The sequence below is a fragment of the Lithobates pipiens genome, unplaced genomic scaffold (assembly GCF_037356315.1).
Source record: "Lithobates pipiens isolate NorthernLeopardFrog02 unplaced genomic scaffold, aLitPip1_a1.2 Scaffold_3, whole genome shotgun sequence".
In the NCBI taxonomy this organism is placed as follows: domain Eukaryota; kingdom Metazoa; phylum Chordata; class Amphibia; order Anura; family Ranidae; genus Lithobates; species Lithobates pipiens.
The window spans coordinates 240,468,834-240,613,012 of record NW_027507790.1 but is presented as its reverse complement, the minus strand read 5'-3'; the positions used below and the strand labels follow the sequence as shown (position 1 = coordinate 240,613,012).

General features: G+C 44.5%; 1 protein-coding gene across 1 annotated transcript; it reads left to right on the top strand.

The window, feature by feature from the left end:
• The first annotated feature begins 41,968 nt into the window (after positions 1-41,968).
• On the top strand, positions 41,969-126,055 carry ST8SIA3 (ST8 alpha-N-acetyl-neuraminide alpha-2,8-sialyltransferase 3). Its single transcript, XM_077462961.1, has 4 exons — positions 41,969-42,445; positions 88,735-88,857; positions 96,523-97,080; positions 118,201-126,055. Exons 1-4 carry the CDS (start codon positions 42,267-42,269, stop codon positions 118,481-118,483), a joined length of 1,143 nt encoding a protein of 380 aa, XP_077319087.1. The 5' UTR covers positions 41,969-42,266; the 3' UTR covers positions 118,484-126,055.
• Positions 126,056-144,179: the final 18,124 nt, after the last annotated feature.

Below are 144,179 nucleotides of genomic sequence, written 5' to 3'. Positions count from 1 at the left end.
GGAAATTGACACTCCTGGAAGTGTCGGCTCAGAGGAAGAGTTCAGCCAGTGGATTCTCTTCAGTAAAGGGGCACTTGGCAGTGCGGGCAGAAGAAAGGGGTAAGTATTAACTGTCTTCTCCTTTTGGAACATCTTTTGTGGATAGTTTCAGTTTGGCCACAGAGTCTTTTTAAAGTTAAAGCAAAACTAAACCTTCCTATCCCTTACAGCCAAGGAAACTGCCGTCTTAGCCTCTGTTTGATCTGCAGTTGCCATTGTGCTACATATGTTATCCACTGTCTTCTCAACAGGGACATCTTTTGTGGACAGTTTCAGTAGAGGTCAGTGTGAGGAGCTGTTAAACACAACGGGGGGGATCAGTTGACTGACACTTAAGGAAGTGTTTGTACTTTCTTCTTTACTGTGACATCTTTAATAGATAGTTTCAGTTTAGTGACAATTACAATAGTTAGTCAGGTTGAAAAAAAATCTTGTTCAACCAATAAAAAATAAAAAAAAAACATACAATCCCGTAAACATAATCCTTCACCCACAGCTGATCCAGAGGAAGGGGAAAAATCCCAGCAAAGCATGATCCAATTTGCTCCAGCAGGGGAAAAAATTCCTTCCTGATCCCCCAAGAGTCAATTGGATATTCCCTGGATCAACTTTACCTATAAATGTCAGTACTCAGTTATATTATGTACATTTAGGAAATAATCCAGGCCTTTCTTAAAGCAATCTACTGAGCTTGCCAGAACCACCTCTGAAGGGAATCAATTCCATATTTTTTCAGCTCTTAATGTGAAAAACCCTTTCTGTATTTGGAGATTAAATCTCTTTTCCTCCAGATGTAAAGATTGCCCCCTTGTCCTCTGGGAGGAATAACTGAACACCAAGTTAGTCATATGGACCCCTTATGTATTTTGTACATGTTGATGATATCCCCGCTTAATCTCCTCTTCTCAAAATGTAATATCCAAAGTCCAGTCCAGCCTGTCTGGCGCCCACAACCATGCCACGTTCAATGTCACCTAAATTCCCTTTCTTCCCCATTCTGATGCTCAGTTTGAACTTAAGCAAGTTGTCTTCGCCATGTCTAGATGACTAAATGCATTGAGTTGCTGCCATGTGATTGGCTAATTAGCAATTTGCGTTACCAAGCAATTGAACAGGTGTAGTGGCCTATGAGTGTAAGGGACTAGGTTATAACATATCCTTTAAAATAAAAGTATATTATATTTGAACATGGCTGACATTATTTAACTTTTTTGATGGCTATTGTTTTGACTAAAGTCCACCTTTTGAGGACCTCTGTCCATCAACCTACTGCTAACCTACTGCTAAATTCCATTACTGAAATGAATATGCCCTCAATCCTTTTAACAAAGCTAAATAGTCTTTAGGACAACACAGTAGATTCAATACAAATCATAGAAAAGCCACTGTCTATATATTGACTATGGGGCTGCTCGACTGATCCTATTCCCAAAACCACAGAACATGTGTATACTCAATAACATCTAAAAGACTGGCTCTATTTTATTCCTACAAAAAATCTTTAATTTGTTGATCAATAGCTCCCATGTTAACAGGCCTTTGAATCATAGTATCCACTTTAATTCCGAGTACACGTGGAGCCTTTTATCTCCATTATAATAGGTCTGTTCTCCTACCCAGGAGCGTTTTATATTCCAGGCTATATACAGGCAGATTTTGTTTTGTTGAATCAACAAAGATCTGAGCATGGCATGAGATGACTGATGACCAGAAACAAAATGTTTCAAAATAATTAAAATTTGTATCAGTGATCTATAAAGGTAATTAATATACTAGAAAGCCTACGCTGCTAAAAATGTATAAGGTGCGTTGGTGTCTATTCATTTTTTTTTTGCTTGTGAGTTTTTTCAAGTGTTTGAGTCAGGCTTGAACATTTTTGTTTTAGCAAATTGTTTCAGATGTTCCCAAATGAAGTCTATGAGGGTAAAAACTGCCCCAAAGAAGCTCCTGCACTTTTTCTGAGCATTGAGCAACAGCACATTACTAATGCCCTGTACACACGGTTGGAGTTTCCGACGGAAAATGTGCGATCGGATCGTGTTGACGGAAAATCCGATCGTGTGTGGGCTCCATTGGAATTTCCGACACACAAAGTTTGAGAGCTGGATCTAAAATTTTCAGACAAAAAAATCCGAAAGTTTAAATTCCGATTGTGTGTAGATGATTCCGACGGACAAAGTGCCACGCATGCTCAGAATAAATTACTAGATGAAAGCTATTGGCTATTGGCCTCTTTATAGTCCTGTCGTACATGGTTTACCTCACCTCGTTCTGAACGATCGGATTTTCCAACAACTTTGTGGGACCGTGTGTATGCAAGACAAGTTTGGGGCAAAATCCATCCGAAAAAATCCGACAGATTTTGTCGTCGGAATGTCTGACCGTGTGTACAGGGCATTCAATGTGAACAGGCACAATAGAAAGACATGGAAATCCAGTGCTGAGCATTGAAACACTTATGGGAACACGCTTCGAAAACACTCTGGTGTGAATGGAGACTGCTTTACTTATCCCTTTCCTCCCCAATAAATTGGTAGATGTTCAAAGAAACCCTAAAAAAATATCCAAAATTGCTTTTGTAAGATTTCATCATGGACAATCAGATTACATTTTTAGGCTTAGGTCCTAGCAACGGGGGCTTAGAAGAATGATGTTAAAGCAGTTCTGTCTATACCCTGGTCTTCCTTTAACTGTGATTCAGACACGAATGATGCACCAACATGATGCACCAACATTGACCATCATGACTGTCCAAAGTGAGCAAAATCCTTTCTTGTATTAAGAGAGGTATGGACTCCAGAGAGAAAGAGATATCATTTTGCCCCTGTACAAATCATTAGTAAGACCTCATCTGGAATATGAAGTTCAGTTTTGGCCACCAGTTCTCAAAAAGGATATCTGGGAACTGGAGAAAGCACAGAGAAGGGCAACCAAACTCATAAGAGGCATGGAGGAGCTCAGCTATGAGGAAAAATTAGAGGACTGAATTTATTCAATTTTGAGAAAGGAGATTAAGTGAGGATATGATCAACATGTACAAATACATAAGGGGTCCATATGACTAATGTATGTTTTTTTTTTTTTTTATTGGTTTAACAAGATGTGTCTTTTTTTCAACCTGACTAACTATGGTTATATAATATTACATATTACATTTACATTTTTTCTTTGAATATTTATTATAGCAAAAAAGTAAAAATTATTTTTTTTTTTATCAAAATTGTCGCTCTTTTTTTGTTTATAGTGCAAAAAAATAAACACCACAGAGGTGATCAAATACCACCAAACTAAAGCTCTATTTGAGGAAAAAAAAGGACATAAATGTTGTTTGGGTACAGCGCCACACGACCGCGCAATTGTCATGTAAAGCTGTGCAGTGCCGTTTCGCAAAAAATGGCCTGGTCATTAAAGGGGCAAATCCTTCCGCTCCTTAAAGGGATTGTAAAGTGAATTTTTTTTTTTTAAATAACAAACATGTTATACTTACCTCCACTGTGCAGCTCGTTTTGCACAGAGTGGCCCCAAACCTGCTCTTCTGGGGTCCCTCGGCAGCAGTCTCTGCTTCCTCCTGCAGGTGCTTCTCACGTTCATGCGAGCTCCCTCGCATGGTGAGAAGCATCTGCGGGCGCCCTCCCGTGATACAGCCGGCGGCTATAGCCGCTCGCTGTATCACACGGCCCCGTCCCCTGGCGCTCCGCATCAGTGGATGTGATTGACAGCAGCGCGAGCCAATGGCTGCGCTGCTTTCCATCCATCCACTCCAGCCAATCAGCGGCCAGGCCGAACGGTGGAAAGGACGTCGGGGGACGAGCGCGGGACTTTCGAGGGGTGAGGTAAGTAAAACGGTGGGGCTCGGGGCGCCGGCACTGTCAGATGTTTTTTCACCTTAAAGTGGAGGGCCACCCTGAAAAAAAAAAAATATTAAAAATTACAAAAAAATCTAAAAAAAAAAATGAAAAAAATTTTTTTTTTACTTACCAGAAGTGCCTGTTGCTAGGCACATAATCCTAATCTTCCTCCTCCGCGGAGATCTTCTGGTCTTCTCTCCTCGTCGCGGCGTCTTCTGGGTAATGGGTCGCGCTGTGTTCTGGGAACTGTGTGTTCCAGAACACAGCGCATCCCATTCACAAAGCGCTGCGTGACTCGCGCATGCGCAGTAGGAAAACGGGCAGTGAAGCCGTAAGGCTCCACTGCCTGTTTCCCTTACAAGGAATGGCGGCGCCGAGACCCGAGAGCCGAGGGACGGGTCGGCCTCGGGCGGCCGACATCGCGGGCGCCCTGGACAGGTAAGTGGGCTGATTAAGTCAGCAGCTGCAGTGTTTGCAGCTGCTGACTTTTTTTTTTTTTTTAAACGGCCCTCCGCTTTAATGCATAGAATGCATTAAGGAGAAAAAACATTTACCTTTACAACCCCTTTAAAGTGGTTGTAATCCCTCGTGTTTTTTCACCTTAATGTATCCTATGCATTAAGGTGAAAAAACTTCTGACAGAGACCGCCCCCCCAGCCCCCCATTTTACTCACCTGAGCCCTTCGTTCCCCCGGCAGAGACGCGTCGTTTTTCCCCTCTGCCCAGGGTTCTCGGCTCTTGATTGGATAGTTTGATAACAGTGCAGCCATTAGCTCCTGCTGCTATCAATCAAATCCAATGATGTGGGCGCTGGGGTGTGTGTCTATAGACGCAAATGATGGATTTGGGAGCGCGCCCGCAAGGGAAAACTTCTCCCAGGGGGTTTACCGATGCGAGGAGGAGCCGCAGAAGAGCTGCCGGGGGACTTCAGAAAATGATGATCGGGGGCCACACTGTGCAAAATGAACTGCACAGTGTAGGTAAGTATGATATGTTTGTTATCTAAAAAAAAAAAAAACCCATTACGACGTCACTTCCAGTCCAGGGTGGAAGTAAACAATTTTTCCATTTTTTTTTAAAGCAAGAGATTAACGTTTTTTCTTTTTTTATCTTTTGCTTTTAAAGGTAAAGGAGCAAGTTGGGATATTTTTGATCCCAGATCTCTCCATAAAGAGGACCTGTCATCCTTATTCCTATTACAAGGGATGTTAACATTTCTTGCAATAGGAATAAACGTGATAAAAAAATTTAAAAATAAATAAAGGGACAGCTGCAAATATAAGAAATAAAATAAATAATATAAACATTAAAAATGAAAAGCACCCCCATCCTTCCCTGCTCCTGCGCAGAAGCGAACGCATACGCAGGTTACACACGCATATGTAAGCAGTGTTCTCACCACACATGTGAGGTATCACCGCAATCATTAGAGCGAGAGCAATAATTCTAGTGCTAGACCTCCTCTGTAACTCTAAACAGGCAACCTGCAGAAAATCTGAAAGTGTTGCCTATGAAGATTTTGTTTATTTTTTTGTAAAGTAAGGCATACAGTGATACAGAGACCTCAGAAACATGCCTATGGAGATTTTTAAGTACCATAGTTTGTTACCATTTCACATGGATGCGCAATTTTAAACCATGACATGTTAGATATTCATTTATTCGGCATAACATCATCTTTACTTTTTACAAAAAAATTGGGGTGTATATTGTAGTTTTAGATATTTTACAGATTCTTAGACTATTTTCATTATTATATGCACTGTAGATGATGATATATTTAAAGTCTTTGCAGTTTTACATTGAGGAACATTATTCTGTAAATTGTTGGACAATGTTTAGATGCAACTTTTCACAGATTGGTGAACTTCTGCCCATCATTACTTCGAAGACACTCTGAATCTCTAAGATGTTCTTTTTATACCTAATCATGTTACTGTACTGACCTGTTGCCAATTAACCTTATTAGTTGCAAAATGTTCTTCCAGCTCTTCCTTGTTAGTACCACTAATGCCAAGTACATACGACCAGACTTTTCTGCAGAAAAGGTCAGACGGTTTTCCCGACGGACTTTCAACAGAGTTACGACAGACTTCCGAACGAATGGACTTGCCCACACACGAACGGACTAAAGTCTGTTTGAAAGTCTGTTCGTTTTGAATGTGATGAGGTAAGATGGGACTAGAAAAGGATGTTCAATAGCCAGTAGCCAATAGCTGCCCTTGCATTGTATGTGGTCCGTCGGACCAGCGTACAGACGAATGGTTTTCCCGATAGGAATTGAGTCTGTCGGACAGATTTAAAACATGTTCTATTTCTAGGTCCGTCAGAATTTTTTTGAGAAAAACGATCGGATTAAACCACACACGATCGGAATATCCGACGGAAAGTCCGGTCGTGTGTACATGGCATTACTTTGCCAGATTTTTGTTGCCCTGTCCCAATCTTTTTGAGATGTGTTGCTGACATCAGTTTCAAAATTACATTGCAATGGTACATTTTCTCAGTTTAAACATTTCATAAGTTTTCCGTTTTCTATTGTGAATAAAATATGGGTTTATAGGATTTGACAATCTGTTTTTATGTAGATTTTACACAGCGCCTCAACTTTTTGGGAATCGGGGGTTGTAATGTGCGATGTGTTAACCACTTGACCTCCAGAAGGTTTTGCACTCTTCATGATCACAGTATGTTTTGCTATTTGGCACTGTTCTACTTTAACTGGTAATTGTGTGGTCATGCAACGCTGTACCGCATTTTTATCATGTTTTTTCACACAAATAGAGCTTTCTTTTGGTGAAATTTGATCACTACTGGAGTTTTTATTTTTTGCTATATAAACAAAACATCAGAAAATGTTGGGAAAAAAACAATAACAATATTTTCCACTTTCTGTTATAAAACATATCCAATATAATCAAATTTCTTCATAGATGTAGGCCAAAATGTATTCTACTACATGTTTTTGTTAAAAATAAAAATTAAAAATAAATTCAGTAAGTGTATATTAATTGGTTTGTGTGAAAGTTATAAAGTCTGCAAACTATGGGATACATACTGGAATTGAAAATGGATCAATCCTGATGTAGTGAAGACCGCTCTCATTTCTTGAGGCCCTAAAATGCCAGGACAGTACAAATGTCTCCCACATGACCCCTTTTGTAGACAGTCCAAAGTGTTTAGTAAGAGGCATGGCTTGTTTTTTGAAGTTGTAATTTTTTTGTCACAATTTTTTGGAAATAAAGAAGATAAATAAAAAGTTTACTTTTTTCTTTTTACACACTATCACCAGTGCAGTACAGCATCATCCTATGACTAGTGCAATGGTAATTAGGGATACTGACTGGTGAATGTATGTAAAAAAAAAAAAAAAAAAAATTATTCAATTGTTTAAACTTATTTTTCTTTTTCTAACATTTTTTTTTACATTTTTTTTTCTACATACTGTCATTAGAGTAGTTTTGTCACCATAGTGACACTGTACTACTCTGGGGGGTGTCAGGGAAATCGTGTGTGTGGTCATGCACATACATATGCGCATGTGCATAATAGTGCTCCTGGAGTGAGAAATAGACGTGCCCTAACTCATGCATAACTCAAGTGCAGCTTGCCTATTTAAAGTGACACGAAACCCATGGAATAAGGTTCCTGTCATTAAAGACAGGGAACAAGAGATGCTCAGAGACTGAAGACATGGGACAGAAGATGGTCAGAGACTGGAGACATGGAACAGAAGATGGTCAGCTACTGAAGACACGGAAGAAGAGACGGTCAGAGACTGAGGATATAAAACAGGAGATGGTCAGAGACTTAAAACATGGAACAGGAGATGGTCAGAGACTGGAGACATAAATTAGAAGATAGTCAGACACTGAAAACATGGAACATTAGATGGTTAGAAACTTGAGACATAGAATAGAAGATGATCAGGGACTGAAGACATGGAAAAGGAGATGCTACCGGAGATGGTTAGAGACTGAAGATATGGAATAAGATATAGTCAAAAACTGGAGACATTGAACAGGAGATGGTCAGAGACTGAAGACATGGAAGAGGTAATGGTTTGAGACTGCAGACATGGAATAAGATATAGTAGAAAACTGGAGACATTAAATAGGAGATGGTTTGAGACTGAAGACAGGGAACAGGCTATGGTCAGAGACTGAAGACATGGAACAGAAGATGATCAGAGACTGATGACATGGAACAGAAGATAGACAGAGACTGAAGACATGAAACAGGACATGACCAGGGATTGAGCACTTAAGAGATGGTCAGAGATTGAAGACATGAAGCAGAAGATGGTCAGATACTTGAGACATAAATCAGAAGATAGTCAGACACTGAAAACACGGAACAGTATATGGTTAGAAACTTGAGATATAGAATAGAAGATGATCAGGGACTGAAGACATGGAAAAGGTGATGGTCCGAAATCGAAAAAACATGCTACCGGAGATGGGAACAGACAGGGAACAGGAGATGCTCAGAAACTGGAGACATGTAAAGGAAGATGGTCAGAGACTGGAGAGATGGAACAGAAGATGGTTAGAGACTGAAGACACGGAAGAGGAGATGGTCAGATACTGAAGATATAAGACAGGAGATGGTCAGATACTGGAGACATGGAACAGAACATGGTCAGAGACTGAAGACATGGAACAGAAGATGGTCAGAGACTGAACACATGGAACAGGAGATGGATAGAAACTTGAGACATGGAATAGAAGACGGTGAGAGACTGAAGACATGGAAGAGAAGATGGTCAGACACGGAACACATGGAACAGGAGATGGTTAGAAACTTGAGACATGGAATAGAAGATGATCAGGGACTGAAGACATGGAAAAGGAAATGGTCAGAGATTGAAGACATCCTACAGGAAATGGTCAGAGACTGAAGACACCAAACAGAAAATGGCCAGAGACTGAAGACATGAAACAGGAGATGGTTAGAAACTTGAGACATGGAAAAGGAAATGGTCAGAGATTGAATTTTTTTTTGTTCATATTCCCATTGCATTTGTTCCTGCATTAGAGGCTCACATGTAGTGGGTGCTGCAGCGATCACCAGCTGGACACTGGATATATTACAGATCAATACACATGTTCGCCAGCACACCATGGATCTTGAATTGCAGTCCAAAACTTTTATTGCAGAAAGATCACATCCCAACAGGATAAGTGCTGCACTAGGATACAGACAAACAGATTTGAAACATGTTTTAAATCTAAAGTCTGTCTGATTCTTAGACAGAAAAGGTCAGATGAAGCCCACACACGATCGAATTGTCCAGCGGATTAGTTCTGTCAGACCTAGTCCGTTGAAAAGTCCAGTTGTGTGTATGTGGCATTAGTGTCCGATTTGTCCACCGCAAATGTCTAACCCATAGTTTGTAGACGGGATAACTTTTGTCCAAACCAATCAATACACACATTATAGGATTGTTTTTAACAAAAATATATAGCAAAATACACATTGCAATAAATTGATGAAGAAATTCAATTTTTTGACTTTTTTTTTTCAAAAATTATCGTCTATTTTTGTTTAAAGTTCAAAACGTAAAAAAACACAGAGGTGATCAAATCCCACCAAAAGAAAGTTTTATTTGTGGGAAAAAAAATTACATCAATTTTATTTGTGTACAGCGTCGCACAACTGCGCAATTGTCAGTTAAAGTAATGCAGTGGCGTATCGCCAAAAATGGCCTGGTCATGAAGGGGGGTGAAACCTTCCAGGGCTGAAGAGGTGAAACCTTAATGGTGGCGATAATCACTTTGATAAATGATCAATTTATTTTCTGATTGATCTGCTTCAATAGTTAACAACCCATTCAATCAATATGTCACATTTGGGCAAGTGGAAAGGATACAATCATGATGGATAATAAATGTATTTCTGTTTCCATGTTGTAATCCCAGAATTGAATTGGTCACTATAATAGAGTGGGAGTGGTTTAGATCTTTATCACTATAGAAGGGAAGGACACCTAAAGAGAAAAGAAGGATGCTGCACACCCCAAGTAATATACAAAAAGGGAAATGTCCCCCAATGGGGGTTTTCAAGGCAGCGATTTTACATAGATTTAAAAAGGTTCAAATTTTATTAATGATAATTGTCAAAAAGAAGTAGACAATAACAATTAAAACGTGAGCTGTGGTACAGGAGATATAAAGACAGCACAAATGTCATTAAATATAATAATACACAACATTTGGGCATAAAAAATTTTGATGATATGCAAATACTGACGTGTTTCGACCATGCTGGATCTTCTTCAGAGGATTTATTCGCTACAAAGAAATTTACATATATTGAAATTCATGCACAGGACGGAGTGTAAAAGGTAATAATAGTAAAAACTTTTAATATAAATGTTTCCAATCACATCTTGTTGTACAATATCTTCTGAACCTAAGGTCTTCTAAAAACCCCTCTACTTGATCCCACCAGGAGTCCCCGGCCACCCGGCACACCCCAACAGGGAGCCCAAACGGCAAAATGTGGCTTGCGAGGAGTCACAATAGTGGACAAATTCCCAATAGCCCGGGTAGGGCATGAAGTCGGAGAAGCAGCATCTGCAGATAGGATGCCTAGGGACAGCGCTATAAGTGCATTACATTTGGCACAGAAACAAAAACATTTTTTCTTAGGTATAATCGATAAACAATTACATGTTTGATAGAGAGCAAACTGTATATAGAGTATATACTAATCAGATAAGGTCTTTAAAAAAGGAAATACAAATGAATATGAAATATAATTATGATTGGGTAAGTGATTATATATGAGTTGCATATAAATTACAAATTGAAAGTGAAGATGGACTAAGTGTGAATGTGAATTATCAGTGAATTGTGTGAAGAAAAAAAAAAAAGGTGGTAGGTTCATAGTGTCCTCCGATCAGGACATAGTTAGGAAGGGATCACATGGTCCCTATGGTAGGTTCATAGTGATCTCCAACCAGACCATAGCCAGGAAGGGATCACATGGACTCTACAGTAGGTTCATAGTGATCTCTGACCAGGACATAGACAGGAAGGGATCACATGTTCCCTATGATAGGTTCATGGTGATCTCCGACCAGGACATAGCCAGGCAGGGATCATATGGACCCTATGATAGGTTCATAGTGATCAAGGACCTGGACATAGAAAGGAAGGGATCACATTGACCCTATGTTAGCTTAGGTACATAGTGATCTCCGACCAGGACATAGCCAGGAATGGATCACATGGCCCCTATAGTAGGTTCATAGTGATCTCCGACCAGGACATAGACCGGAAGGGATCACATGGCCCCTATGGTAGGTTAATAGTGATCCCTGACCAGGACATAGACAGGAAGGGATCACATGGTCCCTATGGTAGGTTCACAATGATCTCTGACCAGGACAGAGACAGGAAGGGATCACATGACCCCTATGGTAGGTTCATAGTTATCTCCAACCAAGACATAGCCAGGAAGGGATCACATGGCCCCTATGATAGGTTCTTGGTAATCTTCGACCAGAACATTATCAGACAGGGATCACATGGCCCCTATGGTAGGTTCATAGTGATCTCTGACCTGGCCATAGACAGGAAGGGATCACATGGCTCCTATGGTAGGTTCATAGTGATTACTGACCTGTACATAGAAAGGAAGGGATCACATTGACCCTATGTTAGCTTAGGTACATAGTGATCTCTGACCAGGACATAGACAGGAAGGGATCACACGTTCTCTATGATAGGTTCATGGTGATCTCTGACCAGGACATAGCCAGGCAGGGATCATATGGACCCTATGGTAGGTTCATAGTGATCCCTGACCAAGATATAGACAGGAAGGGATCACATAGCCCCTATGGTAGGTTCATAGTAATCTCTGACCAAGCCACAGCCAGGAAGAGATCACATGGCCCCTATGGTAGGTTCATAGTGATCTCCAACCAGACCATAGCCAGGAAGGGATCACATGGACTCTACAGTAGGTTCATAGTGATCTCTGACCAGGACATAGACAGGAAGGGATCACGTTCCCTATGATAGGTTCATGGTGATCTCCGACCAGGACATAGCCAGGCAGGGATCATATGGACCTTATGATAGGTTCATAGTGATCAAGGACCTGGACATAGAAAGGAAGGGATCACATTGACCCTATGTTAGCTTAGGTACATAGTGATCTCCGACCAGGACATAGCCAGGAATGGATCACATGGCCCCTATAGTAGGTTCATAGTGATCTCCGACCAGGACATAGACCAGAAGGGATCACATAGCCCCTATGGTAGGTTCATAGTGATCTCCGACCAGAACATAGACAGGAATGGATCAAATGGCCCCAATGGTAGGTTAATAGTGATCCCTGACCAGGACATAGACAGGAAGGGATCACATGGCCCCTATGGTAGTTTCACAATGATCTCTGACCAGGACAGAGACAGGAAGGGATCACATGACCCCTATGGTAGGTTCATAGTAATCTCCAACCAGGACATAGCCAGGAAGGGATCGCATGGCCCCTATGATAGGTTCTTGGTAATCTTCGACCAGAACATTATCAGACAGGGATCACATGGCCCCTATGGTAGGTTCATAGTGATCTCTGACCTGGCCATAGACAGGAAGGGATCACATGGCTCCTATGGTAGGTTCATAGTGATTACTGACCTGTACATAGAAAGGAAGGGATCACATTGACCCTATGTTAGTTTAGGTACATAGTGATCTCCGACCAGGACATAGACAGGAAGGGATCACACGTTCTCTATGATAGGTTCATGGTGATCTCTGACCAGGACATAGCCAGGCAGGGATCATATGGACCCTATGGTAGGTTCATAGTGATCCCTGACCAAGATATAGACAGGAAGGGATCACATGGCCCCTATGGTAGGTTCATAGTGATTACTGACCAGGATATAGAAAGGAAGGGATCACATGGACCCTATTTTAGGTCCATAATGATCTCCAACCAGGACATAGCTAGGCAGGGATCGCATGTCCCCTATGGTAGGTTCATAGTGATCTCCGACCAGAACATAGACAGGAAGGGATCACATGGCCCCTATGGTAGGGTCATAGTGATTACTGACCTGGACATAGAAAGAAAGGGATCACATTGACCCTATGTTAGCTTAGGTACATAGTGATCTCCGACCAGGACATAGCCAGGAATGGATCACATGGCCCCTATAATAGGTTCATAGTGATCTCCGACCAGAACATAGACAGGAAGGGATCACATAACCCCTATGGTAGGGTCATAGTGATCCCTGACCAGGACATAGACAAGAAGGGATCACATGGCCCCTTTGGTAGGTTCATAATGATCTCCGACCAGGACATACTTTAGTTAGGAAAGGATCACATGGCCCCTATGGTAGGTTCATAGTGACCTCTAACCAGGACATAGGAAAGGATCACATGGCCCCTATGGTAGGTTCATAGTGATTTCCAACAAGGACATAGACAGGAAGGGATCACATGACCCCTATGGTAGGTTCATAGTAATCTCCAACCAGGACATAGCCATGAAGGGATCACATGGCCCCTATGATAGGTTCTTGGTAATCTTCGACCAGGACATTGTCAGACAGGGATCACATGGCCCCTATGGTAGGTTCATAGTGATCTCTGACCTGGCCATAGACAGGAAGGGATCACATGGCCTCTATGGTAGGTTCATAGTGATTACTGACCTGGACATAGAAAGGAAGGGATCACATTGACCCTATGTTAGCTTAAGTACATAGTGATCTCCAACCAGAACATAGACAGGAAGGGATCACATAGCCCCTATGGTAGGTTCATAGTGATCTCCGACCAGAACATAGACAGGAACGGATCACATGGCCCCTATGGTAGGTTAATAGTGATCCCTGACCAGGACATAGGAAGGGATCACATGGCCCCTATGGTAGGTTCATAGTGATTTCCAACCAGGACATAGCCAGGAAAGAATCACATGTTCCCTATGGTAGGTTCATAGTGATCTCCGACTAGAGCATAGTTAGAAAGGGATGACATTATTATTATACAGGTTTTATATAGCGCCAACAGTTTGCGCAGCGCTTTACAACATGAGGGCAGACATTGCAGTTACATTACACTTTGGTACAAGAGGAATCAGTGGGCCCTGCTCGTTAGAGCTTACAATCTAAAAAGGTTCCTATGGCTCCTATAGTAGGTTCATAATTATTTCCAACCAGGACATAGCCAGGAAGGGATCACATGTCCCCTATGGTAGGTTCATAGTGATCTCTGACCTTGACGTAGATAGGAAGTGATCACATGGCCCCATGATAGGTTCTTGGCAATCTTCGACCAGGACATAGTCAGACAGGGATCACATGGCCCCTATGGTAGGTTCATAGTGATCTCCGACCTGACCATAGACGGGAAGGGATCACATGGCCCCTATGGTAGGTTCATAGTGATCTCCGACCTGGCCATAGACAGGAAGGGATCACATGGCCCCTATGGTAGGTTCATAGTGATCTCCGACCTGGCCATAGACAGGAAGGGATCCCATGGCCCCTATGGTAGGTTCATAGTGATCTCTGACCAAGCCATAGCCAGGATCACACGTTCCCTATGATAGGTTCATGGTGATATCCGACCAGGATATAGAAAGGAAGGGATCACATGGCCCCTAAGATAGATTCTTGGTAATCTTCGACCAGGACATTGTCAGACAGGGATCACATGGCCCCTATGGTAGGTCCATAGTGATCTCTGACCTGGCCATAGACAGGAAGGGATCGCATGGCCCCTATGGAAGGTTCATAGTGATTACTGACCAGGGTATAGAAAGGAAGGGATCACATGGACCCTATGTTAGGTCCATAATGATCTCCGACCAGGACATTGTCAGGCAGGGATCACATGTTCCCTATGGTAGGTTCGCAGGGATCACATGTTCCCTATGGTAGGTTCATAGTGATCTCCGACCAGAACATAGACAGGAAGTGATCACATGGCCCCTATGGTAGGGTCATAGGGATCTCTGACCAGGACATAGTTACATAGTAGGTGAGGTTGAAAAAAGACACAAGTCCATCAAGTCCAACCTATGTGTGTGATTATATGTCAGTTTTACATTGTATATCCCTGTATGTTGCAGTCATTCAGGTGCTTATGTAATAGTTTTTTTAAACTATCAATGCCCCCTGCTGAGACCACCACCTGTGAAGGGAATTCCACATCCTTGCCGCTCGTATGGTAAAAAACCCTCTACGTAGTTTAAGGTTAAACCTCTTATCTTGTAATTTTAATGAGTGGCCATGTGCAGGGCCGTCTTTAATATTGATTGGACCCTGGGCAAGACTTTTCTTGCCCCCCCCCCCATGCAGTTTCACTCTCCACCTGCTCTGAGACATACAATAAATAGCAGCTAGAATCAAAATCAGTTTACTGAATCAGATCAGGTAGCTATTGCGATTGGTTGCCAGAGGTTACAGTCTATCATTACCGCTCACTGACTGGTTGCCAGCGGTTACAGTGTATCATTACCGGTCACTGGCTGGTTGCTAGAGGTTACAACACACATTATGGCTCACTGATTAGTTGCAAGAGGTTGCGCACATGATTTCCGCTTGTTGATTGGTTGCTAGAGATTACTGTGGATATGACCTCAGGGGGGCATAATATACATATCAATGCTGCCGGCCGCGACTATTTACATATGAATGCCGGTAATATACATGTAAACACAGGGTCTGCAGGTGAGTCATCTGTACACAATAGGGCAGAGCTGGGCAGCATTAGTAGCAGCACTTCACGCTGAGTTTTGGGACACAGCACAGGACTAAAACCGCAAGGGATGAGGGAATTTAAACCAGGATAGTTGGCAAGTATGAGGCACCTGCTTTGGGCCCCACAACAATAACAGGGCCCAGGGCAGCTGCCCCTTTTGCCCTGCCTTAAAAACGCCCCTGGCCATGTGTCTTGTTAAACTCCCTTCTGTGAAAAAGTTTTATCCCTATTGTGGGGGTCACCAGTATGGTATTTATAAATTGAAATCATATCCCCTCTCAAGCAACTCTTCTCCAGAAAGAATAAGTTCAGTGCTCGCAACCTTTCCTCATAACTAATATCATCCAGACCCTTTATTTGCTTAGTTGCCCTTCTTTGTACTCACTCCATTTCCAGTAATCCTTTCTGAGGGCTAGTGCAAAGAACTGGACAGCATACTCTAGGTGTGGCTGGACCAGTCTTGTAGAGCGGGAGAATTACAGTTTTATCTCTGGAGTTGATCCCCTTTTTAATGCATGCCAATATTCTGTTTGCTTTGTTAGCAGCAGCTTGGCATTGCACGCCATTGCTGAGCCTATCACCTACTAGGCCCCCCAGATCCCTTTCCATCCTAGATCTCCCTCTGGTCTATAGATTGCATTCATATTTTTGCCACCCAAATGCATTATTTACGTATTTCTACATTAAACCTCATTTGCCCACTCCATTAATTTGTTCAGATCTTTTTGCAAGGTTTCCACATCCTGCGGAGAAGTTATTGCCCTGCTTAGCTTAGTATCGTCTGCAAATACAGAGATTGAACCCCATCCTCCAGGTCGTTTATGAACAAATTAAATAGGATTGGTCCCAGCACAGAACCCTGGGGACCCCACTACCCCACCCCCGACCATTCCAAGTATTCCCCATTTATCACCACAATCTGAACTCGCCCTTGTAGCCAGTTTTGAATCCATGTACTCACCCCATGGTCCATGCCAAAGGATCTTATTTTGTGCAGTAAACATTTATGGGGAACTGTGTCAAATGCTTTTGCAAAATTCAGATACACTACGTCTACGACCTTCTTTTATCTAGATGGCAACTCACCTCCTCATAGAAGGTTAATAGATTGGTTTGGCAAAAATGATTATTTATTGCATTATTTTACATTTTTCTACATTAAACCTCATTTGCCATGTAGTTGCCACCCCATTAATTTGTTCAGATCTTTTTTCAAGGTTTCCACATCCTGCAGATAAGTTATTGCTGTGCTTAGCTTAGTATCTTAGTATCTAGTAGCTTAGTATCGTCCACAAATACAATACTGTTTATGCCATCCTCCAGGTTGTTTATGAACAAAATAAATAGGACTGGTCCAAGCACAGAACCCTGGGGGGACCCCACTACCCACTCCTCTGACCATTCCGAGTAGTCCCCATTTATCACCACCCTCTGAACTCGCCCTTGTTGCCAGTTTTGAATCCATTATGCAATAAAGGGAGTGAGTTTGCGCTATTGATGAAATAAATAAAAAACTAAAAACAGCAAAAACTAAATTGCAAACAATGACAAAGGGGCTGCCACTACCTGGTGTTACCAGCCTGACAGGTTGTAAAAGGGTTTATAACGCAGTAGTGGTACCTGTGGCACCACAGCTACCACTACTGAGTTTTCAATCCATGTACTCACCCTATGGTCCATGCCGACGAACCTTATTTTGTACAGTAAATGTTTATGGAGAACTGTGTCAAATGCTCTTGAAAAATCTAGATACAGCACATCTATGGGCCTTCCTTTATCTAGATGGCAACTCACCTCCTCATAGAAGGTTAACAGATTGACTTGGCAAGAATTATTCTTCATGAATTCAGTGTCTTTGTATTCCCCTTATGTTTTCTATTTGTGTGATTTATACTGAAGCCAATTGACCTGTGATCGCTGTTTCCTAAATTTCCCCATATTTCCACATCTGTGATCGGGTCTGTATTGTTGGTAATCAGCAGATCCAGTAATGCTTTATTTCTGGTTGGTGCGTCTACCATCTGAACCATGAAATTGTCCTGCAAGACATTTAGGAACTGGCGAGCCTTAGATGAATGCGTGGTTCCCTCCGCCCCGTCTATGTCTGGATAATTAAAATCCCCCGTTATGAAAACACTTCCCATCCTTGCTGCTAATCCAACTTGTGATAGGAGATCCATCTCCCTCTCCTCCCTCAGGTTAGGGGGCCTATAGCATACTCCCAGTAATATTTTCCCCTTAGCTTCATCCCTTTGGAGATCTACCCATAAGCATTCCACCTCCTCCCTAGCTCTCTTAGGCCGCGTACACACGGGCGGACTGTTCGCCCAACCTTGTTCGGCAAACAGTTTCATCAAACAGTCCGCTCAAAATTTGCATGAGCGGACTTGCCCACACACGAGCGGACTGTTTGACGAACAAGGTTGGGCAAACAGTTCGCTCAACTTTTGAAATGAACGGACTCGCCCACGTAAGGCGGAGGCAAGTCCGCCCATTTCGAGCGCGTGTACAGGTAGGCGGGGCCCGCGAAGGAGACGTCGCGGGCTCCGCCGCCTGGAATGGGCTTAAAGGGGAACCCCAACGCCGAAAAAAATCGGCGTGGGGGTTCCCCCCAAGTCCACACCAGACCCTTGTCCGAGCACGCTACCCGGCCGGCCAGGAAAGGGGGGCGAGCGAGCGCGCCCCCCCTCCTGAGCCGTACCAGGCTGCGTGCCCTCAACATGGGGGGGTGCCTTGGGGAAGGGGGGGCCGCGCGGCCCCCCCACCCCAAAGCACCTTGTCCCCATGTTGATGAGGACAAGGGCCTCTTCCCGACAACCCTGGCCGTTGGTTGTCGGGGTCTGCGGGCGGGGGGCTTATCGGAATCCGGGAGCCCCCTTTAAGAAGGGGGCCCCCGGATACCGGCCCCCCACCCTATGTGAATGAGTATGGGGTACAATGTACCCCTACCCATTCACCTGTGAAATAAAGTACAAATAAAAACACAACACAGGGGGAAAAAATATTTTATTGCACAGCCGGGGGTCTTCCGTCTTCGGGGGTCTTCTCGCCGGACTCCTCCGCTATGTGTGTGTAGCTCTTTTGCCAGCGGAGGAGTCCGGCTTTCTTCCTCCCCGCCGCCGGCCTCTTCTCCCGACTTCGGGGGTCTTGTCCCCCTCTTCGGTTCTTCTGCCGGGCCACCGCGCCTGGTCCGGTGGCCCGGTCTTCTGTCGCCGTCTTCCGTTCTTCTGTCGCCGCCTTCGGTTCTTCTGCCGGGCCACCGCGCCTTCTTGTAGCTCTTTTACAGGCGGTGGCCCGGTCTTCTGTCGCCGTCGCCGCCTTCCGTTCGTGTTCTTCTTCTTGTTCTTCTTGTTCTTCTCCAGGCGATGTTGACACGTCGCTCCCTCCGGCCGGAATGCCGGGGACGCGCTGTGCGGTCACTTATATAGTGACAATGGGGCGGGGTCACATGGTATATGTCACATGGGTTGATGTCACATGGTGACCCCGCCCCCTTACGATGTCATAGTCCCCATGTGACATCAACCCATGTGACCAACCCATGTGACATATACCATGTGACCCCGCCCCATTGTCACTATATAAGTGACCGCACAGCGCGTCCCCGGCATTCCGGCCGGAGAGCTCGTCGAGTCAACATCTCCAGGAGAAGAACAAGAAGAACAAGAACGGAAGGCGGCGACGGCGACAGAAGACCGGGCCACCGCCTGTAAAAGAGCTACAAGAAGGCGCGGTGGCCCGGCAGAAGAACCGAAGGCGGCGACAGAAGAACGGAAGACGGCGACAGAAGACCGGGCCACCAGACCAGGCGCGGTGGCCCGGCAGAAGAACCGAAGAGGGGGACAAGACCCCCGAAGTCGGGAGAAGAGGCCGGCGGCGGGGAGGAAGAAAGCCGGACTCCTCCGCTGGCAAAAGAGCTACACACACATAGCGGAGGAGTCCGGCGAGAAGACCCCCGAAGACGGAAGACCCCCGGCTGTGCAATAAAATATTTTTTCCCCCTGTGTTGTGTTTTTATTTGTACTTTATTTCACAGGTGAATGGGTAGGGGTACATTGTACCCCATACTCATTCACATAGGGTGGGGGGCCGGTATCCGGGGGCCCCCTTCTTAAAGGGGGCTCCCGGATTCCGATAAGCCCCCCGCCCGCAGACCCCGACAACCAACGGCCAGGGTTGTCGGGAAGAGGCCCTTGTCCTCATCAACATGGGGACAAGGTGCTTTGGGGTGGGGGGGCCGCGCGGCCCCCCCCTTCCCCAAGGCACCCCCCATGTTGAGGGCACGCGGCCTGGTACGGCTCAGGAGGGGGGGCGCGCTCGCTCGCCCCCCTTTCCTGGCCGGCCGGGTAGCGTGCTCGGACAAGGGTCTGGTGTGGACTTGGGGGGAACCCCCACGCCGATTTTTTTCGGCGTTGGGGTTCCCCTTTAAGCCCATTCCAGGCGGCGGAGCCCGCGACGTCTCCTTCGCGGGCCCCGCCTACCTGTACACGCGCTCGAAATGGGCGGACTTTCCGAGCGGGAACAGTCCGCTCATTTCGAAAGTACAGCGGACAAGCCCACACATGGGCGGACTGTTCGCTCAAACACAGTTTCAGCGGACAGTTTTTCGGAATTTCCGAAAGACTTTGTCCGTCCAACTGTCCGCTGAAACTGTCCGCTGAAAGCCCACACACGAGCGGACTGTCCGCCCAAACACTGTTCAGCGGACAAGGTTGGGCGAACAGTCCGCCCGTGTGTACGCGGCCTTAGTGATGTCATCTCTCACATTCACTTGTACATTATTCTTGATATATAGGCATACCTACTTTTTTACCCTCTCTATCCCTGTGATAAAGGGTATACCCTTGAATGGTTGCCAGCCAATCATGAGAGCTGTTGAACCAGGTCTCTGAAATTCCCACAAAATCCAAATCCTCCTTGTACAACAGTATCTCTAGTTCACCCATCTTGTCCGCCAGGCTTCTAGCATCGGTGAACATGCCACGTAGTTTAGACCGGTCACATACTATCCTCTTATTGGGTGTTCTGAGATTGCAACTAGGACTTGTTACTATACTTACCTTGGGTTTATGTGCTTTGGCCAACCTACCACTAATGCCCCCCCCCCCCCTTCGCCTAGTTTAAAAACCTTTAACTTTTTGCCCATCTTTACTCCCAGCTGATCTGCACCCTCCTCATTTAGGTGCAGTCTGTTCCTCGTATAGTACTGGTGATCGACTGAGAAGTTGGCCCAGTCCTTCAGGAACCCAAACCCCTTCTTACTACACCAGCTCTTCAGCCACTTGTTTACTTCCCTAATCTCCCTCTGCCTTTCTGGTGTGGCTCGATGTACTGGTAGTATTCCTGAAAAAACTACCGGTATTACTCCTGATCTCCCTTACATATCCGACTCATGGCCCCTGGTAGAGAAGACAGGTGGCTCAGGAGTGCGGAGGAGTATGAAAGCCTGGTAAGTAAGTCCTGATGCCGGAAGTGAAGGGTCTTCAAACAGCAAGGTGGTGAGCAGGAATGCAGGCAGTGGATACTGAGCAGGAGCAGGTTAGGCCAGTCCAGGTACAGGCCGAGTTCAGCAACATGCGGGCAGTGAAGTACAAGGGAGCAGGCAGAAGCAAGGTCAAAAACGAGCCAGAGGTCAGATGCGGGCAGAAATCCAGGAATCTTCCGAAGGGCAAGCCGAGTCAATAGGTAGTCAAGCCAGAATTCAGGTTCAGGGAGCAAGGTCACGGGGAGCTGTTGATCAGGCAGCACTGATCAACGGGTTCAGCCAGACTAAATAGACCAGTCAGCGCCAAACAGCGTGGACGCATGTGCGCACAGGCCCGCGCAAAACCCATGCGCGCCCGAACCGTACTGGCCCCTGCCAACACCTGCCATGTACATTCCTGGCTCTACTTTAGTGTGGAGGGACTTTTCAGTGCTGATAGTTGCTTACCCAGATTCAGAACCTCAACCTACTCACACTACTCAGACAACACTCAGGTACTCACAATACACAGGTACTACCTGACACTAATACTCAATACAGCCCGTGCACTCGCAGCACTCATGTACTTAGTCCAGTTCCACTTGGTCTAAGTTTCAGAAAGTTCAAAGATGAGCAGGCTCACAATGAGTTCTACAGAAGGTTATATAGGCCTCCAGCACCTGTGACCAATAACCACTCCCCTTAATTAGTAGGCTGATGGAAGCAAAAAAAAACATAGACAGGAGGGATCACATAGCCCCTATGGTAGGTTCATGGTGATCTCCAACCAGGACATTGCCAGGCAGGGATCACATGTCCCCTATGGTAGGTTCATAATGATCTTCGACCAGGACATAGACAGGAAGGGATCACATGGTCCATATGATAGGTTCTTGGCAATCTTTGATCAGGACATAGCCAGGCAGGGATCACATGACCCCTATGTTAGGGTCATAGTGATCTCCAACCAGCCCATAGCCAGAAAGGGATCACATGGCCCCTATGGTAGGTTCATGGTTATCTCCGACCAGGACATAGCCAGGCAGGGATCACATGGACCCTATGGTAGGTTCATAGTGATCCCTGACCTGGACATCGACAGGAATGGATCACATGGCCCCTATGATAGGGTCATAGTGATCTCCGACCAGGACATAGAAAGGAAGGGATCACTATCCTATATATATCTCTATATACTATATCCCCCATATATTCCCAGTTATAGTGGTGTAACCAGGCGCAGACTGACAACTCATGGGGCCCCTGGGCAATAGGAGATTATGGGGGCCCCAGGCAATCAGAGATTATGGGACCACACAGTATACACACAGTATACACTTATGCCACGTACACACGATCAAACAATCCGGTGGAAAAGTCCGGCAGACTCAAGTCCGCCGGACAATCCCCCCGTGTGTGGGCTCCAGCGGACTTTTTTTTACCCAAAAGTTCGGCGGACTAAGAAAGTAGTTTTGCACCAAAATATGTCTGCCGGACTTGCAGTCTGGAGGACAATACTGGCGTGTGTGTGCTAGTCCGCCATACTTTTGAAATGAACGGACTTTTCCCGCATGGAGAAAAGTCCGTTCATTTTGAGCGCAGCTCCAGGTAGCCGGGACCATCGAAGGAAGAGTCACTGGCCCCATCACCTGGTATGGAGTTAAAGGGGAAGCCCTACGCCCCCTAGTGGCCTGGCAGTGCCCGAGTGGCCGAATGGTCAGTCCGCCCCTGGGTGTGACATGTGTACTCTCTGTATATACTATATATCCTTTGTCATATATATATATATATATATATATATATATATATATATATATATATATATATATATATATACTATATCCTCCTATATAGCCGGATATAGAGATGTGACATGTGCACTCTCTGTATATACTATATATCCACTGTCATATATATCTCTATCTACTATATGCCCCCCGTATATAGCCAGATATAGATGTGTGATGTGTGTACTCTGTAAATACTATATATCCACTGTCCTATATATATATATATATATATCTATATATACTAAATCCACCATATATACCCAAATATAGAGGTGTGACATGTGTACTCTTTGAATATATGCACTGTCCTATATATATTTCTATATACTATATCCACCATAAATACCCAGATATAGAGGTGTGATATGTGTACTCTCTGTATATACTATATATCCACTGTCCTATATACAGGGCTTTTTTTCAGCAGGAACTAGGGGGAACTCAGTTCCACCACCTCTGGCTCAGATCTTCTGCTCCCTGCTCACCACTATCACTTGGTAACACTGAAGTCCAGCTTCTTCATTTACAAGTGATAGCTTATCTCCCAGTAGCTCCCATAGGTCATATCTCCTGTGCAGATCCCACTGAGTGCTGGGCAGGGACAAGGGAGATACAGAACAGGTGCCCAGGGTTCAGTGCAGTCATGGGCAGGAAAGGGTGCGTGGTAGGCTGCACCCTCTGTGGTCTCCATTTTTTCCCTGGCGACCAGTTGTTGATGCTCCTACTGCATGATCTCCCTTGCAAGTGACTGTAGTATAGTATAGTATGCTGGGAGGTACTACAGCCGTATAGGTGTTTCAGCTTAATATTGCAACAAAGGTAAGACATATGACAGATGGTGGAGCTTTTAAAGAGGGGGAGAAGATGAGGGCAGTGGAGGGAGGGGGTTGTATGCTGAAGAGGGAAGAACTACAATTTGATGCCATTTGGCAGGTATGTGTGTGCGGCGCGCATGGTTGCACCTATTCTCTGAGAATAAAAGCCCTGCCTACATATCTTTATATACTATATCTCCCATATGTATATACCCAGATATAGAGGGGTGACATGTGTACTCTCTGTATATACTATATATCCACTACATATATATATATATATATATTGTAATATTTGGGGGTTATTTTAGCTTAAAGGTAGAGCTTACCAGTGAGCTGAGTCCACACCAGATATGCCGTTTTAAGGGCTTGTAGGCCCACTTTTATTAAAGAAAGAAAAGTCCGACAACAAAATAGTTGCCCACACAGGGGTTTCAGCCTCCCACAGCAATAATGTACGTAGAACCAAAAATACCAAGCCACCTGGCTCTCTTTAGCAGCACTGCTGCTCAGACTTCTGCTGCAGCCCTCTTGGCTCTTTAACAGAATTCCTGTACACCCAGTACCTCAGCACTCTTTACTAGCTTCTTTTTCAGCCCACAAGCTTGGACCCTCTGTCTGCTCTGACAGACCGACCTGTGCAGACATGCACACTTCTCCCTTACTCGCCTGGACTCCTCGGGAGGGTGGAGCCCAGAACCATGGTGTTGGCTTTGTTTTAAGCCCAAGACCCACCTGTGCAATCATCCAGCCAGACTGCTGGCTGTTCCCAAAACCCGGTCCCAGGATTGGAGATTCCGTACTACCACAATATATATATATATATATATATATATATATATATATATACACTATATCCACCATATATACCCAGATATAGAGGTGGTGATGTGTGTACTCTCTGTATATACTGTATATCCACTGTCCTATATATCTCTATATACTATATCCACTGTATATATCCAGATATAGAGATGTGACATGTGTACTCTTTGCATATACTATATATCCACTGTGTTATATAGCTCTATATACTATATCCACCATATATACCCAGATATAGAGGTGTGATGTGTGTACTCTCTGTATATACTATATATCCACCGTCCTATATACAGTATCTCACAAAAGTGAGTACACTCCTCACATTTTTGTAACAATTTTATTATACCTTTTTATGTGACAACACTGAAGAAATTACCGTATTTTTCCGTGTATAAGACGTTACTTTATCCTTAAATTGTTAGACTGAAATTCGAGCAGCGTCTTATACACGGTCAGTCAGCCTGGGAGAGAGCCACGCGGGTGCGTAGATGGTCATAGCTTGTCAACGGCTTCCTCCAATCACGAGCCGTATGTTAGTGACGTCAGCTGGAGGTAGAGGCGGAGGTGGAGAGTATGCAGATGCGATCCCGTTTGACGTGGAGACTGCGCAGATGCAGGGATCGGAGCAATTTGAGCCCAAGATGTCACCGAATAATAAAAGAAGTAAGAGACTGTCTTATTCTTAGACATGTGCAGAGTAAAATATTTCGTTTCGGAATTTCGTTTTCGTCCGAAAACTTAATTTATTTAGTTACTCCCGAAATTCGTTTTTATTTATTTCGTTTTTCGTTCAAAAATTGCATTCGTCCGAAAATCCACATGAATTACGGTCGAATCTGTCTTGGAAGGCTTATGGTGTCTGTCAAATGTATAAAGAAGATTCGACGGAGCTAACTATATAGCATACTTTAGAACCCTATTAAAGTCTATGGGACTCCAACGTTCAAAGTCTAAAGTGCTAATTTTAAAGGCTAATTTGCAAGTTACTGTCCTAAAAAGTGTTTGGGGACCCCTGCCCAAGGGCCTCATCCCCACAACCCTGGCCGGTGGTTGTGGAGGTCTGCGGGCAGGGGGCTTATCAGAATCTGGAAGCCCCCTTTAACAAGGGGACCCCCAGATCCCGGCCCCCCCCCTGTTTGAAATGGTAAGGGGGTACAAAAGTACCCCTACCATTTCACAAAGAAAGTGTAAAAAATGGTTAAATAAAACAAACACACTTTTGAAAAATTCCTTTATTAAAAATAAAAAAATAAAAAAAAAGATTCCAGCGGCGGTAATCCACTCTTGCTATCCAGCGACAGGCGATCATCTCTCCAGCAATGTCTCATCTCATCCAGCGCAGCGATCCTCCATCCTTTTTTGTCTCCTCCACGGAGACACTGCAGGCATTCCGGCGGCTGACGTTTCTTATATACGGAGGGCGGGGCCACCCGTCACCTGACCCCACCCCCTCTGACGCAAGGGGAAACCCGGGGTTCCCCGTGACGTATGGGTGACCCCGCCCCCCTCTGATGTAACGGAAACCTGCCTGTGTTACATCAGAGGGGTGCGGGTCACCCCTACGTCACAGGGAACCCCGGGTTTCCCCTTGCATCAGAGGGGGGCGGGGTCAGGTGACGGGTGGCCCTGCCCTCCGTATATAAGAAACGTCAGCCGCCGGAATGCCTGCAGTGTCTCCGTGGAGGAGACAGAAGAAGGATGTATTCGCTGCGCTGGATGACATGAGACATCGCTGGAGAGATGACCGTCCGTCGCTGGATAGCAAGAGTGGATTACCGCCGCTGGAATCTTTTTTTTATTTTTTTATTTTTAATAAAGGAATTTTTCAAAAGTGTGTTTGTTTTATTTAACCATTTTTTACACTTTCTTTGTGAAATGGTAGGGGTACTTTTGTACCCCCTTACCATTTCAAACAGGGGGGATCTGGGGGTCCCCTTGTTAAAGGGGGCTTCCAGATTCTGATAAGCCCCCCGCCCGCAGACCTCCACAACCACCGGCCAGGGTTGTGGGGATGAGGCCCTTGTCCTCATCAACATGGGGACAAGGTGCTTTGAGGGGTCACAGACCCCCAAAGCATCCTCCCAATGTTGAGGGCATGTGGCCTGGTACGGTTCAGGAGGGAGGGGGGGCCGCTCTCTCATCCCCCCCTCTTTTCCTGCTGCCTGCCAGGTTGCGTGCTCGGATAAAGGGTCTGGTATGGATTTTTAGGGGGAACCCCACGTCAATTTTTTTTTAAATTTGATGCGGGGTTCCCCTTAATATCCATACCAGACCTGAAGGGTCTGGTTATGGATATTTAGGGGGAACCCCACGTCAAATTTTTTCTTAAATTTGAGGCAGGGTTCCCCTTAATATCCATACCAGACCTGAAGGGCCTGGTAATTGAATTTGGGGGACCCCCACGCTTTTTTTATTTATTTATTTATTTATTTTTTTATCAATGACTTTCAATGAGTGTTCTCTGTATTACGGAGCCGACAATTCATAATAGCTGCGAGTGATTTTAAAGGACATTTTTTCCTGCATAAATGACACTTTGTGCAGGGACAATTCTAAGCACGGGAAACATGCGCCCCTTCACAGGCATACTATAGACAACCCCCCCCCCCCTACGAAATTTAAAGGAATATTACACTTTTATTGTTTCACTTTAATCATTATTAAAATCACTGCTCCCGAAAAAACGGCCGTTTTTAAAACTTTTTTTTGCATTGATACATGTCCCCTGGGGCAGGACCCGGGTCCCCAAACACTTTTTAGGACAGTAACTTGCAGAATCTTTTCTCTCTGTCAAATCTTTTTTCTCTGTCGAATATTTTCTCTATATAATCTTGGACTAATAGAGGTAAGGTTAAGCACATTCGAACACAGGTTCTATAGACACAGATTATTGTCAGAGTCATGTCGAATCTCCTATTCTATATCGAACTGTTGTAACAATGAAAACGAAAATAAAGCATTTATTTATGTCGGATCTTTCGTTTTTCGGATTTTGTGCTTTCGTTATCGTTTGTCAAAACGAAAACGAAAATAGCTGAAATTCGGACGAAAATGCATTCGGACGAAAACGAATGCACATGTCTACTTATTCTGCAAAATTCAAACTCAGTGTAATTAGCTATGCAAAATAGCATGGGAATAGAGCTGCACAGAGACAGTTTGGACCTCCCCCCACTGAGAGTATGATCAGACAGTGGAGAAAACAGGAAGAGCAACTCCTTAAGATGCCAAAAAAGAAGAAGGCCTTAAGGGGAAAACCAGCAAAATGGCCAAATTTGGAGCAGAGGCTTAAGACTTGGATTTTGGAGCAGCACCAGAGTGGCTTATGTGTGTCAACCAAACTTATTCAATGTCAGGCAAGAATGTTTGCAGGCGAAATGAACATTGTTGATTTTACAGGAAAGGCAAAATGGTGCTTCAATTTCATGAGGAGAGAATGGCTGGCCATGAGGACACGAACAAAGTTAGCTCAGAAAATGCCACCAGTTTATGAGGATAAAATCCAACAGTTTCACTCCTATGTCATACAACTTCGGAAAAAATATGATTTTGAACCAAGTCAGATTGCAAACATGGATGAGGTCTGTGTTCTGTTTTACCTGTTTAAAATATGGATCTCTTAATTCTGGGTTGCAAAAGTGGGGGGCGTCTTATACATGGGGGCGTCTTATACATGGAAAAATACAGTACACTTTGCTACAATGTAAAGTAGTAAGTGTAAAGCTTGTATAACAGTGTATATTTGCTGTTCCCTCAAAATAATTGGTGTTATTGCTCTCACTCTCTCATACTGGTCACTGGAAGTACAACATGGCACCTCATGGCAAAGAACTCTCTGAGGATCTGAAAAAAAGAATTGTTGCTCTACATAAAGATGGCATAGGCTATAAGAAGATTGCCAAGACCCTGAAACTGAGCTGCAGTAAGGTGGCCAAGACCATACAGCAGTTTAACAGGACAGGTTCCACTCAGAACAGGCCTTGCATTGATTGACCAAAAAAGTTGAGTGCATGTGCTCAGAGTCATATGCAGCGATTGTCTTTGGGAAATAGATGTACAGTATGAGTGCTGCCAGCATTGATGCCGAGGTTGAAGGGGTGGGGGGTCAGTCTGTCAGTGCTTAAACCATACACCTCGCACTGCATCGAATTGGTCTGCATGGCTGTTGTCATAAAAAGAAGCCTCCTCTAAAGATAATGCAGAAGAAAGCCTGCAAACAGTTTGCTGAAGACAAGCAGACTAAGGACATTGATTACTTACTATTTTACTTAAGGGTGTACTCACTTTTGTTGCCAGCGGTTTAGACATTAATGGCTGTGTGTTGAGTCATTTTGAGGGGACAGCAAACTTACACTGTTATACAAGTTGTATACTCACTACTTTACATTGTAGCAAAGTGTAACTTAGTCAGTGTTGTCACATGAAAAGATATAATAAAATATTTACAAAAATGTGAGGGGTGTACTCACTTTTGTGAGATACTGCATCTATATATACTATATCTACTATATATACCCAGATATAGAGGTGTGATGTGTGTACTCTATGTATATACTATATATCCACTGTCTTATATATCTCTATATACTATATCCACTGTATATACCCAGATATAGAGGTGTGTATGGGTGTAATAATCCTGCTGGGGGGGGACATCTGTGCAGGAAGTTCTTGTATGATGGACACGGCAAGGACTTAGGCTCTGTTCACACATAGGTGTTCCGGATTTCCGAATTGCTGCAAAACGCAGGACGTGCTTGCGATCCCCTTGTTTTCAATATCACCCAATTAACACGTGATTTTGCCACAATTGTCACCTGACAAATCAAAGGACTGCTTGTGAGAAACTGGAGTCCCACGATTTTGTTTGTGTAATTTGTCAGGTGAGAATATTGTCTTGTAATTGGGGTGCCATTGAAAGTAACGGGATCACAAGCGCGTCCCATGTTTTGAAGCAAATCGGGAAACTCAGTAATTCCTCCCGCGATCTGGAACGCCTAGGTGTGATCGCAGCCTAAGCGTCTTCTATCAGTTGCTGTGTTCACCTTCTATAGATTCTGGGGGAACATTTTCTTTCTCAAACATTCTACACATTTGCTTCATTCTTTATTCCACCGCTAATTTATACTCAGACCTTGTATAGCTCTTTTCTGAGGACTCCCAGTATTGGAAATGGCGTTGGCCAGCAATCGAACCCGGGTTAGCTGCTGAGAAGGCAGCTATGCTCACCACTGCACCACCAACGCAAGGTAGCATGTCCTTGTAGTGTGGGAGGAAACCAGAGTACCCGGAGGAAACCCACGTAAGCACAGGGAGAATATGCAAACTCCATGCAGATTCCTGGTCAGAATCTGAAACAAGGACCCCAGTTCTGCAAAGGCTAATCCCTAAGCCTCTGTGCAGCCCATATGTGGCCTCTGTTCTCTAAGGCCCACCCCCACTGAGCAGGGTACATCAGTTATGTCCACTTAAAGTGCCTCCAGAAGAAATCCAAACTTATCCTAAACTACAATCTATATATAACACTCCAACACACACCCAAAGAATAACGCACACCTCTAAAACATATACAAACTTATCCTAATCTACAATATATAACACTCCTATAATAAAACACACCCAAATAACAATAAAGAGCGGTACAGTGGTCCCTAAATTAGCAACACAATTGAGCTAAATATTCCATTTACACTTAGGTCTCATTCATATAGAGGGTATGAATCCGTACCCCATGGGAGGGCCATGTTTACCAGAACGTGGATGCACAGGTGTCACCAGCATCCTGTGTAGGCAGTCCCATTGCTGTCAACTGGGGTGCAGCAGCTGTACCCAATGTGACATCTGTGTGGGTGCCAGTGCACAGTCCCGAACGCACCCAGGGTGTGTCCATGCAACTACACCCGCATGGATGTCCTTTTTGCAGTTAAAGCAGCCCCCACACAGGGTACAGATTCATACACACCTGGTGAGTGAGGTCTTGGACTTCTCCATAAAGGACCTCACTGGTGGGAAGAGTTCCCATTTCTCCAGCAGAGAAAGCCTAAAGAAAGCCAGAAAGACTCCTCCTGCCTCTAAAGACAAAAAGAGTTGCAACCTCATAGTCGGTCCAAAAATATACCAGTTTTCAACCTCCCCTCATAGCCAGTCTAACACGCCTCAAAAACATACCGACCTCCAACCTCCTCTTATAGTCAGTCCAACACATGGCTCAAAAGCCTACTGGCCTCCAAACTTCACAACACAATCAACTACTTAACATAGATTGACAAAACATCGATCAAACATAACCACCTGTAAAAAAGTGCCTGAGATGTTGGTGGTAAACAGCCTGCTAGGCCCGGGGGGAACTGAACCAAGTCTTCCAAAAATAAATATCCAAGAGTTGCCAAATGTACACATTTAGCTTTAAGGTTAATCAAAAATATCACATTCTAAAGGGAAAGGTAGAACAAGGGGGAGGAGGAGTATGGAAGAGGGAGAGATGGAGGGGGGGCAGGGAGCTTGGAGGAAAGAAGGGGTGAGGGCTGGGGGGGAACCTCCACACCCCTCCCTTTCCCCCAACCTCCCCTACCCCCTATCCTTTCCTCCCTCTCTCCCTCTTCCATACTCCAGCCCCCATTTGTTCTACTTTTCCCTTTAGAATGTGATATTTTTGATTAACCTTAAAGCTTCTGCTGAAGCTGCAGAAAGGAAAATAGAAGGCTGATAGGAAGACCCTCCGGTTACTGAAGTGGCAGCCGCCACCAGTGTAGGAACCTGTGTTGGTACAGCCATACCTGGTCCCTGGGAAATATTCTCAGACTTTTTGTTGCATCTTCTTCTATGAACAGCCAATTGTCTCGTTTGTCCAACTATATTGATTGCTGGTGATTCAGAAGCTGCAGAAAGGGAAATAAATGGCTGATGGGAAGACCCTATGGATACTCGAGTGGCAGCCATCACCAGTGCAGGAACCTGTGTTGGTACAGCCGTACCCGGTCCCTCGGAGGGTTCCTCAGACTTTTTATTGAGTCTTCTTCTAGGAACAGCCAATTGTCTTGTTTGACCAAATGTAGACATTAAGCTTTAAGGTTAATCAATAATATGATATACTAAAGGGAAAGGTAGAACGAGGGGGAGGGAGAGTATGGAAGAGGGAGAGAGGGAGGAAAAGAGGGGGGAGAGAGGTTGGAGGAAAGAAGGGGTGAGGGTTGGGGGGAACCCCACTCCCCTTCCTTTCCCCCAACCTCCCCTTCCCTCCCTCTTCCATACCCCTTTGTTCTACTTTTCCCTTTGGAATGTGATATTTTTGATTAACATTAAAGCTTAACCTTAAACCTTCTGCTGAAACTGCAGAAAGGGAAATAGAAGGCTGTTGGAAAGACCTTCAGGTTACGGAAGTGGCAGCCGCCACCAGTGTAGGAACCTGTGTTGGTACAGCCATACCTGGTCCCTGGGAAAGTGTCTCAGACTTTTTGTTGCGTCTTCTTCTGTGAACAGCCAATTATCTTGTTTGTCCAACTATATTGATAGCTGGTGATTCAGAAGCTGCAGAAAGGGAAATAAAGGGCTGATGGGAGTTCCCTCCAGTTACTGGAGTGGCAGCCGCCACCAATGTAGAAACCTTTGTTGGTACAGCCGTACCTGGTCCCTGGGAGGGTTCCTCAGACTTCATGTTGAGTCTTCTTTGAGGAGTAGCCAATTGTCTTGTCTGTCCAGCTACAGTAATAATTTGTGATTCAGAAGCTCCAAAAACAAAATTGGAGGGCTGATGGGAAGACCCTCCAGTTACTGGAGTGGCAGCCGCCACCAGTGTAGGGATCTGTGTTAGTACAGCCATACCTAGTCCCTGGGAGGGTTCCTCAGACCTTTTGTTGCGTCTTCTTCTAGGAACAGCCAATTGTCTTGTCTGTCCAGCTACATTGATAGTTGGAAATTCAGAAGCTCCAAAAATGAAAATAAAGGGCTGATGCGAAGACCCTCCAGTTACTGGAGTGGCAGCCGCCACCGGTGTAGGGACCTGTGTCAGGGCTGGCTTAGCCCTTCCTCCTCTGGGCTGGCCGCTCAGCTGTCGGCTAATTGCCAGCTCTCTTCTCTTTCCACAGTTACCAGCTGTTCCCGATGATGCTCATCTGACCTGCCTATTTAAAGCCTTCCAGCTCACCTTTTCCTTTGCCTTCACGTTGGTCACATCACAAGGAACCATCTCCTGCTGTTTGTTTCAAGACTGGCTTGCTGACATCCCTCCTGGCTTCTTATCCTGCTTGCAGTTGCTCTCCTTAGATCCCTGACCTCTGGCCTGGCTGATTACCAGATCTGGTTAATGAACTTTGGACTGGCTGACTACCCGATCTGGCTACTGGACTCTGGCTTTGCTTGACTACGCTTTTTTCTATTTACCTTTTTATTTTTATTAATAAACAAGTGTGATTTGATTGTACTTCTGTCTCAGTCTGTTTCATGGTTTCTGACACTGTGTTGTTACAGCCATACCTGGTCCCGGGGAGGGTTCCTCAGACTTTTTGTTGAGTATTCTTCTAGGAACAGCTAATTGTCTTGTTTGTCCAGCTATATTGATGATTCAGAAACTCCAAAAACAAAAATGGAGGCCTGATGGGAGGACCCTCCAGTTACTGGAGTGGCAGCCGCCACCAGTGCAGGGACCTGTGTTGGTACAGCTGTACCTGGTCCCTGGGAGGGTTCCTCAAACTTTTTGTTGAGTCTTCTTCTAGGAACAGCCAATTGTCTTGTTTGTCCAGCTACATTGATAGTTTGTTATTCAGAAGCTGATAGTGAGAATCTTTCAAGAGATTGATGCCGTAGGGGATTCCAGTGATGGCTTGAATTGAAGATTCTCTCCTTTATATTCACTAGCAAATCATCCTCTAATCCCTCCTCATCACCTAGTTTAAATTTTATTATAACATTTTGGCCATCTTCAATCCCAAAAAAGATGCACCCTTCCCATTTAAGTGCAATCCGTCACTACTATAAAGATGGTAACTGCCTTAAAAGTCAGCCCAGTTTGCCATGAAGCCAAACCCCTCCTCCCTGCACCAGTTCCTCAGCCACTTGTTAAGTACCCTGAGCTCCTTTTGCCTCTCTGGTGTGGCTAGAGGTACCGGCAGTATTTCTGAAAATATTGCCTTGGGGACCTTTTCTTTAATATAGCCCCTAAGTACCTGAAATAATTTTGTAGGGCGTTCCATCTTTCTCTAACTTTGTCATTGGTACCAATATGTACCATGACAGCTGGGTCCTCTCCAGCACCATCCAACAATCTGTCCATGCAATCTACAATGTTCTGAACCCGAGCACCCGGAAAAAAACATACTGCTTGGCGATAATGGTCTTTGTGACAGATTGCCCTCTGTATCTTTCCAATAACTGAATCTCCTACCACTAGTGTGTGCCTACCCTTTCTTGTAACCGTGCTCCCATCTTCGTCACATGCTGGTGGAGTCTCAGTGTGAATGTCACCTGCTGGTGGAGTCTCGGTGCAAACCTCACATGCTGGTGGAGTCTCGGTGTGAATGTCACATGCTGGTGAATTCTTAATGTGAATGTCACATTCTGGAGGAGTCTCATTGTGAATGACACATTCTGGAGAAGACTCATTGTGATTTTGAAATTCTAGAGTAGTCTCATTGTGAACATCACATTCTGGAGGGGTCTCATTATGAACATCACATTCTGGAGGAGACTCATTGTGAACATCACATTCTGGAGGAGACTCATTGTGAACATCACATTCTGGAGGAGACTCATTGTGAACATAACATTCTGGACTAGTCTCATTGTGAATGTCACATTCTGGAGAAGACTCATTGTGAATGTCACATTCAGTAGGAGTCTCATTGTGAATGTCACATTCTGCCAGAGCATCAATGGTAACGCCACAATCTGACGGAGTCTTAGTGGGAAAGTTACATTCTCCCCGAGTCTCAACAGAATCATTGCATTCTGGAGGAGTCTCGATGTGAATGACACGTGGTTGATTTAATATTTTTCCAACTTTTTGGTTATTTTCTTTCCCAACAGAGCTGCACCCTGCTCATTTAAGTGCAGTCCATCCCTGCTGTAGAGCAAGTAACCAATTGAAAAGTCAGTCCAGGTCTCCATGAAGCCAAAGCCCTCCTCCCTGCACCAGTTCTTCAGCCACTTGCTAAGCTCCCTAAGCTCCTACTGCCTCCTTGATGTGGCTCGAGGTACAGGCAGTATTTCTGAAAATGCTACCTTGGAGGTCCTTTTCTTCAATAAAGCCCCTAAGTCCCTGAAATAATTTTGTAGGGCACTCCATTTTCTTCTAATGTTGTTGTTGGTTCCAATATGTACCATGACAGCTGGGTCCTCCCCAGCCCCATCCAACAATCCATCCATCCGATCTGCAATGTCCCAAACTCATGTGACCGGGAAACAATATACTGATTTCCCTCTCTGTCCCTCTAATAACAGAATCCCCTACCACCAGGATCTTCCTATCCATTTCTTTAAGCTTGCCCTCATCTTCATGGGAGGAGATATTCAAATGGCTGCCCTGGTATTTTGGTGGGTTCTCAACATGAACGTCACATTGTGCTGGAGTCTCAACTTGAATATTTTTCAATTTTTAACCCTTTCTTTGCAAAACAAAGATTTTTTCAGTTTTATCTCTTATTAACCCTTTCAGCACTAAACCAATTTCTTTTTTAACCCTCCCCACCCTCCCCATTTTTAATCATTTCACAACCAAAAACAGTTTTTTTCACATTTCTTGCCCATGTGTTCAAGTATAACTAAAGGAAAACCTGTTTATTGTTAGTGTTGGATGGAGTGGAGAGGGATTAGAACCCCTGTCAGGTTTTTATTGCTGTCTGTGTCCCCTTTAGGGAGATTCATTCTCTTCAACTGCCAAATCAATTTTTTTCTTTCAGTTTTTAACCCTTTCACTACCAAACTATATTGTTCATTTGTTTCAACTCTTTAACTGTCAAACTAAGTAACCCCTCCTCTACACACACACACACACACATACACACACTTTAAAGAGGAAGTAAACCCTGATGGGTTTTACTTCCTCTTTGTTCCCCTGCAAAGGTAAAGCATAATGGGCTACTGTGCATTGCATAGTAGCCCATTATGTGTCACTTACCTAAAACCAAAGCCTGCAATGTCACCACTGTCCCCTCTTCCACAAAGCGTCCATCTTCCTTCTGGGTATCGCGGCTATGATTGGCTGGAGCCGCAATGACGTCACTCCCGCGCATGCGCACGGGAGCCGCCATTAAAGGCACAATCTTCTTCAATGTTTCTAAATGAGTCTAAAGTATGCCTGCGGCGCTGTCTACGGCAAATGCACCGTAGACATCGGCGCTTGTCTCAGTTCTAAATATCTCCTAAACTGTGGAGGTTTGGGAGATATTTCGAGCACCTACAGGTAAGCTTTATGCCGTGTACACACGACCGGACTTTCCGGCAAAATAGGTCCGACGGAATGATTCCGTTAGATATTCCGATCGTGTGTGGGATAATCCAATCATTTTTCTCTAAAAAAATTCAGACTGACCTAGAAATAGAACATGTTTCAAATCTGTCTGATTGACTCAATTTCTATCGGGAAAACCGTTCGTCTGTATGCTGGGCCGACGGACCAAATACGACTCAAGGACAGCTATTGGCTACTGGCTATTGAACTTCATTTTCTAGTCCCGTCATGCCTCATCACGGTCAAAATGAACGGACTTTCGAACAGACTTTAGTACGTTCGTGTGTGGGCAAGTCCGTTCTTTCGGAAGTCCGTCGTAACTCAGTCAGGAAGACCGTCAGACCTTTTCTGCCGGAAAGCCCGGTCGTGTGTACGCGGCATTAATCTAGGCTTACCTGTAGGTAAAAGTGGTCGTAAGGGGTTTACAACCACTTTAACCCTTTCACTGCCAAATAATTTTTCCCTATCCCCCCCCCCATATGTTAAATTATAAAAAAAAGGACATTTTTTTTGTAAATTCTATATTTTTTTTCAACAATTTTTATACATTAACACAAATACAATTCCATTGCATGCGTATCACAAAACATATCTTAAATATATATCATTTCCTTTTTCATACGATTTATTAAAAAAAAAAAAAAGAAAAAAAGCAAAAGTAATTAAATTCTCTCTCATCCCTCCGCCTCTGGTTCCTCTTCCACATGTGCCCTGCCGTATTCTCTGGTGGATACGAAATGTGACCAAGGTTCCCATTTTGATTCAAACCTCTCCTCTTTACCATGTGTGGTTGCAATACCTTTTTCCATAGCATATATGTCAGCTATTTTTTTTAAACCACTGTGAAATCGAAGGGGGTGTTCTCCGCTTCCATAAGGCTGTAATACACGCCTTTGCTGCATTCAACAAATGAGCGACCAATGAGTTTCGTTACTTACGTTTTGAAAAATCTGAAAGGTGGAGGAGGTATCTAGCTGGGTCAGATCCCAAATCATATTCTGTTAACTGTTTTATGATCTTTTTCACTTTGACCCAAAAATCTAGTAATTTTGACATGACCAGAAGATATGTAGCATATCGCTCACCGATTCTCCACAACATCAACAAATATTTGTCTCTTCCGGATTAGTTCTCTGTATTAACAATGGGACTTTGTACCATCTCGTAAGAATTTTATAGCATAACTCTTGATAGTTACTGGCTGTAGAAGAATAATGTGCAAAATATAAGATTTGATTACGTTGTTCTTTAGAAAATGTGGTATGAAGTCCCTTTCCAATTTCTCAAGAAATCTAGGGACATAATCTTCCGGAGGATCTATTAATATTTTATATACCTCCGATACTGCATGGGAAGTAGGTTTTTCTATCAAAGATTTTCCATTGGCGGATTTTTATGGCGATCTGATCTCTCTCCCCGCATAAGAGAACTGAGAAAGTGAGTAAGCTGTTGCATCTGCCAAAAATCCAATGGCGGGTTGAACATAAGCTGTATTTCCGACGCAGTTTTCATCCTTGTTCAAGAAAATCGCCTAATCTGATTTTACCATCTCTCCTTGCTTGTTTAAAGCTATCTGTATACCCTGGAGGGAATAAAGGATTCCCCAGAACTGGAAAGAGCCGGGTAATTTCCCCCTCCACCTCTACAAATAAATTGCTTTGTTGGATTATTCTTAAAGTTGCCCCTATCAAAGGGTGCTGTCTTAATGTTCCCAAAATTCTTGGCCGTAACCATGGCAAACAACACAATGGGATCTCTGTACATGATTGTTCTATCGATACCCAGGTTTTATGTCCCTCATCTCTACACCAGGCTAGTACCCTGGCGAGATTAACTGCTTTGTAATATTTTATCGGATCCGGGAGAGCCATACCACCCTGGGTTTTAGGCATTGGCAGATAGTGAAAGGCTATTCGGGGATGTTTTTTTGCCCAAACAAATCTAATAAAAGGCACTACGAACTGATTTAAAAAATGACTCTGGGACAGCTATCGGTAAAGTCTGAATAAAATTTAGTAGTCTTGGTAGGATATTCATTTTGAGAATAGCGTTCCTACCCATCCAAGTGTAGGGACCTTTATTCCATCTTTCCAAATCTACAGAAAAGTTCACACAGTAATGGTGGAAAATTTGCATGAAAAACCCTTATCTATTGAAGAAGTCAATTTTACCCCAAGGTATAACAAAGATGTAAATGCCCAGGGGAAAGAGAAAGAAGATTGAAGAGCCTGTACTTGTTTACTTGACAACGTGATATTCAATATTTCAGATTTATTTTTTTTTGTTAATGTTATGGGGGGGAGTCTCACTGTTGCCATGGAGTTAAAGGGTCTCGCTGTGTAATTGGTGTCTCCACAGAGGGCCATACAAGCCCAGAGGTCCCCCGTCACCAACAAACCTGTCCAGGGGATTGGCAGGAAACCCAGGGGTGGATCCAGGGGGGCAACAGGGCAATTGCCACCCCCAAGAAATTTGTTGTGGGTCGGCGAATGAGAGAGCGGCAGCTCCGCTAGTCTGCCAGCGGAGGACAAAGCGGGCAGCTCTGTGGGCGGATGACAGAGCGGGCAGCTCGGTTTGTGGGCGGGTGGGCGTGTGGCTCTGTGTGTGGGCGGGTGAGAGCAGGCTAGGTGTGAGTGGGCAGCTGGCCAATCAACGAGCCAGCGGGCAGGGGAGCCAAGAGATGACATCATCTCTCACCGCTCCCGCATCCCTGCAGTAACTTCCGCCCTTACTGTGCAGGCAGCATGGGCAGCAGAGGGATTCCATTATATCTCTGCTGCCTGACTCTGGGACAAAGAAGCAAGAGACAAGCAAAACACCCCCTTAGCAGGCACGTGACAATCCGCAAGGTGTGGCAGGTGACGTGGCAAGGGACAATCCACATCTGGTGGCAGGTGACGTGGCAAGTGACAATCCGTAAGGTGTGGCAGGTGACGTGACAAGGGACAATCCGCATCTGGTGGCAGGTGACGTGGCAAGTGACAATCCGCAAGGTGTGGCAGGTGACGTGGCAAGTGACAATCCACAACATGTGGCAGGTGACAATCTGCATCTGTTGGCAGGCAAGTGACAATCCGCAATGTGTGGCAGGCGATGGTGCCAAGTGACACGCTCAGGGCTCCCACTGATTCTGCATTATGGTGAGTTGAACCATTTCATTTTATATTACAATGTATTAATAGAAATAATGTGCTTCAATCATCCTTGACACCATAACAACCATGGTGCCAGGATGATTGAAGCACCAGCACCAGCCATTTCCCAGATAAATTGCCTGCAAAAAAACAGATTTTCTGGCAGTGCCCCTCCCGAGGTTAGGCTCTGGATCCACCCCTGAGGAAACCTGCAGGTATCGGCAACGGAGAAGAGGAGTCTGCAGAGCCAATCCAACAGGTAGGCCATGTGATAATGATCAGTCAGTACAGGAGAAATTGCAGCTGTGCTCAGTCATCTATTTCCATCCTGTATATTGTACAGTTACACCAGTCCCTGCCCCCAAGGAGCTTACAATCTGAGCTCCCTAAATCACATTCATACACATACTAGGGCCAATGTACCTCCCAGCATGTCTTTGTAGTGTGGGAGGAAACCCACGCAGGCACAGAGTGAACATGCAAACTCCAGGCAGGTGGCACTGTGGTTGGGGATTAAAGCGATGACCCTGGTGCTGCAAGGCAGAAGATATAGGAAAGTGGAGCCCCTGGTATGGTGATGCCATAGGAGGGAGGGGTCTTGATCTGATACATGATGACATATAAGGGAGGGGCCTAGGAAGGAGGGGCCCCTGTTATGGTCATGACATAGGAAGGAGGGGGCCCCTGATGTAATAAGTGAGGGAGGGGCCCCTAATATGCTGCCATAGGAGGGAGAGGCCCCTAGTTGTGGTAATGCCATAGGAGAAGGGACATCTGTTGTGGTCATGACATAGGAAGGAGGGGGCCCCTGATGTAATAAGTAATGCCACATAAGGGAGGGGCCCCCTAATATGCTGCCATAAGAGGGAAGGGGCTCCTAGTTGTGGTGATGCCATATGAGGGAGGGGCACCTGGTGTGGTGAGAGTGGGGCCCCTGGTGTCACAAGTGATGATGTATGAGAGTATGGTGACCCATATGGTATAGTGATACACAGGAGAGAAGGGCCCCTGCTATGGTAAGTGATGCCATATGAGGAGGGGCCCCTGTTGTGGTGATGCCAGGTGAGGGACGGGCCATGTTGTGATGATACTATGTCAGGGAGGGGCCCCTGTTGTGGTGATTACATCTGAGGGAGGGGCAGCTGTTGTGATTCCATATGAGGGAGGGGCCCCTGTTGTGGTAATACCATAGGAGGGAGGGGCCCCTGTTGTGGTGATGCCATCTGAGGGAGGGGCTTTGTTTTGGTACTGATGCCACCTGAGGGAGGGGCCATGTTGTGGTGATGTCATATGAGGGAGGGGCCCTTGTTGTGGTGATATCATCTGAGGGAGGGGCCCATGTTGTGGTGATGCCATCTGAGGGAGGGGCTGTATTATGGTGATGCCATCTGAGGGAGCGGCACCTGGTATGGTGAGAGTGAGGCCCTTGGTGTCACAAGTGATGATGTATGAAAGTATGGTTACCCATATGAGGGAGGGGCCCCTGTTGTGGTGATATCATCTGAGGGAGGGGCACCTGTCATAGTGATTACATCTGAGGGAGAGGCACCTGTTGTGGTGATTCCATTTGACGAAGGGGCTCCTGTTGTGGTGATGTCATGTGAGTTAGGGGCCCCTGTTGTGGTGATACCATATGAGGGAGGGGCCCCTGTTGTGGTGATGCCCTATGAGGGAGGGGTCCCTGTTGTGGTGATACCATATGAGGGAGGGGCCCCTGTTGTGGTGATGCCATCTGAGGGAGGGGCTGTGTTGTGGTGATGCCATCTGAGGGAGGGGCCCCTGCTGTGGTGATTGGCTTTGTTTTGGTACTGATGCCATCTGAGGGAGGGGCCGTGTTGTGGTGATATCATCTGAGGGAGGCGCCGTGTTGTGGTGATGCCATATGAGGGAGGGGCCCCTGTTGTGGTGATGCCATATGAGGGAGGGACTTTGTTTTGGTACTGATGCCATCTGAGGGAGGGGCCCCTGTTGTGGTACTGATGCCATCTGAGGGAGGGGCTATGTTGTGGTAATGCCATCTGAGGGAGCGGCACCTGGTATGGTGAGACTGGGGCCCCTAGTGCCACATGTATGATGTATGAAAGTATGGTGACCCATATATGAGGAAGGGATCCCTAGTATGGTGACACACAGGAGAGAAGGGGCCCCTGCTATAGTGACACACATAAGAGAGGGGCCCCTGGTGTGGTATGTGATGCCATATGAGGGAGGGGTACCTGTTGTAGTGATATCATCTGAGGGAGGGGACCCTTTTGTGGTGATTCCATCTGAGGGCGGGGCTTTGTTTTGGTACTGATGCCATCTGAGGGATGGGTCCCTGTTGTGGTGATGCCATCTGAGGGATGGGTCCCTGTTGTGGTGATGCCATCTGAGGGAGGGGCTGTGTTGTGGTAATGTAATCTGGGGCGGGGCTTTGTTTTGGTACTGATGCCATCTGAGGAAGGGGCTTTGTTTTGGTACTGATGCCATCTTAGGGATGGGCCATGTTGTGGTGATGCCATCTAAGGAAGGGGCTTTGTTTTGGTACTGCCATCTGAGGGCGGGCCGTGTTGTGGTGATGCCATCTGAGGGAGGGGCTTTGTTTTGGTACTGATGCCATCTGAGGAAGGGGCCGTGCTGTGGTGATGCCATCTGAGGGAGGGGCTGTGTTGTGGTGATTCCATCTGAAGGCGGGGCTTTGTTTTGGTACTGATGCCATCTGAGGGAGGGGCTTTGTTTTGGTACTGATGCCATCTGAGGGAGGGGCTTTGTTTTGTTACTGATGCCATCTGAGGGAGGGGCCGAGTTGTGGTGATGCCATCTGAGGGAGGGGCCGAGATGTGGTGATGCCATCTGAGGGAGGGGCCCTGTTGTGGTGATGCCATCTGAGGGAGGGGCCGTGTTGTGGTGATGCCATAGGAAGGAGGGGCCCCTGGTACAGACATTCCTGGGGGAGCCCTGTGTGTGAGGCGGCTCCTCCTCGGTCGGGCCCTCTCCGTCTCTCTCCTTCTCTCTCTCCGTATAATATGAGGGAGGCCGGCCCCGCCATAGTCAGGGTGCTCTCCCCTCCGTCCGCCGTCTCTCAGTGACAGCCGGGTGCACAGTGTGTGTGTGTGGATGAGGATTATCTGTCCTCCTCTCCTCCTCTCTCTCCTCACTCCCCGTCCTCCTCCATCATCTGAGGGATGAGAGTGTACAAGATGGTGCGGGTGGCGAGTGTTCTGGGTTTGGTGATGCTGAGTGTCGCCCTCCTCATCCTCTCCCTCATCTCCTACGTCTCCCTCAAGAAGGACAACATCTTCACCACCCCCAAGTACGCCGGGCCCGGGGGCCCCCGAATGTACATGTTCCACGCCGGATTCAGGTGAGGGGGATGGGCGAGGGGGTAATTCGGGGTGTATGGGGGGGGGGGGGGTTGCCTGTGTTCTTGGGGGGGGGGGGGTGTGGACGGATCTGCGCAGGCGCACTGGGCTCCGTGGGTACTGAGGGGCCCCTGGGGTCCTCATTGTGTCACATTGTCACCCTCATGGTGTCACCTAGCAACAGGCTCTGCTGTGTCACCGGCCACTGCTACCCACAGAGGAGCCAGGGACATAGAGAGAAGAGCCAGGGACATAGAGAGAGGAGAGCCAGGGACATAGAGAGAGGAGAGCCAGGGACATAGAGAGAAGAGCCAGGGACATAGAGAGAGGAGAGCCAGGGACATAGAGAGAAGAGCCAGGGACATAGAGAGAGGAGAGCCAGGGACATAGAGAGAGGAGAGCCAGGGACATAGAGAGAAGAGCCAGGGACATAGAGAGAGGAGAGCCAGGGACATAGAGAGAAGAGCCAGGGACATAGAGAGAGGAGAGCCAGGGACATAGAGAGAGAAGAGCCAGGGACATAGAGAGAGGAACCAGAGACATAGAGAGAGAAGAGCCAGGGAAATAGAGAGAGAATAGCCAGGGACATAGAGAGAGGTACCAGAGACAAAGAGAGAAGATCCAGGGACACAGAGAGAGAAGAGCCAGGGACATAGAGAGAAGAGCCAGGGACATAGAGAGAGAAGAGCCAGGGACATAGAGAGAGGTACCAGAGACATAGAGAGAGAAGATCCAGGGACACAGAGAGAAGAGCCAGGGACATAGAGAGAGAAGAGCCAGGGACATAGAGATAGGAACGAGGGACATGGATAGAGAAGAGCCAGGGACATAGAGAGAGAAGAGCCAGGGACATAGAGAGAGGAACCAGGGACATAGAGAGAAGAGCCAGGGACATAGAGAGAGGAGAGCCAGGGACACAGAGCCAGGGACACAGAGCCAGGGACACAGAGAGAGGAGAGCCAGGGACATAGAGAGATAGGGACATAGGGAGGAGCCAGGGACATAGAGAGGATCCAGGGACATAGAGAGAGAAAGGAGCCAGGGACATAGAGAGAGGAGAGCCAGGGACATAGAGAGGATCCAGGGATGTAGAGAGCGGGAGAGGAGCCAGGGACATAGAGAGAAAGAGGGACATAGAGAGGATCCAGGGACGTAGAGCGAGAGAGGAGAGCCAGGGGCATAGAGAAGAGCCAGGGACATAGAGAGGAGCCAGGGGCATAGAGAGAAGAGCCAGGGGCATAGAGAGAGGAGACAGGGACACAGGGAGGAACCAGGGACACAGAGAGGAGCCAGGGACACAGAGAGAGAGGAGCCAGGAACAGAGAGTGGAGCCAGGGACATAGAGAGAGGAGATAGGGAGAGGAGCCAGGGACAGAGAGAGAGAGGGGAGCCAGGGACATAGAGAGAGAAGAGCCAGGGCCATAGAGAGAAGAGCCAGGGATATAGAGAGAAGAGCCAGGGACATAGAGAGAGGAGAGCCAGGGATATAGAGAGAGGATCCAGGGACACATAAAGAAGCCAGGGATATAGAGAGAGTAGATAGAGAGAGGAGCCAGGGACAGAGAGAGAGAGGAGTCAGGGACATAGAGATGAGCCAGGGACATAGAGAGAAGAGCCAGGGACATAGAAAGAAGAGCCAGGGACATAGAGAAAGAGGAGCCAGGGACATAGAGAAAGAGGAGCCAGGGACATAGAGAAAGAGGAGTCAGGGACATAGAGATGAGCCAGGGACATAGAGAGAAGAGCCAGGGACATAGAAAGAAGAGCCAGGGACATAGAGAAAGAGGAGCCAGGGACATAGAGAAAGAGGAGCCAGGGACATAGAGAGAAGAGTCAGGGACATAGAGAGAAGAGTCAGGGACATAGAGAGGAGCCAGGGACATAGAGAGGAGCCAGGGACAGAGAGAGGAGCCAGGGACAGAGAGAGAAGCCAGGGACAGAGAGAGAGAGGGGCCAGGGATACACAGAGAGAGGAGCCATGGACAGAGAGAGGAGCCATGGACAGAGAGAGGAGCCATGGACAGAGAGAGGAGCCAGGGACAGAGAGAGAGAGGGGCCAGGGATACACAGAGAGAGGGACCAGGAACATGGACAGAGAAGGACCAGGGACACGGAGAGAGAGGAGACAGGGACACGGAGAGAGAGGAGACAGGGACACGGAGAGAGAGGAGACAGGGACACGGAGAGAGAGGAGCCAGGGACATAGAGAGAAGAGCCAGTGACATGGAGAGAAGAGTCAGGGACATAGAGAGGAGCCAGGGACATAGAGAGGAGCCAGGGACATAGAGAGAAGAGCCAGGGACATAGAGAAAGAGGAGCCAGGGACATAGAGAGAAGAGTCAGGGACATAGAGATGAGCCAGGGACATAGAGAGGAGCCAGGGACAGAGAGAGAGAGGGGCCAAGGATACACAGAGAGAGGGACCAGGAACATGGAGAGAGAAGGACCAGGGACACGGAGAGAGAGAGGAGACAGGGACACGGAGAGAGAGGAGACAGGGACACAGAGAGGAACCAGGGACACAGAGAGAGAGAGAGAGGAGCCAGGGACAAAGAGAGATGAGACAGAGAGAAGAGCCAGGGACAGAGAGAGAGATAAGCCAGGGCCATAGAGAGAAGAGCCAGGGCCATAGAGAGAAGAGCCAGAGCCATAGAGAGAAGAGCCAGGGATATAGAAAGAGGATCCAGGGACACATAAATGAGCCAGGGACATAGAGAGAGGAGCCAGGGACAAAGAGAGAGAGGAGCCAGGGACATAGAGAGAGGAGATAGAGAGAGGAGCCAGGGACAGAGAGAGAGGTGCCAGGGACATAGAGAGAGTAACCAGGTACATAGAGAGAGAGGGGCCAGGGACATAGAGAGAAGAGCCAGGGACATAGAGAGAAGAGCCAGGGACATAGAGAGAAGAGCCAGGGACATAGAGATGAGCCGGGGACATAGAGATGAGCCAGGGACATAGAGAAGAGCCGGGGACATAGAGATGAGCCAGGGACATAGAGATGAGCCAGGGACATAGAGAGGAGCCAGGGACACACAGAGAGAGGGACCAGGAACATGGAGAGAGAAGGACCAGGGACACGGAGAGAGAAGAGCCAGGGACATAGAGAGAGGAGCCAGGGACAGAGAGAAGAGCCAGGGACATAGAAAAGAGCCAGGGACATAGAGAGAGAGGGGCCAGGGACACACAGAGAGAGGGACCAGGAACGCGGAGAGAGAAGGACCAGGAACACGGAGAGAGAGAGGAGACAGGGACACGGAGAGAGAAGAGCCAGGGACATGGAGAGAAGAGCCAGGGACATGGAGAGAAGAGCCAGGGACATGGAGAGAAGAGCCAGGGACATAGAGAGAGAAGCCAGGGACATAGAGAAGAGCCAGGGACATAGAGAGAGAGAGTGGCCAGGGACAGAGAGAGAGAGGGGCCAGGGACACACAGAGAGAGGAGACAGGGACACGGAGAGAGAGGAGACAGGGACACGGAGAGAGAAGAGCCAGGGACATGGAGAGAAGAGCCAGGGACATGGAGAGAGGAGCCAGGGACATAAAGAGAGGAGCCAGGGACATAGAGAAGAGCCAGGGACATAGAGAGAGGAGCAGCCAGGTGCATGTACTAGAGAGCAGCCAGGTAGATATTTCTGGGGAAGTAGCCAGGTCCATGTTGCTGTGCAGCACAATGCATGGTATGGTGGTTTGGTGTATTGTGGTGTATTGTGGTGTATCGTGGTGTATCGTGGTGTATTGTGGTGTATTGTGGTGTATCGTGGTGTATCGTGGTGTATTGTGGTGTATTGTGGTGTATTGTGGTGTATCGTGGTGTATTGTGGTGTATTGTGGTGTATTGTGGTGTATTGTGGTGTATTGTGGTATGCGGTGTTGGAATACATTCTTCAGGTGTGTGGTTTGGTCGGTTCATTTGGCTTGCAGCCTACTCACGGTGAATGTGTAACAATAACACAAGGTACGGTTAGGCCCCATTCATTCCCACTCACTGTTTTGGTCACGTTTCCACGTATCTCGCATAGGGCTGCCCAACATGCCAAAAAAGCTCCTGCAACCTTTTTCAGGCATGGAACAATTGCGTGTTATTTCAACAGCCGTTTGTAATGTGTTTGTCACACACCAAAACGCCCATCTGCTAACCGGGCTTTTGATGTGATTTTAGCGTCATCGGGAATCGCATTCTGCAATCGCGTAGATGTGAACGGGGGTCAAAAAAAGAATGTGAAGGGCTCATCATACACATGACCGTATAAAGGCTAACTATTCTCCGGGGACCCGCGGCCACTCCGTACTGCCGCCATTAGAAAATTAGGTTGTGTGTCGGGGGGGGATTGTATAAAGCTCTCACACACACAAAGATCTAAGTGCCGAACCAACACTATCTGTGTTTGGCGTATACCTCTGTGCGCATACTTTACCCAACCCACCTCCGCATACAGCCGTCTCTTCTAATGCATCTGATAGGGCGTCTGTACGTGGCACCCTCCGGGTCCCAGCAGAGTCATTCCGTGGACTCTGTAGGGACCAGTGCATGAAGACTTGTGCAACACACAGGAATGGAGGAGTGTGAATGGGCCGGCCCATGCGCTAAAGAGCTTGTAGGTTATTCCAATGTATCGCACTGTTTACATTTTTTTATTTTTTCCAACTTTATTGAAGTGTCACAAAATGACACTCCATTCATGCACTCAACCACAGCTCCTTACTGCGTTATATTGTGAAAAGAGTACATCAGGAACGTTGCTTTCCATGTACTCCTGCATTGAGACTGCTTGGATCTGATGCTGTTTTGGAGATCTCGGACCTATGTTGAGTACACATGTATGGGGAAAGTGGGCCCGTTTGTAAATGTGCCTCAGGTCCTGAAGGCTAAGCAGAGCCCTTCAGCACATAGGCACACATGCCTAACTTTTGAAGCTGTGGGGGAGAAGGTGCTAGCATTAGCAGGTCTAGAAGTTCTTCTTTAATGTTCCACCGGGCTTTGCCATTTGCCGATGTTTACAGAAACCGCTACCAAATGTGAAAAGCTCAGCTGTAAACAACTGACCAATGTATAACCACATCGATTGGCTTTGGGATTGTCTCGGTGGCGTCAGTTTGAGAGATTTTCAGAATCTTTCAGAATTCACTGATGGGTACATCTGACCAGTTTCAGGTTGGTTTGGTATTCCTATAGATTTGCATGGGAAAGCTAAACCCACTTGAAGCGAGCAAAAGCCGTAGACAACGGCCTTCAGTCTGCCTAGATTGTGCACCTTGGAAAAAACGCATTTAACTTTTTGCTGCCCATGTAACAAATACACGATATAGTCAAAAGTATTGTGACACCTGCCTTTACACGCACATGAACTCTAATGGCATCCCTGTCTTAGTCCATAGGGTTCAATATTGCATTGGCCCACCCTTTGCAGCTATAACAGCTTCAGCTCTTCTGGGAAGGCTGTCCACAAGGTTTAGGAGTGTCTATGGGAATGTTTGACCATTCTTCCAGAAGCACATTTGTGAGGTCAGGCACTGATGTTGTACAAGAAGGCCTGGCTCGCAGTCTCTAAATCATCCCAAAGGTATTTTATTGGGGTGAGGCCAGTCAAGTTCCTCCACCCCAAACTTGCTCATCCATGAATTTATGGACCTTGCTTTGTGCACTGGTCCAAAACATCTGGTGGAGGGGGGATTATGGTGTGGGGTTGTTTTTCAGGGGTTGGTCTGGGCCCCTTAGTTCCAGTGAAGGGAACTCTTAGGGCGTCAGCATACCAAGACATTTTGGACAATTTCATGCTCCCAACGTTGTGGGAACAGTTTGGGGATGGCCCCTTCCTGTTCCAACATAACTGCGCACCAGTGCACAAAGCAAGGTCCATAAAGTGTCATGACTGATGAATTCCCCTATGTCCATCTATTCATTCATCTAGCTTGTCCCCTATTCACTGAAGGAACAAGATAACTCTTTCCCAGGCACACAGTGTCCAGTGCATGCCTTGCCCTTTCTGTGCTGCGTTACAAATGTGGGAGTGCTAAGGTGATGAAACAAATCTGTTCTTTTAATTTCTGTTGGTTTTGCCTGTGTAAGATCTAATTACTATTAGCCCCTGTACACACGGTCGGAGATTTCCACAACCAAATCTGTCGGATTTTGTCCGTCAGATTTAGTCTGACGGATTGTGTCCGAAACTGTTGCATACACACGGTCGGACTAAGTTGTCGAAAAATCCGATCTTTCAGAACGTGATGACGTAATTTCGTTACGATAGGACTAGATTCAGACTAGTAGCCAATAGCTTTGATGTAGGAATTTGATCTGAGCATGCGTGGCACTTGGTCCGATCAAAATTCTCTACACATGATCGGATTAGGTCCGACCGGCCCAGTTGGTCGGGAAATATTTCCAACATGTTGGAAAATTGGGTCCGACGGAGATTCGGACGGAATCAGTCCCATGCATACCACACACAGTCGGATTATCTGACGACACGGTCTGATAAGAAGCATTCCGACGGATTCAACGACCGTGTGTACAAGGCATAAAGCTCTCAACTGCAGAGCACTGGACTGAGAGACCCAGGCATAGCTGGATATATAGTTTCTGCACAGGAAGCGTCAGTATCTAGACCAGCGTTTCTTAACTCCAGTCCTCAAGGCACCCCAATAGGTCATGTTTTCAGGCTCTCCATTATTTTGTGCAGGTGATTTGATCAGTTTCACTGCCTTAGTAATTACCACAGCCGTTTCATCTGAGGGAAATCCTGAAAAACCTTTAATGACTGCATTTCAAATTGTACAATTTACATAAATTAATCTGTTACTCGTTTGTATGCACAGTACCAACAGTTTAATTTTTAACAGGCGAGAAACACAACCTTTCAATTTATTGTCTGTTGGCTAGAATTTCCCCAACCTGGTCCTTCGATTTTTTTTTGGCTCAAAACCGTCACAACCGATTTTCGATCTTAAAAAAATGTTTTTTTGTGTGTTGCGCTGCTGGATTATATATGTCCTGGATGGGGGGAGTGAAGAAGGAAAAAAGAGGAGGGGGGGGGGATCTGCTATAGTTAGTGTGTATAGCGGATTTAGGGTTTTTTGCCTGATGAAGGAGCACGCATGCTCCGAACGCGTGCAACGTAAACCATAACGAACGTCATCGCAGTGCGCCCCCAACGTACCAACGAACGGACCTCCCTGACGCTGCTACACCGGGCCGTGCGACGCTGGGAACCACCGGCGCCACCGGACGAGAGACACAGCCGAATGAGAAACCACTTCTCCTCGGGAGCCCTGCGATGTCCCCCAGAGACCTTTCTAAAAACATGATGTGCCTGAAACTTTCTGGTAGAGAGTGAGTGTATAACTTTACAAATTAAATGTCTGTGAACTAAAAATACTGCACTTAGATTGGCGCTGTTTTTCTTCTGTTTATAGATTTTCGATCTTAGCCCATTAACTGGACGAAAAACAAACAAACTGTCCAAATGACAGATTTTCCAATGATTTGTTGTCTAGTGCAGGCATATCCAAAGTCCGGCCCGTGGACCAGTTTTATACGGCCCCACTGGTAATTTGGATATATATATATCTTTTGTGGTCCCCAATTAATCCCTGAGCGCCCCGCAGTGCTCGTGGATTAGTTGGAGGGCCACAAAAGATTTATACTTTATATATTGTTCCTCAGAGGGGCGGGACAAGTGCCGTCAGATTACATACAGGAGAATCTCCTGTTCACTCGGCGGCCTCTGTAATAGGAAGTCCCTTCTCCTGGGCTGGCATTGAATGACTGTTCTTTTTCCTGAAACTTTCCCTCTTAAAGTGAAGGTGTGTGTTATACACCGATAAATACAGTATATCCAATTATCACGCCCAAGCTCATCCTTAGACCTCACCACACACAGCCACAAAGGTAAGAGTATTCTTGTTGGGCAGTGTATTAGTTAATTTGCCTTTCATTTTAATGGTTCAAAGAATGTCAGGCAAACTGGTCGGTCCTCACGCATGTTCACTTCATCAAATCTGGCCCTCTTTGAAAAAAAGTTTGGACACCCCTGATCTAGTGTGTGGGCACCATAAGGGCCGGTTCACACTGCAGGCGAGGCGACTCGACTTGCCTCGCCGCGACCTGCAGCGGCCTCGGCGGCGACTTGCAAATGACTTCTGTATAGAAGTCAATGCAAGTCGCCCCGAGGTCGCCCGAAAGTAGTACAGGAACCTTTTTTCTGAGTCGGAGCGACTCGAGTCGCTCCTCTCAGAACGGTTCCATTGTACAGAACGGGGGCGACTTGCGGGAGCGAGGCGAGGCGAGTCGTGTCGCCTCGCATCGCCCGCTGTGTGAACCGGCCCTAACCCTGCTATAGGCAGTTTGTACAGGGCAACAAATGACACCCAGGAACTACATCATCAGTGTACATCTTATGTAGATAAAAAAAACACAAGGTACAGATAGAAAGGTTTATAACAGGGGTGCCCACCCACTGATGTGGCCAGTGGCCTCCTGTTCCGGGATGGCAGAAAGCCAGATTGTGGGTTCCCCGTTATTGAGAATGGAGCCATTGGTAGAGAAAGAATACTTCTGCAGTAGTGAACAGAGCTGATACCAAATGCACTCAGCCTAGGACAGTAACAGCCAGCGATGCCTGCAGGGGGATTCCTGAAGTGAAGATTGAGGTCAGTTTTTAAATAAAATCAAATAGCAATGGGCATATCTGTTCTCTGCACTGGTTACTCTGGGCTGCTTTCAAACTGATCTGTAGGTGCAGCACAGTGCTGGTTACTTGCACTGAGCCATAGACTTCTGTTATTACCTGCGGTTTTTTTTGCGCTTTCTAGAAGTGCACCACACCAGCAGGATATAATAGAAGTCTATGGCAAAGTGCAGCTAACCCGCAGGAAAGCCACAGGTGCAGGTAAACCACAGCGCATGAGTGTGAAAGCAGCCTTAGGCCCCTTCTACATGATCAGTCCGATTGGGTGCGTCTGGTTGTTTTACAGGCGGACCCAATCGGACCCTCCATTCACCTCTATGGTGGACTTGTGTCTGTTTATACTAGAGATGCACCGAAATTTGGGTAGCCGAGACAGATCGGCTGAAAATTTTATTTTTCTGCATTTTGCCAATAAAGAAAAAGGTGCTGATAATGGCACTGAAAATGCATGTGATTTTCACACATTTTTATTGTGCTGGTGTGTTTTCATTAGGTCATGTGACTCAGAAAAGCATAAAAAATGTAACAGGTGCGTTATTGGTGCGTTTTTGCTGTGTTTTCAATGCATTTCAATGGTGAGGTGCGTTTTTAGCACGTTTTTTTTAACTGACCAAAAATTCAGCAAACAATATTTTTATGTATATGTAGGGAGGCCACCGCGCGGACAGCGGCCATTTTCCTGAGGTCACGGCCATTTTTCTGCAACCACAGACAGTTTTTTCCTTTAGGACATTTTATGGAGGTCCGGTGGCCATTTTCCTGGTACCCTCAGGCATTTTTTGCTGAGGCGGCCTAGGTTCGTTTTGCCTCTAACGCTGGGTGCTGGGTGCTGGTTTCCTTCTAGAACAGCGCTCTTTTTACACAGAGCACCTCGTGGCTGACACAGGGGAGAGCGGACAGCAGCAGCACAGCACAGTACCTGGGTCAGGGTGGTGAGTCCTGCGGGGGGCCCCTCAGTCTGTGGCAGCTAGGAGGGTGGACATTTTGTGTGACTTGCCTTAGGTCCTTAAGTGGTGTCCCCTGACATCCCTGTTATGGCAAACGGTTCCCCTGCACCTGCGGTGCCTATGGACACTCTGTCGGCGGTCCTGGAGGCCTTGGTTGCCAAGGTGGAAGCGGCGTGCGGGTGCAAGGGGGGTAAAATCTGCCCCCCTCACCCCACTGCCTTCTGGGGAAAGCTCTGATTCAGACTCGAGTCCTGCTGTGGCAGGTGGCCCCTGTTCTGACATGTCAGAGGATGCGGACCAGGACCGTTCAGACAGTGAGAGTGACTCCATGTCCGGGTCAGCACAGGAAAAAGCGCTTGTAGGAGCACTTATCACAGCGGTTCTGGATACCCTAAAGATGGAGGATATGGCGGGGGCATCTACAGAGGTGTCGGTCCCTTTCTGGTCCCACAACCCGGCCCGCACGGCTAAGGTGTTTCCTTACCCAATTTATTTTGATAAGTTTATTTACAAGGAGTGAGGACTGCTTTCAAGGACCCTGCCGACAGGAGGGCTGAGGCGGTCACCCGGTCCATGTTTACGGTGGTGGGGTCAGCATTGCGGCCAGTGTTAGCCACGGCCCTGGTGTCACAGATGCTTACTGAATGGGCTAAATTGTTGCAACGTGAATTGGAGAAGAGACAGGCTTCCCCCGGTCTGCGTGGAGCTGGCGGACCAGTTGGTGCAGGGCCTTAGATATGGCCCCCTTGCTCTCTAGAGCCTCAGTATCAGCAGTAGTGCTACGTCACCTGATTTGGCTAAAATGCTGGTCTGAGGACCAGGCATCTAAGAAGACACTGGCGGGCTTGCCCTTCCAGGGAAAATTTGGAGCCTTGCTGGATGACTTTATTAAGAATGTTACTGGGGTAAGAGTACGTTGCTCCCACAGTCCAGGAAAGGTAAGGAGCCACGCTGTAGGCAAGGGCCCTCCTTTTCCTCTCAGAAGCGGATTTTTCGTCCGCCCCCGGGTCGCCCCGGTAAGCGTTCCCAGTCCAACAAGGTGCTCGCTGATGGACAAAAGCGCCCCTGGTTTCACAAGCCAAAACAAGCCTGGGAGCAAATCTGTTACCGCATGAAGGTTTCCCCCTGGCCCGACTCTCGGGTGGGGGGTCACCGTTGGGAGTTTGACCTGGTGTCAAGACTTGAGAGTCTTTACCAAGGTGCTAGCCCCAATTCTGGCTTTGCTAAGGCAGCGAGGGATCGCAATCGTGGGTTACCTGGATGATCTCCTTCTGAGAGCAGCTTCCTCCTCAGAATTAAGGTTTGATGTAGCAATCACCATGCAAACTCTTTGGGAGTTTGGTTGGGTACTGAACCTCCAGAAGCCGGTGTTGGGGCCGACTCGATGCCTGGTGTGCCTGGGCTTGCTTCTGGACTCCTCATAGGTGAGAGTCTTTCTCCCTTCGGACAAGCTGCAGACTTTTCAAGCTGCAATGAAGTTGTTGGTGTCCTGCAGGTGGTTGTCACTGCGTTTTTGCATGCGAGCCCTGGATCTCATGGTAGCCACTTTCGAGGCTGTACCGTATGCTCAATTCCACACTTGAGTCTTGCAAAAGGAGATCCTGTCCAAATGGGACAAATCTCCGTTGTCCCTGGATTGTCAAATTTGGGTGAGCCAGCTAGTCAGGAATTCCCTGCTTTGGTGGCTGAGGTCTGCGGCTCTTCAGTCCGGAAAGTCGTTCCTTCCTCTTCAGTGGACAGGGATCACAACAGACGCCAGCCTGACCAGTTGGTGGTGGTGGGGGGGGGGGGGGTTTGGGCCGTACAGTCGGCCCAGGGTCGCTGGACGCAGGAAGAATCCCGCCTGCCGATCAATGTGCTGGAACTTCAGGCGATCAGGCATTGCCTCTCCACATGGTCACGGGGGCTGCAGGGGCGTCCGGTCAGGATCCAGTTGGACAACGCCGCGTCGGTGGCATATGTCAATCATCAAGGAGGAGCAAGGAGCTCAGCACTGGAGGTCGCTCACATCCTGTGGTGGGCAAAGCGGCGCGTGCCGGCTCTGTCAGCTGTGTACATTCCGGGTGTAGAAAACTGGCAAGTGGACTAACTAAGTCGTCAGATGCTAGATCAAGGGGAATGGTCGCTTCAGCCGGATGTATTTCGGCTCCTTTGCCTAAGGTAGGGCACACCAGATGTGGATCTCCTGGCCTCTCGACTCAATTGGAAGGTACAAAGGTTTGTGGCCAGGTCAAAAGATCCCTGGGCGGATGTGGCAGACGCGTTGGTGGCTCCATGGGGGCATAGTCGGCTGATTTCTGCCTTCTGCCGAGGGGATTCCGGTGATTCTGATTGCCCCAATTGGTGGCGGATGTTCCTTGGCGGCTGCCGATGCGAGAGGACCTTCTGTCGCAAGCTCCAATACTTCACCCTACTTTACCGTCACTGGCTTTAATGGCATGGCTGTTGAAAGCCAGGTGCTAAGGATATATATATATATATATTGAAAAATCATTGATTTTTATCTACCCTTTTTTAATACCACGACGGAAGCGCAATAGACCATTGTGAAGACATACACAGAATTTAAAGGGATACATTTTTCTTGTGCTAAAGGTGCCAATAATAGGTGACAATTAATTCATATTCACATTCATTTAAAAACCCCTTCACACCAACCGTACGCAAATATGTGGCCTCGGCTTGAAGGGGTTGTACCAGGGGGATTGGTCTACTGCCAAAAACAGCTGCTGTAAAAACGTCCAGTGTGCATGAGTCCTCAAAGTTACGCGATTTTGCCGCAACTTTACCGTGATTTCGCAGGTGCGCTTTTGACGCGATTTTATGGGAATGCCTGTGTGTAAACTTGAGGTCTATGGACCTCAACTCGCGTCAAAGTCGGACCAAAGTAGTACAGGGGCTACTTCGAAGTTGGTGCGACTTGAAGTTGCACAGATATGATTGGTACTCATTGGAAATCATGGGGTACAACTTGTCATGCGACGTTGCAGGCCTCAGCCGCAGGACAAGTCGCATAAGTGTGAAAGGGGCCCTAAAGACTAAAACCTTTTTCTGACACTTGTTGGTTTCAACTTAAAATGATTATTTTTTGCTAAATAATTTACTTAGAACCCCCACACATTCTCATTTTTCCCCGAATTGTGCAACTCTAGGTCAGATCATCATTTTTATTGCATTTTGTAATCACACCCAATGCACGGCAGCATATGCTTACTGATCATCCCTCCCATGATAAATGGAAAAAGTGTTGTCATAAGAGGCGGACAAATGACTTATTGCCCCGGGGCAAAGAGAGACAAGGTGACCTGTCATGTGGTAGAAGGAAAGCAGGTGGTCAGAATAAAGAATCGGCCTGATTACAGCAGATCACCTGGGCGCCTCTGTGTGGGCACCGGGACAGCGGTCCATGTCAGTGGGGTTTTAAAATTAAACTACACTGACAGTTTTTAGTAGCTTACCTACTAAAAAAAAAAAAATCTACAGGGGTCCTGGTTGGGATCTATAGAACAGTGTTTTTTTTTTTGTATTGTTGCTAGATTTGCTCAGCTATCTCTGAGGGTGTACAATGCACTGTGTTTACCGCAGCCAAATTGCCAGAAGCATCTCTGCACTTTAGGGCGACATGACTGTATGGGCAGTGACTCATTTACATCAACGTCAAAAGAGCAGCATACAGATGTGTACAGGGTATAGAAGTCTATGGGCTCATTCACACAGCTGTGTCTGGCAGCAAAATGTTGCGCTGCATTAAGCAGCTTTAAAAAAATAAAAATAAAAGCTGAGTCTAAAGCTGTAATTTTTGCATTATTTACACCTGTACGCATTGTGACAAGTTGGGGGGTCGTTTAACTCAATGGTAATGTATAACAGTGAGTCTTCTCTAATCCACTTCAGATGTGCTACTTAGGGCTTGTTCTGCCCATTTTTATTTAAAACAGAAAGAAAATTTACAAATGAATAGCTTCCCACACAGGCGTTTTCATCACCATTGTAACTTGTTCAGCAAAAATACTTTTGCCTCATGGCTCACTCTCTTTGCAGCTTTACTGCTCAGGCCTCATGCCTTGGTCCTCCCGACCATCAAACACACATCCCAGGGCATCTGCACAGACACCGTACCTCTGTCAGCTTGTCTCTTTCCTTTTCCTGCAGCTCCCTGCTCCTCTGTCTTTCACTCAGGCTCGGGCCTGTGTCTGTCCTGTCCTGGACAGCACGGTGCATACGAGCACCTCTCTTCTCCCTTGCAGACACACTGACTCCCGGGAGTGTGAAGCACCATACTCTGATTCTGACTCTACTATGAACCAAGCACACACCTGGACCACCTGCACCAGAATCACACATACACTATAATACCAAAAGTATTGGGACGCCGGCCTTTACACAAACACACATGAACTTTAATGGCATCCCAGTCTTGGTCCGTAGGGTTCAATATGTAGCTGCTCCACCCTTTTCAGCTATAATAGCTTCATCTCTTCTGGGAAGACTCATGAACACCAGTTAGGCACACATTTAACCCTTTGATTGCCCCTGATGTTAACCCCTTCTCTGCCATTAGTACAGTGACACTGCATATTTTTAATACAATGGTTCCCACAAAGTGTCAAAAGTGTCACTTAGCGTCAGATTGTTTGGTGCAATATCACAGTCCCACTATAAGTCACTGCACTGGGTACATCAGTGTAGTCTCTGGCCAGCAGGGTAGGGGCGGGTCAGGAGCTCCACTGCCGCTCTCACCACACCTTATTTAGCCTGGAGGCTCGGAGCTGAGATAGAAGGGGGGAGCTGAGAGTCCCGCCTCCTTACCTCTGAGAGTTCCACCTCCATACCTCTGGCAGTTCTGTCCCCAGACCTCTGAGAGCACCGTTCCCGGACCTCTGAGGGCCCCGCACCTGGACCTATGAGAGCGGGTGGTGAGCCTGGTTGGCTAGGCAGGTCCTTTTCCCCATGGACTGCTTGTGGACTGTTATCCTAACCCTGACCTGTTTACCAACAAGTATAGCTGTACATTGCTGATAGGTAAAATTTTAAAATGGTTACTTATGCACCTTACTTATTTGATCACCCTCTGTACTAGATCCCCAGCCTCTGGTTAGCCCCTGTACTAGATCATCAGTCTGGTTATCCCCTGTACTAGATCTGCAGTCTCTGGTTATCCCCTGTACTAGATCATCAGTCTGGTTATCCCCTGTACTAGATCTGCAGTCTCTGGTTATCCCCTGTACTAGATCTGCAGTCTCTGGTTATCCCCTGTACTAGATCTGCAGTCTCTGGTTATTCCCTGTACCAGATCTGCAGGCTCCGGTTATCCCCTGTACCGGATCAGCAGTCTCTGGTTATCCCCTGTACCCGATCCGCAGTCTCTGGTTATCCCCTCTACTGGATCCGCAGTCTCTGGTTATCCCCTGTACAAGATCTACAGTCTCTGGCCATCTCCTGTATTGGATCCGCAGTCTCTGGTTATCTCCTGTATTAGATCCGCAGTCTCTGGTTATCCCCTGTACAAGATTCACAGTCTCTGGTTATCCATTCCCTCTACTGGATCCGCAGTCACTGGTTATACCCTGCACAAGATCTGCAATCTCAGATCATTGCTGCACTAGATCCGCATTCTTTGGTTATCCCCTGTACAAGATCTGCAGTCTCTGGTTATCTCCTGCACTAGAGCCACAGTCTCTGGTCATCTCCTGCACTAGATCCGCAGTCTCTGTTCATCCCCTGTACAAGATAGGCAGTCTCTGGTCATTCCCTGTACAAGATCTGCAGTCTCTGGTCATCTCCTGCACTAGATCCGCATTCTCTGGTTATCTCCTGTAGTATGTATGCAGTCTCTGACCATATCCTGTAGTACCTCTATCATTGAGCAGTAATGATGTGTAGTAGCCTCTAGCAACCAGTCAGTGAGCGGTAATAATATGCTGTAACCTCTGGCAACCATTTGCAATTTCTGCCTGATCTATTAAGTCTTCCTGCTATTTGTTATATGTTATTGTGACAGGAGTCACTTTGGGTGGGGGGTTTGTGCAACTCAGCTTACCTTGGAGAGCTTTGGAAACTCTGTGTCCAGCTTCCCAGGACCCTCTTATGTTAGTTGAGGGCAGAGGCCAGCACCACTCTGCTCTGTTGCCAGCCCTTCTGCTGGGTTGCTGTGAGTGGAGACTGCAGTCCTTTCCACCGATATCAGCTCAAGCTGCAGTTGTGTACAGAGGCCAGTAGCATTCTACCCTGTTAGCACTTCAGCTGAGGACCTCACATCATCCACTCCAGGTAACTGTTGGGGAGTGACCGTCGCCTTTTCACCGTGGGCCCCTGGCACTTCTGCAGGTGTGGGGCGGAAGTCTAGGACCCTCTGCCTGTTGGACAGCCCTTCAGCTGGGGAAGTCTCTGGTAACTCCACAGATGCAGCTGTTGGTGCTGGGCAGAGCTCAGGGAAGTTTGGTCCTAATACCAGCTCTTCTGCTGGAGGCTCACTAGCAGAAGAGTCTATCAAATCTCCAATCTCTTGTGTCTGGGGATAGCGATTCACCATCTCCTATCTGTAGAATGAAGAAGAGGTTACTGATGTTGGGCAGAGCTCAGTGATGTCTGGCCTTGATGCCAGCTCTCCTTCTGGGTTGGTGGCATCATTCTGGGGTGCCATATGCTGCTGGAAAGTGACCATCACCTTTTCACCCTGGGCCTCCGGATCCGCCACAGGTGTGGGGCAGAGGTCTCGGACCCTCTGTCTAGTTGTCAGCACTTCAGCTTTGGGTAGTAATCTCCAGAGTTTCCACTGCTGATTCTCTGGCGTGCTGCTGAACGTGTTCTAGCAGTTTTCTGTATGCACTTTCCAGATACTTTTCCTTCCTTAGCAAATAGTCCAGGTCAGGTTTAAGCTCAGAGACCCCTGCAAGTCCGAGCATAGCCCCTCTGTATTTCAAGGGTAGGTTCCCCTTCATCGCCAAACACAAAACAATCTGTAACTCTCTCCCACAGCATTCCAGGGCCACCAAAGTCATATCCCTCTGGAGAGCATTCTGTTGTCTCCCCTAAATATTCCTCCTCTGCATACCATTACAGAGCCCGATACTGATTGTCAAGCTCTATCTCCTGCTGGACCAGCCTGTCCAACTCAGTCACCCATTGCTCCTGGGGCCGCTCTCCCGGGAATTGCATCCGTAACTCCCGTTGTTCACTGGCCTGTTGCTCTGGGGTTGAAAAGCACTTGCCCTGTTGCATACCAGCAACCTGGAGGGCTCTAATCCAGAGTCCTACCTGAATCTTCTTCCTGACCTCCAGGTATTCATCTATAGACAGAGACCTGGTGTATGCTGAGAGGACGATCTGCAGCATCCCCGGGAACTATGATGCCAGATCCATATCTCCGCTGGGGTGACTGAAGTCTGATATCCTGATCTTGGATCCAGGTGGAGGTTTGGATGTGTTCACAGCCAGGAAGCACTATCCCGCTGCTGCCATCCAGTTGTGACGAACTCTTGTCCTCAACAGGTCTATGTCCGCCGTAAATGCTTCCTCTGTCCAGAACCAGCACTATCCAAGACCCCTTAGCTCACTCAGTCACCAGCCGTAACACAGTGTAGGGTGAACAACAACTAACTCCTTGATTCCCCCCACCCAAACAGTGTTATCAACAGGGAGAGCTGTTGGAGGAATCCCCCCCACCCCTCCACATAGACATCCATCCATAATATACGTTTCTTCCAAGGCAGACAGACACAAACAATGGAATACAACCACACCTCAAACTATCACAGCAAAGAGTCCACAACAGCATGAGACAACACACAATATATACATATATATATACAACATTGAGTCTGACTAGCACAGATCATAGTGGGGTTTTGTGCCCCTAATGGACACATGGTGATTTAAGCATAAGAGAGTCCAGGGAAGCTGAACATGGAGTTTCCAAAGCTCTCCAAGGTAAGCAGAGCTGCAAAAAAACCCCCACACAAAGTGACTCCTGTCACAGTTATATAAGAGCTGTTTGGGGCCCAAGAAAATGTTTACCCAGGGCCCAATGAATATTAAAGATGGCCCTGCTAACACATGAATATGCTTTGATCTTAACCATTCCATTGTAGCTCTGGCTGTATGTTTAGGGTCATTATCCTGCTGGAAGGTGAACCTCTGCCCCAATCTCAAGTCGTTTACAGACTAACAGGTTTTCTTCTAAGATTGCCCTGTATTTGGCTCCATCCATCTTCCATCAACTCTGACCAGGTTCCTTGTCCCTGCTGGAGAAAAGCATGGTGTGTTCGGGGTGATGTGCAGTGTTAGTTTTCCGCCACACATAGCATTTTGCTTTTAGGCGAAAAAGTAAAATTTTTGGGTCTCATCTGAGCAGAGCATCTTCTTCCACATGTTTGCTGTGTCCCCCACATGGCTTCTTGCAAACTGCAAACAGGACTTCTTATGGCTTTCTTTAAACAATGGCTTTCTTCTTGCCACTCTTCCAAAGGCCAGATTTGTGGAGAGCACGACTAATAGTTGTCCTGTGGACAGATTCTCCCACCTGAGCTGTGGATATTTGCAGCTCCTCCAGAGTTACCATGGACCTCTTGGCTGCTTCTCTGATTAATGCTCTCCTTGCCCGGCCTGTCAGTTTAGGTGGATGGCCATGTCTTGGTAAGTTTGCAGTTGTACCATACTCTTTTTATTTTCTGATGATGGATTGAACAGTGCTCTATGAGATGTTCAAAGCTTGGGATATTGTGTTATAACCTAACCCTGCTTTAGGCTGGGTTCACACTGATGCAAATTCGCATGACAGGAGATTCTGACCGGCTCTCAATGGAGCTGGTTCATACACCTTGGGGGCAGCCGCGCTCCATATCGCAGAAGGGTCCTGTGCATTTTCTGGTCCGAATTCACGCAAAAATTCAGACCCGATTCCTGAAATGGTGAACCGAGACGCACCGGACCCCCTGCTGCGAGCCGTGGCCACAGCTAATGTGAACCAAGCTTTAGCCCCTGTACACACGGTCGGAGATTCTGCCAACCAAATCCGTCGGATTTTGTCCCTCGGATTTAGTCCGACGGTTTGTGTCCAAAACTGTTGCATACACACGGTCGGACTAAGTTGTCGAAAAATCCGATCTTTCAGAACGTAATGATGTAATTTAGTTACGATGGGACTACATTCAGGCTAGTAGCCAATAGCTTTGATGTAGGAATTTGATCTGAGCATGCGTGGCACTTGGTCCGATCAAAATTCGCTACACATGATTCGGAGTATGTCCGATCGAACCAGTTGGTCAGGAAATATTTCCAACATGTTGGAAAATTGGGTCCGACGGATATTCGGACGGAATCAGTCCGATGCATACCACACACAGTCGGATTAACCGACGACACGGTCCGATAGGACACATTCCGACGGATTCTCCGACCGTGTGTACAAGGGCTTAAACTTGTCTGGTGTGTTCCTTGGCCTTCACAATGCTGTTTGTTAACTTAGGTTCTCTAACAAACCTCTGAGGGCTTCACAGAATAGCTGTATTTATACTGAGATTAAATTGCACACAGGTGTACTCTATTTAGTAACTAGGTGACTTCTAAAGGCAATTGGTTTCACTAGATTTTAGTTAGGGGTATCAGAGTAAAGGGGGCCGAATAAAAATGCACGCCCCACTTTTCACATATTTATTTGTAGGGCTAATTCACAAATTTTCAGGTTCCCAACAACCGCTGTTTTACCGCACTGTAAAATAGCAGTCACCAATTGTTTTCTATGTGTCCCATTTACACAGAGCCCCACTGCAGGGATCTACAATAAAATTACAGACATGCTGCATTTTATCTCAACACGCTGTACAGCGATGTGAATGAAGTGTCACTTTTGTGTACTTTAAATAAAGTTTAAATAAAGTGCTGCGGTTTAACTGTGCAGCAGCTCTCCGCTCAGTGTGAATGGTCCTAAATAGTTTAAACTTTCCTCGTAGAAAGGACTGGGGATGTCACAAACTATAAATTTGATTGGAAAGCAGTAATGTGAAAGGTAAAGTACATTGATTTAGAGCAGTGATGGCGAACCTTGGCACTCCAGATGTTTTGGAACTACATTTCCCATGATGCTCAACTACACTGCAGAGTGCTTAAGCATCATGGGAAATGTAGTTCCAAAACATCAGGGGTGCCAAGGTTTGCCATCACTGATTTAGAGTATAAATTGGTACAAAAACAATAATCACGACTTCCACTTTAACCACTTGCCGACCCGCCACAGTACATATACTGCGGCGGGTTTACACATGCAGGCACTGCAACGTATGTGTACGTCATGTGCCTTTAGGAGCACGCTGCATCCCCACCATGACCACTGTGTCCACCGGAAACAGCGAATTGCAAATCCTGGTACTCGGGGCCCGGTGATCATGTGACCACTGTGTGATCACATGATCACAGTGTCAACAATGCAAGCAGCTTGCTATGGGGGAACCCGAGCCAAGCTGCAATTCCATGTGTCCATTTAGACATGGAGCTGCCAATCGGCCCCGCCCTCTCTCTCTCCTGATTGGCTAACTGACTTTGATTGACAGCAGAATGAGCCAATGTCCCCACTAATGTGTCTCAGCCAATCAGGAGGTGAGTTCTGGATGGCCAAGGGACTCGTAGACATCACTGGATAGAGATGGGGGGTGTTGGGGTGGCTGCTGCAGTTTTTTTTATCTTAATGCATAGAATACATTAAGATAAAAAAACCTTGTGCCTTTACAACTCCTCTACAACACCTATGCAGGTTGCAGTTTTCATATTCCAGGTGCATTTTGCGTTTTTTTTTTCAAAAGCGTTTTTCAATACACGCTTTTGATCCATTGAAGTCTATGGAACCAGAAAACTGTCCATGGCCCTTTCCCTAAAATGCATAGATGTGAACTACATCCATAGCAGAGCATGTTAAATGGACTGTAGTGTGTTTCTGCAAAACTGAAAACGCATTAAAAAATGCATAGGTGTGAACCAGGCCTTAATCAGTTTTCTAATATATATATACCATAGTTTCTAGACGCTATAACTTTCATACAGACTAAATATTATACACTGATTTGGGTTATTTTTTTACCAAAGACATGCAGCAGAATACATTTTGGCCTAAATTTATGTTAACATTTGATTTTATTGGATATGTTTTATAACGTATAACCGAACTTGTTTATAACAGTTTTATAACAGTCTATTTTCATCTATATCGCTAAATTTTTAAACCCGTTGGTGATCAAATACCACCAAAAGAAAGCTCTATTTGTGTGAAAAAATTATATAAATTAAATTAAATACAGTATTGCATGACCGTGCATTTGCCAGTTAAAGTAGTGCAGTGCTGAACAGCAAATAAATGCCCTGGTTATGAAAGGGGGGGGGGGGGGGTAAAACCTTGTGGAGGTCAAGTGTTTAAGTATTTCCCTGCAACGCACATATGCCCACAGAATGTCGAAACTCATGTTCTGTAGTGTACACTGTATGATACACTATTTAAATAATTAAAGCCAGTCTTACTTTAAATGCCCACAGCCTTTGGCAAAGCACCCACAGCTGCCAAAATGAAACACCCATTTTTAGGCTGGATTCACACCTATGCAGTTTTAAGCCCCATACACACTATCAGATTGTCTGCTGATTTTTTCCTTCAGGTTTACCAAAACCATGTAGTAGAAGGGCCTGCCTGATTGCATACACATTGAAACCCCTAAGGTTTTTTTTTTTTTTAATTCTTTATTTATAGGATTTTCCAAAATTTACAAAAAACCACGATTCATATATAAACTATTTCACATGTTAAGTACAACATCATTTCTTATACAGGTTATCTTCCTATTCCCTCCCCCCCCCCCTTCCCACCCCTCCCTCACTCGATCCTACTCCATGGGACTCCTTTTAACTAGCTTTCAATCCTCTTCAGATAGCTTTCAGTTTTACCAAACAATACCCAAAGACGCCATTTATTTTGGTACCTTTCCTCCAAGTTATCCAGTTTGTACATTGACTCTTCTATGATTCGAGTCTTTTCTAACCTATCTGCCCACTCCCTCATTGAGGGCGGGTCAGCTCTTTTCCATCTAAGCGGTATCAATGATTTAGCAGCATTTAATAAAGAGGGTATCAAGGAATACGCATACTCCTTCTCTCCTTTTTCTATATCATGAAACAAACATACCCATGGATCCCTCCTAATCCTTTCCCCTGTTATTTCAAAAATAGTTTCTATTACTTTATCCCAAAATATCTGTATCTTAGGGCACAGCCACCATATGTGGGCAAAAGACCCCTCCCCCATGCAGCCTCTCCAGCATAGCCGGGGGGTCGCACTACATATTTTATTTCCTTGTTGTGGGGTTATGTACCATCTTGTTAAAAGTTTATATGACATCTCTCGTGTTTGCGAATCTACGGTAACCGAGTAGGTTCGTCTAATTATCCTATTTCTATGGCCATCATCACCTAAGGACCCGATTTCGTTTTCCCATTTTTCTAAATAGGGAGGGTAATTTTGCTCTATTCTTTCTATTAGAATTTTATAAAATTTTGAGATTCTTTTTTGAAGGCACTGTCGGTTCACTAATAGCTTCTCCAACGGTCTAAGTTGTTCCATACCCCGTAGTGGCTGTGGTAAAGACTGAATAAAATAATATAATTGAAAATATCTCCATTTGTCTAATGGTTTATGTCCCCATTTCCCTATAATTTCTTCATATGTGCACATCCTATTACCTTCCATCACCTCCTGTACTTTAATATTATCTTTCTTAACCCAACTACTATAATATAAATATTCCTCTTGACCTGGGATAAAGAATTTAGTGTCCAGTAGTGGCATTAGTGGTGAGTTGTGTTCCCAGTTATGTCGTTTGTTTATTGTGTCCCATATCTGAAATAAATTTTTTGTGAGTGTGCTTGTGTTAGGGCCTAATTCTCTGTGTTTTGCAGGTATCCATACTATTTCCCCTAAATCCCTTCTACTTAACTTAATTTCTAATTCAGCCCAGTCCTTACCCTTTTTATTATAAATCCAGTCCGGTATTCGAGAGATTGCTATAGCCTCATAATACTTTTGGAGATCCGGCATTGCCAACCCTCCCCTTTCTTTACTTCTGATCAGGGTATTCCGAGCCACCCTTGCCGCTTTTTTTTCCCATATAAATCTGTTAATCAAGATTTTTAATTTATTTAAATAGACCTGTGGTAACACTATTGGGATCATTTGGCATGTATAGGAAAAGATTGGTAAAATAAACATTTTAACTACGTTTATTCTACCTGTCCATGATAGAGCTTTATATTGACACCTTTCCAAATTCTGTTTAATTTTATTTAATAAGGGTATATAATTGGCCTCAAACAGATCACTCACCTCTGCTGTCAGCCTTATTCCCAAGTAGACCAATTCCCTCCCACACCATCTAAAGGGGAATTTAGACCGAAGACGGCTCTGCTCTGTTATAGAAATATTCAGATTCAGAATTTCGGATTTAGATGTATTAACCTTGAAGTTAGAGACCTTCCCATAACTTGATAGTTCTTCCATTAGTGCTGGTATGGAAGACCCAGGGTTGGAAATATAGAGCAAAAGGTCGTCGGCAAACGCCGCAACCTTGAACTCCCTGTCAGCAGCCCTTATCCCATAAATGTTTGAATTCATCCTAATGGCCCTCAACAGAGGTTCTAGTGACAGTATAAATAATAATGGGGATAGCGGGCAGCCCTGTCTTGTCCCATTGAATAACTCAAGGGGGCAGGACAGGGCCCCGTTTATTCTTATTCTAGCTTTAGGGTGGGTATAAAGGGCGTCTACCCAACCCCTCATACGGTCCCCCACTCCATACCTTTCCAGAACCTCAAACAAGAACCTCCACCCCACTCGGTCAAATGCCTTTTCCGCGTCTATTGACATGAGCACCGCAGGGGTGCCCCGTCTTACCGCTTCTTGGCATAACATAATGGTCTTTAATGTGTTATCCCGACCCTCTCTCCCCTCAATAAATCCAACCTGATCCTGCAATATCCATTCTGGCACATGTGGTCCCAATCTCTCTGCAATAATTTTTGCAAACAATTTAATGTCTGAATTTAATAAAGAAATTGGCCTATAGCTTTCTACTGCCGCCGGGTCTTTTCCCTCTTTTAAGATCAGGACCACATGTGTCAGAAGTGTTTCTTCACGAAATGCTTGACCCTTCCCCACTGCATTAAAATAGTCGCATAATCTTGGGACTAGCTGTTTTTGGAATTGTTTATAGTAGGAGATCGGGAAACCATCGGGCCCCGGGCACCCTCCTTTAGCTGTATTTTTGATCGCCCTCTCAACCTCCGCCCTTGTTATTGGGGTTTCTAATGCTTCCATTTCTAATTGCCTGGCCCTGGGGATATCTAACTGATTTAGATATTCCTTTATTCCCTCCTCTACTTGATTCTCACCCTTATCCTGTTGCCCGATATTATATAGGCCCTGATAATATGTGAAGAATGTGTTAACAATATCGTCTGGCATATTTTGTAAGTCCCCCGCAGCATTTCTTACGTTTGGAATGAAAGTTCTATTTTTCTTTTCCTTCACCCTCCTAGCCAGCCATTTACCTGATTTATTCCCCCATTGGTACCTTTCTCTTCCCAAAATATGATAGATCGATCTCCTATTCTGCTCTAAGCAATCATCTAACTCACGTTTTTTTGTTATTAAATCTTGGGTGTCCTGAAGCCCCCATGGTCTCCCCAACTGTTCCAATCTCTGAATTTCCTCGTATAATAGGGATTTCTTCTTCTCCCTCTCTCTCTTTTTCCCTGCACCAATCCCTATTAATACGCCTCTTATAACTGCCTTGTGCGCTTCCCATAATACAGGGCTAGATGTTTCCGGGATGTCATTCAGACTAAAGAATTGTATAATCTCCTGCTCAATCCTTTCTGCTGTATCTTTGTCCTGTAATAGAGATTCATTCAGTCTCCAATTCGTCCTCGGTCCATGGTCCCCCCCGATCTCCAACTGAATCAGCACAGGAGCATGATCTGAAACAGTTCTTATCTTTATTTCAGCCTTCTTAAGTGCCCTTAAAAATGAATGCTCCAGGAAGATATAATCTATACGGGAAAAGGAACCATGGACCGAGGAAAAACATGTATAATCCCTATCTTTAGGGTGCAGTGTTCTCCAAGTATCATATAATTGGTATGCAGTTAATACTCTTGAAAATGACCTCAGTTTATGTTCAGATATCCTAGGCCCCACCCCTGTAGTATCTATTTTGGGGTTCATGCTCCAATTGAAATCACCTGCCAAAATTAATTTCCCTTCTTTAAAATCTTCTATTTTATTCAAAACTTTCTTCACGAATCGACCCGTATTCTTGTTTGGGGCATAGATATTAACAATTGTACATTTAGAATTAAACAGCATACCTTTTAGGCATAGGTAACGACCCTCCGGATCCACCAGTCGCTCTTCTAGGTTAAATCTTATTGTTCTACTGAACCCTATTGCAACCCCTCTCGAGAAGGGGGATGGGGAATCCCCGTAGAACCACACCGGGTAATTGGCCGAATTCAGTCTAACCCCAGAAGTGCATGTTATATGCGTCTCCTGCAAACACACTATATTTGCGTCCATATATTGCAGTTCGTCATTTACCCGGAATCTTTTCCTTTTTGAATTTAAACCCCTTACATTATACGTAACAACATTAAGGACTACCATACCTCTCTACTGGGATAATTCCCCTCCCTATTTTTTTCTCTTTTTTTTTTCCTTTTCTTTCCTTCCCTTCTTTCTTTCCCTTTCTTCTTTCTTTTTTCCTTTCCTCCTAAGCGTCTAGTGGATCCAGTGGTGCCTGTACCTGCTAGTCCCATGGGAGGACCGAGTGAGAGCCCAAAAAAGCAACCGAAAACCACCCCCCTCCCTTTCCCTCCCTCCCTCCATCTCCCCTCCCAGAACCCCCTTTGTCCTATAACGGAACGTCTCATGAGACTGGGTAGGACACCCCCCTTCCCGTTAAGCCTATGGCATTGGTGGGCCGCTGTTTGTGTTCGCCTCACCCCCATAGTATCCCTGGAGCTTGAACCTTAATCCGCCCAAGACTCCTCTCGCCTACCCTCCCTCCCTCCCCCCAATTCCCCCCCCTCACCCCTCAACTCTCAGTGCAAATTCATCAGTTCAGCTCAATTCCAGTAATCTACTTTCGACTCCCCCTGATTGGTCGGCCCTGCCCTTTCCTCCCCCGGGTACTATTCCCTTCCGCCCCTAATACATCTTCACTACTCCATTCTATCTGAGGGGCAGGGATTATACCTAACTGTTCACAAAATTCTGGGAGGTCTTCAGGGTAGCGCAGAACTGCAGATCGTCCCTCTTTCTTTCCTATGAGGCATGCAGGAAATCCCCATTGATATGGGATGTCCGCCGCTCTCAGCAGTTCAGTAAGTGGTTTTAAGCATCTCCTCCTTCCCAATGTCTCACCCGCTAAATCAGGGTAGATCTGCAGTTCCGTGCCCTCATGGACCACCCCAGACTGTGTTCTCCCTCTTCTCATTACCTGCATTTTTTCTACTACATTGTGAAATCTCACTATAACGTCTCGAGGTGCTTCTGTTCTAATCCCCCGGGGTAGAGTCATTCTATGTATTCTATCAATTTTCAAAGGGGCTGTGACTTCCTTATCTAATAAAGGGTTAAAAATCTGTTGAGCTATCTCGCCCAGAGCCGACCCACCATATGACTCGGGGAGACCTTTTATCCGTATATTCTTTCTCCTACTTCTATTTTCTTGGTCCTCCAGCTTATATCTAATTGCTCTATTTGATTTCCGGAGAGCTGTTATCTGCTCTAAGATTCCCTCCATCTTAATCTCTTGAGACTCAACTCTGTTTTCTAACTCCTCAACTCTCCCCAATACCAAACCTATATCACTTCTTATTGTTGCGATATCTGCCCTTAGGGAGATCTCCATTCTCGAGAACATCTCAGAGAGCATCTCCCTGATTTGTGGGGGTTGGAGGGTTTCTCTATGGCTATCCGGAATCATTTCTTCTGTCTCCCTGTTAACCACCTCCCCCTCCCCCCGGGAATTATTCTGGTCTATTTCTACATTCTGTAAATTTACCCCGCTTTTTTTTTTTAATCTCGCTTGACTTACTCGTGGTATTTTTTACCCCCCTTCCCTCTTCCCCCTTCTGTCTACTTGGGCCTGGGCGAATAGATTTATCTGTTCTGGGGCTGTCAGTCCCTTCATCCTCTCTTATACTAGAGTTTGCAGCTAAATATTTTTGGATCCCGACCGGACTTGTAGCCGGGGTGGCTGTCTTGTTAACTTTACTTGTCTTTCCCCTCATTTTGACAGGGTTGGAGACCCTCCTCCCTTTATCTAACGCTCGCCAGATATTCCTTTTTACTATCAGCCCCACTTCCCACTCTTCTCTCCTACCTTCAACCTAATCCAGTATACCTGCGTCCGAACCACTAAAGATCCCCCAAAGGCCCAAGATCACCCGTCATAAGATACAATTAAATCAAGAATAACAGTATCAACGGCTGCCTTATTCTAAAAAAAAGAAAAAAGACAAAAAGGGAGGGGGGGATGGGACCTAGTTCAGCTGCTTTCCATGCCGTGGAAAGATCCTCTATCAAGGACCATGCCGTTAATGGTATACCGAAAATGTAATAGGCTATACGGTGAGAAGTTGTTGATAGTGATATTATTACAGCTGTTAAGCTGAATTCATCTTACTTTGATAGCAGCTTTTCCCCCCCAAAAAGACACAAAAAAAAAATAAAACCAAAAAACAAAGATATGTCCGGTCCTACAGCTATTACATGGAGACAATCAAAAACAGTCAAAACCGTCACACAGCCAGAAAAGGTTTTTAAGTGGGTCTTTCTTTGATGACAAGTTCTCCCACCCCAAAATCAAAAAAAGACGAAAAACATGTATCCAGTCCTTTAACTGTTAAATAGAGGCAAACTACTCGGACCCACAGCCAGAAGAGGTTTTAGATAAGTTTTTCCTGCAAAAGAAACTCTTGCGTCAGATAACCAAGCATCAGAATATATCCAACCTCCTTTGTTCACAGCAGCGCACACTTCATCCTTAAATTATATGCATAAAAGTTCAGTTGTAATTTCAACTAGAAAAAGGAAGGGGTCTGGCAGCTAAAGCGAGTTTCCATCAGCAAGCAAATTATTTTTCTTCCTTTTATTATGGCTTTAGATAGGTTTTTCCTGCAAAAGAAACTCCTGTGTCAGATAACCAAGCGTCGGAGTATATCCAACCTCCTATGTTCACCGCAGCGCACACTTCATCCTTAGATTATATGGATAAAAGTTCAGTTGTAATTTTGTATTCAACTAAAATAAAAAAAAAAAGGAAGGGGTCTGGCAGCTAAAGCGAGTTTCCATCAGCAAGCGAATTATTTTTCTTCCTTTTACCGCAGCGCTCACTTCATCCTTAAATTATATGCATACAAATTCAGTTGTAATTTTGTATTCAACTAGAAAAGGGAAGGGATCTGGCAGCTACAGCAAATTTCCATCAGCAAGCAAATTATATATTTTTTTTTTCCTTTTATTATTGCTTCCCCTTCTCCTCTCCTTCTCATCTCCACTCACATTTCAGTCCTTTAAGTGTTAAAAGGAGGCAAACTACACGGTCACACAACCAGAAGAGGTTTTAGATAAGTTTTTCCTGCAAAAGAAACTCTTGCGTCAGATAACCAAGCATCAGAATATATCCAACCTCCTTTGTTCACAGCAGCGCACACTTCATCCTTATTTTTCTTCCTTTTATTATGGCTTCCCCTTCTCCTCTCCACTCACATTTATAGCAGCGGCACATTTAGAATATGCAAAGAGACACTGTCCTTCAAAGATAGACCTTAGGTGGCAGCCTTCTTATATCATTAAAAGGGAGGGAGGGGAGATACTCACAGGTAAGCCCGAGCTATAACCAGGGGGACAGAACTCTTCCTATCGGGTATAGTGTCTTTGAACCACCTCCAGCTTTGGGCTGCCTCCCTCCCCTTCAGGCCGCTTGTCTTACCGCTGTCATCGTAGACCGACCGCCAAGCGCCGACATGCGCAGACACAGATCCCTGGATAAACGGCTCCTCTCCTGACACCCAATTTCAGATGCAGCTGTCTGTCTGTCTGCCGATCAAAGGGCCTTCCTCATCGAAAGGTGAGCATCCATCCGATCCTCCGCCGGTTCGCCGAGAGAGAGGTAGCTGTCCGCCTATGCCTAGATCGCGGAGGCCGCCGCGGCGAGATTCGAATCCCGCGGCGTTGCTGGAGCTCTCCGCGGGCCAGGGAAGTCACGCCCAGCCCCGCATCAACGAGAGCGTAGTGAGAGGGAGAGAGAGTGGGGATCTCGGGAGATCAGCGTATAGCGGCTCCTACGTCATGACGCCGCCTGCTCTCCTCATGTCGGAAACCCCTAAGGTTTGACCTCATATTATATGGTTTTGGTAAATCTGATGGAAAAAATCAGCAGACAATCTGATAGTGTGTATGGGGCTTTAGTGCTTTTTTGCATTTTGCAGATTTGCACTACAGTCCATATAACATGGTTTCCTATGGAACACGTTCTGTAGTGCAAAATGCAAAAAGCACTAAAAATGCCTAGGTGTGAATCCAGCCTTATAGTGCTGTCAAAAAGGCTAGAAAAGCTGCGAGGGATTCCTTAAAAAGGTCAGCTGTCAGTTGTTCCAGCTGTGAAAATTCAGAGTTTTGTGTACAGCTAAACCTTTCCCAAACATGCTTTGCCTGTAGATTTCCAGTGGTGATTACTTAACCGGCAGCGCAGCAAATATGGCCTTTAGCGCTGCCTCAGGTTTCTCTCACTTCCACCTCATCCCCCCCAGAGACAGCATCCTGTCTTATGGGACGCACACGCATCGTCTCAGGTGCTGCTATTTCATTTGTCTGAAAGAGGAAAGAGCACAACTCTCCTCTGTGCTGCCCCCCCCGAGCAGCATTCTCAACTTGGGTTGATTGGAAGCCTGGGATTCCTCCAGAATTTGCTAGGGGGTTTCTTGAGCAATAAGCAATTTCTGCCACTGACACCATTGATCTTTTTAGCTATCTATAAGAGGGGATCCTTCCTGATGACTGCAATTCTAAAGAGCATTTTTTCCCCAGTTACCACCAATGTAATAGGGCACCTATCCACTGACCACCAAAATAGCTCTTCACTGATCACCAATGTAGGGGGACATTTTTCCAAGGACCACCAATGGGATCACTACAATTTTCAGTATCTTCATTTCTGGCTATTATTATTAAAGCGGAGTTCTACCCAAAAATGGAACTTCCGCTTTAAGGGAAGGTTACTCCCTGACATGACACATTTGACATGTAAATATTTTGGGTAGGAGGGAGTGGAAACCCTCATTTTAGAGGATTCCAGCTCCCACTTCCTCCCGGCGCACCGCGGCACCGGAAGGGAGATCACCTCTCCCCCCTCCATCTTGGCAATCATCTGGGACATGACACAGGTCCCAGATGATTGCCCGACCAGTCACAGCGCGCCATAGGGCTTGCGCATCCACAGTGTGTGCCCGGCTGTGAAGCCACAGCCGGGGGCCCACAGCGACGATGCTGGCACCGCAGAGAGGAAGGGGAGACGAGCGGGGCTTCATTTGCCCGCATTGCTGGACCCTGGGACAGGTAAGTGTTCGATTATTAATACTGCAGCTGCTGACTTTTAATTTTATTTTTTTTAAAGCGGAATTCTGCTTTAATTGTTTTATTATTATTAGAGGAAAAAAGATATCATCTCCAAATATGGAAAGGTTTCTTCATAGTTAGACCTGAGAAAATTTGGAATAGACCCTCAAGAGGCCCTCTGTCCAGCTCATTAGATTGCTTTAAAAACAGCCTGGATTCTTTCCTAAATGTACATAATTTAACTGGATACTAACATTAATATGTAAATTTTATCCAGGGAATATCCGATTGCCTCTTGGGGGATCAGGAAGGATTTTTTTCCCCCTGCTGGAGCAAATTGGGGCACACTTTGCTGGGTTTTTTTTTGCCTTCCTCTGGGTATAGGACTAACTATTACTGATTTTTTTTTTTTTCATATAGAACATCTCTGGGTATCAAATGGTTAAAAGTAAAGTGTGGGATTTGAAAAAAAATAAACAATCATACTCGCCAAGGTGGATGCAGCATTGATTTGATGTTGCATCTGCCCCCCCGCCTTCTCTAAACCGAGAAATGAGCGATGAAAGACCACTGATCACTCAGTTCTCAGTCTTCAGCCTACAGAGAGCCAGTGACTGTCAGTTACCGGCTCTCTGCTCTGCTCCTCCAGCACTCACTAGTGCACTGGGCTGTGGAGGGGGCTGGGGTGAATGGCTCAGACACTCAGTGGCTCACTGGGAGGCTGAAACAGCCACCAACCAGTCAAGCATCTGGGCAGATCCAGACATTATTGATGGGATCCCTGCAGGGCATGGACCAGCTTTGTGATGTCAGCCGACAGCGGACTATAGCCTGCTGATGGCTGAATCTGGGTTACAGGAGTGCAGAATGAAGTATGGTCAAAGGAGCGTTGGCCATACTTCTTTCTTAAGTATGTCACATCCTTTATTTTTTCTCAGCAGTGTTTGCTGGGTTGTAGAAATAGTCATTTTTATCAGGGGTTTCCTGAGACCCAAAAGTTATTTCAAGGGTGCCTCCATGATAAAAAGGTTTAGAAAGGTTGCTCTAATCAGTTTGCCTCTGTAATTGCAAAAACCAGCAATGACCACGACATCCCTTCTTAGTCAGCCAACGGTGAGCCGGAGTATAAGAAGTGCCGAGCCTGAGCTGAAATAATTACAGTTAATGAAGTGATATTAAAGGTCTGTGTTTTTTTTTAAATAACAAACATGTTATACTTACCTGTACCTTGCAGCGTTTTTTCTCTGGCAGCCCCAGTCCTCCTCTTCTTGGGTCCCCCAATGGCTCTCCTGGCTCCTCCCCCTTGGCCAGTGCCCCCAGTGGCAAGCTATGCTCTATGATCCATAAGACACACAGAGCTGTGGCTCAGCTCCCCCCCCCCCCCGCTCTCTCCTCGTTGGCTAACTGCCTGTGATTGACAGCAGTGGGAACCAGTTGCTCCTGCTGCTGTCTCAGCCAATGAGGAGAGAGAGACCCCAGACAACCGAGACTCCTGTGCACATCGCTGGGTCAAGATGAGTCTCAGGAGAGTATTAGGGAGGCTGTGAGGGGGGGGGGGGAGTTGGAGCTGCACACAGAATGCTTTTAAACTCCATGCATAGAAGGCATGAAGGTTAAAAAAACCTTCAGCCTTCACAACAACTCTAATTGGAGACAAGTTTAAGAAAGTACCATGGCCCTGGGGAAGACACCCTGGTCATTAGGGGACTTTTATAGTCACTGTAACACCCTAGCGACCAAGATTTGTGCAACGCTGTCCTGAAGATTTAAATGGAAAACACCCAGAGTTGAGGGCAAACTCCAGGCCACATAGAATTAAAAAATATTCTTAAGTCCGATCGTGTTCAGTTGTTTAGTGTACCTTCAAATCCTGCTCGTATAAGATCCTGAAACCCATCTTTATAATATCACGCTAGAACCCAGAATGTAAGAGGATAGCCCAGGAATGTGAGTCCAGCAGATTTGTGCACAGCGCTGTCAATCTTACATGTTTTCTGGAAGTTTGCTTACAGGGAGGAAGCAGAGGGGTGATCTCATGAGTCTGGTGATGTCTTCTTGTTATCAAGTCATCAGAACACTAAGTTGACTGAGCTCAGCATGACTGCTTCAGTACACAAATAGTGTAAGTATACTAATGCGCAAACTAATATTGCGATTTCATGAGTAGCTGCCAACACAAGTAAGTGTTCCCACACAGTGACAATACATTAAAGTAAAACCAACAAGGGGGGAGGGATTGGACTGTGTGTGAACAGAATTTGGTCTGTCTGACCCAAATAGAACATTTAGCAAAAAAGCATATGGTACCTGTGGCACGGTAAAAGGAACCCCTTAGGGTCTTCAATAGACAGGCCAAAACCAGGAGTATAAACGGTAAAAGTTTGTTGTTTGTTGAACATTAATAAAAGTATGCATGTAGAACCTATATATAGGACATAAGAACAGTATCAAATACCCAAAATGATACAGTTGTAAAAACTAGTCACTGTCCTTATACCGAGTGAACTGGTGGCGGTCAATACAGCATATAACTCCTTACATGTTACGGACTGAAAGTTCTTCTTCAGAGGTTTTGTTATACATTCAGATGGGTATAGAATCTTTACAAAGAGAGTATACAAAATTAGTATAGAGTAACAAACATCAATATTGTTGCAACTTCATTATTACTGTGCAAACAGTTGACATGGCAGGTATTGTCAGTTTAAAAAAAATGAGTTGCCTCGCTCTCTCGACCAATGCACATTCGGGGCGATGGCATCAGCTTGCGTCACTCCCAGCGTGTGGGAGCCCCTTGCCGGTCTCCCCATTGGGGTGTGAAGGCACGGGACATCCCCCTTTTTGGCGATTGGACCCTTTTAGTGTGCACACCGGTTGAGGCGCAGGCGGCGCCACTTGCGCATCGGCGGCTTGATGACGTGTGACGCGGCCCCCCATTCAATTTGTCGGGTCCGCGTATCTTCTTGACAGGGGACTCTGGAAGGATCTGTCTCGGTGAACATGACGGTCTTCTCCTTCCTTCTATGGAGCCAGCTGATGGCCATCACGATTAACATTGGGATTGGCTGTCAACCACTTCACAGTTACTCATATGCCGCCTCCTCAGCCTTCTCTGGCAGATGCTGAGCACAGTAGCACTGCGCTACTTTAACTGGTAATTGCTCGGTTATGCAGCTTTTTACCCAAACAAAATTTATATCAGGGGTCTTGAGTTAAAATTCGCGGGGGTCCAGTTTGTAACATTTTCTTCTGGCAGAGGTCCGAATCTCACATTCTCACATTCGCGCAATACCACATCGCAGCCCCCTTTTATATCACTGTCCTCAGCCCTTCCTTCACATCACAACCCCCCTCAACATCTCCATGACTAATAGGTTCAGTAAAGCTGTGTTAGGACTATATACAATGATAGAGCTGTTCCCTCTGTATTTTAATAAAGAACATTTTTAAAGATCACAATCAGAGATTTTCCAGTGTGCAGACACATTGCCCTGCAGTGCCAGGGGTGTTGCTTGTGGTCAAGTCAGCTATAGTTGGCCTTATTTTTGTTTCATTTGGATTGTCACATAGGTGTTTAGTGTGTCTGAAGCAGACACAGAATCCAGCAGATTGGTGAGGTAGTCGCTGTCCCAGGTGCTGATAATTTATAAGGAATGTTATTATGAAAGGGGCTTCCCTGGGCATGGAAATTGCACAGCGGTCTGTAATAGGAGGGGAGGTTGAATGGATCAAAGAGCTCTCCATGGTGCTGATTAACTGTCAGATAATTGTTATACACATTCCCCGGGTCTTTAGCTGTTCAAGAACAATGACAAAATATTTATTTATTTTATTTACATATATTCTGAGCCTACATGATTCTGCAGCACTTTACAGGGTATTTGTCATTTGTGTATATTGGGGTAAGCGATCTATACCTACTATTTCGCAATGGCTACGTAGAGTTGATGAGCTCCGTCCAATGGAAGAATTAACTTGTAAGGATAAAGGACTAACCAGGAAATATCTGAAGACATGGGCAAAATGGTTCGGATTTAGGACTACTAGGTTATATCATTAAATAATTTCAGACTCTAGTGAATAGTGTCAGAGTATAACATATTAGTTAACATTGATTATTTGTTTATCTGTTTATTATTATTTATTTTTTCTAACACTTTACAATTTTTTATACTTTGGGTAAAAGGTGTCATGCTCAGAACACAGTAACATATAAAAATATAAAGTTCATAAATTAGAGTTCATCTCTATAAATGAAAAACTAGAAATCGGAACAAAAGTCTACCAGGAAAGAAGAAATAATCAAATATCCACCGTGGAGATATGGAAGAAATAGTATAGATCCCGTCACCTTCACCCAATATAGCTGACTCTTACAGAGAGTGTATGGGTTATACAGGCAATCTGGTGGTGACGATCCTCCCAGCTCATATATCAATTCTCTGCAAATGCACTCCAAAACGATCCTTCTCCCAATAGACCAAAATAGTCTAAAAGAAACCTTTCCTCTCAGCAAGATCTAAACCCAGGTAGGTTCCAAAGCTCAGGCAGGGGCTCGATGAACATGCCAATACAAAAAGTAAAAGAAGAACGCTCATTGCGCAAACATCCCAAAACGAACTATTTATTGTGCAGAAAACAAATTAAAATACGCTCACATTTAATATGAAGTTCAACAGGCATAATAGAAAGAAGCGACCAGTGCTTCTAACCAACAAGATGGCCGCTGCACCTCCATCCATCTGAGTCCTACGTCACGTGACTCCACCCAACGTTTCGTCATCAACATGCATCTTCAGGGGCGGTCCGTTTTGAGATGTTTGCGCAATGAGCGTTCTTATTTTACTTTTTGTATTGGCATGTTCATCAAGCCCCTGCCTGAGCTTTGGAACCTACCTGGGTTTAGATCTTGCTGAGAGGAAAGGTTTCTTTTTAGCCTATTTTGGTCTATTGGGAGAAGGATCGCTTTGGAGTGCATTTGCAGATAATTGATATATGAGCTGGGAGGATCGTTTTTTTTTCCTGTCACCACCAGATTGCAGTATATGTGTATAACCCATACACTGACGGTAAGGGTCAGCTATATTGGGTGAAGGGGATGGGACCTTTACTATTTCTTCCATATCTCCACAGTGGATATTTGATTATTTCTTCTTTCTGGTGGACTTTTGCTCTGATTTCTAGTTTTTCATTTATAGAGATGAACTCTAATTTATGAACTTTAGATTTTTATATTTTACTATGTTCTGAGTGCTACACCTTTTACCCATATTACGGTATGTTTATTGTACCGAACAATTACTGTCAGCAGCTTTCTTTACAATTTATCATTAAGTGCAACAAATCTTGTATTTTTAATTTTTTATACTTGTTGTAGGCCTCTCGTTCACCTCTCTTTCATCTCCCTCTTCTTTTCCCTCTTTTCTTTCTTCCCTTCTTTTTTCTTATTGAGAATCTTTTCCCCCTTTTTTTTTTCTTTTTTTTCCTTTGTTACTCCCTCCCACCTCCCTTCTATTCTCTTGAGTGAATTGGGTGGGAATTAAAAACTTAAATTGATATGGTATGTGTTTAAAGTTAATGTAAGGTATGTTTGCGATTGGAATATGTTTAAATTTTAACTGCATTTGTTGTAGGAAAAATTTTGCTAATAATAGGAACATATGACTTAAGGGATGTTCCAATGGGATTTATGAGGTTTGACATACTGTATACTACATTGTGCTGTTATTTTTTTGCCTACCTCCTGGACCAAAGCTTTGGGGGTATGAGAGGCTGAACTTGAAGGACTTGAAGAGGACTTGGGAAAAGTTTAGTCATCTTTTTTTTGTTGTACGGCCCTCCAACCCCTTACCTAGGCACGGATGATGTAGGGATCACACACCTGCCCCACCAGCTGCCTAAGACACACATCCCACAAGGCAGGTGTAGAAATGGACATCTGCATGCCGCGAGTCCCCACGCATGCTCAGACATGCTGCAAGTCTCAGCTAGGTCCCACAAACCTGAAATCAGAGGCAAGTCTGTTCACACGCATGCATGCGCCCACATGCCGCAAGTCTGTCAGGCTCTACATACCTTAAATCAGAGGCATGTCTGTGCACACGCATGCATGCGCCCACATGCCGCAAGTCTATCAGGCTCTACATACCTGAAATCAGAGGCAAATGGGGGGGGGGGGGGCGGGGTATCTTGTACATGCACAGACATTGCGCTGGTGTCTCCAACTATTTGGGACGTGGCAGAGACCTGCAGAATATTTCAAAAGGGTAGTGCAAGGGAGGGTAGTGTGGGAGCAGAGGCGCGAGAGGCGGCGCAAGAAGGACTTCAGCTGCAAGGAAGACAACGTTAGACTTCAAAGCATTGTTTTTTCTATTATTTTTCCGTGCAGGGACAATTATTAGAGAGAATTTAATTAAACTAGGTTGGGTTACGTTTCTATTTAAAGATCAAGTCCAGGAAAAGAAGAAGTCCTCCCTCGTATTTCAATCGTGATTATGTCTAGAGGACAGTGAAGCACTTTAGCTTACCTGATCCTCTCCTTCCACGACAAACAGTACCCCCCCCCCCCCCCCCCATGCTCCAGCAGTGAATGGTCCCTCGGCATCCTCACATCCAATGCAGGGCTCTGGTCTCTGTTTCAGCCTTGATCATGTCAGAGGCATCCGACTGCTGGAATATGGGGTAGAGGAGGCTGCAGGTACCAGTCTAGCAGCTTGGGGGAGCCTGTGGGAGCAGAGGAACAGGTACATAAGACTGCTTCAACTGTTCCCCTCGACCTAACAAGCAGAACCAGCCTGGAGATCTGACTATTTTCTCCTACAATTGAGTAATACAATTAGGTCACCTCCCTGCCCACAGACTGTGATTGGAAACAGCAGAACCACTCTGCTTTCTCCTCCTATCTGCATGCTCCTTGGTAATACAAGAGTACTGCAGCACAATGTACTGACCCTTTGTTTTTCTTCTTCCTCTTCCACTCTGCTGTGTGCAGTGATTACAGCACTGCTAGTTGGAGAATATAGCACAGTCCTTATAACGTGTATTGCCTTACAATAACAGTATAGTATAACTTGCGTGTCCAGTATAGGCCTCTATTGCAACTGGCTTCCAAGCCCTGATGAAGAGGGAGCCTTGAACCCCCTGAGATGCATTGGAGTTTTCTTTGGGAATTTTTTTCAGGATTAATAAACTTTTACTGGACCTGTGATGCTCTTGTCCTTTTGCACTTTACTTGGACTTCTCCGGGGGCCTTCAGAGATACCCTAAATAACAGAGAGTTGCCTTTCTTGAACTGAAGATCAAGCATGCTTTTCCCATTTCCCACTTCCTATTGCACCCTTTGCAGTAATACAGGAAAAGACAGTGAAAGGTTTCCATAATGGTGGTCACTTTCAGTTAGCAGCTCTTCCAATGGCATCTTAGAAAAGTCATTGGGGTTGATTTATTAAAGGCAAATAGACTGTGCACTTTGCAAAGTGCAGTTGCTCCAGAGCTTAGTAAATGATGGAAAGCTCTGCTGACTTCCATCATCCAATCATGTGCAAGCAAAAATATATATTTTTTAATTTTCCTTGCATGTGATTGGGTAATCTTTGCATAGTGAAGCTTTACCTCATTTACTAAGCTCTGGCACAACTGCACTTGTAGAATGCACGTTTGCCTTTAGTAAATTAAAGGGACACTCAAAGTTTGTGTTTTTTCCTTTGCATTAAGGTGAAAAAACACCTGTCTGTGACAGGCCCCCCAGCCCCCCGTTTTACTTACCTGAAACCTCCAACTTGTCCTACGGGGACGTGCTCTCTCTCTGCAGGGGGTTCTTGGCTTTTGATTGGATAGATTGATAGCAGCGCAGCCATTGGCTCCCGCTGCTGCCAATGAAATCCAATTACGCTGGGGGCGGGGCCAAGTCCTGCATTTGACGTCTATGGATGCCTAATGCTGGACTCGGGAGTGCGCCTGAAAGGTAATCTGCTGAGAGAGCGCTACTCTCCTCCATGGGGCAATGGGAGGGAAAAACAGGCTCCTAACTTTTTTAGCTGACTCCGAGTTTCCAAGCAAATTTCTCAAGCTCTGAATTAATGATAAACCATGGAACTCCAACTGTAATGTACTAATATTAGTATTTAACTACTTCATCCCCAGCTACGTACCGGTACATAGCGGGGGGGTTGAAGTGGTTATACTACCTAATACTTTATATTCCCATCGCACATGTCCCTGGATAAGCTCTCAAGGTTTGGGTGCTGCAGCAACAACCAGCTGGATACTGGTTCAAGTCACAACATAGATATTTGCCAGCACACCAAGGATCGGCACAAAGTGCCATCCAAACGGGTAGTTTATTGCATGATCACAACACAAGAAAGGTGCAACACTTCGGAGTCACGCAGGACCCCTTCATCAGCCTTGTGATGACATGCCTGACGAAGGGGTCCTGAGTGGCTTTGAAACGTTGCCCCTTTCTTGTGTTGTGATCATACAATAAACTACCCATTTGGACGCCACTTTGTGCCGATCCTTGGTGTGCTGGCAAATATCTACGAAGTGGTTATACCGGGACGTTTCCTGCAGCTACAGGCATCACCCTTTTTTTTTTTTTTCAGCCAGCGATGGCCATTTTAAAAAAAAAGTGATCCTAGGGGCTACTAAGGCCCCTTTCACACGGGATGGATCAGTAATGATCCGCCCCGTGATGATCCGCTTGCTCAGCGGGGATCGCTCCGTTGTCCCCGCTGAGCCGGCCCTGTCAGCTCTCCGCTCTCCTCTGTGGGGGATCGGATGAGCATGGACCGTCTGTCCGTGTTCATCCGATCCGCTCTGCAGACGGATACAAAATTGGATTTTCCTCCGACTGCAGAATCGGACAATTGCGGAGGCGGACGATATGGGGTGTCTGCGGATGTTCATCCGCTGACACCCGCTATCCCATAGGGATGCATGTATGTCCGTATTTCATCCGCAAACAGATGGATGAAATACGGACATAATGTCCGCATGTGTGAAAGGGGCCTTAGTCACTGAATTGTTACTTACAGGTGGTAGAAGGGCGTCCCCACCCCCCACCACCTTCCGCTGCCTTTCTGGGCTCTCCTGTCCCACCACTGACTGAAGCCGGTGGTTCTGCTAACTGGCCATAGAAATGACGAGGACCAGAATATCCCCGTTTATCTCTATGGTCTAAGAACCCGGAAGTGGTGAGTCTTTAGTCATTTACATTTTTTCCATTACTGGCTTGGGAAAGCATCGGATCAAACCGATCTTGGTTTGATCTGATGCTTTTAAAGTGGAGTTCCAGTTTGATCATTAATTTACTGAGCTCTGAAGCAACTGCACTTGCACAGGGCAACTGCACTTTGCAAAGTGCATAGTCTATTTTCCTTTAGTAAATCAACCACACAGTGTCCCTGTTATGCAGACAGCGGTCATTGCTACTGTGGGCATCTGAAGCCCACTTGTACTTGTTTCTGGGATTTGGTGCAGCTGGCTACCCAGAATGCACCTCCCAATCTCGCGCCTGTGCAGTCAGGACACAGCACGGTGCACTGTGTTGATTGCAAAAATAAGGCAATGGCAGAAGCGGAGGATGTCTGTCATATATTGACTCCCATTGACTAATGGGACATCAGTGTTATCAATCCCAGGAGTCAATGGGAGTCTATATATGACGTACATCGCCATGGTAACTGGGACAGGAAGTGAGGGGAATTTTAAAGCGGGAGTAAACCCGCTGATGTGTTTTTTTGTTTTTTTTCTACCTGCAAAGGAAAAGGCATAATGAGCTAGTATGCACCGCATACTAGCTCATTATGAAATACTTACCTTAGAACGAGGCCCCGACATCTGGTCCGATCCAACGCCGAGGAAGCTGACATGCTCCCTCTGCGTTTCTTCCGGGTATCGCGGCTCCGGCGTTGTGAGTGGCCGGAGCCGCGATATCGTCTTCCCGGCAGCGTCCGTAGTCTGCCGGGCTTTCAGCCGGGAATCCCCTGTGCGCATGCGGCACATTGCAAGGGGAATATATATTTTTTTTACCTACAGGTAAGCCTTATTATAGGCTTTCCTGTAGGTAAAAGTCCCAAAAAAGGCTATACAACCACTTTAAATAAAAAAAGGTTAGTGGCCCGTACACACACGATCTGAATATCGTACGACAGATCGTATGACTTTTTCGCTTAATAGTCGCAAGTAGAAATTGAATAGGTAACTAAAGTCATGAAAATTCTCGTACGACACAAAAAATAAATCAGAAGTGATGTCATGTATTTGTATTGTATTTTTGGATGACAACTATACTGACTAAACGAAAGTCTGACGATCTGACGATCTGGTATTGTACGAGGAAATTTTTCAAGCTTGTCCGGTCGAATAATATTGGATGAACTGTCGTGATCGGCTCTCCAAATTAGTATACACATGATCCGAAAATCGTACGATTCTTCCTCAGGCGACAGTTTTGGTACAATATTCGCATTGTGTGTACGGGCCTTTAGTTGTGTTTGTGTTGCTTTTTTTTCTATAAAATTTTGGCTATATTGGTTTAGCTTGTAGTGTTTTTCTATCTCCTCTTTTGCTCTCTATTTCATTTTATTATTTGATAATTCCCTTATTCCCAGACAGTAGTAATACTTCATACCGCCTCTCATAAAAGACTTAAATAGACAATCGAAAGGCTTTCATGTTTTGCATAAACTGTACAGAATTGTCTAAATCTGTGCTGAGAGCCTCCTCCCCCCCCCCCCCCTTTCACTGTTGAATTGATCATGCCGGTAACATACTTTCTAGTGGTCTTTAAGAACACACACACACTGTAAGAATAGTTGATTGCAAAATCTGGCATTTACCAGCTGGAGTGCTTGTTTAGATTAAATGGCACTACTTAGCAGCAGCACGACCGTACTTCCAATCACATGTATGACATAAATCCTTCGGTTTGAACAGATTAAGCGAAACAACTGAAGTAACACACGTATTTGTGCCATAGCAGCTGTTGATGCACAATTCTATTGCTGCCCATTCCAGCACAAGTACATTTGCTCAGCTGCTGTGAAAAATATGATCAGCTTATCACCCAGCTACACAAAACCTACAGTAATTACATACATTTGTGCAGCAGGGGAACATTGCCGGGGTACTGCATTTCAATACGTCACTTTTATAAATGAAACTTGCCTTAATTGCTGGGTATTATTCATGCATTCTGCAGCATATTGTAATCTGGGTACTCGGCGGTGAATATTTTTTGTGAACAAAGAAGCGTGTGATCATTAGCAGGCTTCGTGTAGAGAAAAGTCTCTGTCTTGCCCACAGCAAATCATGAGATTAGGAAGGTGGAGAGGAAAGCATCTGGTTGTTTTTTTATCCACAGTTCAAGGGGCTGATTTAGGGCATGTGAAAGCTGGCACAGCCAAAGCTCTTGTCGAGTCTTGGACGTAGCCACTGCCAGTTCCAGGGTGTTCTCAGGGCTGCTGTTAGAAGTCACAAAGCTCCGCACAACCTACCTGGCAGGGCCCCCCCCCCAAAATTGCTAAAATGCTAACAATGAACGCTATGCTTCGCAGCTATGGCAGAAATGATACCCCCGTCAAACGTGACCTGCTCTGGAAGCACCCCAAACTGATCTGACTGCTCTTTAGAGAGCAAAGCACATCTAACCAAGTCCTTTATTTATTAATTTTTAATTACATTTTTTATTTCATTATATATATATGTCCATTTGGGGGGCCTTTGTTGAAATATCAGGGGTCCGTGAACCTGTGCTTTTTACATATGAGACTGAGGTCATCACTCCCTTTCTCTGCGGCCTCAGCTGCACTGGACAGTGAATGGATGGGAAGCGCTTTAAGGCTTCCTGTGCGTTCAAGAACTGAAGCATAGTAAGCACAGATTACTATGCTTGGATTATGAATGGATACAGGAGCAATCCGTATTGATCATTGTGTTCATTCGGGAAATGAAGGGGCCAGTAAATATGACATATTTATTGGTCCCCTCCTTGCTCTCCATCCTGAGACTGATCTCCCTGTCTGCCCACAGCAGCTGCCGGTGGGAGAGGGAAAGAGGGAAGCCAGCAGTGCTGTGGAGGAGGGGGGAACATAGGGAGGCCTGACAGCAGGTGTGTGGAACGGGGCGCAGATCGACAAACCAATCCCCCTGCAGCTCAGCCAGAGGGAGAAAGAAGAGAAGAAGCCAGCAGCTCTGCAGGGGGATCCACAAGAGTCACAAATATCAGCTATAAGGCAGTACAGCTGGCCCTTCTGCTCAGCAGGTGCCAAGGCACCCCTTGAACCGATGAGACCTGGGCCCAGTACAGGAGGGCTGGCTGTATTGCTTTATTATCGGCACCGTGTGTGGTTCTCAGGATCTAGTTGATCTTCTGGAGTTGAGCAGGGTATCAATAACAGTAGATGTGTATCTGTAGTTGACAAGTAACAGCTATCCTAACGTGTGCCCGTAGTCTTACTGAAGTCCTATCTATTCATGAAAATATGGCATTTAAAGTAAACGAGCAACTGGCAGCTGGCAGAACATCCAGTACCATCAGATACTGACAAGTACCTTTGGATTTTCAAAATGTCCTGCTAATGCGAATTTTCCACTTTCGTAGGTCAATGTATGTCACGTATGGGTGGAGTTCGTGAACTCTCTGTGCAGTCTGCATATTATGTAGCAGATGTATGAGCCCTGAGAAGGGCTGGGGCTCAGAGTCTAAAGAGCAGCCCAGTATTCACCAGTGCATCATTCAAATGGTGATGGAGTTTACTGCAGAATGGCTCCCAGGTTGCGGTCCTCAAGCACACGCATGGAGTTTGCTGCAGAATATCTCCCAGGTTGCGGCCCTCAGGCACACGCATGGAGTTTGCTGCAGAATGACTCCCAGGTTGCGGCCCTCAAGCACTTGCATGGAGTTTGCTGCAGAATACCTCCCAGGTTGCGGCCCTCAGGCACACAACTGGAGTTTGCAACTGGAGTTTGCTGCAGAACACCTCCCAGGTTGCAGCCCTCAGGCACACAACTCGAGTTTGCTGCAGAATGCCTCCCAGGTTGCGGCTCTCAGGCACACACATGGAGTTTGCTAATGAATACCTCCCAAGCAGACAACAGCTGCCCTGAGAAAGAACCAGAGCGCAGCACCAAAATCAATATGCAATATGAGAAACAAGGACCAGCTGAAGACTAGGACAGGCAGTAGGCAAGTATAGTCAGGTACAAAGCTGTGGTCTATAACTGGAAAGATGGAACTGGGGTACACTGACACATTGGTCACTGAAGACAAAGGGGCACAGGGGTCACTGGAGAAAGTGGGATCACAGAAATGTACAGAGAGACGGGGTACAGGAGACACTGGAACTCAGGAACTTGGAGATACTGGAACCTGGGAACCGTGGCACGTAGAGACACTGAAATGCGGGAAGAGTATTGATCTGTGTACAGCTTGAATTTTGGCGGGGACTGGTTGTGTAGCCAACCATGTATATCAATCAGCTGGTGAGATGTGCTGCCACCTTCAGCTTCTAAACCAGCAAGGTAGGAGAAAACCGCATTTGTAGAACTACAAGTAACAGTTCAGTTCTACAGCAGATCTGTGACAATGTATTCAATGGTTTATGCATTGGCCTTTCTCTGAGCACACTGTAGGCACCAACACAAAGTAGAGAAGAAGAGAGAAGACTGTGCACTGCAATGGAATCTGATTAGCTGACATTGCTGGCTTCCCCTCTCAGCCTGACTGCTGATGGGAATACCGGGAACTGATATAAGGACAAAACAGCCTACTTATTACCAGTTATATTTTTCTTGTTCAACATTATTATTGAGTTTTAAAGGAATGTTCCAACAGAAAAAATGCATTTACTATTGCATAGAAGCACAGTGTTAAGTGCAGCACAGAGGGAACACAAATTGCATTTCGTACTGTTAAATGTTGTAATGTACAAGTGGTAGAATGTGCTCATGAAAGTGGTAACAAACTAACCAGGGTGGTAAAGGGGGATAAGGAGAGCGGAGGGGTGTGGAAAAGGGGTAGTTACAGGGGTCCAAGGTGAAAATGGAGCCTGGTCTGGACAGTAATGGCATTGAGGATGGTGGATTGGTGGGATTTTTGAGATTTCAAAAGAGTGCTGTCACTGTGGCCATAGATATTTGTCTCCCCATGATTGCCACACTACTTAGGGTCATGTCTTCTAGCTTGGTTTTCATGAATCAGAGTTTGTGTGAGCCGTACCAGCTGGATTTTTACAAGAATCAAGTGGTATTCTATAGATACCTAGAATTAAGCTTTAACCTTTTCGTTGCCAAAGTTGCGTTTGCATTTTTTTTCACACATGCTTAAAAATCATTTTAAGCCTGAAGATTACAGAAATCCCCCCAAAACATTATATATTTTCTGAAAGCAGACACCCTAAAGAATAAAATAGTGGTAGTTCCAATTTTTTGTGTCACACGATATTACTGCAAAGATCAAGCAGCAAAAAGAAGTCCTGGACGGCCGCACACAAATACAACACCTTTATTGAAAAAAGTTTTAAAATCCAACTTCAGTCCATCTGGTGAAGAGGCAGAGGTAGATAACTAACGCGTTGCACACCGTATGTTGGTGCTAACTGGCTATGGCTAAGCACCAACATACGGTGTGAAACGTGTTAGCTATCTAGCTCTGCCTCTGTACCATATGGACTGAATTTGGATTTTAAAACTTTTTTCAGTCCAGGACTCCTTTTTGCTGCTTGATCCACTGCAGAGCCTGAACCCGTGAGCCTTGTTAGGGGGTATTCTTCAGGGAGTTTTTGTCTGGAGCAGCAACATCTTTTCTTTTGTCATTACTGAAAAGATCTAGGAAATGCAAAATATAAAAGAAAATACACTAAATTTAATTTTAGGGCACATAAACTCAATAAATAACCCAATTTTTTGTTCAATATAAAAGATGGGGCTGTATTGAGTTAAAAGATGCCCAACATATTAAACCTTAAATGTGTGTGAGCCTGTGAAATGGGGACAAGCTTCAGTACCCTATATTTTCCATAGGTGACAATGTAAAAGCCCCCTATAGGCCATTAGTTTAGTGTTTTACGGAGGAGGTCTGGTGCTAGTGATATAGCTCTCACTGTGTATTGCAAATGATGGTTTGGTTCGTAGTCCCCCTGACACGTTCTTATGTGCATATATGTGTGGGTGGGGGGGCCTCAAAAAAAATTTAGGTGGGTATTTTAAATGCATAAAGAGTTCTCTTTAATGAGACATGCAGGGATACACTTTGCTTTCCACAGCCACCAGGAATGTGTACAGCCCCCACCCCGGTGCGACATACGGACCTGGCAGCGAAAGGGTTAAAGCCAGGAATTCAGGCACTTTGTAAAAAGTGAAGGCACACTATCAGTTAAGTTCAAGGAGCTGCATGACATCTCCCGGGCTTATCTTTGTTTTTTACATTTGACAGATGAGGCCCATTCGCAGAAGCCATTGTATTTTGTGAATGTGTTCACATAATACAAAGGCTTCTGTGATTGGGCAGGAGGAGGGGAGGGGCAGGCATAGCGGCTGCAGCAACTCTCTTGGTAAAAACACATTGCTCAGAAGGATTAGCATCGCTCTCCCGAAACGAAAGCAATAGCTGTCTTCTGGGAGTACTACAAAGCTGTCCGATATAAATAGCAGAGATAAACCCAGGGGATGTCATGCACCTCGCTGGACTTAACTCATAGTGTGCCTTTATTTTTTACAAAGGAGCTGAATTCCTGGAATTCAGCTTTAAGTCTTTGGACAAAAAAAATGTTTGCGGCTTTGCAGGCTCAGTTATGTGTCAACACCATGTACATTACCTTTATGAACATTGGTTCATTGAAGTGTTTATTTTATTCCTTTGGAAGCAATACCAGGCCTTGTCAACAATTTTGGACCCGATATATGCATTCCAGGAACTCCCCTCTGTATAATATGCTGAAATCAGGTTGTCCTCTTTTTTTTTTTTTTCAGTGCATATATTAACTTACTGTTGTCCATTGGCAGGTCACAGTTTGCGATGAAATTCCTGGATCCGTCATTTGTTCCAATTACTAACTCCTTGACACAGGAGCTTCAAGAGAAACCAGCCAAGTGGATATTTAACCGAACAGCATTCGCACGGCAGAGGTTAGTGTCTTGCATCATGTGTAAAATGAGTTCCCACATGCGTTGTGTTTTCATAATCAGCGCATTACTGCAGGTAGTGCTGATCATATAACAGCTTTTTAAAAATCACTGTATGTGGTTTCTGTAAACGCAACAGGGAACTTTGAGCAACATACATTTACCCGGCCAGATTCAAAATGTTTGACCAGCACTCTCTCCTTTTCTCATTTGTCTTGGAAGAACTCTAATGTCACAGTTCTCATTCCTTGCCCTTTTTTTTTTTTAAAGACAGCCACTGAAAAGTATATGCTCAGTCAAGTGTAAAATAGGTTTTATAATCATCAGTGATTATGACAATCAAATTCAATGAGGACCAAGAAAACAAAACGTCACCATGACAGAAATTTTGGTGAAATCTCTATTGGCACGGGGCGGACTGGGGCTTCGATCTGCTTGCTCAGCAGGGAATCTATCCATGATTCCCGCTGAACAGGTGGATGACAGTTCCGTGTTTGCTCCGCTTATGCAGAGCGAACACAGCCACTGCCCGCTCTCCTATATGGGTGGTCAGATATAAAGGGACCGCCTGTCCATCTACACCAGACTGCCGTCTGATCTGCTGGACGAAAAGAGAATGGATCCCCATACGTTTCTTTTTGGCAGATCAGATTGGATGTCAGCAGGTGTAAACGGACACATGTTTGTTTACACCCGCCTCTCCATAGAAGAAGAATGGAGGTTCCAATCATGTCCTCCTGAAAAACTTACAGGCGGAACCGATCGGAATGTTTGTGTGCCTTATGCCGCGTACACACGGGCGGACTGTATGGCGTACTTAGTCCGTCGAAACACATTTCAGCGGACAGTCCGCTCGTGTGTGGGCTTCAGCGGACTTTTTCAGCGTGCAGTCTGGCGTACTAAGTATTTCGGATTTTTCGAAATTCTGTCCGTTGTACTTTGGTTTCAGCGGACAATCCGCTCGTCAGTAGGCTAGTTCGACGGACTAAGAATGGCGCATGCCCAGAAAGGATTTACACGGCGGAAGGGTGCATTGCTGTGTATTGGACTTCCTATTTCTAGTCCCGTCGTACGTGCTGTACACGTCATCGCGCAAGCTTTCGACGGACTGTTTGGGTATCCGTGTGTGGTCAAGTCCGTTCAGTCGAAAGTATGACGGACTGTCCGTCGGATTGTACGACGGACTAAGTACGCCATACAGTCCGCCCGTGTGTACGCGGCATTAGTAATAGAGACAGGGAAGGAAATAGAAGCAAACAGCATTTTGTCTGGAGTTCTGCTTTGAAAGACACCTGCCAGAAAATGAGATCATGCAATTGAATTGACATTTTACCTTGTTTTTTCTTTTTTCTCTTTTAAGGGGTGAGTTTGCCATTACCAAAAACGGTCTATGCAGCTAAGGGTCATCTGTAGATAAAAATAAATGGTGCAGCTTTAACTAAAGTAGGATAATGCATAGGCCATTTACATACTGTACTATACTTTACATACTGTACCTCCTGAACCCTGACTGAAAAACTCCCAGAGATGGCATCATCCCATCCTACCATGTTGCTAAGACAATCCCGGACATTACTGCTTGTCCCCACCATCACAGAAGCAAGCACTTAAAGCCCCATACTTGTGTGGTCCATTGTCCCTGAGCTCGGAGCTACTGCAACAGAGTGGAGATGTCTTAGCAACATCCTAGCAAGAAGACAGGATGGGATAATGCCATCTCTGGGAGTTTTTCAGTCAGGCTTCGGGAATTACATAAATGGTCTGCACCTATAGCAAGGGCATATTAAACCTTTCTGACTTAAAACTCAATGTTAACAGGAAAAAGTGAAGATTTGCTCATAAGTACAGCTGCCTATACAGTGTGTGGCTAAATGTTTGTCAACACTGGACCATCACACCTTGATGAGCTGCTTTTGGGAAATCCCATTGCAAAACCAGAGGCAGTTTATTCCAAAGGTGTTCAATAGGGTTGAGGTGAGGTTTCTATGTAGGCTACTCAACTTCCTCCACACCAACGCATAAACCCATGTATTTATGGAGCTGGCTTTTACATTCTGGAACAGGAAAAGACCTTCCCCAAACTTTTACCACAATGATGGAGGAGGTGAATAATTGTCTAAGATGTCTTTGTATGCCATAGCTTTAAAGTGTTCGTTACCCTAAAAATAAATGAAAAAAAATGGATCCTGTTACCTTAAAGCATATTATACAGCACAGTGCTTGTGCTGTGTAATTTGGCCCTTTCTTTCACCTAAAATACCTGGCTGATCCTGCCTGGTTCTGCCCTCCCCCCTGTAAACTGACCACGTTTTATCATGGCAGTTGAACCCCGACACCATGGTGGTCAGTTTATGTGCCCCGTCATCTGCAGCTCTCCTCTGACCCCACCCCCCGCCTGCCTATCTGATTGGTACCAATGCCAACCCATCTCTTCCTGCTGGTATCATAAGTTAGTGTTGTTGCTACAATCCCCTCTGTTATAATCAATGCTGTGCCCCAGTGTATGTGTACATATGGGTTTTGTAAAAAATCCACTGATAAATACCTTATTTTATAGTGGCGCTCACGTGACTGGCTGCCTCTCTCCTCCACTCCGCTCCGCCTCCCAACCGGCATGAGTGTGGGTTTCTCGGCTCCCGCCCGCTTTGCTATGAGGCCTGGAGAGGAGAGAGGCGGTCAGTCACGCAAACATCGAGCAGCACTAAATAAGGTATTTACCGGTGGATTTTTTACTAAACACATACATTGGGGCACAGCATTTATTATAACAGAGAGAATTGTAGCAATAACACTAAAGGATACGTTTGCCTTTCTGCAATAAATAATACATGCAAATATTTATGCAGGCAAGAAAATGTGCATTCATTATTTCTTGCACAAGAGCCTGCAGAGCATCGCACCTTTTGATCAGTGATGGATCACGGGGTGCAATGTCCAGCCCCTGCAAACATATCCTCCAGCTTTCTTGCCCATACCTCTACTGGCAAGAAAGCTGGAGGATATATCAGTAGACTATAAGGGTGCTCATTAGTGCCCTTGCAGTTCATTGAAGACTACAAGCCGACACAAATGGTAACAAAAACTCTGCATTTAACTCTCCCCTACTTGATCCAAAGTGAAAAAAAAGTTTTGGCTGTATAATAAATGTAACAGTATTGTCATATGCGTAACTACAGGGGTTGCAATTGCAGCCCGGCCCCATTGCTCCGAGGGGCCCATGCAGGTCCCCTGTACACCTAGATAGGAGGGGCGGCAGGGTGGCATACTGTATAGAGGAACCGATCCCCCCCACTTTCCTCCTGCAGCGGCTGTATACCTTTTTCTCCTCCTCTTTCTCCCGCAGGCACTCAGAGGCTGCAGAAGGAAAGTGGAGGGGATTGGTTCCTCTATATGTTGCCCCCCCACCCCTCCTATCCAGCTTCTTTCTGCTGCCCCTGTGTGTTCCTCTTACACCCCCCCCCCCCCTGTTGCTCTGCTGGCATCCCCTCTCCGCCAGCTGCTTCGGGGGATGTGTCTGTATAGAGAGTGGAGAAGGGGTCAGTAAATATGTTGTTATCTTGAAAAAGAAAATAGGTGGGACATTATATGAGGCCATGACCATCCGGTACATTAGTCTCCATCCCTAATCGATTGAAAAGAACGGGAAATAGGGGCAGACGGGGCAGTGGGACTTTATGTGAAACATAACAACTAGGGCAGAATGAGTAATTCATTATAAGTATAATTAATATTTATTTGATAGCCAGTAGGGGCACAATGCAATAGATAATACAAATATTGAAACAATAGATATGGTACAAAATAGACAAAACATGATTGGTCTATCACATCATAGTAAAATTAGTAGCATAGTAGACACTGTAGCACATCATTAATAATAGTAGCATCAGCAGTATACCCAACATAGCTATAACCAAAGTTATATTAAATAAAATTGATGACTCAAACAATCAAAACCCATGGTATGCGCATGATAGCTGTGACATGACATCAAGTATGAATGCTCAACATGTTTCGTGGTAGTTTGTCCACTCATCAGGAGCTGCTAAACAGGGAATACCTATAAGGAATAATAAAATGGTAATTAATTACAATAGGAAGAGAGGGAGCAGAAACTCTGGTTCAAAGACTCTTACCTATGAGTAAATAAGTAGAATAAGTAGAATTGTAGTAAAAGGTAAGTGATGATATTCTTGATAATGGGAGGCACCAGGGGATGCCCCCCCGGGAGCAGAGGAGGTGACCAAGCAGCAGCAAGGCAGGGCAACCAAAAACCACATGTGAAAAATAGATACAAGAAAAGGATCGCCCTTCTAGCACTGTAGTGTAGAATCTTGAACCCGAAGGGGTAACTGTAATGCATAATACTAATATATAATGGTAAGTGAGCGGAAAGTATATTGGGAACTACAGGTTACATGTCATTATCTGCCCCTTCCTTTTTTGAATGGACACAGTGAGTGATTAGTACTGGCTGCTCCCGTGTCCATTCATAACTGAAGCATAATAGACAGTGTTTACTATGCTTCAGTTTGTGAATGAATGTGAAGCTCTGTACAGAGCTATTTCTGTCCATTCATTCTCAATAGCTGAGGCTCCAAAGATGGAGGTTGAGGGCTGGTGTAGATGGACCGCCTGTCCATCTACACCAGACTGCCGTCTGATCTGCTGGACGAAAAGAGAATGGATCCCCATACGTTTCTTTTTGGCAGATCAGATTGGATGTCAGCAGGTGTAAACGGACACATGTTTGTTTACACCCGCCTCTCCATAGAAGAAGAATGGAGGTTCCAATCATGTCCTCCTGAAAAACTTACAGGCGGAACCGATCGGAATGTTTGTGTGCCTTATGCCGCGTACACACGGGCGGACTGTATGGCGTACTTAGTCCGTCGAAACACATTTCAGCGGACAGTCCGCTCGTGTGTGGGCTTCAGCTGACTTTTTCAGCGTGCAGTCTGGCGTACTAAGTATTTCGGATTTTTCGAAATTCTGTCCGTCATACTTTGGTTTCAGCGGACAATCCGCTCGTCAGTAGGCTAGTTCGACGGACTAAGAATGGCGCATGCCCAGAAAGGATTTACACGGCGGAAGGGTGCTTTGCTGTGTATTGGACTTCCTATTTCTAGTCCCGTCGTACGTGCTGTACACGTCATCGCGCAAGCTTTCGACGGACTGTTTGGGTATCCGTGTGTGGTCAAGTCCGTTCAGTCGAAAGTATGACGGACTGTCCGTCGGATTGTACGACGGACTAAGTACGCCATACAGTCCGCCCGTGTGTACGCGGCATTAGTAATAGAGACAGGGAAGGAAATAGAAGCAAACAGCATTTTGTCTGGAGTTCTGCTTTGAAAGACACCTGCCAGAAAATGAGATCATGCAATTGAATTGACATTTTACCTTGTTTTTTCTTTTTTCTCTTTTAAGGGGTGAGTTTGCCATTACCAAAAACGGTCTATGCAGCTAAGGGTCATCTGTAGATAAAAATAAATGGTGCAGCTTTAACTAAAGTAGGATAATGCATAGGCCATTTACATACTGTACTATACTTTACATACTGTACCTCCTGAACCCTGACTGAAAAACTCCCAGAGATGGCATCATCCCATCCTACCATGTTGCTAAGACAATCCCGGACATTACTGCTTGTCCCCACCATCACAGAAGCAAGCACTTAAAGCCCCATACTTGTGTGGTCCATTGTCCCTGAGCTCGGAGCTACTGCAACAGAGTGGAGATGTCTTAGCAACATCCTAGCAAGAAGACAGGATGGGATAATGCCATCTCTGGGAGTTTTTCAGCATTACTGGACCGATCCCGCTCCTCCTGCAGCGGCTGCATGCCTGCTTCTCCTCCTCTTTCTCCCGCAGGCACTCACAGGCTGCAGGAGGAAAGTGGAGGGGATTGGTTCCTCTATATGTTGCCCCCACCCACCCCTCCTATCCAGCTTCTTTCTGCTGCTCCTGTGTGTTCCTCTTACACCCCCCCCCCCCCCTGTTGCTCTGCTGGCATCCCCTCTCCGCCAGCTGCTGCGGGGGATGTGTCTGTATAGAGAGTGGAGAAGGGGTCAGTAAATATGTTGTTATCTTGAAAAAGAAAATAGGTGGGACTTTATATGAGGCCATGACCATCCGGTACATTGGTCTCCATCCCTAATCGATTGAAAAGAACGGGAAATAGGGGCAGACGGGGCAGTGGGACTTTATGTGAAACATAACAACTAGGGCAGAATGAGTCATTCATTATAAGTATAATTAATATTTATTTGATAGCCAGTAGGGGCACAATGCAATAGATAATACAAATATTGAAACAATAGATATGGTACAAAATAGATAAAACATGATTGGTCTATCACATCATAGTAAAATTTGTAGTATAGTAGACACTGTAGCACATGATTAATAATAGTAGCATCAGCAGTATACCCAACATAGCTATAACCAAAGTTATAATAAATAAAATTGATGACTCAAACAATCAAAACCCATGGTATGCACATGATAGCTGTGACATGACATCAAGTATGAATGCTCAACATGTTTCGTGGTAGTTTGTCCACTCATCAGGAGCTGCTAAACAGGGAATACCTATAAGGAATAATAAAATGGTAATTAATTACAATAGGAAGAGAGGGAGCAGAAACTCTGGTTCAAACACTCTTACCTATGAGTAAATAAGTAGAATTGTAGTAAAAGGTAAGTGATGATATTCTTGATAATGGGAGGCACCAGGGGATGGGTATTACCCCCCCCCCCCCCCCCGGGAGCAGAGGAGGTGACCAAGCAGCAGGAAGGCAGGGCAACCAAAAACCACGTGTGGAAAATAGATACAAGAAAAGGATCGCCCTTCTAGCACTGTAGTGTAGAATCTTGAACCCGAAGGGGTAACTGTAATGCATAATACTAATATATAATGGTAAGTGAGCGGAAAGTATATTGGGAACTACAGGTTACATGTCATTATCTGCCCCTTCCTTTTCTGAATGGACACAGTGAGTGATCAGTACTGGCTGCTCCCGTGTCCATTCATAACTGAAGCATAATAGACAGTGTTTACTATGCTTCAGTTTGTGAATGAATGTGAAGCTCTGTACAGAGCTATTTCTGTCCATTCATTCTCAATAGCTGAGGCTCCAAAGATGGAGGTTGAGGGCTCTGTCCTCATTCTCCTTTCACTGTCTCAAAGGTTGAAAAGAGGTCTGTTCAGACCCTTGATATCTCATGAAGGCCCCAACAGGGCTTCTGCAAAAAACTGTTAAAAAAATAAAATTGTATTAAAAAAAATAATAATTAAATAACAAAGAAAAAACTACTGACACTAGTGGCAGAACTACCAGGGTTGCAAAAGTCACACTTGCAACCGGGCCCTGGCATTCCAACACCAGGATCAGAGGGAAGGGCCCCAGCCAGGTGTCAGGGGGGCCCTTCATGGTTCTAGTTACACCTTTGAGTAACCTTCATTAAAAGGGCATGAACTCGAAAATGGTCCAATGTGAAGAAGTACTTTTGCCCATATAGAAATAGGTGTGATGGTCAGTGGTCTACAGGCATTTTGCCATATAGTGTATCCCTGGATATTAAACTTTAATTGCAGTTTTTTCTTCATTAACGTGTGATAACATAACTGGGAGTGATATATATTTTTTTCCGTTCTGCCATTTGTTAGGCGAGAAATTCTCCAGAATGTGGATGTAATCCGAAATTTTTCTTTGACCAAGAATACCGTACGAACTGGGCAGTTGATGCATTACGACTATTCCAGTCATAAATACGTCTTTTCCATCAGCAATAACTTCCGATCCCTTCTGCCGGAGAGCTCGCCCATCATGAACAAACATTACAACATTTGCGCGGTCATCGGAAACAGCGGCATCCTGACAGAAAGCCAGTGCGGAGCAGAAATAGACAACGCCGATTTTGTCTTTCGATGTAACTTTGCTCCAACAGAAGCTTTCTATAAGGATGTCGGCAGAAAGACCAACTTGACTACTTTTAACCCCAGTATTCTCGAGAAATATTACAATAATCTTTTGACCATACAGGACCGGAACAACTTCTTCTTGAACTTAAAAAAGCTCGATGGGGCCATATTGTGGATCCCGGCATTTTTCTTCCATACTTCTGCTACAGTTACAAGAACATTGGTGGACTTCTTTGTTGAACATCGAGATCAGCTAAAAGTCCAGCTGGCATGGCCTGGAAATATCATGCAACATGTCAACAGGTATGAAACATGCTTCTGTTTTAGAATGCTACCATGTATCGTAACCTCTTTATGTGACCATTGTAATTGTCTGTCACATGGGTCCGGGGCTGCTGATAAGGCGGTAGCATCTGCCCTTATGTATAGGTCCAGGCCCCATAAGTTCAACAGGAGTGGCCAAAGCAGGAGGAATGGGTGAAATTACTGGAACCAAGCCCCATGTGGCCATCCCTGTAGTAACAATGCTTCAATTTGTGAATGAACAGGAACATCTGTACAGAGTGCTTTCTGTTCATTCACCATGCAGCTAAGACTGCAGAAAAAGGATTGAGGAATCTGTGTCCTCAATCTCTTTCTCTGTCCCAAAATTGAGACATTAGGTGTCTGTTTAGACCTCTGATATTTCACCAACCCCCACAGGGCTGTAAACAATAAAAAAAAAATGTAATTAAAGTGTTACTAAACCCAGGACCCTGCATTCACTATAATAGAACATGTAACTGAAATAATTTTAGTAAATATGAACTGCTAAATACCATTTTTCATCAGCAGTTATAGCAGTCTTGTGACTTCTATTAGTGTCTGGTTAAGGCTTGTAGAAGGAGTTTTCACTCTCCCACAATTGCCCTATGAGAATGCAGGACCCCTGACCCTCTGTCTGGACAATGCTGATTGGCCCTGTGCTGATCACATGCACTCTCCCAAGAAAAAAAACTCTATAGCAATAAACACCAAACTGAGCATGTGCAGCTTATCCCCAAGGCTCTGTAAATATCAGGACTTCAGTGGAAGAAGGGGAGGATCGGAGAAGGCAGGATTGAACAGTCTTTTTACACAATGCAGAGGATTAACCCCTTAGGATCCACAGTGAGTATAACAAGCATGCTTTACTGCATGTACACACTGATTTTACTGTTGTGGGTTTAGTAACACTTTAAGGGCTCATTCTCACAGGCATTCTTGTTGAATGAATGAGTGGTTTGTTTAAGTGGCTGGAGCCGCCTGTTAGGCTTAGTTCACTGTTCTGTCAGCTAGGCAGCATGGGGCCCCATGATTTCTAACAGCAGACCTGCAGGGGTCACGTGATTGAGAGCCGGTCCTCTTGACTCCCGATTGATTAGTACTGATGGAAAACTGTCTTTGAAGGCTCAGCCACTGGGCATGGGAGCTCGGTATGAGTGTGCCCTCAGCGCAGAAAGCTCTGCCAGCCCTAGATGTGCAGCATGTGGGCGTTACAGCCCACCCTCTTAGTCAGCGCACGTATGCATTGCCTGGGCGGCAAGATGGTAACCATACAGTACAGGACACAAGCTGAGTATTCATAGACCCTGGGTTATAGGTTGATACCTTCAGGTGATTGGACACTGGCAAAGCTATTGAGGAAACGCACCCACAAAAAGCATGAGGCAAAAAGATACAGTAAAAAAAAAAGTGAAAGCAGTAGTCTTATATAAAACTTGTATCTACAGATACGCTTATAGCAAGTCTTGTCTAGTCTCCTGTAGGTACAGTGAATATCTCCTAAACATGCCACGTTTAGGACATATTCACATCGGCTATAGCCACTGAGTGTACCCTGAATGCAGAGTGTCGTGCCACAATGACTCCCATGTGCAGGAGTGACATCATCACGGGCCAGCCATTCAAATGGCCAGAGAGCATGAACGTGGAATGGAAGAACGGGTGAAGATAGGAGTTCTGGCAGCAGTGACAATGCAGCTCAGGAGGGCTCTGTTTTAAAGGTAAGTCTGCCATAATGTGCCGGTATGCAGTACACACTAGCACATTATAGCATAACACTGCCGAGGGCCATTCCATTATTTTTTTTATGGTAGACTGCTTTAAAGCAATATTTTAGGCAAATAACAGATATCATGTAAAGCCATGTAAAAAACGTGTATGTAAATGATATTTCTTGGCATGCGGATCTGTGCCGTTTTTTTCTTTAAAGCAGTTTGTGTGTCTTTTGATCCAAGAAGTGGTGGTCATATGGCCTTCTATGCCCTCTATGCTGTGCATTGAATGGGGCAGTGGGAGAAGAAATGTAGTCCTATCCGCAGTGCTGGGGCAACATTTCCCAGCATGCCTCTCTCTTCAGCACACTATATCATCATGTATGGGTGTGTATACAGGGGGAAAGGGGCCTGACCAAAGGAGGGCAATCGGAGTGTATTATATAACAGAGTACTGGGAGCAGGGCCTTGTGATTCCGGATGCCCACAATGACCACAGGAGGAATCACCACAATAGAGGAAGAGTGCAAGGTCATCACGAATGAACAATTAGGTGAGGAAGATACCGATGGCCAACAACACTGTGACTAGATAGAATTCAAAGGTAGCCAGATAGCCTAGTCGGCCCTAAGCCAGAAATCATTATGAGGACTGCAAACTGGCAGAATCAACAGGTAACATTGAAGTTATAGCTATTGTTTTGAGACATGGACATATAATAAAGTAGTCTAATAATCTGTATGTACTGAGCACTGGATGGTTTTAATATTTGCCTGAAATTCCACTGAAAAAAGCAAAACCTTGGGGGTTATTTATGAAAGGCAAATCCACTTTGCACTAGAAGTGCAAAGCGCACTTGAAATTACACTGAAAGTGCACTTGGAAGTAAAGTCGCTGTAGATCTGAGGGGGACATGCAAGGAAAATAAAAAAACAGCATTTTAGCTCACACATGATTGGATAATAAAATCAGCAGAGCTTCCCCTCATTTCAGATCTTCCCCTCAGATTTATAGCGACTGCACTTTCAGTGCAATTTCAAGTGCATTTGTAGTGCAAAGTGGATTTGCCTTTAGTAAATAACCCCCCATATTAACGTACTTAATTGTCATGATATCTACAGATAAGCATACATTACGCCCAAAAGACACGCAGTCATCTGCCTATCCGTGTGTTTACATACAGTAGGAAGTGATGTCACATAAGATGTCATGGCATTTTTGTTAGTCCAGAGGCCCGGGGTGCAGTTCTGTCCTGCTCTGCCTTGCAGCAATAGATCACTGCTACACTGATCTATTACTGGCGGCTGGTTAATGCAGTTTATATTTATAAATGATCCCATAGGCCTTATTCACACAAGCATGCATTTATATGTGTTTATAGAACATTTCTAAACACATAGGGGTTGATTTACTAAAGGCAAATAGACTTTGCACTTTGCAAAGTGCAGTTGCCCTCTGCAAGTGCAGCTGCTCCAGAGATTAGTAAATGAGAAGAAGCTCTGATGACTGCCATCATCCAATCATGTGCAAGCAAAAAAAATTTTTTTGTTTTCATTTTCCTTGCATGTGATTGGGTATCCTTTGCAAAGTGGAGCCTTACCTCATTTACTTAGTTCTGGAGCAACTGCATTTACAGAGGGCAACTGCACTTTGCAAAGTCTATTTGCCTTTATTAAATCAACCCCATAATGTGCACACATGTAATGTGCACACTGTGTGTATACTTGCATTCATGTTCATTCAGTTTAGCTGTATTTAGAGACAACAGAATTTTGTGTATCCAGGGGAAGATTAGATACTCTAAAGCAGGGATATGCAATTAGCGGACCCCCAGCTGTTGCAAAACTACAAGTCCCATCATGCCTCTGCCTCTGGGTGTCATGCTTGTGGCTGTCAGAGTCTTGCTATGCCTCATGGGACTTGCATATCTCTGCTCTAAAGGCATCTAAACACATGTGGGGAGAAATTGCCCCAGGAAGTACAAGGTTTGTTTATGCTTCCCAGATCATTTCTCTATTTAGAAAAAAATATGTTTTAAATAAAAGAGTTGCAGGAGGCCCATGTGAATGAGTGACAGAAGCAGATTTTGAGTGTGTCACAGTGTAATGTACTACAACGTATTAAGAGAATATATATATACATACATGTGCACACATTATATTACCAGAAATATTGGGACACTGCCTTTACACGCACACTAGGGTTGCACGTATACCACTTTTTTAAGTACCGATACCGATTACCGGAAGGGGCCATACCCAAACTGTTCCCACAAAGTTGGAGCATGAAATTGTCCAAAATGTCTTGGTATGCTGACACCTTAAGAGATCCCTTCACTGGAACTAAGGAGCCAAGTCCAACCCCTGAATAACAACCCCACACCATAATCCCCCCTCCACCCAATGATTTGGACCAGTGCACAAAGCAAGGTCCAAACGCTGTACCCAAATAAAATGTATGTCCTTATTTCCCCTTTCTTTTGGTGGCGTTTGATCACCTCTGTTTTTTTTTTTATAATTTTTTGCGCTTTAAACAAAAAAAGACGGACACTTTTGAAATAAAAACAATATTTTCTACTTTCTGCCACAAAACACATCCAATAAAAAAATGTAAAAAAACTAATTATTCATCAATTTAGGCCAATATGTATTCTGCTGCATATGTTTAGTAAAAAAAAATCCCAATAAGCGTATATTGATTGGTTTGCGTAAAATTTATGGTGTTTACAAACTGTGGGATAGATTTATGGAATTTTTATTTATTTTTATTTTTTCATAGTAATGGCAGCGATTAACAACTTATAGTGGGACTGCAATATTGTGGCAGACAAAATCGGACACCGAACTGACACTTTTTGGGGACCAGTGACATTATTACAGGGATCTGTGCTAAAAAATATGCACTGTCACTGTACCAGTGACACTGGCAAAGAAGGGGTTAACATCAGGGGCAATCAAAGGGTTAAGTGTGTTCCTAGAGAGTGCTCTGTTACTGTGAGGGAGGTGCTTGTACTGTGGGAAAGCAGAGATCTGTGTTTCACAAGATCACAGCCTTCCCTTCTCACAGTACGGTGATCCTTTTACCTAGGCAGGTCGTTGTTTTGTCTGTGCCTCGAACGATCGCAGAACCCGCTGATTGGCTCCCGCTGTATCCAATCACAGCGGGAGCAGGTCGCTGAGGGCACACGTGGACGCCCCAGACCCAGATGTACATAATCATGTACCCACACGTGATTCTGCACAGAACGGCCGCAGTAAATGTGCGTGGGCCAGTCCGAATCAGGTTAATCACTTGTATTGCTTGTGACAGCAATAGGCATGCGATAGGTACTCTTTACAGAGAGATCTGGGGGTCTATAAGACCCCAAACACCTCTTCTGTTCTTAAAAGCAATCATAACACCAAGATCGTGTGATTGAATGCTTTCGATTTTTGAAAATGGCGCCATTTGCATCCAGGTAAACAGGAAGTGATGTCAAGTCATGGTAAATAGCTGTTCGGCTCTCCGATCAGCCGGCAGAAGCGGGAGATCCATTGCTTGTAAAAGAAATACCAGTGGCTAATTAGCTTCCAGGATTGCTTTTACAAGAGAGCCGACCGCTGGCTCTAAAAATACGGTACTGAGTGATGTCTGCAGTTGCACCCATCATCCCGGTATGACCACTTGAAATCTAGCCACCTACTGGTCGCCGGTAGCCCTATGTTTTTATCTCTTATATATTTCAACTGGATAATGTAACCCATCAATGGGGGTTATTTACAAAAGGCAAGTCCAGTTTGCACTACAAGTGCAAACTACAAGTGCAGTCGCTGTAAATCTGAGGGGTAGATCTGAAATGAGTGGAAGCTCTGCTGATTTTATTGTCCAATCATGTGCAAGTTAAAATGCTGTTTTTTATTTTCCTTGCATGTCCCCCTCAGATCTACAGCGACTTTACTTCCAAGTCCACTTTCAGTGTAATGTCAAGTGCACTTTGCACTTGTAGTTTGTACTTGTAGAGCAAAGTGGACTTGCCTTTCATAAATAACCACCAATGTTCCTGTAAACAAATCTGCTACGTTATGATAAGAATATTGTGTAATTCTGTTATTACTCTGAACATAAAATAGATTGATGCTTAGTATAATTTTATTATATAGAATAGTATTTTTCTTCAGGGTTCTGGTCTTCTCTGCCAAATTCAAATGATAAAAAAAGTCACCATGCTCATTCTTCTGGCTTAACAATCTCCGCACCTTGAAAGTATTTCACTTTTAATGTGTAAAAAGTGTTTTGTTATGTTAAAAAAAAAATGTGATCTTGAAAATGTCTTTGTAAACATAACACATAGATAGGTTAATGGTTCTCACAAGCTGAACCTGTTGACAATTACAGACGGGGATTTTGCTTAAAATTGTCCAAAACGGCTTGCAGGAGCAGGAAGCTTTTTACTCTTTTGTGTTAGTCTAATTGTCTTCACACCTTGAAAATCGCTTCTCACACTTTAAATGTGACAAAAGAAAGGTTTAGAGGTGTTTTTGCCAAGACTCTGCTCAGTGAAAAATGTAGTTTCAATGCTAAACGCGTATACAGCTTGGTCATGCGCATCGCGGCATGCAAATACAAGAAACATGGGCAGCACACACAAATTTACTATTTTACAGAAAGCGATTTATTGTTTTTGTGGAATCTTTATCTGCCAACAGCCTGTTTGCTAATGTCTTGATCCATAGGTCCCCATGCATTTGGTGTCGAGCACAAATCAGTTAGCCACACACAGAGCACCTTAGGGAGAGCGCACGGCGCTCCACAAGCCTGACAAGCAGAAAGTTGCTGGATGAAATTATCTGTGGCATCCATTGGCTGCTGTTGTGCACTGGCATTATGGTCATATGGAGGTCTTTCCTCTGCAGTGACCTGCTGAGAGCAAACAGTAGCAGCATACATAGAGACACTTTGAATGGTATCAAGACAGTGCTGCAAGGATCTACCTCCAAATAAACAGCTTTATAACTTTGTTGGACCTGAATAACTTTTTTTTTAGGATTTTTTTCTTTTTCTTTTTTAATGAATTTGTGAATATATATTTTTTTTGTATTGAACAAATATTCTACATCAGTGGTTATCAACTCTTCTAGTGCCGTGACTCCTTTATCAATTTTCCCAAGTTGTGGGGATCCCTAACAGTAAAATAATTTTTGGAGCGTGGGTTGTCAGCACCCAAGGCAAGTAATTTGCACCCCCAACCCACAGACATTCCCTGAGTCCCTTCCACTCGTACAGTATTAAAACCCCTTATGGTGCATTTTAGGATGTACCACTCTTTCTCTTTGTTCTCCTTTCTTTCCCTTTTATCCCTGTCTATCCTAATTTCGTGGTTCCCCCCATCCCTCTCTGTAGCCGTCTTTATTGTTCTTTCTCTTATTCTTTCTCTCCCTTTTTCTTTGTTCCTCTCCCTTTCATGTACTCTCTATTTTTATTCTTTATCTTACACCTTGGTGAGGGGGTGGAGGGAATGGTATGAGTGGCAGTGCTGGCAGGGAGTTGGGATCAGTGGCAGTGCTGCGGGGAGTTCTGATCAGCCAACTTAGGTGCTTTTGATCTGCCAAGTGGCTAAATGGACAGCCACGGCCTCCAGGGACACAAAAAGGCTGGGAGAGCGGTGCGGGTTTCAGGAACAGCCGAGAATTCAGTGACCCCTGGCAAATCATCATATGACCCCTAGGTTGAGAACCACTGTTCTACATGGATATAAACAGCAACCCTCAAAATTTCCACTCGCATTAGCCGAGTGGAAATAAGCGAGTGTGGAGCGAGGTTGTCAACCATCTGTAAATTGGACTGCTGCTGCTCGTTAAAAATATGGCTGCGGGCCAGCTTTGAAACTACGCATTCGTAGTTCCCAGGCCAGTCTGGGCTGATGACATCACAGTGGCGCCTTTTATGAACTATGAGCAGGGGCATCCGGGAGTCGGGGAATCACCCAACACACAGTCAGCCACTGAGAGCCTGGACTCAGCCTCAGGACTGCAGAATCCACACACTGTGAGCTGGAGGCAGGTAAGGGCTGTCCTGGGTTTGCTGTCACTACTGCCTGATCTGCGCCTGTGGCCAAGAAGGGGATCCGACCTGTGGGGACACTCTACACTGCAAGCCACCGACCAGCAAAAGGGGCACCAAGGGGAGGTGCCAGTGCAATTATGATTGTCAGGTGTGTACCAATGTTGGGCAGACCTATGAAAACCAGTGCCAACTGAATCTAGCAGACCAGAGAGCACTGCAGCAATGAAACCCCCCAATAGTGCAGGTGCACAAGGGAGCCTGCCAGTCTGGTAAGGAGGAACAAGAAATGTGGGGTGACACAATGGAAAGAATTATGGGGGGTGCTGTTGTTAATGTGTAAGACTGTGTGTAGAACTACAAGTCTCAGCATACCCTAGGTGGCAATGGCTTATGTCATTTCTAAATTGAAGGGCTAGTGTGAGGTCTGGGGATCTGGTTTATCCTGGCTATCAATTACAATATATCATCTAAGTGTCTATAAGGCATGTCACATCCAGGGTATAATTTAGTGCAATTAATTCACTAGAATCTAGTCTAAATCATTTCATGAGATTATTTACCAGGGCGTGTTTAGGGGCTGGGCAAGTTAGGGGTTGGGTGGGGCAACTGATGACGAGTAACTCTTAAGTCCTGGCTAGTAGCACAGGACTTGACATTTTGAGCCCTGTGCAGTACATACAAGGCAAAAAGAATTGCATCAGAACTCGGTCACAAAAGTAACAGCATATATCATCAGCATGACCCTGTGTGGTTTATTTACTAAAGGCAAATCCACTTTGCACTACAAGTGCAGTCACTGTAGATCTGAGGGGAAGCTCTGCTTGGATTGATTGGATTTTATCATCCAATCATGTACAACCTAAAATGCTGTTTTTTATTTTCCTTGCATGTCCCCCTCGGATCTACAGCGACTGCACTTCCAAGTGTACTTGCAGTGCAAAGTGGATTTGCCTTTAGTAAATAAACCCCATTGCAATAAGCAATACTTCAGTGATCACGTAGAGTAAGTATGAATGTACGGTAATCAGTTTTTACACAAGTTAACCTAGGGTTGCCATAGGGGTGATTTACTAAATAAATGCATATAGACTGTGCATTCTGCAAGTGCAATTGCTCCAGAGCTTAGTAAATGAGAAGAAACTCTGCTGACTTCCATCATCCAATCATGTTCAAGCAAAAATGCTGTTTTTTCCATTTTCCTTGGACGTGATTGGGCATTCTTTGTAAAGTGAAGCTTTACCTCATTTATTAAGCTCTGGAGCAACTGCACTTGCAAAGTTCATAGTCTGTTTGCCTTTAGTAAATCAACCCCAAAGTTTTTCAAATAAGTAATAAGTCTTGATTAAGGAGATAGTTGGCACCCAACCCTTCAGGAGCTGAGTTCTCCAATGTCTGACTATTGTTATTCTGGCCATAATTAGTATGTGGATGACTATAGTATGATAATTTGTCTGGAAGGTATCAATTTTTATATTTAGAATGGCCCAAGGTGGGTTCAGATTTGGTTAGGATCTCAGTAACCTCAGAAAAATGCTTGTCATGTTCTTGAATGTCCACAGAATGTGGAGAAGAGTTCCTTCTTGCCCACAACCCCACCAGCATAGAGAGGATGTGATAAATTAATTGGTTGGCTTTGAAATGTCACATCCCTATTTAAAAGTATAAAGAGACGAAAAACTTTTTTTTTTTTTTGGGTTTCGTTTTTTGACACCTTAGATGGGTGGGATTTAATTGCCCCTAGTCCATATATGCTTAAAATATATAAAGTTTATTACAAAGATACGTTTTCTAAAAGATAAACAACATTTTCATTAAAACAGAACTTGTTCTTCAATACATAGGTATTACACCAAGCACCCCATTACAGTATACAGACTTATGTTTAGTTGTTGTGCATTTTATGCGGTATATATTTTATATCAGATTCTCCGCAGAAATCAACATGTTTCTTGGTCTTTGGTCTACTTTATCAGGAGCTTACCAGTGGAACATGTAATACTTCACTGGACGGGGGCAGGTGTGTGGAGAATCAAATCAATACCCCATAGGGGGGCAATCAAACAAACACCCAGACTGGAGGGATGGAACAGAGGGATCCACACAGAAATGTAATATATGAAGACCTCTATAAAGTATTTTTATGGTATATGGTCTATATACATATGGTAATATCTGATGTTTTAAGGCATATGCCACAGAAAACATTTTAGCAACGGTTGGCTAGCATGTTAGTAGGTGGCCTTTAACCATCAAATGATGTTCAAATAAGCATATATTCTTGACATGTAAAATGTGGTCTGTGTGGACTCCCTGTGGGGGCAATAAGAAACGGACACATGGTGGTATAACCACAGTAACATTTGTAACCAGTTTTCGAAAACACAAAAAACAGGGAGAAGGTGCGCCAGACTAAGTGCAGTATAAACGATAAAGTATTTATTAAAATAAAAAACATACGGCCAAATGGCTACTCACAAAGGTCAGAGTGATTTAGGCATGTAAATTAGATAGGGATGTATCCATGTCTCAATCCGGTCCACGGGGTTTGCAGAGCTGATGGAGTATAAAAGCAGACAGGGGGGACGACAATAGGCTTGCCTCTGTGTTCCAAAAGCTGATTTGGAGCAGCACCTCTGTATTTCTAATAGTTTTCATCGGTTTTCAGCTTTGTTAAGCGTCCGGATGGTCGGATGGCCGGAACCGGAAGTGCGTTCCAGCGTGGAACGCAAGCTCTGGGATCCGGAAGTGACGCGTGGGCCAATCAGAAGACGCGTTTCACAACTTCAGTTGTTTCCTCAGTTCTGAAGGAAGCCTATTGTCGTCCCCCCTGTCTGCTTTTATACTCCATCAGCTCTGCAAATCCCGTGGACCGGATTGAGACATGGATACATCCCTATCTAATTTACATGCCTAAATCACTCTGACCTTTGTGAGTAGCCATTTGGCCGTATGTTTTTTATTTTAATAAATACTTTATCGTTTATACTGCACTTAGTCTGGCGCACCTTCTCCCTGTTTTTTGTGTTTTCGAAATCTTTAGAGAGCCCTGCTTCTCCTCTCAAGACTGTTGCTGCCGACGGTGCTTCTCCTATATTATTACAAATGCTATTGTTATTGACATTTTAAAATACTCATACTCAAATAGAGACTATACAGTGACTGATTCTTTGCGCCATCTGATCCCAAATATCTCTCTACATTTGTAACCAGGAAGATGAAGGGTACAGAGAAGATGGTTACCATCGTAGTGAGAATATTAAGGCAGACACTAAAGTGAGCTAATCATTCTTCAGGCTTAATGTACATGGAATGTTTTTACAACCTCTTCTGAATGATTTAACTTGACAGATAATAACCCACATTTAAAACGTACATTTTGCCGCGTTTAACTTTAGAAGCTTTTTTTTTTTTTCAAAATAGTCAAAAATGCCTGTAAATGAAAAATGGCTAAATGCGAGTTACCACGTTTAGCCAGGTTTAGATGCATTTTTTGTCTGAAACTTCGGAAACTTCGGTGTCTGAACACATTTTTTTGCCTTCAAAGAAAAGCCTCTAAACGCAACTGCCTAAAAACAGCATTAATTGAACTTGTGTACATGTACATATAAGATAACATTGGATGAGTTCAGGGGCAGCTGAAAAAAGCATCCAACTATTTCTGAACATCCATTTACCAGCAGCCGTGTACATGAGGCCTAAGAGTTCTCATTGTGGAAAGTCTACATAGGAAATGTTGCCAACTACAGGACCAAGGTTATAAATCTGGGTAAGGGCAGATGACAGGGTATAATAGTAGGGGTCTCCAAACTATGACCCTCCAGTTGTTCAGGAACTACAATTCCTATCATGCCTAGTCATGTCTGTGAATGTCAGAGCTTTACAATGCCTTATGGGACCTGTAGTTCTGCAACAGCTTGGGGCCATAGTTTGGAGAGCCCTGGTATAGAGTATCAGGTTATGATTAGCGATAATAGATGGGAGGGAGAAAGGGTGGGTCAAGAAAGAAGAAAAGGGCAGAGGGGGGAGAAGATAGGGGAGGCAGAAGACAGAGAAAAGACAAGGGGAAGAGGACTGAGGAGAGAACAGTAGGGGGTGGTAAGGCCAGGCAGGTACCCTCTTCCGGGAAGAGAAAGAGACCTGGAATGAGGTTGGACTCGCTAAGGTGGGGAGAATTCATTCAGATATGCGTCCTTGAATATTAAGTATTTCCAGGGCCTTCAGGCTTCCCTGAAGGTCTCTTCAGTATTACGCAGTGTGGCTGTGAGGTCCTTCATATCCCTAAGGTCATTTACCCTGGTGAACCACAGAGACAGCATGGAAGGGTTGATGTCCTTCCAGCAAAGTGGAATGCAGGCCTTTGCCACATTCAGAAACTGAATGGTGAGAGAGACCTTATATTAGTATTTTTTTTCTTAACCAAAGACGCGTAGCAGAATACATTTTACCCTAAATGTATGAAGAAATTTGAATTTTTATTGCATATGTTTCATAACAGAAGGTAGAAAATATTGTTTTTTTTGTCAACTTTTTCGTTCCTTTTTCGTAAGGATGTAATAAAAAATAAAAAAACACAGTGGTAATCAAATATCACCAAAAGAAAGGTCTATTTGTGTGAAAAAAATAATATGAATTTCATTTGTGTAAAGTGTTGCATGATTACACAATTTGTCAGTTAAAGTAGCGCAGTGCTAAATAGTAAAAAAATGCCCTGATCATGGAGGGGGGTTTTTCCGCAGCTCAAGTGGTTAAAAATGAATTCATGTTTTCAATTTGTGGTGCCCAGATCCAGTTTGGTTCCATTTTAAGTGTTGTTTAGCGTTAAGACCATGTAGATAACATTTTAGGGCACCATACATTCCAGCATTCTGTCTTCAATAGCATTTCAGTACAGCTCTGGTGCTATAAAACTGCGTGTGTGATATTGAAGCTGAGATATGATTTTTTACCCTTCCATATCCATGTATTTTAAGGCACAATTAAAGACCAAAATCCCATACAAACAAGATATTCTCGCCCTTTAAATATATGTTTTATTGCTCATAAGAGCTTTCTGTGAACACAGCAATAATGTCTGACACCTATAGTTTCTTTGACATCTCCATATACGCTGCAAACTGACAAACCGCTATGTGACACATTAATAATCTCCAATTATATCGCCATACACTGCTTAACCATTGTCAAATTCTAGCTGCAGTCTTTAAATAAGATCTGGCATTTCATCAAGATGTGTAAGCCCTCCAAATCAGATTTGCCAGTTTTTATTACAACAATCCATCTATTACGTTTTTATAGTCCTTTCACATAGTGGCTCTTAATTTCATTGCTCGACCTTTATTGAGTCTTTCTTGCCATGGCTTGAGGAAACCATAGCAGGGAATGCCAAAATGGTTGACGTTGGTTATAAAATATAATATAAACCCAGCTAATGGCACATCAAATTAGGTCTTGGATAGAAGAAGAGTATAGGACTAAAGAGCAGGGCACTGCAGTCTATGATCCTCCTCTTGGTCCCCAGTATTGTCCTGAACCCCAGCAGATAGATCCGCCCCCCCATGGGTTGAGCTAAAAAGCTGATTAACTTGTATTACTAGTCTGTGATTTCCCTACATATTTACATGATTGATGGGGGCATATAATCCAGCATTTCTGTGAATTCTGCCCTCTAGTGGTTTTTGCATATTTGGTCCCGTGACAACAGTAGCTTAGGTATTAAAGCGGAGTTCCACCCATAAAATTTACTTTGCCGTATTCAGCAGCAATAAACCTAAGCAACCATTCATATTGTGCCGCTAGAGGTGAGATTCTTGGACCAGCGCAAGATGAACCAAAGTGAAAGCATTTGCCAATAATGTTTTCATTAATCAAGAACGAAAGTCGGAGGTTCGAAGACGATCAGATACCGTCATAGTTCCGACCATAAATGATGGCGACTGGCGATCCGGCGGCGTTATTCCCATTCGGTTAACCAATCTGCAGCTCCAGAAGTCAGAGGGAGGAGTAGCGCTCCCACACCCTTTTAGTTATTTCTTGGCGTCACAACTCCAGCACATAGCCGGGTGCAATTTAGTATTCCAGGAAGCAGGTAGAAGGATGCTTCTACAAAACACTCCAGACGATTCAATAGCCCTGAATCGCAGCCCTGGAGACAGGATCATTTCCCTCAGGACTCCCCACCTTGAATCTAATGATGAAAGTATGGGATACAGCGAAAATTATCTTGAAGTATAGAGGTCTCACGTAATTTACCCCCTGTGGGAAAACAGCAAACTGGGAGAATTACAAAAGATGGGGGTAGTAAAGGAATGGGAGAGATGTGGAATAAAATACATTACCCAGATATATTTAGATGGCACTTTGAAAACCTTCCAGAATTGAGAGACCAATTTGCCCTACCGAATAACTCTTTTTTTAGATACTTACAGGTTAGGCACACACTGGACGAACAGTTCAGAGGGAACCCCCCAGAATGGAATACATTTCCAGTCCTTCAAAAATTAATGCAGAGTCGGGGAGAGAATTAATTTCAGAAATATACCCACATATTAACAAGGGGAGAATGGGAGGGATGGAATCCCCCTTGTACAGGAGAAAATGGGAAAAAGATGTGGGAGACATCTCTGAACTTCAGTGGAAGAGACTCAATAGAGCCAAGCTCTCCATGCAGATAGTATTATTAATGGATATAGAACCAAGCACGCCATACAGATATTATTCTATGTGGGAATGGAACCAAGCACTCCATACAATAGTTTCCTTGGTGGGAATATATAGGACAGTGATTCCTAACCAGGGTTCCATGGAACCCTAGGGGTTCCTTCAGCATTGAGCAATTTCTGCCTCTCAGATAAGTTCCCACTGACACCATTGATCTTTTTAGCTATCTGTAAGGAGGTAATTCTTCCCAAAGCCCACAAGTGTAAGTAGCATTCTACTCACTGACCATCACACTAATGTATCATGAGTTGTAGATTTCTAATTTTTAGCAGGGGTTCCTCGAGACCGGAGAACTATTTCAAAGGTTCCTCTGTGTTGAAAAGGTTGAGAAAGGCTGATATAGGGTGTTATTTATGAAAGGCAAATCCACTTTGCACTGCAAGTGCACTTTGAAGTGCAGTTGCTCTAATTCTAAGGGGTAGATCTGAAAGGAGAAGAAGCTCTGCTGATTTTATCATCCAATCATGTGAAAACTAAAATTATGTTTTTTATTTTCCTTGCACGTCCCCCTCGGATCTACAGCGACTTTACTTCCAAGTGCACTTTCAGTGCAAAGTGGAGTTTCCTTTAGTAAATAAGCCCCCCATAAAACCAAGCAGCCAGTGCAGATAGTATACTTGGTGGGAATAGAACAAAACTCTCCATACAGATAGTATCCTTGGTGAGAATGGTAGGTATAGAACCAAGAACCCAAATGCTGGAAAGCAAGAGTGCAAATAACTGCAAAGTTTTGCTTACTCTAAATGGTAGTCTTTTGTAGGTATATTTTTTATGAGGAATAAACAACAAATGGCCCCTGCGCTACCTCTTGTAAATACGGTGTGTTATCCAGCAAAATTAGATGTGTAAATAATATCAAACGGTTGCTGCAACACCTAATGTGTCCCCACAGTATAATATTAGATCAGTGTAAATGGAGTTGCACAGCCTATAAACGAAATATCATGAAAAAACGATATCCATAATTCACCATTCACATAAATACAATTTTAAATGAAAGGTATTTACAAATATCAAATATACAGTGGGGAAAATTATTATTTGATTCCCTGCAGATTTTGTAAGTTTGCCCACTTACAAAGAAATTAAGGGTCTATCATTTTTATCATAGGTGTATTTTAAATGATAGAGACAGAATATCAAGCAAAAATCCAGAAAAAGCACGTGTTATAAATTGTATGAGTTGCAGTTCAGTGGGTAAAATAAGTATTTGATCCCAAAGCAAAACACGACTTAATACTTGGTGGAGAAACCCTTGTTGGCAAGCACAGAGGTAAGACGTTTCTTGTAGTTGGTTACCAGATTTGCACACATCTCAGGAGGGATTTTGGTCTACTCTTCTTTACAGATATTCTCTAAGGCCCCTTTCACACTGGGGCGGGAGCGGTGTTGGCGGTAAAGCGGCGCTATTTTTAGCACAGCATTACCGTCGTTTTAGCAGTGGCATTCGGTCGCTAGCGGGGCGGTTTTAAGCCCCACTAGCGGCCCGAAAAAGGGTTAAGACCGCCCGCAAAGCGCCGCTGCAGTGGCGCTTTGCCGGCGGTATAGCCACGCTGCCCTATTGATTTCAAGGGTTTGGGAAACCAATGAGAGTTGTTGTATACATGTTTTTTCTATATATATTTGTTTTATTGTATTTTATCAGAGATACTATGTGTCTGGATGTCTTTTTTATATTTTCTGTAATATGAATTAAAAATACAAGTTTTGTCTTTAATTTTGGTGGTCCATTTAAAGTCCCATTAAGGGGGATTCTCTTGTGCATTGATTTCAATGGGTAGGAGCGGTTCACCACTCCAAAGATGCTGCTAGCAGGACTTTTTATCACCGTCCTGCTAGTGCACCGCTCCAGTGTGAAAGCCCTCCAGCTTTCACACTGGAGTGAAAGGGGCCGGATTTTTTCAGGTGCTATACAGGCGCTATTTTTAGAACTGTAGCGCCTGAAAAACGCCTCAGTGTGAAAGGGGCCTAAATCCTTAAGGCTTCTTGGCTGTCACTTGGCAACTCAATGTGGAGACTGGCTAGGCCACTCCATGACCTTAGTGTGCTTCTTCTTGAGCCACTCTTTTGTTGCCTTGGTGGCATGTTTTGGGTCATTGTCATGCTGGAAGACCCATTAACGACTCATCTTCAGTGTTCTGGCTGAGGGAAGAAGTTATCTTCCAAGATTTTACAATACATGACCCCGCCCATTGGTCCCACAATGTGGCAAAGTCGGCCTGTACCTTTAGCAAGAAACAGACTCAAAGCATAATGTTTCCACCTTCATGCTTGACTGTAGAGATGATGTTCTTAGGGTCATTGTAGAGCTACGCGATCTTCAAGAATCGTTATTGCGTTTTTTTTTTACCGTTGCGATCTTAGCAATAGTGTTTCACGATTCCGTCTATGCAAAGAATTTTCTCTGCTCTTCTGCAGCCAACAGCCATCAAAAGAAAGGAAGAAAAAAAAAAAGGCAGTCTGCCAAGAATCACAACATTCTCTAGCAGTGAACTTAAGTATAAACATTGTAACAATTTGTCAATGGAATAGACTTTATGTGTAAATGAGTAGTTTAAACTTTAAACCTTTTTCTGAAATTTGTTGGTTTCAAGTTAAAATCTTTTTTGTTTTTTGATAGAAAATTACTTATAACTCCCACACATTATATATACTTTTTTTAGTAGAGACCCTAGAGAATAAAATGGTGGTGGTTGTAATATTTTATGTCACACTGTATTTGCGCAGCGGTCTTTCAAATGCATTTTTTTGGACAAAAATTACTTTAATGAATTAAAAAAAAAAAAAACAGTAAAGTTAGCCCAATTTTTTTGGTATAATGTGAAAGATGTTACGTTGTGAGAATCGGGATATTTTTATTCTAAGCAAAAAAATCGTGATTCTCATTTTGGTCAGAATCGTGCAGCTCTAGGTCATTGTCAGCATTTTTCTTTCTCCAAACACGGCGAGTAGAGTTAATGCCAAAGAGCTTAATTTTGGTCTCATCTGAACACAGCACTTTCTCCCAATCCTTCTCTGAATCATTTAGATCATGGTTCTCAAATGTATGACCCTCCAGCTGTTGCAAAACTACAACTCCCATGAGGCATTACAAGGCGGACAGTTACAAGCATGACTCCCTCAGGCAGAGGCATGATGGAACTTGTAGTTCTGCAACAGCTGGATGACCACCAGTTTGAGACACCTGATTTAGATGCTCATTGGCAGACTACAGACGGGCATGTACATGTGCCTTCTTGAGGAGGGGGACCTTGCGGGCGCTGCAGGATTTCAATCCATGGCGGCGTATTGTGTTATCAATGGTTTGTTTGGTGACTGGGGTACCAACTGCCCTGAGATCATTCACAGGATACTCCTGTGTAGTTCTGGGCAGATCCCTCACTTTTCTCATGATCATCCTTACCCCATGAGGCGAAATCTTGCATGGAGCTCCAGACTGAGGGCGATTGATGGTTAATTTGTATTTCTTCCATTTGCGAATAATCACTTCAACAGTTGTCTCCTCCTCACCAAGCATCTTGTTGATGGTCTTGTAGCCCATTCCAGCTTTTTGCAGGTCTACAATCTTGTCCCTGATGTCCTTTGTCAGCTCTTTTGGTCTTGCCCATGATGGTGAGGTTTGAATGGAAGAAAGATTCTGCGGACAGGTGTCTTTTATACACATAATGAGTTTTGGTTAGGAGCACCTTCTTATATTGGCAGGACTAATCTGTGTACCACATAAGCACAAAATGTAGCCAGTCTGTGGGAGACAGAATTATTGTTGGTTGGTAGGGGATCAAATACTTATTTTAGTCACTGAACTGCAACTCAATTTCTAACATTTGTATCTCGTGTTTTTTTCTGGATTTTCGGTTGATATTTTGTCTTTATCAGTTACAATACACATATGATAAAAATTATAAACCCTTCATTTCTTCGTAAGTGGGCAAACGTACAAAATCTGTAGGGGATCAAATAATTATTTTCCCAACTGTAGCAGTGCTGGGTGAATGATGAGTGATAAGTCAATGTTATAGAATCTTTGTTTGCATTTGATCAAATACCTGGAGTTCTGCCTCAACTCTTTTTGGTATGACCAAGCATACTATAAACAAAAAATAGGTCTAGCTATGGGTGCTATATTTTCACCAAATTGCACAAGAAATTAGGATTTGGTAGGAAGAAAATTTTATGACAAAGGATACACCCATAAATTCATACATGATCAGATTAAGCAGGTAGCCAGGATGGGGAGGAACATGATTATACTTAATAACAAAGGAATGACACTACTAAAAGAAACTAACATTCAACATAGGCAAGTGGAAAAATTGATTAAACAACATTGTCACATCTTGAAAGCTGATAAACATCTATAAAGTATACTACCTGAGAAACTGGGTCTCATCTATAGAATAGCCCCCACACTACAAGACACAATTGTCAGGAATGTGATTGAACCACCACCTAAGAGAGAATTTACCTGCTTTACGGGAAAAGGGTTTTATCCATGCAAACATTGCTATGCATGCATTCATGCAAATAAACCAGGTACTAAACAAACGGAATTTAAAGCCACAAAAACTGGACAAACTTTTCCGATCAAAGATTTTATAAGTTGCAACTCAAAGGGAGCAGTGTATTCACGCAAACAATTTTTCTTTAAAAAGAATTGATTAAGCCACATCCTTTCTATCAAAAAGCTCTTATTCATGATCCCTAACACTTCTAGTGCCGATTGCATCCACACATCTCAGAGTGGCAGTCTGAGAACTGTATGCTGGGAAGATTTGGCATTTGCATTTTCTCCTCTTCGTAAAAGATATTACTACTGCGGATCATTTTGCCCCTTCTATGACTGTCTGGGTGCCACCTGAATAAGAGCTTTTTGATAGATAAGGATGTGACTTATTATATTTCGGCGACACTCTTCCTGAAGAAGCCCTGGTCGGAAAAACATGTAGAGGAAACAACAGTGTAGCCTTTATGGAAGGGACGGTCAACCACAAAAATCTTGCTTTATATGGAAGGTGAAATTGTAAATTAACTGTAAAGTCCTTTTTATTGTAATTTTAATACAGGTGAAATAAAACTTCTTGTTTTTAACCACTTGCTTACTGGGCACTTAAACCCCCCTCAGTCCCAGACCAATTTTCAGCTTTCAGCGCTGATGCACTTTGAATGACAATTGCGCGGTCATACAACACTGTACCCAAATGAAATTTTTATCATTTTTTTCCAACAAATAGAGCTTTCTTTTGGTGGTATTTAGTTACAGCTGGGAGTTTTATTTTTTGCTAAACAAACAAAAAAAGATGCAAAAAAAAAAATAAAAATCATGTTTTAATAGTTTGTTATAAAATTTTGCAAACGGGTCATTTTTCTCCTTCATTGAAGTGCGCTGATTAGGCGGCACTGATAGGCTGCACTGGTGGGCACTGATGGGCTGCATTGGTGGGCACTGATAGGCTGCACTGGTGGGCACTGATAGGCTGCACTGGTGGGCACTGATAGGCATAGTTAAGGCGGCACTAATAGGCACAGATAAGGCGGCACCGATGGGCACAGATAAGGCGGCACTGATGGGCACAGATAAGATGGCACGGATGGGTGGCACGGATGGGCACTGATAGGTACCACTGATAGATAGGACTGATGGGCACTAATAGGTGGCTCTGATAGGTGGCTCTGATAGGTGGCACTGATGGGCGGCACTGCTGGGCACTGATGGGCGGCACTGGGGTGCATCACCTTTGAGGCAGATTGTGGGCACTGCTGGGTGGCACTGTGGGTGGCACTGCTGGGTGGCACTGTGGGCACTGCTGGGTGGCACTGTGGGCACTGCTGGGTGGCACTATGGGCACTGCTGGGTGGCACTGACGGGGCACTTACTTTTATTAAGTGGGGCACTGCAGGGGGCAGGTGGGCACTGTCAGGGGGCAGGTGGTCGCTAGCAGGGCTGGCCGTGATCGGGACTGATGTCCCGATCATGGCCGCCGGTGATCGGCTTTTTTTTTTTCTCCTCGCGCTGTCAGCGCGAGGAGGAATAATAGCCGATTGCCGGCTCCGTTATATCACATGATCAGCTGTCATTGGCTGACAGCTGATCACGTGATAAGGGGTCGGGATCGACCCCTTGCACGGATCGGTGATCAGGCGAGTCTCATGGACTCGCCGATCACAGAGCGCGGCGCGCGCGCCCCTCAGGGGGCGCGCAGGGCGCTCGTACACGGGACGAGGTCAATAGACGTAGTCCCGGAAAAGGAGATCCGCGCTGTAGCCGTCAATTGACTATAGCGCGGATCTCAAGTGGTTAAAGAAAAATTGTTTGCTGTGGCACAGTGAAAATCACATAATAATGTGGTTGCGGGGAAAAAAATACCTTTAAAAGGGATGTAGGTGTAAAAAAAAAAAGTATAGACTCTAGGAGTCATCCCAAGACTCAGCAACATAAAACTATAACCTCTCATTTATTATTGTATTTATGTGAATGGTGAATTATGGATGTAGTTATTTCATGATATTTTGTTTATAGGATGCGCAACTCCATTTACACTGATCTAAGATTTTTTAAAAGGCCTCTTGTGCTTTTGGATTCTGACATCAAAATACATTATTGATTTAGAGCTAGAAATCTACATCTAACATTTTTTTTTTCTTTCTGTAGGTATTGGAAAAACAAACACTTATCACCTAAAAGACTGAGCACCGGTATCCTGATGTATACACTGGCCTCATCTATTTGTGACGAAATACACCTCTATGGATTTTGGCCCTTTGGGTGGGACCCAAACAATGGGAAGGATCTACCGTACCATTACTATGACAAAAAAGGAACAAAATTCACCACAAAATGGCAGGAGTCCCACCAACTTCCGGCCGAGTTCAAATTGCTCTACAAGATGCATCGCGAAGGACTAACAAGGTTAACGCTGTCACACTGTGCCTAAAAATGAAACCGGAAACATGAAGTGCCATTGTTCTAAAAGTGCCCAAAAGTAATTGAATAGTCATCAAACACAAACAAAAAAAAAGTAAAAATCAAAACAATCAAAAATGTACTTCATGACATAGAATGTAGAATCTTTTACCCATTCCTTGTAATGTATTTGTTAGAGGTTAGTGACCGACAAATGATCAGTTTTCAAAGAATGACAATGGTTGAAAGTATTTTATAGAAAACAAAAAAAAAATCACAAATCCATATGCTGCTAAGTAGTTATTTCTTGTATTTTATTACCAGTTTGGAATATCTGTTACATTCTGATATTCCGCTGCGATCATCATTAAAGGTACAAGCCTGCCACAACTGATATTTAAGGTTTATGCAATGCCAAAACTTTTTTATTGAGTTTTGCAAAGCTGCGGAAGACTGGGGAAATTGATTGTCATGTCCATTTTCTCTGGTAAAGCGATTAAAGGCAAATGCTAAATTTTGAGTTGTCACAAAAACAGGAGGTGAGGAAAAATCTCCAGTGACAGTGCTTTGCTCTGTCACAGTGTGGAAAGGGTTTTGTGTCACTCAGGATACTCATCCAGGCAGGTTGAGGGGCTCCATGGTTCTTGTCTCTTTCAGAGGAAACTGTTTTTTTTAGTATAAACAAAAATTTCTCCCATGGGACTTTTTTTATTTCATTTTATTGTGATTTTGCTGCAAAAAATCTAGGGACTTAAAATCTTGGCTCTATGTAGGTCCATCTTTTCCACTTTGACTGCCTTTTCAGTTTCCTCAAAAGTTGATAAAACCTGCAGTCTGAGACCTAGAGTCAGGAGGCTTTGTGGAGACTTGGGAGGGATGAAGCCTCCAAATTTGGGTTCAAGTTTTGGCGACTTCAGTCCTCCCAGGACTCTTCGAAGCCTCCAGACAACAGGTCTCAAACCAGATTTTAGCGACCTCTGAGGAAACGTAAAAAAAAGTTTCCTCTGTATGAGACAAGCACCCTTAAAGCGGAGGTCCACCCTAAAATGGACCTTCCGCTCATTGGAACCCTCCCCCCCTCCGGCGCCACAATTGGCACCTTTCAGGGGGGAGGGGGGTGCAGGTACCTGTACAGTACAAGTATCTGCACCCACTTCCGGCATAGATATCTGCAGAAGGTACGCCCCTTTCCGCAGAATCTACACCCCTTTCCGAAGGTCCCCCGCTGTCTGCTGGGAAACACATGGATCCCAGAGACAGCGGGGACCATCCTTATTGCGCAGCGCGACTCGCGAATGCGCAGTAGAGAACCGGGAAATGAAGCCGCAAGGCTCCACTTCCTGATTCCCATACCCAAGATGGCGGCGGCAGCACCCGAGAGACGATCGAGAGATCGGCTTCGGGTGCCGACATCGCGGGCGCGCTGGGCGGGTAAGTGTCATTATTTTAAAAGTCAGCAGCTGCAGTATTTGTAGCTGCTGGCTTTTAAAAAAACAAAAATGGCGGACTCCCACTTTAATCCCCAAAACTTTCCTGGGTGAAAACCCTGGGTGATTAAAAGCCCTTTTCCACACTGTCACACTCCCAAAAAGAACATCAGTTGTGGCGACAGCAGACTAAAGCCTACCGCGCATGTTACAAGCAGACTGTACAATCTCCTTTAGATCTACAAACAACTATATAGTACAGGGCCCTGCCTGACTGGATAACAATTGATTGGATAGTTTACAGGGGTCCTCATATTACATTGTTTTTGTAAGTCTAAAGATGATTGTACAATCAGATTTTAATGTGTATAGTGAGCATAAAATCCCCCTGCTTTGAAGAAATTTCCTCTAACTTCCTGGTGCACCCATGAAACAGGAAATGAATGGAAATTTCACCAATCCACAGACAGCAAAAAATAAACTGGAAGGGGCTTTAACCCTTCCCTATTCCATCCAAAACTAAATAAAATTATTTTAACAAGGCTTTTACATACACTTTAAGGATACTTTGTTTTTTATTTATGCCAGTTTGTTATATTTCTTCGGGACAGTAGTGAAGTCTTTGTATCTACAGTTCCTAGCTCCGCCCACCTGCCATTGCCTTTAGGGGCTCCCTGGTGGATTTCATGCTCAAAAGGAAACTCATGATAGTAGAGTTCCCTATTAGTGTTCCCAAAAGAAATAATAAGCTATCTCCATTCACTTCTAACTGATATATCAGATTTTGGTGGACTTACCCTTATTTTAGACAAGCAGCAGAACATATGCATTTATTTTGTGTGCCATTTAGGTTTGCAGATTGTGAAAATTGTTTCTTGTTTTTTTTTTTAATCACCATTATATGCAAGCTTTATTGTGAAAGCATAAATGATTTCTGATTTGCACAATTCAATATTCTGTAGGTATTCAGCATTCTAAGAAAGCTGCGTTCTATCTTATGACTATTTGGGGTGCATTTAACGAATTTTCCTCGACGCAACAGCTGACATGTTGTAATTGTCATTAGAGGGGCAGTAAGGAGTTTTTAGGTAACACTGCTGCATTTGGCCACCAGATTCTGTACGGTGCAAGCTCCTTCCTGGAACCAGTCTACAGGCTAAGATTCCAGGCCATCCATTGGGTAATGATAAGGCAAATGTACGGATTTGTCTACAATGGCAATGAGATCAAATAAGTTGGAGCCACGCAGCTAAGGTCTGTCTCTTGATCTAATGTGAGCAGAGTATACCTTCAGCAGAATTAATGGAAAGTCCATCTGATTGCTCTGGGTCACAAGACACTGGTGCTTCGCCTACAAATGGTCATAAAAAACAGTATGTGTTCGTTTTGCTGATGTAAATGTGACTATGTTTTGTTCTTAGAATGTAGCAGTAGACTGGCATAATTTTTAGAATAACTGTAAAGGCATTAGATTTGGTTTTCATAATGCATATACCGTGTTCTTACAGATAAGACTGGAGTTGTTGTATACTTTGTAAACTAGTGAGCCAGCGGTTTAAATGGTTTAAAGCAGAACTTCAGTCAAACAGGTAATTATTTATACTGAAATACATATATGTGCTGTTTTAGAAAATATTTTTTATTCTGTTTAGCCACTCTTGTCATCCCCATGGATTACACAGACACACTGGTAACCCCGCTGTTTCCTGCCTGCTCAATGGACAACAAAAGAATGTCATAACAGTGCTAAGGTTGTCCCTCTCTTCAGCTCCTTCGGTATGCAGGACAGGAACCTATAAGCTTATTTTATTTATTTATTACAGTTACTCAAATACCACTGTCAATTTGCATTCACATCAGTCCCTGCCCTCAACTTAAAATCAAAGGCCCCATACTCACATTCATACATACATATACTAGGGCCAACTTAGACAGGAGCCAATTACCTACCAGCATGTCTTTGGAGAGTGGAGGGAAACAAGACAACTCGGAGGAAACCCCGACAGACACAGGAAGAATATTCAAACTCCTGGCAGGTAGTGCTGTGGTTGGAATTCAAGCTGATGACCCTAGTGTTGCTAGGCATAAGTACTGACCACTGAAACTGGTAGTAAAGGCTCTCTGGACACTTCTCCCTACAGGTAACCTTAGAATAAGCCTTACCTGTAGGTACAAGGAATATCTCCTAAACCTTCACCGTTTAGGAGATATATAGTGTCCTTGTGACATCACATGCTCTCTGATGGATACCCCTTGCCGTTCCCTCAGAGCTCTGTGCAGTAAACAGTGATGTCATCGTGGCTTGGCCACTCAAAGGACTGCAGCCCGCGAACACGGAAAGAGAAGACTGGGTGCAGATGGAAGCCCTGTCAGCGGTGACAGCGCACCAATGGAAGTCTTCCTTTCAAGGTAAGTTTTTCATACTACTACTGGAGGCTGATTGCCTCACAGTGTAACCCCTCACCTCCAACCCAGTCCTCTTCTTCCCACTGCCTGCTCTTCAGATCAAATTATCAGCAAAAAAAGCCAACATTTCCAACCAGTATTGTCTGCAGACTCTCCAAGTCATGCTTGTACCTGTGAGACTTGCAACGCCTCATGGGACTTGTAGTTCGACAACAGCTGGAGGGCCACAGGTTGAGCACACAGGCCTTAGATGATCATGAATTATGAAATCTTTGGATGCCGCTCCAAGCCCTCATCATATACAACTCCAGTGACTCTCCCTGGATAGGTGGCCGGTATAGGGAGAGCCCATCCCAGCTCAACACATACACGAGGGAGAAGGAGAAATAGAATGACATACTCCAAGAAAGCAGCCCAGGTATCACAGAGTTATTTATGGCTAAGCCCTATGGGTGGGGCAAAATGATTCAGAGGGCGTGGCCTGTATGGAGCCAGGCTGAAGCCACTTTTACCTGTACTCTGATACCTGGGCCTCTCTCTCGGAGCATGGGGTTCTATTTCTCCTTCTCCCACGAGTGCCTTAGATGATCTCTTACTGTAGATATACAGCTATGAGGTCCAAGGCACAGAACTGGCTAGACACATGTGCTAATTTTTAGGTGAAACTTAAGACAAAGGGTACATGTTTAGGGCACTGCAACCACAATTAACATTTCTAAATGTTCACTATAAGCCAATATTTTGCTTTTCCAGTTTGGATCCACTTCTAAGCATTATTAACACTGGCATAACCATAGACTAGTTGAACAGAAAAATTAGAGATACACGGTAATCAATTTGTCATAAAAAAAAAAAACAAAAAAAAAGTTTTTACTGTAGTTCCTCTTTAATTGATTTATTATTATTATTATTGGCATTTTTTTATTTATTTTTTTGCAAAAGAGAAAGAGAGACTTACAGACTGTGATAATGGGTTGGGAACCTTGCCAAACGTGTAATATTTTTGGTGTGACAAAGAATTTAATATATATATGGGTTTATACATGTGAACACTTTAAATTTGTCTACTTTTGGCCATTTATGGCCCAGTAGTATACAGCAGCCCTCAGTGTACAACATGAGGCTTTTCGCCTCAGGTCCAGGTACGCTGGTGGCTGTTATATGAAAGCCTCAAATTGTTCAACGCTGGTACAAAGATTTTTGAAACGATTAACATGAATTTTAATATAAACCTTTCTTACTAATCAGTAGTGGAACGTTTTGCTTGTCAAATTACAAAAAGCATGCTTGCGTAGACTTTATTGCATACCATGTGATGGTCATAAGGCAGAAATTGCTTAGGGAAAAAAACATTATTAGCCAAAGCTATACAAGAACAATGTGTTAAAGGGGGATTCTATTTTGGAGTTATAGTGGGTAAAATGGAACTCAGTGGCTACGCAGTGGTTTGCCACACTCCCTCCAACACTGCAGCCTTCCCATCAGGTCAGGACAAGAAAATAAATATATCTGGTATAGCAAGCTATAAACAGCTCCTATAAGCTTGTCATCCAGAGCTGAGCGTAGCTGTGGAAGCTACAGAAATGCACTTAGATGGATCCTTACTCCCTGCAGCTTTGCAATGGGGGGTGGGTCCCACTGTACATTGCTATTTGAAAAAAAAAAATATGGCCCCTTTTAAGAAGACTGTGTTTAAATCAGGCTGCACTTGCATGTTTATGTCTCGTTTATATACAGAGGTTTCTGTTGAACTGATTTTGATGGTGTGAAGTGCAAAAGTAATGTCAAAATCATCCGTTCACTGACGATGCTAAAGTGAACCATGGCCTTAAAGTTTAGACCTGGTTAAAAGAATGTACTAGCAAACTGGATTGCCCTTCACAACGTTGCTCATTTTCATAAAGTACCTCTTGCATTAGTCACTGATAAGATTTTGTGTAAAGAATGGCAAGGGGAAGCAGAGGGGTAAACCTGACTTACATCGAGTCCTCTAGGACAGGGGTCTCCAAACTTTATAAACAAAGAGCCAGTTTATTGTCCTTTAGACTTCAGGGGGGGCAGACTGTTGTCAGTGGGAGTGGAAATTTTCCTGGCATCAATGGCAATAAATATTGCCCCATTTGGTGTTAGAGAGAGGAATGGTGCCCCATGGTTGGAAACACTGGGAGAAATTGTGCCCCATGATGTCAGGGGGAGAAACAGTGTCATATCAGTGGAAGGATTTGGATAATGGCAAGCAAAGGACCTCATCTGGCCCCTGTTTGGAGACCACTGCTCTAGGACATCTCTCTAGTTGGTCATTTACACCATATTGCATGTGGTAAAGTGCAGCAATTTACTTGATTGGGATTCTTGGACAATGTAGTGTTGCACATCCAAACTACGATGCTGAACACTTTTTACAAATGCAACCTTGCGTTTGGTGGATAACTTGTTTTATTAGATTGAATGTGTTTTCTAATGTTTATTAATTTTTCATACTTTATGTAACCCAGCAAAATAAATTTAGTTGGTTTGAATGAGCCCTGGAGGTCTTACTACCTCTGCTCTAAATTAACCTGCCTTTGGTGCAGAAGCATTACATTCATGAAATGGTACAAAGGAACCAAATAGCCAGTTGGCTGCTAGATACACTATATGTGGCCAAACTGCGTAGATACCTGACCCTCCCACCTATATAAGCTTTTTGGACATCCTATTGCAAAACCATGGGCATTAAGTAATCTACTATTTGCAGCTACAACAGAATGGAGGATTCTTGAGGGTAGCATTTTGGAGTGTGTCTATGGGAATTTGTGGCAATTTAGCCAATTGAGCATTTATGAGTTAAGGTACTGATGTTGGACAAAAGGCTTGGATCTCAATCAGCATTCCAGTTCATCCTGAAGGTGTTATTAAGGTTGAGGCCAGGGCTCTGGAGGTCCACCACACCAAACTCATCAAACCACATCTTAATGAAGACTTTGTGCACAGGGACAAAGTCATACTGGACCTTCCAAAAACTGGAAGCACAGAGTTGTTTTAAATGTCTTTGTATGCTCTAGTATTAACAGGATCCTTCACTGAAAACACCACAACCTGGAGGATTCCCGAGAGGTAGTCACATACTTTTGCCCATGAAGTAGGTGTGATGGTCAGGTGTCATAAACTCTAGGAAATATCATTTATGTGGAAGAAAGTAATGAAGGACTTGACATTAACGCAGATAAATTCCCCTGCCTCCCCTTACTGTACCCCAACAAAAATTGGTGGAATCTTTTTTTTCTCTTAAATATGTTTCTGTGGATTTGTATCTGTAGAAGAATTTCTGTGAATTTGCCCTTGAGATCCCTTTAGGGTTCACTTGAAGCACACGGATTAATTTATGCAGAATTGCACAGCACAATATTTGCCATTGTCCGCTTCTTTGTGAATGTCCAATGATCACCATCAGTTTCACCTGTACAGTTAGGGTGTATTGTGCCACAATTCTCTTTATAAATGTGACATCCACCATTCATGAATTAAAGGCCATATTAAATTAAAATATTATTTAAAGCAGAAATGCTGATGTACATATCTTGTTGAGTCTGGACTATCTATTTCTTATACTGTAGAGGTTATCTACCTATTTATTGTATCAGTATTTTGTGAATAAAAAAATTGGCAGTGATTCACTTTACATCTTTCGGTTCAGTAATTGGTCGATGTAATGTGCCTGCAACTTGAATTTGTGTGCCAAAACACGGTGATGAATGCATTGTTTTTATTAATAAAACTTTCATTGTGCAGATATGTGTTCGATCTTTATTCACACAAAGAAAACATAAAGATGTTAAACATAACTGTTAACCTTCCAGTACATTAATATGGAATCAGGCATCTGCGACTTGATTTTAAAGGTGTAAGTTCCAGCACTATTATTCTTGATTCGCTGTTTAGTATGGCCCTTTTCTACGTTTTTACCCCAGAGGAATTCTTGAAATAATTTCCAGGTGTCCAAGAGCCCCTGTTAAGATTAGTCCATCAGGATCATTAGGTCTCCTTACATTGGTGGGCATTGGAAGGAATGATCTCTTAGCCCACGTACACACGGTCGGAGATTTTGCCAACCAAATCCGTCGGATTTTGCCCGTCGGATTTAGTCCGACGGATTGTGTCCGAAACTGTTGCATACACACGGTCGGGCCAAGTTGGCGAAAAATCAGATCTTTCAGAACGTGATGACGTAATTTCGTTACGATGGGACTACATTCAGGCTAGTAGCCAATAGCGTTGATGTAGGAATTTGATCTGAGCATGCGTGGCACTTGGTCCGATCAAAATGCTCTACACATGATCGGATTAGGTCCGTCCAGCCCAGTTGGTCGGGAAATATTTCCAACATGTTGGAAATTTGGATCGGACGGGGATTCGGACGGAATCAGTCCGATGCATACCACACACAGTCGGATTATCTGACGATGCGGTCCGATAAGACTCATTCCGACAGATTCTACGTGTGTACAAGGGCTAACAGTGCTGGTTAGTATGCTTGAAAATATGGTTGGTGTCAGGCTTCTGGCTTTGCCAAGTGGCAATGGATCTGTAACCATGAAGGCACCATCAAATGGGAGGTAAACTAACCCCCCGGCTCCTGGAATCCCTAGCAATGCTTGACAATGCCTGGTTTAGTGAGTCACTGACCTCACCCAAGAATGCAGATAGTGAAGTAAGAACTGCACACTGGTTCCAGATCAGTAGCAAGGAAAAAAGTAAGTAAAAAAGGAAGCACTGGTTCTTGCACCATTTAAAGAAGTCAGCATTGTCAGCTATTTTTTATCTATAATTTGATAGGTCCTCTTTAAAGGCTTACAGGAAGTATCAATTATCCCTGAAGACTGGTGGGCTGCAGCATCCATTGTCTTACTTAAATTCTTGGGATTGCCAATGGCAATGTTTAATAAACAAATGGTTTAACCACTTCAGTACAGGGCACTTCCACCCCCTTCTAGCCCAGGCCAATTTTCAGCTTTCAGAGCTGTCGCATTTTTGAATGACAATTTCACGGTCATGCAACACTGTACCCAAACAATTTTTAATCATTTTTTTCCCACAACTAGAGCTTTCTTTTGGTGGTATTTGATCACCACTGGGTTTTTAATTTTTTTGCTAAACAAATAGAAAAATACTGTAAAAATGTTGCATTATAAAATTTTATAAATAAGTATGTTTATTCCTTCACTGACGAGCACTAATGAGGCTACACTGATGGGCACTGATGAGGTGGCAATGATGGGCACTGACTATGAGGCACTAATATGTAGCACTGATGAGGAGGCACTGATAGGCATTACTCATGGGCACGACTTGCATTAATAATGAGCACTGATTGGCATCCTTTATGGGCACTTATTGGCATCCCTGGTGGGCACAGGTTGGCATCCCTGGTGGGCTCTAGTGGGCATCCTTGATGGGTCTGCACTGATAATCAATGTCCTGGTTATTATGTGACCATCTGTGATTGTCAGAGTGACACACCGCACTACCACGTGCCCTCGTGGGCACACACGAGTGGCTTATCCTGCTGGACATCATATGATGCCCAGTCAGGATAATAGAGCCACTTGCAGCCGTCAGTTTGCAAATGGTGGGCGGGAAGTGCTTAAACAACCGAAGTCATTCATGAACAATCATGTGAACCCTTATGTGATGGACCACCTGTGCCTCCTGCCCTCCAAACCCTTCCAGTAGCTAATACCAGCCCTTCACCTCAAGCATCATATGCAGACAAGATGTTGCTGTAAAACCAAGGCTTCATTGAACAGAAATACAGGTTTTTATACCCTTCAAAAATAGGAGCAGTCGCCACATGAACAAAAAAAAACAAATATTACACATTGTGGTAAACATCCCATTAAGGTTAGGTAACGAGGTAAAGTGACAAAAGACTATATACATCTTCAGGAGGATTAGCAAAAACAGACTGAAACAATAGGTTACTCAATTAACAATGGGAATTCACGCCTAGGATGCACACAATAGGAAAAAGACATTTAACATTAAACACACAACACCTTAACAAACAGATTACACATAACAGTGGGAGACCCCAGCATCGGGTTGTTTTGGGCTGATTATGTTCTTCTGCATTGATTCTCTGAGTCGGGGGGGGGGGGGGGGGGTTGAAGCAGTCATTGCTGGATTGCGCTGTTGATTTTACACCCCCATAAAACACAGAGGCTCCAAATCTGTATCCGGGTCCTCTAGTTCTCAGAGTCTGTGTGTTTTGGGGAGACATGAGCTCGCATCTAAAGTAAAAATACTCCAAAGATCCCCCAGGCACACACCTCCCAAAGAATAGAGCCCCTCAAATGCCAGGGCCCATAGTCAGTATGCGAGAGGCTAGCCTGCACTCCCCTCCAAAAGCCCCTCTCCTGGTTGGGTCTGCAACGCCTTACATTAATTAGTCAATAAAATTTACTCTATTGGCAGTAAACTCACCCAAATGCTTCCTGTAGCTGCTGATCAGACCGTTGCTGTGTTAGGAGGTAATAGGAACATCCTTGTATACAGAACTCTTTCACGTCATGTGTATGTTTGTGATGTCAGGCTAGAAGACCCTGTTTCATATCACACCACAGAATTTCATTGGGATTCATGTCATTACTCATGAAGTACTCATGTCAGTTGACCAATCTGACATATGGAATTTATTCTGCCTAAGCCAGGCTGTTTTTGATTTGTATTACTTTTGAGTTTTGGTACAGAAATGTGTGCAGGTATAAGAAATTTAATGTGCAGAATTGTTAATAAGTAGCTGTCATTCCATGTAATATAACTTTTTGGTTTATTCTAAAAGACACTTTAATATCAAAGCAAGGCATGGAGATATCACAGCAAAACATGACTTTGAAACCAAAGAGGATCTAGTGTCTAATAAGTTTGCTCCGGGGCCTGGGGGATTTAGCTGCAGCGCTGGAAAGCATACACAAGGTTACATAATTTTGGAGCTATAAAACAAACAGAAAGGAAATGTAAAAACAAATGAGGTAAGAATGGTAAGAAGCAAAGGTAATAAAACAGGGTTTGCCAATAAAATCTAACTATGCTTATATTTAATCTAGCACACCGTTGCTTTTTCCATCAGATTCTACACATTTTACATTTTTTAAAGCAGACTTCTCAGCAGAAATACACATTAAGAATCCAGTAATGCTTATACAAGCATAACCAGGAAATCTAAAAGCACTTATGTGAAACACTAAAACCTTGTATGATCATGTGACCTCTCATGTGTCCTGTGTTACCCAACCGTGTACAAGAACTGCTTAGTAACTATTCTAAAATCAAGTACTTTCTGGCAAAAAAGCAAGTCAGAGGAAAGCATTGGAGTAGAACTGGATGCCGGCAGCTGATTATGTTTGAAGAAAATTGTGCTGACGTTAGTGGTAAAGCGGCACTCGCTTTAGCGGTGCTTTTGCCCTACTTTTCGGCCACTAGTGGGCACTTTTAACCCCAAAAAGGGGTTAAAAACTCCCGTATTGTGGCATTTCAGAATCACTTTTCAGGTGCTTTTGAAGAGCTGCCCATTCATTGCAATGGGCAGGGGCGTTTTGGGAGCACTGTATACAGCGCTCCCAAACAGCCCCAAAGATGCTGCTTGCAGGACTTTTTCTAATGTCCTGCAAGCACATCGCCCATGTGTGAAAGCACCCATTGCAGAGAATGGGTGGCAGTTTTCAGGTGCTTTACAGGCACTATTTCTAGTGCTAAAATGCCTGAAAACTGCCTCAGTGTGAAAGGGGTCTTAAGAGAGAGGTTAGTAACTTGGTAAGATATCTATCCCCCCCATTCCCCACATAGCCACGTATTTCATTCACAGAGGAAGGAATAGGCTGCAGGAACCAGAGCATTGCATCTGCCATCTACTGCATACACATTTTTGCTTTTAGCGGTATTGCTGTATGTATTATTTTTTACATAGTTAGTAAGGTTGAATAAAGACACCAGTCCATCCAGTTCAACCTGAGTGAGTGTCTACAATTGTCCCTATCCCTGTACATTGTACAAACTCCAAACTTATTTAGTTCAGATGGTGTCAAGCATGTGTGGCGGCCAGGGCCGGATTAAGAGCATCATGTGCTTGGTGCTGAGAATTTTGGTGGGCCTTTTACTGGGCACCCTTCTCCTTTCCATGAGCCTGTGCTGGCATGCGCCCAAACTCAAAAGTAGCGCAGCTGCACAGGCCTAACACTATGGAAGCCCCAGACTTCTGTAAGAGCCCTGCATTGGCGTGTCCCAAGCTTCTGTTAGGACTGCTCATGCAGTGCCCATTATCAATCCCATCACCCTGCCCAGGCAGTGCATGTGGAATGCAGGGCTCATCAGGGGAGATCTCTTCCCATTGACCCATTGCTTTCCATGTCCTTTTTGGGTGGCTGGGCCTATATTAAGGTAGGGGCCTGGAGCTGCAGCTCCAATAGCCCCTATGTTAATCCAGCCCTGGTGGCGGCAACCAGGTCAGGAGTACAAAGACAAGTGTGTCTTGCCTACAGCCAAGCATGGTGGTGGGAGTGGCATGGTCTGGGCTGCATGAGTGCAACGGGTGGAATTCTCTATTAAAATAAAACCATGACATGCAAGGCCCCTGAAGAGGACATGCAGCTATGACTAGAAGAATTGTGATCTAACCTTAGATTCTGGAAAGGGTTCTAAACTATTAGAGCAGCAAAAATGTGGAACTTTCTCCTCCGGAAAGTGGTACTAGCTAATGTCTATTACACATTAATGCTGTACACACGATTGGACATTGATCAGACTTTCCGACAACAAAATCCCATGTTTTTTCTGATGGATATTGGCTCAAACTTGTCTTGCATACACACGGTCACACAAAGTTGGTCGGAAATTCCGAAAGTCAAGAAGGCGGTGACGAGCTGAGAAATATGAAGTTCGATAGCCAGTGCTGCTTTTCTGCTTGATTCCGAGCATGCGTGGCAATTTTTATGTCGGAATTGTGTACACACGATCTTATTTTTTTGTCGGAAAATTTGAGAACCAGATCTCAAATTTTGTGCAATGGAAATTCTGATGGAAACTGTCCAATGGAGCCTATACACGGTCGGAATTTTCGACAACAAGCTCCGATTGCACATTTTATGTCGGAAAGTCCGATCGTGTGTACGGGGCATTACAGTTTTTTTTTTGTTCAACCCAGCGGGCTGAGAAAAAAACACACGTAGGTTTAACTGGATGGACCAGTGTCTTATAAACTGTGTAACTTTAACATATGGGGTGTGTGCAGATCTAAAAATCCCAACAAAACCTCCTTAGGCAGACCCTGGCAACACTCTGCTAATGCAGTTCTGATATGCATTTTAGGCATGTACATACCGAAGGATAGACATGCACCACACAACGTGGTCATGGTAGTAGGGAGGGGAGAAAAGTATGCATGTGGAGCACAGAAGCCTGCCTGCTTTGTACAGTAATGCATCAGTCCAGCCTACTTTCTTTTGCTGCCTTTCACATACAGAAAATCTACACAAGCCTATCTTTGGGAGATAACTACCTCTATGTCATCATGGCTCTATGTCAGGTCCCAAGGCCACCCAAAGATAGACTCATGTAGTCCAATCTCTACATCTATCCCTAGCACATATCTGTGGGTGACAGTTTAAAACCAAAACCACAACAAAATTAATTTCTTTGCAGCTTTATCTTTGTAAGTAATAAATTGTTTTTTGGCCCAGTGGGTTTAATGCACGATGATATAAGCGCATCACATCTTCAAATGGTTATACAAACCTAACAGAGGTTCTAACCTTCCTCATCTAGAACAGAAAACAACTGTGTTGCAAATAGTGATATATCAGCCAGCGGATGGAACCACAGAACTGGGGGACCAGGCATACAACACAGATTCAACTGCCTCATCTTTTTATGAGAGCAGAAATGCAAGGCATGGGCAGCTGGACAGGTTAAGTATTATAGGGCTTATTTTACAGGGAATTTATCTTCACAGCAGGATTGCTTTAACATGATCCTGTAGTTTTTGGCCTTCATGGGTTCACTTTAAATTTGGTGACCAACAAAGATACATCTGTAGCATTTCCCATTATCCTTTGTTTCTGTAAACAATGAAGCTGTCCTGCTTTAACAGGGCTGTCTCACTTTTGCCTTTAAGGTCACAAGCAACCAACCCTCCACTGCTGCTTCCCTTCTTTTCAGTGGATTGCCTGCTGCAGAATGACAGGTGCACTTCAACATCACCGAGACATTGTCCATCGACCAGGCACATTCCAGTTTTTGTTCGAATTTTTATAACACCGTTATAAAGTTATCAGTCTGCTGTTCCCAGACACATTATTCCACGTCTTTAGCTATTGTCGGTGTTAGAGCTGGTATTTTTCTCACACTTTCTGATTGCCATCTTTTCAGTGGCAACAATCAGCTCATTTAGTGCATTGTTCTCGGAGTATTCCTTTTCTGGAGCAAAACTCGGCATCAGTGCAATGCACTGACTATACAAATCAGTCCTTTGCATTTACATGACTTGAAATCTCTTAACAAGCTCGCTTTTTAGTTATTTATTGATTTGAGAAATTCTGCTTATGACCTTTCAGCGTTTGCATTGCCCTTGTTTGTTTAATGCCACTAAGCCAAGTGCTTTGTATGCTGGGGAGGTCTGCCGTTATCTTTCTTGGTTCCTCTGTTCTGTTGGTGAGGAGATACTTTCTTTTCTCCTTTGAAGTACTTCTCCAACAAAGATGGGATTGTGAGAGCCAGTTGGGACTCCTTATGAAAACAATGCATGAATATGAGTTTGTTTAGCTAATAAGGGTTCTAGTTGGAGTCAATTCCGCCTTAGGCATTTGCAGGGAACATGCCTTGGGCTATAATTGTACTGCCACACATGCTTACGTTCTTCTATACTTATGTCCAAAATACTACTGGCTGTCTAAACCGTTTCTCCAGAATTTGTATTACAGGCAAAAAAATATGGTTGTTCTATAGGGAAATACTAGCAGAGATGTCCTATACTGGTGGTGGGGTGGAGGAAGGGGCAGAGTATGATCATCAGCAGGGCAACCATGGCAGTAAATTTCAAAGGGGCCTGTCTAGACCTTCATGGTCCTCCAGGGGGATAGCATGATTGGTCAAAGCTGAACATCACCTGTCACTTCTCAAGGGAGGATGCACTTGCAAGAAGTTTGTCTGACTACCTTTTGAATCTTAAATAAAGAATTTGAAAAAAAAAAAGAAGTTTGACAGATATCGCAGTGGATCCATGCCAGTATAGACAAAGCAAATGGGATGGCTTCTTTGTGTCTATCAATGTCAAGATATGTTGAAGAAATGAGAGGGCCGAAGCCGTTACCATGCCTAGAACACTGTTCTACATTATTCAAGGGGTGTTTCGGTTTGTCATGCACTACATAGCAAATAAAAAACAGATAGCAATTATGAATTCCTTGACTGAAGGTTGCCTAGTCCTGCCACATATACAGGAGTCACCAGGAAAATAAGTAATGGGAAATCTCCTCACACAATATACTTTTTCCAGTTTTGTGGATCTGAGAGAAAAACGTCTTATTGCATGTATTCATCTAATCCTTGAAAAGGGTTTTCTCATGCCTTTAGAAAGGTGCTTTTTTAGCCCCAAACCATTGCAGACATAGACAAGGCCAGACTGGTGATGCAGTTTGTGTGCAAGTGTATCAGTGTTTGACCCTGAAGAAACCACTAGTGGAAGAAACATCGAGACAGCCATTGCTGAACACCTTACCCCAATCTGTCCGATTATCTCCTACTCTATTCGTTTTTAGACAATCCCTGAAAACTCTTCAGAGAAGTCTACTCTACCCCCACCTAACAACTGTATTTTAATTATGTCCATCAGCTCATCCACCACAGTTATTTCCTTTAGTTCACTTGACCCTCCCTTCTAGATTGTAAGCTCTAACAAGCAGGGCCCTCTGATCCCTTATGTATTGGTTTGTATTGTAAGTTTACTGTCTGCAATCATGTTGTAAAGCACTGCTCAAACTGTTGGCACTATATAAATCCTCTATAATAATAATTGCTGATCTATTTCTAAAAATTGTTAGTTGTTTCTCAAGCTCTGACCAAGTGCAAGCATGTGGATCAGGAAAGGCACATGCCTACCAATTTAAAGTCAGTGACTTTAATCTGAGAACATTGGGTCGCCATGATAGCTAGGGAACTAGTATTTTCAGAAGGGGGAATTAACGGTGCTCCTGCATACTATCTCCTGGACTGATGCTTTAATATAACTGCCACTGAAAGGCTTAAAAATGTTATTTCCTTACCCTAACTGCCACTGATAGACTTAAAAATGTTATTTGCTCGCACAGGATCGATTGGTATTTGCCTCAGTTGACTTTTGTTTTCCCCTTTTCTGGGTAAAGATTATTACAGCACTATTAGTTTAGGTTGAGCTTGAAGGGCTCGTGTTGCTAGGACCCGGAGAAGCCTTGATCCTCTAGTGAAGAACCAGCTGAACAAATTGAGATACCGAGCATCCCAGTAGCTTCCATACAGTTTCACTCTTGTGTGTCCCTTAAGTCCTCTGTGACCTTTACCCTTCTATCTAGTAATCAATCATTGTCTGCAGCAGGTGGAGGAATCAATAATAAACTTATTTGACGCTGGTAGTAGCGATTGTGAGCTCACAGACTATTAGCCAGGTTCCTCTACTGACAGGACAACTTTAACAGGAATTAGCCAGATTTCTATCTGGACATAAATTACTTGATATTAACTACTTTAAACATCACTATCGATAGCTAGGCAAAGTAATTATAAGGAAACACGAGAAAGATTAATATAATAGATGTTATAAGCTGCAGCTCTATTGTTCTTGTGGTATACAAAATAAGAATGGCAATATATTGCTATCTGTGTACCATTGGAGAAATTTCCCTTTCCCAGCGACACAACATGAAGTGAAAGAAAATATCCCAACTATACCATTTTCTATGTTACCTTCATTTCCTTCTTCCTTCCTTCCTCCCTTTTTTAAAGAATCATTCCAAGAATGGGTATTTTATACAGTTACAGTGGACCAATGTAACTAAATATATACCATACCTGGCGCACACACCACTGCAGGCAAACCTTCAAATGCAATTGGATGACAGGTGCAGACCCCGGCTCACCACAGTCCAATACGAATAAAACAAAGAAATGGCCGCACTCTGAATTTCCAAAAAACTTGCTTGTACCTTTATTGTCACAAGTGTATCAGACAAACACAGGACAATCAGTTAACCCATTTCACAAGCGATAGCTTGTTCACCTGAAGTAGACATCACTACTCTAGTGTTCTCCACTGGCTTCTGAGTTCTGTGCTGATTGGCTGTTCTGCACCTGTGGACACAGGAGGTCGACTGTTTAGGACAAGTGCCATTCAGAGAGTGAATGAATGAATAACTGGCACAATAATCTGAATGAATGCAAAGTGTTCTCTGGTTGAACAAAGTGGAGAGCCTGACGTCAAAGCTCTCCCCCACCCACCACAACTACCGCCTCATCCCAACAGAGAACATTTTGCATTCATTCAGAAAATGCAAAGCATTATCTGAATGGTTCCCACGGCGAGTGGCCGACCTCCTGTGTTCACAATGCAGGGGAACAGCCACTCAGAACGGGACCCAGAAGCTAGTGGAGATCACTGGAATAGCAGTGTCTACTTCAGTGATTTTCAACTTCCAGGGGTACCAGCCAGGTATGGTATATACATAGTTACATTGGTCCAAGCTGGACCAATGTAAATATGCAGTAAACACCCATGCTGGAGATATTCTTTCATTTCTTTTTCTTTCTCCCACTTCCCTCCTTCATATGTTCTCTGTTTTTCTTTCCCTCTCTCTCTCCTTCTTGTTATCTCTCACACACAAATACCCAAAAGAGCCATACACACGGGCCGAATATCAGAATGCAGTGGCCGGTTCAGTAGAAACCGTCCTACATTTGGCCTGTGTGTACAGCAGCTGGTCTGACAGTAGCCGGCTTCTGTCGAAGGGGCATGACGAAAAAATGTCTACTGATTAGCCATTGCCAGGACAAGGCCATCCAGCGCCCAGGGCAAAGATGCTAAACTGCGCCCCCCTTCCATTAGGGTTAGAGTTTAGGACTTCTACATCCCTGCAATAAGCCATTGCTCCCAGGGTAGCCGCCCCTACTGCCCACCCCTTGATCCAGCCCTGTGATTAGCACACGATCAGCGATCTATGACAATGGCCAGTGACCAGTGTGTTCTGGTGGAGGGACGTCCTCCGGTCAGAACACAACAGCTCAGCGGGGGAGATCGCTGTACTAACATTGGATACTTATTACAGTGCTCCCAAGCTCTACTGGGTTGAACAAAAAAAAACTGTTGTGCCGTGTACACATGATCAGAGTTTTCGTCAGAAAAATCTTGGATAGTTTTTCCCGATGGAATTCCACTGAAAGCTTGGCTTGCTTACACGCGGTCACACAAAAGTTCCCTGAACTTTCGACCGCCAAGAACGCGGTGATGTACAACACTATGACGAGCCGAGAAAATTAAGTTCAATGCTTCCCAGAATGCGTCAAATTGTTTCCGAGCATGCGTAGGAATTTTGCGCGTCGGAATTGCTGCAGACGATTGGAATTTCCGATCGGAAATTCTTCCGTCAGAAAAATAGAGATTTTGGATCTAGTGATTAGGAACAGCGATCTGTCTACTCCTCCAGTCACTACACTCCCCCCACAGTTAGAAACACCTCCCTAGGGAACACCTATCCCCTTGATCGCCCCCTAGTGTTAACTCCTTTCCTGCCAGTGACATTTACACAGTAATCAGTGGCTTTTTTTAGCTCTGATTGCTGTATAAATGTCACTGGTCCCAAAAACAATGTCAGATTTGTCTGCCGCAATGTCGCAGTCCTGCTAAAAAAAGCAGATCACCGCCATTATTAGTAAAAAAAAATATATTATAATAAAAATGCCATAAATCTATTCCCTATTTTGTAGACACTATAACTTGCGCAAACAATCAATATACGCTTATCGCAAATTTTTTTACCAAAAATATGTAGAAGAATACATCGGCCTAAACTGATGAAGAAAGGTGTTTTTTTTTCAAAATTGTCTTGTTTATAGTGCAAAAAAAAAATGCAGAGGTGATCAAATACCACCAAAAGAAATCTCTATTTGTGGGGAAAAAAAGGATATAATTTTTGTACAGCGTCCCATGACTGCACAATTGTCTGTTAAAGCGACGCAGTGCTGTATCGCAAAAAATGGCCTGGTCATTAAGGGGGCAAATCCTTCCAGTTCTTAAGTGGTTAATCAGTACAGTTTTTGTCTGAAAAAATACAATACATGACAATACATCACTTCCGAATTTTTATTCTGTCATACGAGAATTTTCAGAACTTTAGTAACCTCTTAATTTTCGATATGGAGACTAGCATACAAAAAAAAGGCCGATCATTCGTCTGATAATCTCATTGTGTGTACCAGCTTAAAGTGGTTGTAAAGTCAGTGCTCACAATTACCACCAGCCCCTCTGCTATATCAAACTATACTACACGCGGTCTGCATTTTTTTTTTAATTCTGCCACTAAATACCTTTTTTCACATCTCAAATGTGCGGTCACCTGTCTACCCGCCGCTCTCCTTCCCCAATCTAAGCATTACAGTGGGAGGGGCTGAGTTTTCTCTCTGATGTCAGTCGGGCAGTCACATGACCGCACATCGGCAACGTGGAAAAAAAAAGTATTTAGCTGCAGAATTTAAAAAAAAAACACATACAATGAGTTGTATATCTAGTTATAACAAAGGGGCTGGCAGTAATTGTGATCACTAACTTTACTGCCACACAGAATAGCGGCAGGAGGGAAGGAGAGGGTTTGTCCGCTCACACACTAGGAAGTGACAGGCAGGGAGGGAGGGGGAGAGAAAGAGACTCTAAACACAGTGGGATGATGAAGGCACACAAACTGACCACTGTATCATGGCCCAGCAGCCATGATTACCGTGGTTAGCACACACAGGGGAACACAGGAACAAGCCAGGATCAACCAGGTATTTTACAGCATAGATAGGGGAAAATGATACTGCACAAGCACTATGCAGCTTAAAGTGATTGTAAAGGCATTCTATGCATTAAGATAAAAAGCCTTCTGTGTGCAGCAGCCCCCCACACCACCACCACTTACCCTCTCTGTCCAGCGATGTTCAAGAGTGTCTCAGCCATCCGGGATTCTCCCTCCTGATTGGCTGAGACACAACAGCAGCAGCCAATAGTCAATCAAAGTCAACTAGCCTATCAGGGAAGAGAGGGAGTGGGGCCGGGTCGGGGCTCCATGTCTGAATGGACACAGGGAGCTGTGACTCAGCTCGAGTACCCCCATAGTAAGCTGCTTGCTGAGGGGGCACTGAACAGGAGGGAGGGGTCAGGATCACAGAAGAGGGACCAGAGAAGAGAAGGATTGGGCTGCTCTGTGCAAATCCACTGCAACAGAGCAGGTAAGTATAACGTTTGTTATTTTTATAGGAAAATTAACTAGACTTTACAATCACTGTAACATGCTTTAAAGAAACAGAATCTTTTTATTTCATTTTTATTTTTTTAGGGTTACAACCTCTTTAAGAGTCACTTGCAGCAAAATGTACAGTGAGTAGTTCAGAAAACCCTTTCAGATTGCTTTTGTTTGCCTTGATATAATTCTAATAATCCTATTGAAGGCATCTGTGTGTGTCTCCTGCCTCCTTCCTTCACAGGCATAAACACAAATCCTTGGCTGAGCTGTGTGTCTATGTTTATTCCTGCAGTTGGTCCAAATGATATCTTCAGATGCTTGGAATCTGCATGACTGTCCGGTAATGTGTCCAGCTTTTTCTTTCTGTTTTCTCTCTTCCTCTCACTGCTTCCAATTCTTTCTACTTTTCTCAGATTGCTTTCAGCTGCAATTCCTAGTAAAAAAAAAATAGAAAAAACGCACAAAAAAGTTGTGTTGACACGTTGTGTAGAATTAGGACAATGAAGAAGATTTTTTTTTTGTCTTTTACAAAGCAAATTCCAAACCCTTCCTGTGCTCGAGGAAAAGAATTTCCCTTATGGAAATGTGTACATCTTGGGGCAGATTGAGCATTTTCAGAGCTACATACATCATCTGAACAAAGGGCATGTAGCAACCAGTTATATGTGACAACTTCCGTCCGAGTCTAGTATTCTGCATACAAGAGTATATGGTAATCAATTAGAGGCGATGTGACCTGTGGGTTAATATTGCTGTCTGCGTGTTTGATGTAGTGCTAGGAAAAATGATGGATCATGGGAGGAAGGAAAAGTCAAATACCAACAGAGGACATGGCTAGATTCTTCAGGGCAAAAAATACAACCTGATTGCTATTTCTACCCTTGTGTTTGGAGTGTGATTATTGCCTACTAAATCTACTGTATATTGTTTTTAGACTGATGAGATGATATCATTTGTTGCACATATTAACTTAATATAGGAATGCTGAATGGGCTTTAGATTGCAAAAGCACCTCAGTTATAACATCCACCATATCTAAAGAGACTGTAGCTTTTGGGGATGTTAAAACTACTTGCTGACCCACCGCAGTACATGTACTGCATCAGGGCAGCTCATAAAGGCACCATAATATACCTGTACATCGTGGCTTACTTCCGTTCTGGGTACCTGCATCTGCCGATTCTGCTGTAATCGATCACAGCGAGAATGAAACCTTCCGTACGTTAATCCATTTTCTTATTCAATTTCCTTTAGACCCCTTTCACACTGAGGCAGTTTTCAGACATTTTAGCACTAAAAATAGTGCCTGAAAATCGCCTCTAAAACCACCCCAATGTGAAAGTCCCAGTGCTTTCACACTGAGGCGGTGCGCTTGTGGGACAGGAAAAAAAATCCTGCAAGCAGCATCTTTGGGGCGGTGTGGGAGCGGTGTATACACCTGCCCACTGGAATGAGTGGGAACCGCTTCCGAAGCGCCTGAAAAGCGCTTCAGAAGCACTGCATCACGGGTGCTTTTAACTCCTTTTTAACCCCTTCTTAGAGGTTAAAAGTGCCCCGCTACCGCCCAAAAAGCGGTAAAGCGCTGCTAATGCCAGCAACGCCCCAGTGTGAAAATAGCCTTAGGCACCATACACACTATACAACTTTTGTTGTTTGTATTCCTTTAGATTTACCAAAACCATGTAGTGCAAGGGCCTGCCTGATGGATGAAGTGGTATTATTTTAATAGGTCATTTCCTCCCAGCCTCATAGGAGGGAACAATAATGACACTGTCTGACAGGATTCTATTTCCAGGGATTGGTTCTGTAAGCAACATCTTATTTTTGGGCAGTGACTCACCCAAGACTAGACTCTGGATCCGCCCCTGTTGTAAGGCACACATTTAACTCCTTGATTGCCCGAGATGTTAACCCTTTAACCCAGCCAGTGTCATTAGTACACTGATCACTGTATAAGTGTCACTGGTGATCCCACACAGTGTCAGTTAGTATCCGATTGCCCACTTTTGCAGACCCATTATAAGTTGCTGATTGCCGCCATTACTAGTATAAAGAAAAAGAATTCCAGTATATATGTCATCATTTGTAGAAGTTATAACTTCGCACAAACCAATTAATATACACTTATTGGGATTTTTTTCACCAAAGATGTGTGGCAGAATACATGTTGGCCTAAATTTTTGAAGGAATTCGATTTTCTGATTTTTTTTTATCTGGTGGAAACTACATTGGCTGGAACTACAGTGGCTGTGCTGACACATATTAGGCCCCACACAGAGCGATTACTTGGGTGCCCCGTGGAAGGGCCGTGTAGTGCTGGCAGTGGGAATGCAGATGTGTTCTGTGCATCCCCATGCCAGCAGTCCCATTGATGTCTATTGAGACACAGTGCTGTGCCCCAATATGACACACAGATGTCGCATTGGGACACAGCGGTTTTGTCCATGTAGCCACGTGTCCCAATAGACATCTATGGGACTGCCATCACAGGGATGCACAAAACACCTGTGCATCCCTGTACCGGGACAACACAACCCTGCATGGGGCATGCAATGCCCCACGTAAATGGGGCCTTATGCAGGCATGATCCACCATGATCATTACCAGTAAGCAGATCCAGAGAAATGATGTGCAGCTGACAGTGAAGTGCAAGTAGACAGAAAGTGTCTGAGGGTGGCTAGAAGAGATCATGCAAAACAGCATGAAAAAATTGTGAAAACAACATTTTATGAAGAAAAAATCATGACAGTTGTTTGTCATATGCAGTGTACATAGAAAAAGAAATGTCAGCCATTTAGGGTGAACACACATCCTTCCATCTTTGGTGCTTCTATGATGTCATCATACTTGCAGTGAGGGCTAAAGCTCTATACAAACCATAAGCTTCCATACATGTTTGTTCATCGGAAGGATAGTGGCCCTTTCAGGCTGGGTTCACACTATTAAGAAATGGATGTGGTTTCCCCACATCCAATCCGCATGTCAGGAGAGCCGGTTCACACATCTCCGGAGAGGCTCCGGAGCAAATTGCACAGGAGTCCTGTGTATCTCCTGGTTCATTTCAGGTCCGCATTTAGCCAAAAATTCAGACTGAAATCAGACCTGAAATGGTGAACAGGGACACCCGGACTCCTGCTGTTAGCTGCTCTGTACGGCAGCGTGAACCCAGTCTCAATGTGCATCCCAAAATAGTGGGATCTCTATGAGCCTCTGTGTGTAATTGTGTACCAGTCTTCCCTGAATGGTGCACAGAAAGGATTAGGCTAGGTCAGTGATGGCGGACCTTGGCACCCCAGATGTTTTAGAACTACATTTCCCATAATGCTCATGCACTCTGCAGTGTAGCTGAGCATCATGGGAAATGTAGTTCCAAAACATCTGGGGTGCCAAGGTTCGCCATCACTGGGCTAGGTTCACACTGATGGGAGTTGACGCGATTCAGATGCATTTCAGCTGAAAACATACTGGATTGTGTTACCTTTGGACAGATCAGCATTTTCAATGCAGTTTCCCTTCAACTTTATGCACCTTAAAATCACACCGCAACGCACTAAACTCACACAGGACCCTTTTTTAAAACAAATGGATTCACAATGCATATACAGTAGTTGACCAGCCTCCACTGAAAAACATGTTATTTCACTTGCAATGCAATTCCATGTGTTATGAAATGCAACAGAAATCGTATCAGGGCTTACATCTGATACTGCAGCTGCTGACTTTTCCTGTTAGGGCACTTACCTGTCCAGGCATCCAGTGGTATCCTCACAAGGGCTGAATTTTGAAATGGCTGTGTGCTGGCGCCGTCATCTCAGCTCAGGGACACCAGCAGTGAAGCATATCTTGCATCTGATCCTGCCATTCTGACATGGTACCCTTTGTCCCCTTTGCCCCTAATGGCACATCCATGGTGACTATTTTTAGTGAAGGCGCTTCTGATAAGCTCTGGATTGGGTCCACTAACACTTGTCCATTTCTTAAAGCAAAACGCATGCATTTTAAATAGAAATTCCATGAAAACAGCAATCACTGCAGTAGCTGCTGTGACTACTACAGTTATGTTCTGCTTTCACAGGTATGGCATATGCATACTTTACATTGGTTCAAGCTGGACCTACTGTATGTACCTATGCAATAAAATCCATAACTGGAGTTCAGCTTTAATGGTAACTCATGGGGAAAATAAAATAAAATAATGAAAATAAAGAAAAAAATAATATAGGGTTAAAGCATATACAATTGTGACACATTGGGGATTATTTATGAAAGGCAAATCCACTTTGCACCTCAAGTGCACTTGGAAGTGCAGTCGCTCTAAATCCAAGGGGTATATCTGAAATGAGTGGAAGCTCTGCTGAGTTTATCATCCAATCATGTGCAAGCTAAAATGCTGTTTTTTATTTTCCTTGCATGTCCCCCTCGGATCTACAGCAACTTAACTTCCAAGTGCACTTTCAAGTGCACTTGCAGTGCAAATTGGATTTTCCTTTAGTAAATAACCCCCAGTGTGACACATGTCATATTGTAATTAAATGTTATTAAAAATGACCTTTCCTTTTCAATCTGCAGCTCTGTCATTTTCTGAAAATGCAATGCAATATGGCTACCTGGAGGTGTTCTGTACACAGAATGTTTACAGAACGCCCCCCAGAAACATAATTTCCTGCTTGTGTGATTGGCTCACCAATTTTCCCAGAAGTCTGCACTAAGATACAAGTCAGATTTCCAGCATCCCCTGCAACAAAAATTAAATGTTTTGGTGAGATACTCCCAATCAGAAATCACGGCTAAAGGGATGCTAACCTGGCAATTTTCCTCATTAGAGCCCTGAAGGTGCACAGCTGGTTGATAATTATAAAACCACTCCTATTAGATTCACTCAGTACAGGGGCACAGAGGAACAAACAGGGGTTTCTTCAGAATAACAAAAGGTAGGAATCTGCTACAAATGTTGTTAAAATCCTTGCATTGTACATAGATCACCCAGATGGGAATGGGTTTTTCTAAACAAAAGTGGAGTTACACTTTAAGTCGTTAGCCTCACTTGTTTTTTTTTTTTTTTTTTTTAAATCTTTATTTATTTTTCCATCAATATAAAAATAATAGGAAACACATTATTCCCATTTACAAACATTTCTTAATACTTTCTTAATTTATACATACTCCCTCTGAGCCTTAAATACCCTTCCATCTTCCCCCACCCCCTCACCCTTCCTTGCCAGTTTCTCGTGGGGTTCATAATTAAATCATCTTTTTCCATCAGGAGTTGCTTATCCTTGGTGCTATTGTGTCATTTCCTCCACATATCGCCATGATTTTTTAAATTTTTCCCAGGATTCCCATTTCCCCACCCCGACCTCTTTTACTGTTAATTCCTCTCCCCCTTCCTCATAACATT

What these genes read in the sequence shown, in the direction of transcription:
- ST8SIA3 (XM_077462961.1), top strand. Translation starts at nt 42,267, where the DNA reads ATGAGAGTGTACAAGATGGTGCGGGTGGCGAGTGTTCTGGGTTTGGTG. An exon ending in ATGTTCCACGCCGGATTCAG is followed by an intron (nt 42,446 to 88,734) that starts GTGAGGGGGATG and finishes GTCCATTGGCAG; the next exon opens with GTCACAGTTTGCGATGAAAT. An exon ending in ATCATGCAACATGTCAACAG is followed by an intron (nt 97,081 to 118,200) that starts GTATGAAACATG and finishes TTCTTTCTGTAG; the next exon opens with GTATTGGAAAAACAAACACT.